We start from the raw sequence: 121,896 nt of genomic DNA, 5'->3' as shown, positions 1-121,896 counted from the left end.
CCACTCAAGTCCCGCCTGGCTATTTGCTGTCTCTCTCGCACTTATAGGCTTCCTACCTGTGCGATTTTCTGTCTCTCTCGCACACTTTAGCGAGTCGCCTGGCTATTTTCCGTCGCTCTCGCACTAATAGGCTTCCTACCTGGGCGATTTTCTATCTCTCTTGCACTTATACGCTTGCTACCTCGGCGATTTTCTGACTCTGTCGCACCGGAAACGGGGCAACCGAGGGTGCAACCACTCTCGGAGGGTCGCGGGGGAACGCGATGCTGCTTTGGCGGAAGAACCACCCAAGTCCCGCCTGGCTATTTGCTGTCTCTCTCGCACTTATAGGCTTCCTACCTGGGCGATTTTCTGTCTCTCTCGCACACTTTAGCGAGCCGCCTGGCTATTTTCTGTCTCTCTCGCACTTAGGCTCTACTAGGTATTTCTGTCTCTCGCACACTTAGCGAGCCGCCTGCATTTGCTTTCCTAGTCTCTCTCGCCACTTAGCTACGCTTCGCCTTACCTCTGGCGATTTTCTATCTCTCTCGCACTTCTACGCTTGCTACCTCGGCGATTTTCTGTCTCTCTCGCACTGGAAACGGGGCAACCGAGGGTGCAACCACTCTCGGAGGGCCGCGGGGGAACGCGATGCTGCTTTGGCGGAAAAACCACCCAAGTCCCGCCTGGCTATTTGCTGTCTCTCTCGCACTTATAGGCTTCCTACCTGGGCGATTTTCTGTCTCTCTCGCACACTTTAGCGTGCCGCCTGGCTATTTTCTGTCTCTCTCGCACTTATAGGCTTCCTACCTGGGCGATTTTCTATCTCTCTCGCACTTATACGCTCGCTACCTCGGCGATTTTCTGTCTCTCTCGCACTGGAAACGGGGCAACCGAGGGTGCAACCACTCTCGAAGGGTCGCGGGGGAACGCGATGCTGCTTTGGCGGAAAAACCACTCAAATCCCGCCGGGCTCTTTTCTGTCTCTCTCGCACTTATAGGCTTCCTACCTGGGCGATTTTCTGTCTCTCTCGCACACTTTAGCGAGCCGCCTGGCTATTTTCTGTCTCTCTCGCACTTATAGGCTTCCTACCTGGGCGATTTTCTATCTCTCTCGCACTTATACGCTTGCTACCTCGGCGATTTTCTGTCTCTCTCGCACTGGAAACGGGGCAACCGAGGGTGCAACCACTCTCGGAGGGCCGCGGGGGAACGCGATGCTGCTTTGGCGGAAAAACCACCCAAGTCCCGCCTGGCTATTTGCTGTCTCTCTCGCACTTATAGGCTTCCTACCTGGGCGTTTTTCTGTCTCTCTCGCACACTTTAGCGAGCCGCCTGGCCCTTTTCTGTCTCTCTCGCACTTATAGGCTTCCTACCTGGGCGATTTTCTATCTCTCTCGCACTTATACGCTTGCTACCTCGGAGATTTTCTGTCTCTCTCGCACTGGAAACGGGGCAACCGAGGGTGCAACCACTCTCGGAGGGTCGCGGGGGAACGCGATGCTGCTTTGGCGGAAAAACCACCCAGGTCCCGCCTGGCTATTTGCTGTCTCTCTCGCACTTATAGGCTTCCTACCTGGGCGATTTTCTGTCTCTCTCGCACACTTAAGCGAGCCGCCTGGCTATTTTCTGTCTCTCTCTCACTTATAGGCTTCCTATCTAGGCGATTTTCTATCTCTCTCGCACTTATACGCTTCCTACCTTGGCGATTTTTTGTCTCTCTCTAACTGGAAACGGGGCAACCGACGGTGCAACCACTCTCGGAGGGTCGCGGGGGAACGCGATGCTGCTTTTGCGGAAAAACCACTCAAGTCCCGCCTGGCTATTTGCTGTCTCTCTCGCACTTATAGGCTTCCTACCTGGGCGATTTTCTATCTCTCTCGCACTTATACGCTTGCTACCTCGGCGATTTTCTGTCTCTCTCGCACTGGAAACGGGGCAACCGAGGGTGCAACCACTCTCGAAGGGTCGCGGGGGAACGCGATGCTGCTTTGGCGGAAAAACCACTCAAGTACCGCCTGGCTATTTGCTGTCTCTCTCGCACTTATAGGCTTCCTACCTGGGCGATTTCCTGTCTCTCTCGCACACTTTAGCGAGCCGCCTGGCTATTTTCTGTCTCTCTCACACTTATAGGCTTCCTACCTAGGATATTTTCTGTCTCTCTGGCACTTATACGCTTGCTTTCTCGGCGATTTTCTGTCTCTCTCGCACTGGAAACGGGGCAACCGAGGGTGCAACCACTCTCGGAGGGTCGCGGGGGACCGCGATGCTGCTTTGGCGGAAAAACCACCCAAGTCCCGCCTGGCTATTTGCTGTCTCTCTCGCACTTATAGGCTTCCTAACTGGGCGATTTTCTGTCTCTCTCGCACACTTTAGCGAGCCGCCTGGCTATTTTCTGTCCCTCTCGCACTTAAAGGCTTCCTAACTGGGCGATTTTCTATCTCTCTCGCACTTATACGCTTACTACCTCGGCTATTTTCTGTCTCTCTCGCACCGGAAAGGGGGCAACCTAGGGTGCAACCACTCTCGGAGGGTCGCGGGGGAACGCGATGCTGCTTTGGCGGAAAAACCACCCAAGTCCCGCCTGGCTATTTGCTGTCTCTCTCGCACTTATAGGCTTCCTACCTGGGCGATTTTCTGTCTCTCTCGCACACTTTAGCGAGCCTCCTAGCTATTTTCTGTCTCTCTCGCACATATAGGCTTCCTACCTGGGCGATTTTTTGTCTCTCTCGCACACTTTAGCGAGCCGCCTGGCTACTTTCTGTCTCTGTCGCACTTATAGGCTTCCTACCTGGGCGATTTTCTATCTCTCTCGCACTTATATGCTTGCTACCTCGGCGATTTTCTGTCTCTCTCGCACTGGAAACAGGGCAACCGAGGGTGTAACCACTCTCGGAGGGTCGCGGGGGAACGCGATGCTGCTTTGGCGGAAAAACCACCCAAGTCCCGCCTGGCTATTTGCTGTCTCTCCCTTCCGATTTTCCTTCTCCCTCGCACTCATGCGAGTGACGCTTGGCTATTTTCTATCTCTCTCGCACACTTGAGCGAGCCGCCTGGCTGTTTTCTGTCTCTATCACACACACCTAGGCGTCCTACCAGGCGATTTTCTATCTCTCTCGCACACTTAGGCGTCCCGCCAAGGGCAACCGAGGGTGCAACCACTCTCAGAGGGTCGCGGGGGAACGTGATGCGCCTTTGTTGTAAAAACAACGCAAGTGCAGCCGGGCGATTTTCCTTCTCCCCGCATGGCTGTTTTCTGTCTCTCTCGCACACTCAAGCGCCCTACCAGGCGATATTCTATCACTCTCGCACACATGAGCGAGCCGCCTGGCTGTTTTCTGTCCTTCTCGCACACCCAAGCGTCCTACCTGGCTATTTTCTATCTCTCTCGCACACTTAGGCGTCCTGCCAAGGGCAACCGAGGGTGCAACCACTCTCAGAGGGTCGCGGGGGAAGGTGATGCGCCTTTGTTGTAAAAACAACGCAAGTGGGGCCGGGCGATTTTCTTTCTCCCTCGCACTTATGCGTAGACGCTTGGCTATTGTCTATCTCTCTCGCAGACGACGTTTGCCTGTGCGAGAGGGACAGAAAACAGCCAGGCGGGACGCTTAGGTGTATGAGAGAGACAGAAAACAGCCAGGCGGCTCGCTCAAGTGCGCGAGAGAGATAGAAAATCGCCTGGTAGGACGCTTAGGTGTGTGTGAGAGGGATAGAAAACAGCCAGGCGGCTCGCTCAAGTGTGCGAGAGAGACAGAAAATAGCCAAGCGTCACTCGCATAAGTTGGAGAGAGAAAGAAAATCTCCCCGATAGACTTGCGTTGTTTTTACGACAAAGGCGCATCGTGTTCCCCCGCGACCCTCTGAGAGTGGTTGCGCCCTCGGTTGCCCTTGCCGGGACTCCTAAGATTGCGAGAGAGATAGAAAATCGGTTGGTAGGACGCTCGGGTGTGCGAGAGAGACAGAGAACAGGCAGCGGCTCGCTCATGTGTGAGAGAGATACAAAATAGCCAAGCGTCATTCGCATAAGTGCGAGAGAGAAAGAAAATCGCCCGGCTGGACTTGCGTTGTTTTTACGACAAAGGCGCATCGCGTTCCCCCGCGACCCTCTAAGAGTGGTTGCGCCCTCGGTTGCCCTTGCCGGGATTCCTAAGTGTGCGAGAGAGATAGAAAATCGGTTGGTAGGACGCTCGGGTGTGCGAGAGAGACAGAGAACAGCCAAGCGGCTCGCTCAAGTTTGCGAGAGAGATAGAAAATCGCCTGGTCGGACGCTTAGGTGTGTGTGAGAGAGACAGAAAACAGCCAGGCGGCTCGCTCAAGTGTGCGAGAGAGATAGAAAATAGCAAAGCGTCACTCGCATAAGTGCGAGTGAGAAAGAAAATCTCCCGGCTGGACTTGCGTTGTTTTTACGACAAAGGCGCATCGCGTTCCCCCGCGACCCTTTGAGAGTGGTTGCGCCCTCGGGTGCGCTTGGCGGGATTCCTAAGTGTGCGAGAGAGATAGAAAATCGCCTGTTAGGACGCTTGGGTGTGCGAGAGAGACAGAGAACAGGCAGGCGGCTCGCCCATGTGTGCGAGAGAGATAGAAAATCGCCTGGTGGGACGCTTGGGTGTGCGAGAGAGACAGAAAACAGCCAGGCGGGACGCTTAGGTGTGTAAGAGAGACAGAAAACAGCCAGGCGGCTGGCTCAAGTGCGAGAGAGATAGAAAATAGCCAAGCTTCACTCGTATAAGTGCGCGAGAGAGAGAAAATCTCCTGCCTGGACTTGCGTTGTTTTTACGACAAAGGCGCATCGCGTTCCCCCGCGACCCTCTGAAAGTGGTTGCGCCCTTGGTTGCCCTCGGCGCGACGCGTAAGTTTGCGTGAGAGATATAAAATCGCCTGGCAGGACGCTTGGGTGTGCGAGAGAGACAGAAAATAGTCAGGCTGCTTGCTTAAACGCGCGTCCTACCAGGCGATTTTCTATCTCTCTCGCACACTTAAGCGTCTTGCCAAGGGGCATCCGAGGGTGCAACCGCTCTCAGAGGGTCGCCGGGAACGCGATGCGGCTTTTCCGTAAAAACAACGCGAGTCCAGCTGGGCGATTTTTTTTCACGTGTGCGCTATACGCTTGGCTATTTTCTATCTCTCTCGCACACTTAAGAGAGTCGCCAGGCTGTTTTCTGTTTCTCTCGCGGTCTCGCCTCTTGCAAGGTGATTTTCAGTCGCTCTTGCACACTTTAGCGGGCTCCCTGATGGCCGTTTTTTGTCCCTCTTGCACACACCGACGGGCCGCGTGGCTGTTTTCTGTCTCTCTCGCACACTTAGGCGTCCCGCTTGGCTGTTTTCTGTCTCTCTGGCACACTTTAGCGGCTGCCTGGCCATTTTCTTTCTCTCTCGCACGCACCGGCCGGTTTGCTGGCTGTTTTCTGTCTCTCTCGCACACTCACGCGTCTTGCCAGACGATCATCTATCTTTCTTGCACACTTTAGCGGGCTGCCTGGTTTTTTGTGAGTTTGTAGAATCAGTTTCATAAAAATCGATGGAACAGCATCCTACTCAGTGTTTTATGTCACGGCCGCCATTTTGAACTTTGGAATTTTGAATGTATCAAAAAATTCGAGTTTCCGGTCGTATATAATACTTCCTGATACCTTCAACTTCAAATTCAATTTCGATCATAGGTAGATTAAATCACGGAAATAGCTGAAATAGGCAACAATTCATCTTTATCATCAATTGATAAAACAAGACTTTATACTGTGAGACAGCCGCAAGTGCGCCGTAAATGACGAAGTTTCAGGCAAGACAGCAGTAAGTGACATACTTCCCAGAGAGCCAATGAGAACAGTGGTTTCAAGTAAAGTGTTTCTCTATCCATTTTCTATGTTTTCTATTCTAACTATTACCATGGACTATTTCTAACCAGAAAATGTTATGACAAAAGCGCAACCACGAAGCGTGCAGAGGATTGAGGATAGTATTGTAGCACTTACGGCTGCCTTGCTTCAAAGTAGCCTGGCATGTAAGTAAATGAAAAATGCCCTTTTCGTGTAATTGAAATAAAATCAGTCGACTTTTATCCACCGAGTGGTTTCTCGGAATCTTTCGGCTGACAAGGGGAAAGACAAAGAACGGAGGCTTCATTTTAGCACACTGCACAGTTGCACGTACTGCTCTCTTCGGTCTTCGCTACCAACAGCACCAACAGCCGGCTCCTGTTTTCCTGGAGAACCTGACTCCTGAGAGTGAGAACCAGTCGAGAACGCTTCCATCCAAGTTCTAAGCAAGCAACCCACTTCAACATCCACATTTTCATTGTTCTCTGATTCTGATTCCTCCAGTCGATTGTAAATAGCTCGCTGCCTGAGTGGAAATTGCTACCTTTACGTTTTAGTCTGATTTTATATCTTTGACGATCAAATTCATCTCTATGTATCATGTGTCCACTTTAGCTGACTGGAACTAAAATTGCTACACCACTGGTGAGTGCCATCCAAATCATGACTTATTGAATTCTCATCTCTTCATTTCACATAGTTTAGAGTATTCTAAACGAAATTCGGAAAGCCTTTCGCACGTTTTATGATTAATTAAGTTTCAGCATTTAGTAGTGTCTACATCTGTCCTATCATTAGAGTTCGGCTTTACACCCTGTTAGTGCCACAGATGGGCGATCAAGCAAGAAATATTTCAATTTTCAAGCTTTAAAAAGGACAATTTGGGCTGACAGTCGTATCTCAAACTTTTCCCAAACATCTGAAGGACTGACTAGCTACACACAAGATGAACGATGATGCATGTTACTGAAATAAGGACAAAGCGTTGATGTAAGTCGGCAATCACATAACTCGGAAAATGCGATTTTTCAGGAGAGGGAAAAAACTATCCACATTCCTCATCTTTGAAGGTATAGGGGAAATAATTCTTAGGGACAGCAAGGATAAGATGCTTTATAAGACTCTATCATCATTTTGAATAATAGGTATTCTTGTCTGTCAGGAGAAATGACGGAAAAACCGAGTTATGTGTCTGTGGAACTAAGGTCCAACACTGAATTCTGAGATTCGTGGTCGGCAAATTACTGATTCAAACCGCTATTCTTTGCCAATGTTGACTGAATAAAGACTGAATAAGACTCTTCTCACTTTAAAAGTAGCCTAAAGTTCCTGTTAACAAACTTTAATTGGTAGCGAATCTTTAGAATGACACCGGAAAACAATTCGACGGCGTAAGTCGGCAATCACATAACTCGGTTTACTACGTTGCAGACTTCCTGTCATATTTCAATTTTTATGCGGAAAACTACTCAACGGCAATTCTTTAACACTGCCGAGAGTTTTCTTCTCCATGCGAAGAAAATTCTGTATAAACTGCAAGGAATGATGTCAAATGAGTCGAGGCTCTCCTTTTAAAAAAATAACGTAGAGGCGGAGATTTTCAGACACTGAACGAGACAATTATGTGATTGCGGACTTATGCCGTCGAATTACGAATTAAAATGAAATGAAGACAAAAACAAGCAAACAATTACCTAGTTATCTGTTGGATTAGATGTTCGATGTTAAAACAATAACAATGTTTTTGTTGTTTGAAGATTCTGTGACGCCTAACTTTTAATTTTCCCTCCTAATCTGCGCACAATTCTTCCTGGGAGAGCGTGCGCTGTGTAAAAATGCGGCGCGACGGCATGAGTTATGTGTTAATGGAATTAACGCCGAGATGTGTGTTTTGGGTTCTACATTTTTAGGTGACTTCCAGATTTTTTCTGACTGAAATATTTTGATAGCAGGAAAAGGGCATCTACTACACTTCATTCCTGCAGCTAACTCAAAACCACCGAAAATCAAGTTTTGTGATTGCTGACTTACACCATCGAAAGGTCGGTCTTTAGGGTAATTAGTCAAGCTCAAGTGATGGTCAAACTGGCATGCAATACATTGCATCAATAGGTGAAAAGCCTGGCTGATTTTAAATTTTTAGCCAAAAAAAGGGCGATAGTCCCTGGGCTTGTGCTTAAAGAATCATTCTCAACCCAAAAATTGGCCAAATTCAGAGAATTGCAAGCAGAATAGTGATAGGAAAGGAACCTTGCACTGGATATAGAAATCGATAGCTGTGTCAAACGCAAGGATTTTTCCGAACACTATTCTGCTTTCATTTCTCTGAATTTTGCTGATTTTTGGGCTTAGAATGATTCGTTAGGCTCAAGCGCATGGGTTATTGTCCTTTTTTTTGCTATAAATTCAAAATCTGTTGAGATTTTTGACCTATTCAGTGCGATATATTGCATATCAGTTTGACCACGTCACTTGAGCTTGACAAATCACTTCCATGATATGTGTATTCCTGATACTGTCAATTATGGACAGTACTGCCCATTGTAATCAGGCTGTACAGTAAAATTTCATAAACTCCATTTCATCTGTAAGCATCAAAATGAGGTTTAGCAGATGATGATTTGTCTCGGGTTCTTGGTGTTGTTAAACTGGTGTGTGACATATCTACTGCATTGATTAAATAGTAATCTTAGCAGAATTGAACTTTTTCGGCAGGGAAAGACGATAGCCCCTGCGCATGAGTCTTAAGAATCATTTGTGACCAAAAATTTGCAAAATTCTGAAGTATGAAAGCAGGACTCCTCTTTGAAAAAAGTTTTGCATTCGATACAGTGCATAATTGATCCCTGTATTGAATGCAACTTTTTTTTCAAAAAGAATCCTTTCGTCATTTCCCTGAATTTTGCAATCTTTTGGTTGAGAAATGATTTTCAAGGCTCATGCCCAGGGGCTGTTTTTTTTTTTTTGCCCTGAAGTCCAAATCTACTGAGTTTTTTTTTTTTTTATTGATGTGATGTACTGCAAGCCAGTTGAACCATTTCAAGAATCTGGGACGAATCACCATGAGCTTACTTTTTTGAAATGGAAGGAAAATAAACCATACGGAATAGACACATTATTCTTTCACAAAAAAACCAAAATTTGAGAACGAGGGAAGAATCACACGAACACTATGATACCTATAACCTCCTATGTTCTGTTAGGTATCTTATTTAATGCTCAGAATCCTTTGGTTTTAATTTTTTTTTTTTTTTTTTTTACTTGCCAGTTTTTATCAATGCATTGGATTTGCTTGTAACTATTTAATCAAAATGGAACATGGGGACGAGATTAGTGAGTATGAGCGGTTGAGGCTCAAGAAGATAGAGGAGAATCGTAAGTGCCTCCTGGAGCTTGGATTGATCTCGAACAAACCTCCTACCCAAACTGTGAGTATCTATTTCTTAGTATTAACACTATTTATAATACAATTATCAGATCATGAATGAATTCAAAATTTTGAAATGAATTGAAAAGTATAAGTACTTAAAATCAGATCAGGTTAAATTTGACTTGACATCCTTGAGACTAAGCTCTAAACAGGAACTTCAGGAGATTAAACCCAGGTGTTTGACATTTTTGAACTGGCATGCGATGTATTGCATTGAGTTAGTTGAAAATCTTGGCAGACTTTGACTTCCTAGCCAAAAAAGAGTTGAAAATCTTGGCAGACTTTGACTTAATATCCAAAAAAGGACACAGTGGCCCCTCAGCACAAGTTCACAAAATCATTCTACAAGAAAAAAAATTGCAAATTTTTAGAAAATGAAATCAGGATTTGGCCCAAAATAAAAATATTGCATTTCATCTCCATATTGAATGCATCAATTTTTTTGTTGCCAAATGCAAAATGATGATGCCTCCGCACGAGTTGATTCAATTCCACTTCACTCAAATTTTCCTATTTTGCCTCTTATCTAAGCCTACTTTTTGTCACTTTTCAAGATTCAAGATCCCTCATCTTCAGATGTGATCTTTTCAATATTTTTCAGCACACCAAGGATCAAAACGTAAATTCAACCCCAAAATCTGCCAAGAAAAGACGTCAGCCTACGGCAAGTCCAGCACCAGTTCGGAGGATGGTAACACGCAGATCAGCTCAGTTGGGAGATCAGTATCAGCATGAATGCATTGAGGTAAGTTCTATCAGTTTGTTACTCATATTCATCATTTTATCAAAGCAGCGTCCTGAATTTCATCAATACTCTAACTAGGATGAAGAATAATGTGGAGTATCAAGGCCTTTAAGATTTTTTGCTCATTGGATAGAGGTTACTCAATTCTTCAACTGTTGAAAATTATAGAATCCTAAAGCTGCAATTCAAACAAACTAAATCGAGCTACTCATCATGTTGACATCTGTTCTTTTCAATTAGTCATACTGGTTAAGTTGTCTGCTGGTGCCTAATTCAAACTGAATTTTAAGGGTGGTTTAGAAGTACCAAAAAAGTATGGAAACTCCGTTAGAAAGTCCGTAATTTTTTGCCTCATGCCATGCGTGTTTTTCAATCCAGCCTGGAAAGTACACAACGCTTTATGCATTGATTTTTAGTGAAGTATTGGTCCACTGTATTGCACTGGGCAGCTAGTTGATCTTTAGGCCACCAATGAGCTTTGAACTTTGTGGCTACATCATTTTTGTGGCGATTTGCTTGTGAATTTCGAATTTACGAATTTTGTCATGTGGAACAGAATTTTTCTGTTGAGGAGGGAACAAATTTTGTGAGAAAGTTAAAAAAATACTGTCAAAGAACTGATTTTTTACCAGTCAATTTTAGTAGATAGACACCCTGTAGTGATACATAATTTTAAATCAATTTATGTGACTTGCATTTTTTAACATTTCAACTTCGTTTTTCCCCCAGGATGATGAAGATCCTGATTTTGAAGCACCTCGTTCAAAAAAGAAAGAATACCGAGATAATTTCTATGGTCCTGTTGCAGGTACTGCACTCACTACTTTATTTTTGTTACTTTCAGAAATGTCTAACTATTGGAATTTCAATGTTGTAAGACAAATTTGCATAAATTTATTAGATTTGATATTGAGAAAAAATGGACAAAGGTCACATCAACCTGCATGTAGGGGTGTTCAAACAAATTCTTGCTGGTACGCTATCAGTATCGTCTTAAACCGTAACTGGTGGCAGTACCGACAGTGGCGATGATATCGTTAACAGCCCACCTTATCGGAGTTTTGAGAGCTCGCACTCAATTCATTATTGCCCTGTGTTTTGGTTTGTCAGATTGCCTGGCACAGTGGCTTGTAAAATAGATGCACACATGGCAACAGCTTATTTTCATCAGCTCCAAAAACTCAGACCCCTATCGGTAAGAGCGCTCTCATTGTAACTTTCTCTTAACGGAACTGTTTCGGTAGCTTACCGACAACCGATAGAACAGTCCTACCTGCATGCATCAAACATCATTTGGCACATCAGTTAATATATAAATTTATGTTGAGTGGTGCTATTTTCCTATGTGACTTCTGTCTGTTCTTTTCTTTCCCCAGTTCTAGTAACCATGGTCTAACTTGCTTGTTCCATCTAACTTGCTTGACGACTCTTCAATAAAATACTGCATGTAAGTACGAGGAGGAACCCAAAAAAAACCCTGGAATTTTGTTGTAACTTGGCAACGGTGGAAAATATCCGGGTTCTACTGCTAGCGGGTGTAACTAAAGCTATGAAAAGTAACTAGGCCAAACGTCGTTGCGTAATTTCCTTTATTTTGGTGAGACTTGGTCCAAAGGGTTGTTTGGCAAGTTCGTCGTTTTTGAAGACGGGTGATTTTCATGGGCAATGCGCGGCTAACTCTGTCAATTTTTGGAGCGAATCTTTTAGGAAACATGTTTCACTCATGACATAAGTGAATAAATGTTTTTCTTTGTCTTAGAGTAAGATTAATTGTTCGAATTTCGGCTGGATGCCCAGCAGCAGTCACCGGCTAGTACGCTAAATGGGGAATCAATTCAACAACAACGCGTTTCAGGCCCAAATTTTTCGCAGCAACGTTTTGAATATTTCTGTATTACATTCGAGTGATATTTGCTAGTTAATTAAATGATCTATAACCACCCTCATTCACAAAAATGCATTTTTTTTTCATTATTTGCATGGGTTCTATCTTATGGCAATGGCGGTTTGGAGCCATACAGGGGTTTTGGGCGACACTGCACCATTTAAAAGCAAAAAACCGTACTATTACTGAAGTTTTTAATGAGGCTTGTCCTCCGAAAGCATCACTTTAAAAGGTCAACAGTGAAATGCGTGTTTTTATCAAGTAAAAGAGAAAAATTTGAGTGCTAAGTTACTGAAATTGACCCATCTTCAAGAACGACGAACTCGCCAGACAATCCCTTAAACCAAGTCTTGCCAAATTAAAAGAAATTGTGTGACGATGTTGAAATTTGACCTAGTGACTCTTCATAGCTGCTAGTTACTCTTCCCAGTGGTGGAACCGGAATATTCTCAATCGTTGCCAAGTTATAGCAAAATTCTGGTTTTTTTGGGTCCCTTCTCGTATGCAATCTTCGAAGGAGTTGTAGTTCCAGTGAAACCTATTTATCATGGAATTTGGCAGTGTATTTCTCTTCATGAGTCAGCTTCAAAATTATTTTTAATCTCAGGGATTAGTTTGAATACATTTTTAGTTTATATTTGTAATATTTTTTAATTTAAGGGATCAAAGTTGGTGACTGTTGGGAGTATCGTTTAGAATGCTCCACAGCGGGTATTCATCGACCAACTGTTGCTGGAATCCATGGAGGTCCTGATGGTGCCTATAGTATTGCTCTTTCTGGTGGCTATGAAGATGATGTTGACTATGGCGATCATTTCACCTATACAGGTATGTTTTCTATACCTCAGAAGCCCTAGGAAATCTCTTCATTATTATCATACCATCATGTAATCCATTTAGTACCATTCAATCAGTCGTGTCGTACAAGAATCTTATTTTGAAAAAAAAATTTAAGTTAAATTTAATAAGAGTAGTGGAAGATCCAGAAATCTCTTCGAAAATAAGTGTTTCTACAGAAAATTTTAGAGCGAAACACGTTCCCAAGCTTTAACTGAAAATAAAGAGGCTGAAAGTTCAGGTTAATAAGAAAATGGTTCTTGTTAGCCTGGGCAACAACCCACAATTCAACCACCTCAAATCAAATGCAACATGGTGGCCGCATAATTCAAATCAGGAATAAACAATTTTACAAAAAAAAAAAAAAAAAAAATATATTCACTTCAAACAATGATTTTATTGTGAGCACATTCCATATACATTACCTCTTTTTATGGTTGTGATCTGAAAGTAAGTGAACAAATGCTGGTGAAAGGATACACAGTGGTCAATTCTTCTTGTGTTGTCGGGAAATTTTTCCTCCCTGTGTTTTTCTGGAAACTGAGATGGATTTTTGGCTTCGCTGAAAGCCTTTTCTCAGCTGAAATTTCATCGAATGAAAAATGGCAAAATGCAAGCATTCTCACTTTTTTAGTACTTGCCGAAAATTAAATCTTACAAAATTGTGCAACATCACCATTCAAGAGTTGTAGTCATGATATCGTTGACGTGTCTTTTGCAGGTGCTGGCGGACGTGATCTAAAAGGGACAAAAACTAATCCAAAGAATCTTCGAACAGCTCCTCAAAGCAAAAATCAAACCCCCGATGGACCCAATGCTGCCTTAATTGCCAGTGTTAGGACAAGGAATCCGGTTCGGGTCATCCGAGGTTACAAACTCAACAGCTTGTATGCCCCTGAAAGTGGTTACAGGTATGATGGTAAGTTCAACTTTGTACTTTGACTCCGGGACTGCAGACACATTAAAACTCATTATCAATAATGTCAATCATCTCAAATTTGGTTATTGATTAATTGATTGGGCTTCATTGGAAAAAATCAGGATGAATGAAGATAAATCAGGATAAATTGGGATTTTCGGATGCAAAAACCTCTTAACCATACGACTAGGTATAGTTGCAATCTGTCGTGTGTAATAATGAGGAGGCCCCAAAAATGGGCTCGAAAAATGGGAAGGCTGGAAAAACTGCAGTTATATTATTGCAAAACTGCACTGAAAATCATGTGTTTTTTTTTTTTTCGCAAAATTACAGCAGTTTATACATATGAAGCCATGAAAAGGCTATCACATTGAAATTTCTGAGGGGAAGGGTTTGTAAAACGAGAGAGCAAAGAACTCTCTACATTCGTAATCAAGAGGAATAGATGAGTTAGGTTAATAGAATATATAAGAATAAATTGTGCCAAATCAGGATACATAGAGCTGAATTGGGATTAATAGAATTATTTGGAAGTAAATATATAAATTGAGAATATCAAGAACTTGTTTAAACTTTTCACCTAAGCGCTCGACACCAAACTAATATTAATTTTTCTTTTTACTTGCTTGCCGGGAAATTTTCTTTTAAAGACATGTTTTGGTCCTTGGACCATCACCAGGTACAGACTGGGACATTCATAGCAAGAACTGGCAAACCAATTGCCAATCAGCGGTCAGATTGGCGGTAATGACTCTGTCAACAATTGTTTTCTCAGTGTAATGCACCTTTCCTTCCTAAAATTTAATACTAAGTCAGGTACATGTTCTCAAAAGTAACATAACAATAATGTGGTATAATATGGTGTGTAGTTTTAAAAGGAAACTGAAAATAAAGAAAATTAAGGAAATAATTTGTAAAGCCAGCTAAAAAACAACAAATATCAAAGAAGATTCTCTCAAAATATACTCGAGCTTCGAAATTTTATTGAAATATGTAGTACCCTTTTTTACTTCAAAAGCATTACATAGATCTGTCAATTATTTTCAGGTTTGTATACGGTTGATGAGTACTGGACTGAGACTGGTTTATCTGGATTTCTGGTGTACAAATTCAAGTTATCTAGAATGAAAGGCCAAGATCTCCCCATCTGGGATCAAGAGACTAACCAAGAAAATAATAAACAAAATGTCAATCGCCAAGAGGCTCAAAAGAAATTGAACGTCTCCCCTGAAGGTAAAAATCATCATTTCTCCGCTAAAACTCCTCAAAATGTTTCAACAGCCAATGCTCAAATGGTAGACAAAGATCAAAATGATCTTGGTTTAAATGGTCCCCTTTCCAATAGCTTGCAGAAAATACCATCAGCTCATTTAACTGAAGACAAAAATTTCCCTACAGGAGTGTCAATTCAATCACAAAATGGCAAACTTTCTAAAGCTCCAATATCACCATTAAAGGAGCATCTGAATGTAAAAGCGCCGCCTAAGATTGGTAAAGACAGCCTACGTAGGTATTTCAGCCCTGTGAGTTGCAAAAAATCTACAGAAGACAGTACAATGCATGATAATATTGCTTCTAGCTCTATTAAGCATCCCGAAGATACTTTAATTCTTTCTGATATGCCATGTAAAGCTCTAAAAAAGGAGGCTCCATCTCTTGACTTGAATGGTTCAGAAGTTATGAAGTGTGAAATGGTAGAAGAGGTAAGTCCCCAAAGAAGAACACCGCCGGCAGCTGGCAATATTGCAAGCCCTGAAAGAAATGCATCAGCTGCCAATAGCCGTAGCTTGTCGTCAAATTTATATTCAGATGAATCTGAATCAAATTCAAGTAGAAATGAAAAAAAAGATGCTCAAAAAATTAACAGAGAGAGCAGAGCTTCCAGTCACATTAAAAGTTTGCACAAGAATGTCATAAGACCTGTTGCTGATAGAGCTGAATCAAGTCCTACTGAGAGTGCCGAAAAAATTTCGTTTGAAGTAGTATCATCAAGGAATGTGTCTTCTAACCCTTCAATTGAATCCTCCAGTCCTCCAAAAACCTCTCATCATAAAGTCAATGGACGCATTGTAAATGAAACAAAATTTAGTCCAACTAAAAATGGGAAAGAAGGTGCTTCTAAAGACAAATTACCCACCTCAATTTCCCTTAATTCCCCTTCTAAGGTCACCAGTCCCACGAAAAGGTCTACTCAAAAAGTGTCCTCACCATCCTTAAAAGCAACAAAACCTGGTTCCAACAACGGCTGTAGGAAGGCTTCTGATAACGCAATCAAGGAAGAAATTTCCAGTGGTAGCTCCGCAGTCTCAGAGATGAGTTCATTCAATGATAAATTTACATTCAAAAGAGATTTATTCAATAGTGGCTCCAACTCTGTTCCAAGCCCATCAAAAAATGCTAAGTCCACCCCCAAAAAAGAGAGTAAGAACGATTCTCCATCAAAAGTAGATGATGCCAAACGTAGACCAAGGATTACGAGGAAATCGAGGTCGATTGCCACAAGTCCTTCAAAATCAGCCTCAAAAGATCTTGATGATTCCTTCAGCATGTTAAAGTCACCGCCTAGCAGTGAAAGGAAAAAAAGCAAGACATCCAATACTCTTGACCGGTACTTGGTGAAAAAGTTTGCGTCCAATGATATTTCTCGTTCGATTCGGACAAGTTTTCCCAAAGTATCTCCCATGAAAAGTAATTGTGATAGCGATGATGAAAGTTCTCCTGCTTTCATTGGATTTAATGAAATTACTATAAATAATGCAAGAAATCGTTTGAAATTGTTAACTGATTTTTTACCTTCCATAGTCAAAAAGCAAGCCTGTAGGAATAAGCTAACTAAATTTAAGAAGAAAAAAAGAACGGAAGTGATATTAAAATGTAGTTCCTCTAAACGTGAATTCATAACTAGTATTGATAAAATCCGTGATTTATCTGTTAAAATTTCCAATATGTCGAATTTTGATCCAAACGCTGGCTTCATACCTGAGTGTTTTGTCAGACTTGATTCCAGCGAAGTCCTTACTCCAGAGAAGGATGAAGAACTCAGAGAAAGAGATGTAACTACCGACACTAGCTCATCAGATCATGAAATTTCTTATGACCACTCTACTTCAGATTCAAATATTTTCAAGAAAAAGTTATCACCTCAAAAACTGTTGGATCTAATCTGCTCTGATGATGAAAGTGAAGATGAGCCGTTTTTAGGCTTTAGCAGTGTGTCAAAGCGTTCTATAGTCAGAAATGCATTTCTAATCCAAAAATATGCCAAAAGTATGGACGAGAATTAATAAATTTCATTGGTAGTTGAATTAACTTGATAATTATCAATCTCTGGACTGATGTATCTGAGAATGTCTCTTTTTGTTATGATTTTTCCACTTTCGCAAACGATGCCTAATAAGAACGTAAAAAATAGCATCGCTCAAACTGCAATTCAAGACTGAAATCAAGTTTTTCACCTACTGTTATCTGTAGCTTTAGTATTTTCCTCTTCGCATTATTGTGAATCGAGTTTTTCTCCTAGTCAAATGCCCGTGAATCAGGAAGTCTCTCCTTGCTTTTAGTGGCAGAAAATTCGTGTAGAAGAGAAACCATATTATGGATTTCCATTCTCCTATTCATCAGTGATATTCTATTTTAGGTTATTCATATGTAAGTACTCAGCATTGTATTTCTATCACTGCCAGTTTTAATGTAAGTTAGCAACTTTATGTAGATACGCTCGAGCCCCTCGCCGCTCACCAGTTTTTTATACTTGGATATTCAGTTCTCATCAAATTTTTTGAAAGGCTTCATGTTGGTGGCATCAATGCTAAAATTCTACTCAGAAACCTTGTCCTTTTCAAATTAACTGTAAAATATGTAACTCACTGCCTCCTAAACTGCCCTTTCTCCTATGTATAGTCATATTATTATTTATGAACATGGATTTACCATGCAAACTACTCATGAAAGGCTGATAAAATTCGTTGTAAGATAATTTGTATGTGTAAAATTCCTAAACATAGATCAAAAGTTGACTACTAAAAAATTAAAATAAACAATCAAACATAATAAGAAGTAAAAATTAATCATAAGATTAAAAAAAAAAATTAGTTGAAAATATGGAACTTATTTCTATTTTTCACCGAAAGTTTGTAGGTATCACTTTTTACAGTGTTTTTATATTTAATTTTAATCAAATCTATTGGAAAGGAAAGTCTGATGTATTCATATCTGTACATTTTAAAAAAAAGTTTAGGGTTTTAAAGTAAGGAGGCTATGACATTGTCTTAAATTGGTTTGCAAGTCTAGAAGAATATTTTTAATCATCTGTTTTTAACATCAAGTAATTTACTTTTTTCGTTGGGACCATAACTTCCATTGCATCCAGGAAACATGAAAATACCCTTGTGTTTTATCCCCTCGGATTCTTTCCTCAGTTACATTAGCATAAACATCAAGAAACAGTTTCTTGGTCATTGGATCAACAGAAATAGTAGTGACTAAATTTTTTCCTGAAGCATCAGCTCTTGAAAAAAAATATCTGTTCGGTTATACTGTAAGTTTTGGGCTTTTAGAATACAGTTAAAATTAAATCCGTCCTGTTAAAAGGTGCGACTCTTTAGGTGATCGAATAAAAAAATCAAATCAGTAAATGAAATAATTTTTAAAGTAATACATTTGTCTAGTGTGTTTAATTTTATTTGTTTATTTGTGGTACCGTTAGCATTTAGGTGGTTTTTTTACACATCGCTAAAATTTTTCAGTCATTTAGAAATGAAAGAAAACTGTTCAAACTGAAAATAAGTGTATTTCTCTTGGATATGTAAGGAATCTCTAAGAATATTTCTCTTGTAATTGATTCTACTGTACTCATATCAAAAGTATGTATGCCTTCTTACTTTTTTTGATTTGTCTAATGTCACATCTTTCATACATGAGCCCTTTGTCAAGTAAGATTCTCCGTGTCATATCTTCTGGACAGATAGAGGTGAATCAAGTCGGTGGAATCGAATTGATACGAGCTACGTATATTTTCCTCTTAAGAGCAAGCTCAAGTTTTAGAAAGTCGGTCAGGGGTTTTGCGAGAAAACTCAATTTTAATGACATAACCCTCTGGTGCACTAGTGATTTGCACTGAAGTTACCTAATTGTTACCGCCAAAGGGAAGATTACTGAAAGCTGAACTGTTGGATTCATGTTGATCCCTTTATTCTTAGCCTCAATTTAGTGCATTGGTTTGATGTATTTGATTAGTGGTCAGCGAGATAATCAGATATTGTCAGTACATCTGCATCTGTAGCAAGTATTCACCATTGTAAGCAATGTCAGATCGCATTCTGTAACGGTAATACGGTTCTTCTCTCTTCAAGGAATATTATGTTCGAAGCTTTTCAAAAACATTATAAAAATACACGATCGGGTAAATTTTAATTCTCCTCCATGAAGTCAATGTAAGGGCAAATTCTTGCATCAGAATTGCTCGATTCCTAGCGCGCCGAGAGGTGAACATAAGCTGAAGGAAGGAATCAGGAAACTTCGGTGCAATTCGCTACCGCGCCAGTAAGTTGCCTCTGTGAAAATGTCTTTACTCTTAAATCCTACTACAGATTTTCCTTTAAGCTAGAAGTCTCGCTAACTTATATCTTTTCACTGATTTTATCCATCTCTTTCCGATCAGGAGATAAAAAATACAGACCCTTGCTTTACAGATGACCATGGTAGTTAGACCACCATGTAATCTTGTTCTTGATGACCATGTTTGCTTTTTCCTAGTATTGATTTCAAATGAAGTTTATTTGAAGAGTGAAGTACAAATATCAGGTCTTATTTTATCTGTGATGTTCATTTGGAGACTGTGATCACATTCATCGAGAGCAAATCACTCTCTGACTGAAAATAGCTCTTATAAGTTTTAAGCTAATGAACGTAATGAAAAATTCACTTTGATAGAATCTTGGGATATGATTTGGTGTTTATTTTTAATAAATTTTCTACATAACTCAAGAAAAGCTAAAAATAATGAAAACCAGGATTTATTTATTTATTTTTACAATCTAAGTTTTGAACGTATCATCTCATGTGTTTGAGGTACCAAGTAGCTATTTTTGTTTGCTAATTTTTCTGTATGAGTAGTAACATTTTAAAATCCAATTTTAAATCAGTGACGCATACTGTCAAACTTTAATGGTTTTATACCAATACTTTACTAGGAATTGACCTATTCTTGATGTCAGTAACTTATTTTTTATCATACCGGCTGTAATTGTTTTAATAGCTGAATTTTGAGTTCCTTAAAGTAAAGAAAACCAGAACTGTTTAGGGGCGCCCCAGCCCTTTTTTCCAGAAGAGCCCCGAAAAGCATCAGCAGTTTTAATTTAATTTTTGTGAGTTCAAGTTTTCTAATTTTCCGGCTTTTAATTTCATTTATTAGCTCACAATTTGTCACCTCTGCTTCCTGTTCGTTTCGTTTTTCGTTACTTCCGGTTTCGTATGTATTTGAGTTCCTTTCTTTTGTAGCCTTAAATCACAGTATACTGGTGAGGACAGATGTTGTATTCTGAATGTATGTGACTCAATTTTTGATGGAATTGGACTCATGAAAGGGTTCATTTCTCTGAAATCTCAATAAAATTAGTTGCGAGCCCCAAATTTTTCTTTCACCGTTGTTCCCTGTCTTTCTTAACCAACCATTTGCACAGAACTTGCACTTAGCCTCAAATTGTTAAAAATATTGTTTTATTTTGTAGAACTAGATAAGGAGCATGTTATTTGCAGATCGAATTTTGTATCCTCTCAAGACTGATGAAAACCAGCACAAAGAAATATAACCTTCGCTTTGATTTCCATGTATTCTTTTGTTCCGTATTCGCAAGTTTTTATCTTAGCCAATTTATCAATATACTCAAATCTACACATGGTATTTTTTAAAATTATTGGGCTAATTTTACTATGGTTTTACAACATTCGTCTATGTGTGTGTGTGAAAAATGGCTATCCCTCACTTTGAGATTGTTCGAAAACGTTTTCAAAATTCTTTCATTTAAATAACAGAAGAAAAAGGTGTTCATTCATTTTAACAATTTATTTTTGAAATAAATAATCACTTATGGCGCGGCATTATTTTCAAAAACACTGGAATCGAAAACATCTGATAGTTTACACATTACCGTATGATTTTGGTAGAAAAGCTAATTCTAAATTTCTATTTACAGGAAACATAATCTGCATATCTTCAGTCAGTCGAATTGTTGGATTTTCTACCGAAATTTGAGCTCGGTGAAATAATTAGCTTGCATCATCACATGAGGATCCTAGGAACTGATTTCCATCCTAGAAAGGGTAATGGGTCTTTTGCAATCAGCTGGGCAAGTCAAAGAATCGAGTTTTGAAGGTTTAAGCTTGAAAATCAGCAAAAAAATTCAGATCAAATGTGATAGAAAAATGATCATCGAAAAACATATACCGTCATTAACTGGTGGAAATGTATGTATCACATCACTGATTGCTATAACCAAGCGAGAGGAAACCATGCTATGCATTACCGCGGTGGATGACGTAGTCAAGTTTTGCTGTCATCAAGAGGCCCCTTAATATTTGAAGGAATAACTTGGCATTCCAAAAGATCTTACTATTTTTTCCAACATTTAGAGGCGACCTATAATCAGGGTGGGTTAAATTAATACGTGTTTAATTTTATGATTAGATGATGTTACATTTCTTTGTGCTGGTTTCCACCTATCTTGAGAGGATACAAAATTCGATCTACGACTAACATACCTCTTTCCTAGTTCTAAAAAACTAAACAATACTTTTAAACCAAAAAACCTCGATTCTGTCACTAGAGCAGCTGACCCATTCAAACCTCTTGACTCCTGCCTCGCAAAGTGCAATTTGTTCAATATCCACTTTTTGTTCTACGTTTCACACGCTCAGCGGAGATCATGAAGAAAGAGCGGAGTTGTGAACAATTGTCTTAAGGGAGGAAATTTATCTCAACTTTCTGCAAAAACGTAAACTCTGTTCTTGTGCAACCTAGGAATTTTTTGATTGGAACTTTAGACGTTATAATATTTCCTTCAATTTTAAGATTTTAGAGCCCGACTTGCCAAAATTTCCAGGTTTGCTTCTTTAATACATTTGCTAGTTAAGGAAATTTTCTCCTACATATTTTGCGGTGAGTTCCTACTTCTGGCTCATTTCAGAACAACACATGTGCCATTAGTGCTTTACATAGATTTAGGCATGAGCTAGGATTGCACATTATTGTTTTTTAAGGTAACTGAAGAACTCATAAAATCTATGTGGACGTATTTCTATCAAACAGACCTAAGCGCCATAGGGTGAGGAAGGTAGAGGGGGGCTTAGATGGAGGCGGAATCAGGCGTCCGGCTTATTCCGTCCTATACTCGCAATGCTTTTCCATGGCACTTAGGTCCGTTTGACAGAACGCGCTATCCGGGATTCTAAATTCCTCAAAAGGAACTCAAATTGGCGCTTAGTTCCAGTTGATAGAAATACGTCCATATCATCATTAGGTGTTGAAGAGAATGCCATGTGATAAGGGATCCTAAAGAACAATCAGGAACCAGGTTATATGACTAGTTTCTTTGCCTTACAGAAAATTAAGTACCTGATCAGCAGATGAAATAAATGGAACAATTTCAATGATGAAAATCTTGAATTTCTACTGAGCGACTGCTGCTGACAACGCTAAAAGGAAGGAGGAGGGAAAAAAATACTAGTTTAAAGTACACAAAATAACATTGAATTTATTTATGTTTCGAAAATGTTAAGACCACTGGAAGAAGACAGATGTTAACATAATACATGTATTCACTTATAATAAGGCTATTAAAAATAGTAAGTACATTTCTCACTTTTTTAATTTTTTCCTCGATTATTTTTTTTTTTTGTTTCCATAATATAATTCCTTACACATAATATTATATATGGTTTTTCCTTATACTTCTTTCTTCTACCGTTTTCCTAATGTACATTCAATAAAATTTAAATCACAATTGCGCAAGATTATGAACAGCAGGGATCAATTAGACAAAAAGAGGGGTGGAGGTTTAAAGTAAAATAAAAATTAAAAGAGTTACTTCTTTTTTAGAATTTTGTTCCATACCATTACTTAATGAATAGTCTTGTTTGATTGCATAGAAACTTTCAAAAAGGGGATATGGTTTTATAATTCAGAGGATTGTCAAGATTTAGTTCACTTTTGAGGGATAAGGGAGGCGGGGAGGAGGAGACCGAGTGCGAGAACATCACCAGTGACAACTCAAATATGATTTCAAAATGGGATCCTGCTCTACTCCCGTCAGAGTTATTTCTACTGGACGCACTATAAGCTGTGATGCATTGATATCACAAAAAATTTGTTGAAAAAATTAGACAGGCAACATTGCTTCTTAAGGGCAGTTTTGGAGAGTCAGATCAGATGAAGACCAGTTCTAAATGTTGTTCCAACTTTTGGTCACACAAAACCTCAGAGAGAGTATTATATACTGCGTTTCTGTAGTGGACAAATTTTGTTTCCCTTTAAACCATGGATTTTAAAGCTGCTGCAGTCTTATTGATAACAAGAACGGGAGATCAATCAAACGATAGAAAGAGTTCTTATGGCGGAATAATAAAAGCACTTGATAATTTTCTGGAGATACTTGAAAAAGAAACAACAAGAATCAGCGAAGAGCTGTCAGTTGACAGAGAGAAAAGGAGTGTGAAAAGACATCAGGGAGAAATGTAACTGTTTCAAGCAAGAGAGATAGGTAGTGGGGTGAGCTCAGAGCTAGCCTTGAGTGGAAGTGTTGAGACACCAACTGGGTGCATGTCAAATTTTGTTTATGGGTCTCTGGCGGACCAGGCACAAGGGCCGACAGGCATGGGACGAAAGTGGACGACTCATGATAGTGAGTACTCAACAATGTGAAGAGAAAGGGATGCAAATCTAAGTATCTTGGCAGTGCTTCAAATGAAATAATAAAAAAAACATCACTATTCAAAACACATGGCTGGTAATATCAAGCGCAAATTTTCATGTAGTGAGCTAATGACAGCTGACAAGAATATCTTTTCTCCAGAAAATCGTCTTACACACTTTACAAGAAAATTTCACAAAATTCAAGAACTACAAAAACAAATTCTGGCAGAGGGGCTAAAAAAGTAGCTTTTAACACAGCAAGAATCCAACTCCTCCGAATTACAAAACCAATAAATGGTAAATTATCCATGGTACTGCAGGAAGTAATATGTGAAAAAATTAAACTAAAAATGTAATAATAATAAATAATATTGAATATATTAAATAATAAAAAAACAAACATTCAAGGGCAATATAAAAGCACAATATACCAAAAAAGTTACTATGAGAAAGCCATTATTTAGTTAATTAACAATTACATAGCTTAAAATACCTAATTATTATCCTAAGCCTAAATCTACACACAACTACCTACAAGTTAAGAGTTTTTATGAGCTATATGATGGAGAGAGAGAGAGATGAAGGAAGGGGACAATATAGATTGAAGCGAACATAAACTTTCACCTAGACATGAATAAATTGATAACAATTATTATTGTTTATGATATGGCTGTTTCATCAGTGAATCCCGACACCTTTAAAAATTTATTCAACATTAAATAAATAGAGATTGAAAAAAAGCAAAAATAGAGAAACCAATTTACTTGCACAACTGGCTAGGACTTGATCATTTCCGCATAGCTCTAATACAGCAAGGTCTGGCAAGCCTTTGATCAAAACCTTAATTCGCCCTACTTGAAAGGGACCTTTGATGCCGATATGGAACCAAAAACTACAAAAATACAATCTTCGTTGGTCAGCATTTATTGTAATAGTGACTACGGACATTGTGAAAAAGATGGTGCACTCTTAGAGAAAAGCTTCACCTGAATGTATAAAAACATGCTTAGTTCCTCAATGGGATGTTAAAAAAAAAAAAAGAAAAAAAGATTTGTAGCAATTTTTAAATAGCTGTCAGTCTTTTTTACCATTAGTCTTATAGACCAGAAAAGTGTATTTCCTCAGAACTTAATGGTCAACAATTCAAGGAAACAAAGATGGTGCACTAAAGGATGCAGAGGAGAAAATTTATAACCAAAAATAAATATCACTAGGATTGTAAGGACACATTTGCCTGAAGAAAAATTTAATATTTAACTCAAAAACTTGAGTATAATCTTAAAATTGAAAATAAACTGAGGATCTAAAAAAGGTTTTTGTCAATTGTATGATTTGAAGGAAGGACTCAAAAGTCAAAATCATTTTACATCTACAGAAAATAGGTGATTGCAAAAAAAGGTAATTGACAAGTCTGAAAAGTTATGCACATAAAATTGAGCTAATACTTGACACAGGATCAAAAGTTCTCCAAATACCTAATTTTAACAAGAAATTACCCTTCATCCTAAATTAATTCACGGCTCTGATACTGCACATAGCAAATATTAACCATTACTTGAGAGCAAAGCAGCGGTTGATCATTGAAAATCTGCCAACAAACTAAATTTACATCCAGTTTACACCGGAAAATCTGACTGAGCTGATAGAAACAAACTTGACAACAATGGGCTCTGTTAGACAGCAACTTTGATAGTAGAGAAGTAGATAGAAAGTATCAAATGAACAAAATCTGTGGGTTGACCCGTTTGAAAAAAAAAAAAGAAGAAAGCAATTAATGACAAGATATTCAATAGAAGCATGACCAATTAGAGACAATACCACATAAACGGTTAAAGAAATGGGGTTAAATTTAATATTTTGGCACGACAAACTAAGGCAATGAGGAAAACCTCGTGACTAAATAGCTCAATACAAAGCTCTCAAAATCGGTAACAAATGGCAATACCATTTTCACAGAAAATTTGGGTAGATTTGTTGCTCCAGCTCCAAAACTGCTATAAGTGCCAAGTCTTGCTTCTAATTCCAAGTCTTGCTTCTGACACACCATTTCCTAGCAAAGAAGAAATTGAAGGGATAATGACTGAGATTTCATTCTTATCCACTCAAGGTTTCCTCTCGATTTCCAGATTTTCTAGGTCACAAGATACCTTTCTAATCTGAATTGATTTCTGACTCCTTGAACAGTTTAGTGCATTACCGTCATGTAGAAGTTGATCGGGTTTAAGTAGCAGAGACCAAATCGGAAAATAAGTCATTATGTTGTGATGCATTAAGCTGGACTGTAGTGTTCTGGTCAAGTATTGAAGAAGACCTACCTCTCACAAATTCAAATGAAAAATCTCAAACTAATGAACTAGAAAGTCTAATGTTTGACACAAAAGTAATTCCAACATCAAATCAGAGCAAACTCAAAGAGCTGCTCAGACTGGTTCTCCTGGTACCTTACTAGACTATAGGGTTAAAAGTCTTTAGATGAAGAGTGGACAACTTCATGGTATTCAAAATAAGCTTCTGGCAATAATCATCTACTGATCCAACTGTAGAAATACATAATTTCAGAAAAAAGACAAACCTATGTCAAATAGAAAACTTGGAGTGAAATTGAATAAAGTAAGAGCAGTGTTGGGCAACAATGTGTCTTCAGTACTCAAAACAAAGATGTCTTTCGATTGAGGATAACTCATTCCTCCGATACTATGTTTGGATGTCCTTGAACAGTATCACTTAGTACTGTTCGACCAATCAGAGTGAAGCAACACAATTTCAGGATTAGGGTTACTAATTCCTTTTACTTCTTCTGAAAGAGATGGGGGTGAAACGATTTAGGAAAAATTATCCCATTGTCCGAGTGATAATTGTTGGAACTTGGTCTTAATTAGTCCTTCGGACGTAGGCCACAGCAGGTATATGGAAAGTAAATCATAATTTTCGTAGATGAGGATAAAGATAACGACAACCAGCATGGGAATGTACAGGAACAGCAGAATGATGTAAGTTTTAGGAGAGTCTCTAGACTTATAGTGCCATCTCTGCACCTTTGGTACTTTACAACTTGATTTCGAGAGAAAAAAGGATGTAGTTTGAAATCTTCCATTCATTGACATACATAAATTAGACTAAGTTACACTTAATTTGATCAACTGGAGAATCGAACTACTCTAACATTTACCTTGGTAAGTTAAAATAAACATTTCTTAATACACAGCCAATTATCAAACTACATAATACCTATGGGTATATGGTGTTGATGGTCGCTTTGAAAGCGATTTGTACGAAAGGAACTGGTTTTAAGTTCACTTGCTTTAGATACTTTTCAGTGAGGGGAAAACTGTCAAGTCAAAATATCGAAAAAAAAAAAAAAAAAAAAGATACAAGCTCCCCTTTCACATTGCAAGACAGAACTACATGACTTAGAGAACGATGACACAAAAATTAAATTCCAAGATGTTTAGCTCAAGAATAAATTCTCTTGCGGAAAAGAAAAAGAAGAGGAAAAGAACTTTAGTTGGAGGGCGAAATTTGATGATAGATCAATATAATAACTTCATGATGAAGTTCTCTCTGCGGTGGAGACATGTTGAAGAATGTGATGAATCTCTGAGGGCTGACGAGCGACCTTTAAGCATGGAAAGCTCGCTTTGTTAGAGGGACAAATTTTGCCAGATTTGGAAGTAGAACCTTTGGAAAAGTGATGAAGAGTAATTTAAGATTGTCAACCGAATTAAAAGGTAATTAGGGGTTACAGAATATAGAAGAGAAACTGAAGCAAAAGCTTCTTACGGTTCTGAAGGAAAAGATGACTAAAAAACCGTTCAGATAATATAAACTTGAGAGTGTACACACTCTAATTTGAGGGAAATAGAGCATACGGCAAACATTGGTATGATTTTGAACACAAATAAGCCACAGCGCTGAATGAATCTAACGTTGAGTGAGAAGAGAGAATGTAGTGAACGAGAAGAAGATAAATTAATGACTAATTTAAACTTAAAATAAATAAAATTAACAAATGCAAAATGATCTACATGAGTAATTGTACTAAGACAAAGTTTTCCTAATGCGAAGAAAAAACGCAATGCAAAGCTGCCAGAGCAATGGCTGTAAAGCGACGGATGCTCATCACTGATAGAGACCGAGCGGTAAGCACGATGTGTCATCTAATTGATTGAGGGTCTTTAGCATGGGTTCTTTCAAAATTGAAGAAGGATCAGCAAGGAGCATATCAAAACCCTTATCTGGCAACAGAGCATGATTACTAACTAGTCAAAGAAAGGACACTCAAGTCTTGTTATCACCAAAAAAGAAGACAAATTTCTATCGAAGCAAAAATAAAACCTTTCCCTTACTTTCATCATGAGAATGAAAAACAATTATTTTTGAGCAACGAAAACGTCATTTGAGTTCTTCTATCTTTGTCTCACAGGATACATTATAAGATTCAACAGAATTAACACGAACTATAGAACGCACCAAACTAACAGAAATTTGTACTTGAAATTTTATCATCTCTTAACAAATATGCGAATACTTCAACTACTGTAAGCTTTCCTATACTGGGGATTGCAGAAGGGAAGGGAGGGATGATGATGGGGTCGGAGGGAGAGAAAGGACATTCAAACTGCACGTTTACTTCCTTCCCTTCAGCTGTATTTCATTCTATGTTATTAATCTCAAAAGTAGTTTAGAAGTATTGGCGCTTGTACCTGTTCATAACATTTCAACAGAAAAACAATTTAGATACTTAAAAGGGAGTAAGATGAAAACAAATGTTGGAATGTTTATTATTAAGACTAGAATTGATAAGGACTAATTACTAGCAATTCAAGAGGTTATGAATGAACCATTAAAAGCAAATTAAATTAAAATTAGAATAAAGTTCATTAAAAAGAGGGAAGAAATAAATTAAGGTAACCGTGTTCCAGAAAGAGAGGCAAGCAAATTGGTTTCTCTGATGTAAGTAACGCCTTACATGACAGCAAGCTTAAAAAAGCAACACTTTACTTTCTTCGCCAACTGCCACGGCAAGGGATTAGTTCAAAAATATTGATACAAAAATTACAGGCAAAGGTGATTTAAAATAAAATTTGCATTCAAAAAGAGAGAAGAAATTATTAATACACACAGACATACATAAAGTTCCTACAGTTAATCCTAGATATAAACCATCATAAACCTAATAAGACAGGGCTAAAAACCCCTCACAAATAAGAAAGTCCTTTAAACACAAAAATTAGCTAATTTTTTTTGTTTTTTGTTTTTTTTTTAATTTTTTTTTTTTTTTTAGATTATTTAATGATTTTTTTGTTAAATTTTATGCTTTTATATCAATTATGAGCTAAGAACTAAATAAAAAATGTTAATACATATTAATACATAATTTTTTCCTTTAAATCATAGAATGAAAAAAGTGGCACTTATAAATCACAAAAATACTGAGGATGGGCTAATTATAATACACATGAAATTTAAAATACAAATGCGCACATAGACACATCACACATTTGTGTGCCAATCCACACAAATGTTCATTCCTGTTTCCTTTGCATGGATATATAAAAAATATTAAGATACGAGGGAAAAAGATTGGAACTCATCTGAAAGATACTTACGTTCTTTTGGTATAAGGGTGATCTGATATGACGAGACATAAAGAAAATGGTAATGTTTACTACACTAAAGCAATGCATTGAGCTTTGATTTGATAAGTACAAGAGCAGTTCTTTGCTTGTGCCAGTTACAAAAACGCACAATTTTCGACAAACTGAAAGAAAGAATTTTTCGAGATCAGTTGAATAACTGCAAGAACTAGTGTGTATTCAGCTAGGTTACAGAATTGGAGAAGTATAGAGTGCGCACGGACAATTTTTTTTTTTTCTTTAAAGCTATAGAAATTGTTCCTTCCTTTGTATAAAAACTGATTATCAGGTATTTTAAAGCTCATTCGTTGATGTGCAACTAAATTGAAGCCCTCTTGAGCCCAGAGAAATGTGTCGGCTGATTAGGAATAAAGTGAGAGAGTTTCAAGTCTGGATACACTAGATTCTTTGACAGAACACTTGAATCAAATGTGAACACAGAGAAAGCTCAAGCGAGAGCTGAGACGCTACCGTGTAAGAAATAATCAGGGCAGAGACTGAGGCAACTATAGAAAGAAAAGAAACACTGTTACTACTCCTGTTGGAAAAAAGGAAACAGTTGGATTTGAGGAAAGGTTTTCTAACTGCACGTGATTGACCATGCGCTCTACAAAAAAATTTACCCCAAATATTTTTGCATACATTGTTTGAGTATCATGATTGGAAATTATCAAGTACATTTTTAAAATTTTAGGCACCAAAATTATAAAAACGATAACACGGGACATCGGAGTGGTAACATGCTTATTTTTCCCCCTTGTAAAAACAAATATATTAGAAAATAGGAAATCTAGAGAACTGCACTTGATTTAAAAAAGGAGAGAGGAAAACTGAACAGTTGATTTTAGCTTTTGTAAATTTACAACAATTAACCACTAAACTTAAGAGTAAATTCACTTTAGTGATTATTAGTAATATTCGTCACTTACAACATAGCTACTTCAGTTTGATTTTGAGAAGCAGATTTGAAAGTAAGCATCGGGTTCAGCATAAAAATAAAAATTTTAAGGAAAAAAATAAATATATATATGCATATATTTAACGAAATAAATAACCAATAATTTAATACAATTATTCATCAGTATCAACTAACACACACTGGTAGATAAAACATAGGAATAACACCCATTTATTAAATCTTTGGGAATTTCTTACATTTAAGTATGTATTATCATAAACAGGACAAATTACACTAGAAGAAGAAATTCAAAGACGAAAAATGAGAGAAGGAAAAAAAAAATTCTAAACCTAGATCTTTTTCCTTATAAAAGTAATTTTATCAGACTTCGTTTATGAGTTGTCAATCTACATCACAAGACCTTCAATTAATTCATGAGAATTAATTTATAAATTCAAGTAATCATTTCAGATAATAAGAAACGTGGAAACAATTTGTTAGAAACTTTCAGGTCAATGAGGTATGGGAGGAAGAGGGGAACGAAAAAAATAAAAGCAAAAATAAATAAGAACAGGGGCTACTAAAAGGAACTTTGATGAGACTTGACAGCTAGATTTACATACAATTAACAAAGTAACAATTCAAAGTGTGGAATGCACAAAGTGCTCTAACTGAAACTTCCGCTGAAAACATCTACAAAGAAACGCTGCTGAGTCATTTGATCACTGAATTTGACAGTTCGTAAACAACTTTCACAAAATTGTGGAGAGAACTGACAGAAAGAATGCCGAATGTTAGGGCATCCTCATATCAGACTTCCATCGGGTACCTTCATTAATTCTGAATACTAACTAGTCTTTCGAGGGAAACACAAAATTTAACCGGTTGTAACAGCAGCGAATAAGCTGCTACTGGAGACCTGAAATGCGTATAAAGTTAGTTACACCTTAAAAGTCAATGCTTATCAATTTACGAAGAAGAAAAGAGTATATTTAAAATTTCCTTACGACAAACAAAACTTTCAGGAAACTGAAATGTTCTAACCTCTATGATGTTTGCTAAATTCGGATCTCAAGCAATAATCAGAATTTGCTACCACTATGCTTCAGCCATCATTTCGCTCGACTACAATACTTAAGCATGCATGTACGTTTAGATACAGCACAATAACCCCAAGGGATGAAAGTTCGTCTCTCCTGAGGCATGGTGTGGTGCGACTAGTTTGTCAAAATTCCGTGTGATAGCAAAAAGATGAAACGAAATAGCGAGGAGAGCCAATTAACAAGGACAAATTAGTCAGGCAAGCACTGGTTGTTATTTGACTTCCTCGAAACATGTCACTGTAAAACAAAGAGACCAGCATGGCAGCACAAACTTCAAATTTTGTTTCAAGATGGCCACTTACCAACAATTGTAAAAAGTCGTTTATGTATTTATTGCATAAGTAACTACCTAAGAAACAATAAAACTAAAAAATTAAAATTAGAGGGCTCTTGCTTTTCAGAGATTTTTTTAGTTTATAGTCCGCTATTTTTCTCCACAGCATATCTTAGCACTTAAACTGAAAGTATTAGCAAAGGGAGGATTACACAGGGAAATCCATTGACTGCTGTTTTGTGAGCCTACTAATTGTATTAAAATGAAAAAAAAGAGAAAAAAAATCTCAGTTTATTGTTCAGAAAAAATGGTCATAAACTGTTTCAATTAGGTGGCCAATATGACGATTTTTTTGATTATCAAAATTTTTGATTTGTAGTGAGGTTTGAAAAGAGAGAGGAAAATAAAATAAGTGCGAGAGCAGAGCCAGGACCAGATAGAGCATTGGCTTGAAAGGTTGTCACTAGTTTAAAGTAACCAGAGTCAAGTGAATAATAAATTAAGGAAAGAAATATGGGTGATGTCGTCACAAAATAGATTCTACTGAATTCTGTGAGGATTAAAAAAGGAAACAACATTGGAAAATTTCCATCGATCAAATCAGAATCTGAAGCACTAGAATTTGATACATTATATTTAGGGGCATATGACTACGACTAGATCTCAACACTTGACGAAATAAGCTAATTTCACCTTGCGCGGTCTTGCAGAGGTGGATCATGATTGCAAACTCACGAGATATTCAATATAAATTAGGAGGGAGAATGAAAAGTTGGGTAAGAGGGCAAGAAATGAGAATAAGAAAGCATAAACCTGAATTACCTACCAGCCTAAAAACTTAACCTAAACTAGCATTAAGAATAAACTAAACTAACATATATTATGCAACTTAAGCTTTCACTGTCAATGTCAAATAAAACTAAATTGAAGAAGGGGAGGGACAAAACTGCGAACCAATTTTCTTGGTGAAGTCAACGACCAGAAATAATAATAATTAATAAAATGCACTACAATCCCGGCTTTCTACCGAAATACTTATGCAATAAATAGAAACGATAAATGACAGTTTACACTTGTTGGGTATCTGGTAAAAAAACGAGCTGTAAATCAGACAGCAGTTTAAATCGAATCAAACCAATGCTGGTACTCTTATCCCACAAGATGGGGTCAACAGCAGACCGAGCAGTCGCATGCAAGAAATATCAATTGTCTGCTTTCGAGGGCTACTCTTATGGCAGAAAAATTACCCAGATTTGATTTTGCGTTCACGGAGAGAAAAGGTAAAAAAAGGCCAATGCGATCTCGCAAGTCCAGAGAAGGTGCTTCCAAAATGAGTTGCTAGACTAACATCTGAGATGCCTTGTCACTCAACCAATAATATTTGAACAAGGTACAAACCACAAATAACTCGAAGCAGGAGAAAAAGGTGCACAGTTGTTCCTTTAACATAATACATTCATTCCTACGGTTCCTATTTAACTAGTCATCAATCACTCTCCCTCCCAACATCATTAATGCCTTCACCTGTTAATAGAGAAGATTCACAGTAGTTAAACATCAGTCAATATCTTGTCGAAAAGCTCTAACCAAGAGGTATGCGATCACGAAAGATCATTCTAACTTGTATGCGATAGTTAATATGTGACAGTGAGAAAATATCACTGTCCAGCACTGCTAAGTTACTTCAAGAGATACTGTTGGGTTTTGGCTACATCATCAAGCTAATGTGTTCGACAAACATTTTGATCTTGAGCACAAATGTATTGAGATGGAAGATCACCGACGAATGATGATTCCTTCACTCAAATAATAAGAGGCAATAGAACAGAAAGCAAAATTTTGATTAATACACTGAAATTTCTGCTACTATTCCTAATACATACAGAAATTAATATTACGTGAGGATTTTAAACACTAAAGGGGGAGAAACATTTATACAATTACAATTAATATTTGGTATTAGAATTGGCAAATTTCAAGTATCCATCTTATCATTCTCAAAAAGGGACAAGTGAAAGAGAGAGAAGGAATCATGCACGGCCTGGTAGTGTTAAATTTTATCAACTTTTCAAATTAGTACGGAAACTGAGCTACCACTTAGTGTTTAAATTTCTCAACACATCTCAAGTTATAAGAATCAGATTTCAATTTTCCAGCATGGTCAAGTGCTCGAAAAGAAACTCTGTGAATCTCTGTATGAGGATCATGAAAATTTTCTTCAGGTTACCTATTTATTCCAAAGTTAAGTAATTCCAGAAATGCACAAGTTAATAGTCTGAATCTATGAAAATTCAATGATGGGATTCCTAGCCTTTGACTAAGGTTAACATTCTGATTTCTCATGATGGAAAATGATAGGCTGATAACTCCTCCCTAAACTCATCAGCTGTTGTACAGTACTACATATTCTATCTACTCCCAAAAATGTTACTCTTGAACTCTACGTAACAAACAGCAGCATCTTTTCAACTCACAGTATGCTCTCACCCTCACGGAGTGCCACCAGGACTGAACATAACCTAGGGAGATCCATTAAAATTCAAGAGGAGCTATTTACACGATTGTAGAATTTTAGGAGGTTAAAAAAAAACCGCGAGAATAAGAGAAATCTTAAATTAAATCAAAGGAATACGGTTTAGAGAGAAAAGATTGCAAGATGTTCAAGACGAGTTAGACTGCTCCTAGCGATTCATTCTGGACGTTCGCCACATACATGTGTCACATTAAATCAGTACTCATGAGCTTGAAGTTGTGCTGGTTCTAATAAAGAATGCGAAGGAGGATTCTTCCTTAAATAAACTTGAGAAATTTATTCAACTGGGCAGTAATGTTTGTCAGAGAGAGAAAGTTAGAGGGTTATAAAAATAAAAAGAGTTAATGGACTAACAATAAAAATGCACAAGGCAACATTAAAATGCTATTGCAGAACAATAATTGATTTCAATTCTAAAATTCAGTTTAGCCGCAAAGATCATTTAAAGCTGCTTTTTGAATTGTGTCTTCTAGACTTTACAACGGGTTATATTTTCAACTACATTTAAAAAACACCCAAATAAAACTGTACACAAGATCATTGCAACAAACTCATCACAATCATTTGAAAAATGCACTGATGCTAATACAGACAAACATTGGTTCTATTGAGTACTAGGATAAATGTTCCCAGTATGTTCAAGTCACATAGAAAACAAAACATCCACAGCAAAAAATTAGCTGGTAAAAACAAACCACAATCCAGAGAAAAATGAGGACAAAGGACGGAATCCACCACAAAATACTTGACAAGATTGAAAAAAGGTAAGCCATTTAAAGTCTGAGCAGAGATTCAAAAGAATATTGACTAAATGCAAAAAATAAGACATACATTCAGCAGATAGACAAATTGACAGATGAGCTAATCGAGGAATCATCATGAAACTTGTGTATTCCGCTAAGTTCTGTGAGAAAGAAAAAAAGGGATGTCTGTTGCCAAGTCACTGTCAAAACTGCAATACGGAGATTCAGCAAGAGAACAGCGGCTGCAAAGATTCTGAGTATAAATTCTCCATCCCTTTACCACAGTGTGAACCAAAGAAGAGCCGAATTTCAGCAACAAAAAAAATGTAATGAAATAAGAATACACAGTTGATCCACTGATAATAGTTTTGCTTCATCTGTTCCTTAACTGCTTGACGACAAACATTTTACACCTAAACGCATCCTTTCACAGGGCACAGACTTCTACTCGAAAGTGAAAGATGTTATGATTGCTTTAAATTCATGGAGGAACTCAAGACAGTAACTATAGCCCGGGAGTGAGTTTTGATTCTTTGTAAAATTTCAATACGAAGAACCAGAAAATGAGAAATAAGAGAAGATACATGAGACAAGGACACTGGACTGGAGTTTCAGATCAAGAAAGAATCTTGATTGGCTAAACTTGATTGTTGTTAAGTCTAAATAAGGGTTAGTTCAATGATACTCGTAGGTAATTTGAGCATTTGTTTCACAGATAACATAAACGTTCTATTCTAGTTAATCAGTGTCACATTCGCCTTGGCGATGACTACTGTGCATAGCGGCACTAGAGTACGAAACAGGTTTAGCTTAGAAACAGACAACAAATCATGAAAACGTTAAATGGATTGTAAACAAAACTATCACCTAAATAACAAAATTAAAAAAGAAATATAATTCATAACGTAACATTTTTACAATTATCATTAGCTACTGCACGTTCAGATACTCCTACTTTTTTCTTGTTTGCGAACATAAGTTAAAACTTTTAAAACCTAATTATTCATATGAGATAAGAGTTAAACAGTTCTTTATTATGATCCAGAGTTTTAGCACTTTTAAAAAAATACCCACTAAATCAAAATTAAAAATTTTAGTTCATCCACTAATGTACATAGTATAATTATTTGGACCAGAATTAAAAAAACACAGCAAAGATACTTACTTCATCTTAAAAATTACCCCTAAATTAATCAGTTATTGAACTCACTATCTGTGTAGTTTTTCATTTGTTTTTTGCGCAGAAAAGAAAATACTACCATTAAAAAAAAGTTAAAACCTATTAAGGGAACAAAACATAAGCAAACAAAGTGTCATGATAATAAATTTTTAATTCAATCGAATTTAACAAATGCAAGTATTAAGGGAGGGTCTGAAACGAGAAAAGAAAAATAGTCAAGAGAGGAAACCCACAATTTATGTAAATGCAATATTTTTTTCTTTTTTTTCTGCTGAAATCTGTGGTAAGGGAGGGAGTCAAGGTCATTCAAATGATTCAACGTTCAAGATGTACTTAGGTTCAAATGGCTGGAGCTAACTGATTTTCAACGGCCACTTGTTATTTTACTCCAAAAATAAGAAATAAATGAAGAAAAGCATGAAAATTGAAAATTGAGTCTATAAATTTGTTAAAAATATACCTGAGAGATGAGTGTTTTAATTTAATTCTTTATGTAAATAACTGCCGTGTGACTTGGAAAAAATTAAAAATTTCGACTTTGCTCGCCAATGAACATTTAAAAAAATTGGAGGAAAAATTAAAAAATTCTGCGTCCGTTTGAGGAGGAAACTACATTAAGAACAACCATGTTGGGCACGAATGAAATCAACAGTAGAGTAGGCTAAGATAGAAAAGTAACATAAAAAAATAAATTAAGACATGCTAAAAATAACTTTTCTGAATTTCATTAAGAGACAGTACAGGTAAGTTAGTAAAATACATTCATAAAATTTTTTAAAAACAACTTAAGTCAGCAACATACTGTTTCAATCAAAACGCTTCTGCGACTAACTTTGATGCCGTTGCACTTGTTTAACATAAATTTACTCTGCTAGGATTAAAATTCGATTAAATTAATTATTTATTAAAAAAAAAAAAAAAAATTAAAAAAGAAAACTAACCAAGGCGTCTCTTTCATATTGTGCTTAAAATGAATTATATACTAACAGTTAAAACGTAACAGAAACTTTTAGGAAAACTCTCATAACAAAAGAAATATTGAAAATCAAAATTGTTAGCCGAAGCAGATGCTCACGGTCTGTCTTATATGAGGAAAACTCACAGTTATTTTTCTTTCACTGGAGCACAAATTAAAAGAAATTTTGTCTTGAATAATTCACTTCCAACCAAGAATTCTTTGTTGTTTTCCCAAAGTCATTCTTTAATTTTAAATTAAAATAATTGTGCCGATAAATTTAGTAGCGACGACTAGCAGAACACAATACATTTGTACCCTATAATACTAAATAAAAATTCTTGGCTGGTAAAGCAAAATTGATTGAGAAATCACTATCATGGAGACATAATGCACATTGCATTTCAGGATCCCTTTATCCTAATTAAAAATAATGCTCAAGAATAATAATATGTAGTCAAACTAATAGTAAATGAAGTAATGAGAGATACAGTAAATATAATGGTTATACAGCATTCAATATTAAAGTAAGCTCTTACCTATCGCATGGAAAAATATGAAAAGGGATACTTGAAATAACAACAATCGAAAGTTTTAAAACATGATTAACACTCTTATTGAAATAACTCTATACAAAAATGACTAAATTTAATTAGGGATATGGACATCATCAACAAAAGAAAAATTGAAAATAAAAGTGGGGGGATAAGGGATAAAAATGGATTAAAATCAAATAAATAAAAAAAAGAGAAAAAAAAGAGGAAATGAACAACATGAGAAATCTTCTTTGGGAAGTAGTTAAAGTGTCGTGGATGATTATGGATACACCCTTAAAATCTAGTCTCAATAATGACTACGAAAAGATTACGATATGGAAAAATTTGTTGTAGTGAATTGAACTTATGAACACAGCAGATACTTGGCTGCTTACATTGATTCACCACCCAAAAGATCACCAGGTAAGAAAGAATTCAAAGATGGGGTTGAGCGATGCTCGTCCAAAGGAGGAGCACCCCACAAGCTACTTGAAGGTGAGTTTGACGGCCAACCCGAGCTCCAAGTATCAGTTGTACCTGCAGGTTTCGGGGCTCCCCCCGTAGGACGGTTCCAGCCACTGTTGGACCCTCCTTGCTGGCCGAGGTGTTGAAGTAATGAATGCACTTCTGACTCGGCCGGAGATTCTGCGAATATTGTCGTGTTCCCTAACACGCAATTGTTCAAAGCACCTTGAGCCTGTTGTACCAAAATCAAAGCATTAATCCTATCTCTTCACTATTGTGCCCAAAAGACAGGGATAGCTGAGGGCGATGACGGGAGTTATTAAAAATGCTCCCATTACTCTTGTAAAACTTGCCATAGAATTTCTTTCGAGAGTTTGAAGCCGAGAAAGTTAGGGACAAGGGGGAGGGGGTGTGTGCTCCAAATCAATTGCAGAAATCATGTGTCCAATAAGCTTGTATTCTCGCGGTTCTTAGTTGCATCTTGAGATACTGTTAGGTTTCATTCTGCCATCTTCAGGGACTACATTTACTGCAGTTCCGTGCCAGTTTTCCCATCACAGAAGCACATTATACAACCAGAATTCTTTGTCAAATTTTTCAGCTCCAAAATTAAGATAGACCAATTAAAAAAGAAAAAAAAAAGGTCTGCAAACTAATATCTTAAAAAAAAAACAAAATCGCAAGGGTAAATTGAAAGCTATGTTCGTTGTTCAAGATGAATTTCTAACTTCCAACTGAAAAAGCTGACACCGAATATTTTCAAAATAATTTAAATTTAATGATGCTGTTCAAATGACAAAAAAGCTGAGCTAAAATTTACGATTTGAAAATGTTATTTACCTTTTGTAATTGAAATTGGGCATATACTACGTCTCAAAAGTTTCATGAAGAATTAGGATATTTATCCTGCCTGATTTTTTGAGAGTTACTAAGACCTGTTTCAACATGAACCACTGATAGGCTCATTATGTTAGGAAATTAATTGATAGAATAAATTTGTATTTATAAGATGGCAAGCATCATGCACTATTCTTTCAGAGCTAATTAAAAAGAAAAGCACAGACATGAATGTCGGTAAAACATTAAACTTTGATAGACCTACCTTCACAGCCTCTTCTTTTGTTGAGTATTTAGCAAGGGCAATCCCATGTTTCAGGTACAAATGGAAGTTTTGCAGAGGACCGTGTTGACAACAAAGCGTTTTTAATGTTGAACCATCGATCTGTAATTCAAATCTTTCGTTAGAACCGTTTTCCCCGTTTCCTGGAATCTGTCTCAACATAAACCAACCCAAAAACCCTTGAGAACCCGCCCAAGAAGAAAACCAAACACAAATACATTATTAAAACTAACTAGAAATCAGCAAAATGTGCACCCGCATCTTTATTGGCACCAAAATAACCAAATTGATCACTGCCAAACAAAACAATAAATAAGATGGATGGCAAACTGTAAGAGCTTTGAAATGTAATAGGGGGCAGTATTCCCTCAGTATTCTACTGGTGAAAGATCCGGAAAGTAAAACTCAGATAACTCTGATATTTTCTTCATTTTGATCCATCTTGTTAAACACATGTGAATCGATCTGTGAAAAGGGACCTTACCTCCCAGAAGAAAATTTCCTACAACCTAGGAATTCTTATCTTGGACCTTCAGGACTACTACATCTGTCAATTTTTCATCTTTCAGGGTCAAACTTGCGCCAAAATACCCATATCGACGGTGTAAGTCGGCAATCACATAACTCGTTTGCAGTGTCTGAAAATCTTCGCCTATATGTTAATTTTTGAAAGGAGAACAAATTGACATCATTCCTTGAAGTTTTTGCAGAATTTTCTTCACAGAGAAGAAAAATCATGGCAGTTTTAAAGAATTGTCATTGAGTAGTTTTCCGTTTGAAAAGTAAAGTATGACAGGAAGTCTGCGACGTCGCAAACCGAGTTATGTGATTGCCGACTTACACTGTCGATAAGTAGAAAATTTGTAAGGTGCCTTTCAAATACTATGTACGCGACTTAAGAGGGGAAACGGGTCTAAGCTTGCCTTAGAGGGCGAGGAGGGGGGCAGAGCAGACGTCAAGCCCAGTCTGGCACAAGCTTCACTTTTCAAGATCCACAAAGTCGATTAATTTTTCCAGACCCCTCCTTTTTTTTTTGCAAATCGAACCCACCTACTTACTTACAGTTAAACCGCTACATAGACCTGTAACACAGCAAACCACCCCCCCCCCCCCCCCCGTCCAGATTATCTTTTCCCCGGAATTCATCACATAGGTGATAGACAAGCCCCACATTCCCGAGTTGATCATCGACGATGTTGACGTCGCAAACCGAGTTATCTGATTGCCGACTTGCACCGTCGATGTTTTCCTTCTTCATACAATGGAGGAAAGTAACAGAAAATTTTCTACTAGAGGATAAGATCCTGTTTCACAGATATGTCACTTACATATTATGTACTAGATTTTCAAGTCAGAATCTCGTTTTCTAACCAGCTCAGATCTCTCAATGTTTCTCAATGGCTTAGCGATTCTAAGTTTCAGTAAAATATGAGAAGACCCTTTGAATTTCAGTTGAAAGAACCGACTGACATTGATGTTATAAGAGATAGCATACCTCCAGGGCTTCGAATAATTAATAATGGGACAAAGTTGCTGATGCTATTTTGTCTTCAGTTTGCTTGAAGAATAATAGAGCTACACAAACAGAGGAATTTTTCTCCTAAGTGCTTGCTTCAGTGCTCTCTGATAGGGGTCTGGGTCTAAAGAAGGTACTTGCATGGGAACCCATCGACCAGTAACATACAGCAGAGATTTAAAACTTTGTTGTATTCTTATAGATAAATCATTTTCTCTGGCATGCCAGTACATTACAAAATTGACGAGTGTGTTGAGCTATTTACTAAGTGATGGATCGGTGGCATCCATTCTTTCTCATTCATTTTCTGAAAGTATGGAGAGAACTAAGTTTCTAGGAATTTGTTCAGATTTTCACTTTCTCGCTCCCTTTGCAGTTGGTAAAAGTATCTTTGACTCTAGATGGCAGAGAAAATCTGTTTTAGAAATACCAAAAATGAGACCCAATTGAAACAATACGCTTTAATGTCGTAGCTAGGCATAGAAAACAGCGTTAGCTGATTGGCTGAACTTGGCTGTCAACTCAAAAAACTGTCTGCTTTGGTTTAGCTCTTTCTCACCTAAAAATAGAACTTTTCGTTTTGTTTCATTCAATATTACTTCCATAACAACCTTCTACTATACTACTTACTACGTACTTTCTATAACTTTACTACAACCCTGCAAAAATTTCTTGCCACTGCTCCATTATTCCTGACTGATCATTTTAAAAAGCTAAGGAAACATATTCTTCACTGATTCTATGAGAAGTTATAAGATGACTGATGGATCAGAGCTCTGTTGTCAGGCAAACCAAAGGGAAATAAAGATGGGAAGAATTTACTAATTTTGACAATACTCGCTGGATTTTTCAAGCTGAACACCTCCTATGAAGGATGCCAAAATACTTGCCACATTGTTGTAAAACATTTATACATTACATTTTTACATTTATTACACCAGAGAATAGTTTACTGAAATTTTACACATGTGAAAGAGAGAGTCTTGAGGAGCAATTCATTGCTTCGGCTAGCATTACCAAGACATGCTGAAAATGCAGTTGTTAGGAGGTGCACTGGGGATTGTAAGGATTTTAATTCTCGGTCATGCTAGTAAAAGGCACTTGACAAGTATTTCGGTGTAAAATGTACCAGAGGAGGGAGGAAACACTCTGACTTGTCAAATTAATTCAATTTGTTTGGAAAAACTTACCCACTTTTGTGCGTTAAAAATAAGCGTCTTGGTTGTTTACTGCCCAACCATCATTAGCGAGTCAACTGAGGTTGCTAATGTTGGCTGGGCGGTGAACGACTGACACTCTAGTTTAAATTTTGTATATAAAAAAATTTGTATTAATTTGCAATATTTTTAAAATAATTCTGCATAGCATTCTCATCACCTAGGAACATGAGAGGAATTGTTTGGTGAAACCAGGTACATGAGGCCAGCCATGGGCACTTACAAAATGGTTTGTCAAGAAACATATTAATACTTTATTCTCTCTACCAGTCACGAAAGTCTACCGATGTTTCATTTATCAATCTTTCACCGACAATAAATTTGAAATTTACAAATGTTTGTCCAAGAAAAAAAATTCTATAAAAAAAATTGACACTTAAGCGTCCAGCCCACGTACCAACAGGGCACTAATTATTTTATTTCTCAGCCATTTCTGCACGAAATTTCTTGAAAATCTTATGATCTGATCTTTGATAGGTCCCGAACCTATCGGTTACCTTCAAAGATCATCGGGCCGATGATCTTTGAAAGCCAACGGGCCGATGATCTTTGAAAGCCAACGGTCGACAATTCCCTTGATGAGCCTCTTTGAAGCCTCTAATTTGTACATGGGCTGGACGCTTTAGTTAAGCTTTGACTTTGTAAGTTTGTACAACATTGCAGATTTGAAAGGAACATTATAGTGCATTAGAGCATTTGGCAATAGCGGGTCTTAGCCTGTGTTGTTACTATTTCCTCAGTGATGATTATTACCTCAGAGCACAGTTACTTGACAGAGATAAAAATTGGGTACTTTTCAATGAATTCAAGATTATAAGATAGTTGACAACTCAGGCGACTGGAGTTTTAGATGTACCAAAATAATTTATGGTGATATTCAGTAAGCTAAAATACTCCAAGTAAAATCTGGAAAAAAAACCCACATTCGGAGACTAGAAATTGAATTCCCCCCTTGATAGAAGAAAATTGAAGCTAAATATCAAATACCTGAGCAGTCAAATTTCGGAGTAAAAGCCATGATGAAGATGAGGGCCACTGAGAGGATGAGCCGGAATGAGCGCCACTACTCCAATTGGAGCCAGCAGTCCAGCCATTGCTACTTGAACCTGAGTTTTGAGCAGAGCCAGTCTTGGAGGAGAGACCTGGGGGAGGACCGCGTGATTTCGGTGCGCCCCACAGTTCGCTTGTAACTACAGTTGGTGGCTGAGCATCTCCCCAACTGGTTGTTTTACCAGTAGTGCCCAATTTGGCAAGAGGTCTGAAACAGATGTGCGGAATTCGTCAGAGGATATCCGATTCAGTATGAAAACTTGGAAGAAAATTGCTCCACACAAGCCAAATGATGCTTCCATTAGTATAAGCTAATTTAAGTGAGCATGAATTATTGGCCTTCTTTCAGGGCCAGAACACAGTGTTGACTTTCCAGTACAAATATTACGTGTCTCAACATATGTTTTTATGTAAGTACCCTGCACTTTCCTTGTGGGAATGTGTGTCCTGTTCGATTTTCGATTTTTTATAGCATTAAACTTGTCTATGGATGCTGATCAAAAGTTATCTTTGGGCAAACCGTTTTTGTATAACCCACCATTTAAGTTTTGATAATATCCAGGAAAGGCTAGCTGTGATCGTGTGCGTTAAGACGCAGCACGTGTCTGTCTGGTAAGAATGAGAGTGAGAGAGATGAAGGAACTGATTTGGACAAAGAAAAGAAAAGGTGTGCGGAATTCAAGATAAGACTGCCACTCGGCAGGATTGGCTGCTGATCACGATGTGCTTAAACGCACTGGGGTTTTCTGGATTTCCTTCATTACACGACTGACCTGTACTCGCATGCTGAAATGAGGGATCTCTTCGACTCTTCATCACCGCACTACTTTCATTTATTCAAGGAATTAATGCAAGTTCAGCCGCGGATTGTGTGAAAACAAGGCCTTGAAGAGAGTTGGTGCAATGAAGACTTTTGATCAGCATTCATAGATAAGTTTAATGCAATAAAATAATTGGAAATCAAACAGGGCACTTCCGTGAGGAGTGTGCGGGGCCCTTTACTGAGATCTAAAACTATTCGCAACCCTGTAGGTGGCTTCAAGCAACCACTGTCAGCAATGCAGTTGATGATCATACATGTAAATGGGTTAAAAAACTTTTCAAATTTTAAAATGTTACTCAGCAAACCCGATTTTCGTCATTAAGATTGTTTTATACACTGCTTGGGGGTTCTCAGTACAAACATGATTCCTTTGTGCCGGTGAGTAGAAAATAGGAGAAACTTACCCAGTAAAAGAAGAAGGTGCAGTTGAAGAGGGATTGAAGCTCCAAGTTGATGACGACAGAGACAGCGGAGGTAGAGGTAAGTTGTCAGAGGCGGAGTTGTTGGTGCTGTTTGGCGAAGTCTTACTAGAGCTAAATATTTCTGAGTCTTTGATTGAGGCCAGGCTGAGGGGAGATCGTACGACTGATCCAGGGGTGATGCTAGGGTCATCTTCAATGCTTTTCAATACACTGCCTTTCCACGGTTTTCCAGGCTCAAACTCAGGCACAAGGTCAGTAAACGCAGATGAGGAGTTGGCCTGTGATGAAGGCCAGTCTTTCTCAGAATCGGGCCAACCAGTGCTGTTTGCATTCGAAACACTTGATGACCAAGGCCTAAAATTGTGAAAAATTAATATTACAAAGAGCTAAAACTGCAGAACTTAAGGGCATGTTCATGTAATTGAAACAGGGTTACCACAAAATTTAGAAAACGGAATTCACTGAGATTTCCCTGACACACTTGGGTAAAATTCCCAGAAAATTAAAGATATGCCATACGGCAAAAAAGAAAAAAATTAGAAATAGTTCCCAGGCAATATTTGTTGTTTTAAATGTCAAATCCATTTCAGAAAGCTAATAAAAGATGTTTAACAATTTTTCTCCGAAACTTTTTGGTCATTTCCCCTGACTTTTAAAAATTTCCTGACTGTGGCAACCCTGTGAACTGAGGTCAACAACATTAGTACACACATAGACGCTTTTAAGGTTACTTTACAGAAGAGACACTAAACAATTTTTTCTCGAACAGAGCATTGAAAGAGAATAAGTCCTTGCAATTGTTTGAGCTGGTAATCCTTAATTTAAGACTATCATTTAGATCTGATTGTTTTTTGCTGATCTATAATTTGAAACAGTCATAACATGATTCCGTACTGACCCATTTCAAAATGTAACATTCTCAGCTGAGTCACTCGGCATCTGTTAGACTGATGGGAGAACCACAATTAGCTTAACGAGTCATCAAGTTAGGAAAAATTTTTTGAGTTGGATTTAGATTAGATTATGAGATACTAAAACTATGAGAATGAGCAACTCACCCGTCTGGGCCCAGCAGAGGATTTAATGTGGGAGACGTAGAGCCTCCAGATTTAGAGGTGGTTCCTGGGGCACGGCTGAAGTCTTCACCGACTTCACCCTCCTTGTCCAGAGATGGTAACTTCCATTGATTCAAACGTGATTGCTGGTGTTGGAAACCTGCTCCACTTGACTGAGGACCAAAGAAAATAAAAAATTAACCTTTGTTGATCACTCTCCAAATATCAGATACTACCACTAAAATATTTCATATGCAGTAAGTTAGAGGCATAATGTCTGGAATTCTAGACTGCTTATTCCTTGATAAGAAACTGAAGTTATCTCCTACTTCCGCAGACTTGTTTCCAAAAACCTATGTACTTCTTTGGAGTTCGAAATATGAATATTAATTTTCTTCCATCTTTCGTTTGATTCTTTGGCTCACATTTAAATTTTTAATTCCAAAAATGTTTCTGATGTTAACACTATCTAGTCAATGAAAGCTTCACTACTATTCTAACGATTTAAAGATTCAAATATGTCATTCAAGATGTCAATAATAGTGGCTCAGGAGCAATAACATAAATTTCAGAGTGGCAGAAGGAGAGATTCCTGATTTGTAACCAATGCAAATCCACCAGGTTTCTGATAGTTTCATCACATTCTTTAGGTACCAATGTTAAACGTCAGGAAATAGAGTAAAAAAAGGGGTTGGATCTTACCAATGGTTCTTTATTAATGTTCAAGTCTGTGAAATTGGTTTGAAGAGCTGCCAAGAGATCCTGTGCTTGATTCTTGTTGAAGAAATCATTGCTACCTCCACCACCTGCATTACCTTGTGACTGATTATTGCCTGATGCAAGGTGGTGTTGCTGCTGATGCTGCTGTGATGGTATCTGGTTTTTGATATACTGCGCTTGCTGAATTACTATGTCGTTCTGCAAAAAATAATTACAAAATAATGAGTAAATTGTAAGGAGGAAATAATCACAATATCTTCAAGGCACACTTTTCACTGCAACATAAGTAGTTGACATTTAGATGGTTACGGAATAGAGCAACATATCTGCAAACTGAAATTTTATTGGTAGAAGAAAAATGACAAGGTAACACATGTTTTAGGGGGCAATTGTTCATCCATAAGAGAAAAGAAAACATTGAATACTTAAAACTGGCATAAAGAGCCTGAGAAACTAAACAATTTTTTTTGTTGGAAAAATCAAGTTATTTGCACCCTATTTGCACCCATGGTATACGTATTGATGGCTCTGCATGTATAAAAAATTGGTGGTGATACCGAACACCAGGCCCTCGATACAATGTTATCAAGTTTACAAATTATGCTGCAGGCTATGAAGCTGTCGCTTGGTTTTCTACTAATATCTCAAATCAGTAGATCATGGTGTTACTGACGATAAACAAAAGAAAAATTAGAAACTGGGCAATTCAGCAGAAAAGCATAGAAGATTGTAGGCACCTATTAAGCATGCTTTCTACAGGAAAATTTTTTTCTCAGTTTCCTCCAAAAAATTAATATCACATATTCTGTGCTAACCTCCACCATTACTCTTTAACAACTGAACATTTCCATGGGAAGGGTCTCTTTGCTGAATGTATCAAATAATTAAATGTAGCAAGGAAGAAACACGCTCCTCTGGCACTGGAAAGTTTAAGGCGGACTACAAGATGTCGCAAAGACAAATATCCAAAGGATGTTTCCAAAGATAAAAAATCAGGCAAGATGAAGCTACTATTGTGAGCAATAAAAGCTTTCAAGTCTGACAGTGTTGGATCCAAGTTCCTTACATATAAAATAATGAGAAGCATTCCTGTTCTCACTCTTAGTTTACAAAAAAATTCCTGCACTGAGCTTTAATGATCTGAATCATCAATTTTCCTAAATATTCAAGTGTTCATTGGATTTCCCTAATTTACAACAGCAATTTTATGTCAAAGATTTTGGTGACTTGCTAGGAGCTAATACATGTTCATTTCATATGTAACGCCACAAAATTTTTACCTGAAGCCCGGCGATATGTTTCTTGGTTTTGGTGATTTGAGCTGTAAGGTGCATGAATGCTGAGTTGTTGCTCTTCCCAAGAGGGTTGCTGCTGGCATGTAGATTTCTCTGCTGGATAAGTTGTTGAAGCGACTTGATATGTTGAAGTAACTGATTTAAAAGGAGAAGAGTCTGAGGAGCCAAGGGCTGATTCAATATCTGTAAAGTAAAAAATGAAGAGACGGTTAAAGTATCACTGACTTTAAGATTACTGTTGAAATGTTTTCATACCAGGTGCGCTTTTGTCTGATTTAGGCAAACTGTAAGGGTGAGAACAACATTAGCATCAAATCCTGTAAATCTGAGATTTATGGTGAGGGCCACGCTCCATGATCTGGAAAATGCTTCTTTAGGCTCTATTTCAACCAAGGAGCACAAGCTTGGCTAATTTTCTATTTTGCTTATAATACAAAATCTTTTGATTGTAAAAAACTCACAAAAAACTGGATCTCCATTCGTTTCTTGCCAACTGGTTTTCGTCGTCCCATTGTTTTTGACCAAGAATTCAATTTAAACTGAGTCTGATAATCAGGACATGAATAGATTATCATTACCTCTTCATTAGACCTTGGAAAGACAGCGTGTTTTGACATTCACATGATTTGACGAGTATACTCAACAGCGCGTGCCTGGGACACATCTAACTTGGCATATTACTTGCCATCCCACAAGTTGCTTTGTGATTATTTTGGTCCTATTTTGTTACGAGTTCCCTGCATACAGCACCTCAAGTACTAATAAGTGGCATATTAACACCATGTGTGGCCAGTGTTCTGTTGCCAACCTAAATAAACCCTGGTTAATTTATTAGATCTGTGCAATAAAGTAGTTCATTGAAAACCTGTCTAGTTATCATTGTATCTGTTCATTGTAGTGTTTGTTCTGTTGTGTGGATGCAGCAGGGAAATTAATCGAAACACACAAATGGGTTAAAAGGACAGTCCACATCTTGTTATCAACCTTACTTTTAAGAATCAATAAAAAGAAGGCTGTTCATCATTATTCTGAAACTCTTTTAATTAGCTGTGATATCAGAAATAATCCATTATTTGAGCTGGAGAAAGAAAGGAAAAAAAAAAAAAAAACTTCCTGGACAATTTCCTTAGGATTTTGCCCAAATTTAGGGTGAAAAAATATTGATGAAAAGATCCACATCTTTGCTGAGTGAACTACAGTTCAATAAAGGAGAGAAAAATGGCATACCTGCTGATTAAGATACCCAGCTTGAACTGCCATTGTGATTTGCTGAACCAAAACACGAAGCTGCTGAGGAGTCGGTTGATAGCTCGAGTTCCCTCCTCTTGAAGACTAAAACAGAAAACGGAAAGTTCCATGAGACTTTAAAGCTGGCAGAAAAAAAAAACGCCATGAATTTCTTGGAGTGAATTCAGTGACTGTTACCTTGCCTTTCAACATCAATTTCAAGCCCAAATATTTTTAAGGTATTTAATTTCATTGCTAAGAGAGTATCATATTGGTTCATTTAAAAATACTGAGTTGAGTGGTCTTTCATAGAAGGAACTTCTTCATTGCTTGAAACTTTTGCGAGGGGATGAGGAGGATAAAATATGAGAAGTTCGTGAAATTAAGGGTATTATTAATTTTATAATTACATAGTTTACTAGAGTAATTCAATAGTATTGAGCTGAGGTGAGCCAGCTTACTTGATTGTCATCTGACAAATACTACAAATGCTCATTCATGTGGAAGGGGTAGAGAAAAAGCTATGAAGGAATGCGACATTTATGGACTTGGATTGAAACTGAGGAAAAGGGGCTTAATATTTGTAAAATATATCAAGGTTCCTTTGAATTTAAAAAGACTCTCTAGTAACCAGTCCCAGGAAATGACAAACATGTTCGTCTCTCTAAAAGACTGCAGTCATAATCTATGGATTGTTTGTTCTGTTAACATAAAAAGGTTAACTAGAAGAAATACCATCAAATATTCCTAACTTCTATACAGAGATAGTTTCCCTACCCTTGAAGCCAATTAAATTTGTTTAGATAGAGCCAGGGCAGCATATTTTCCAGGAATGACATGCAAAATGGTAATATCTACAAGACAGGTGAAATTCATTGCAGAGTGTGTGAAGAGAAAAGTCGGAAAAAATGATCAGTGTTGCCGGATGCATCTACCGAGGGGTCAAAAGTGCGCTATTCTTTGATAAATGGAGGAAAAGCTGCACTTAAGTGACTGGAGATTTGTTTGATGGCTGAAGTTTAGATATAAGATGGTGTGTTTCTAAAATAAGTTCATAATTCTGTGAAATCAGATTAAGTAGGAAGGAGATATCTGATACACAGCTTGAATGTTAGATAGAAGCTAGCAAACTTATGCATACAACAGTTCTGTACAAAAAAAAAAAAAAAAAAAAAAAGAAATTTGGTGACTTAAGACACCTACTACTGGCAACACTGAGAGAAGAAATTTGTCAACTGCAAGCATGAGTCTGACATGGGAACAAATATTTTAGAGTTTACTTGAGAGAGAGATTGGGGTTCAATCTGATTATGCAAACGAGAAAAAAAGCCTAAAAAAATGGCCTCAGAGTGAGAAAATAAAATGCAATCAAGAATAAGACTATTTCTTTTCCCTAACAAAGTTGCACTTCAGTGAAATTGATCTTAGATAAAACTGGTATTATTGAGAATAATGAAGAGTTGAGGGACAGATGGGGCCACAAAATAATTGTAAAATGACCTCCATGCACACTTCCCCGAGAAAAATAGCAGTTGAATTTCAGTCCTTTTCATGGCTGCAATAGCCTAAAGATTGTGTAAACGTGACCATGACCTTCAGTTAACCAATGGAATCAACCAATCAAGAAGCCTATGCATCCACAAATCACACAAGGAAGCCGACAATATTTGAGCTCGGAACCACTTTTAAAATTTGACTTAATAATCAATTCTTAAGCAACGGTTGAAACTTACTTGCTAACGCAAGAAGTGGAGTTTTACGTACAAGGCTCAACAAATTTTGACCTATCACTAAAGTAATTTAGGAATCATTTAGTACTTATAAAACCTACTTCTTCGAGTGTAAAAAATCACCTTTGGAGAGCGTGTGTGTGTGTGTTGAAAAATGGAGGTGTTGGTGCGATAAATGTCAATGCCAATAAAAGGTTAGCTAAGACTAAAATAAGTATGATAGTAATATCTTAGGGACTAATGATTATCATTACAAATTATATTGACAACGAGGAACTTATCTCACAAAACAGTGCAGATTGACTACGACACAAATAACAGCAAGTCAATAAAGTTGAGTCAGACCAAACCCAATAACTTCGTTTGGATGTTGTGCCATGAAAGTTTTTTAATAATTGAAGCATCCTATACTGCAGTTTGGTTGGCATATGTATTAGGAGATATAATGTGATTAAGTGTTTGATACACCTTATCATGTTAATGAAGACTATTTTTGGTTAGATGGATTTTACCAGGATAAGCTTAAGTGCATTTCACGCCTAACTTCCTCTTTATTTCACCATTTTTTTTAGCAAAGAACTAACCAACGGAACGAAACTGACCTATGACAGTGCCTGCTTTGTGTAAGTCTGAAGTAAAAATAAAGATAGAAATATCTTTTAATGATCATACAACCAAAATTTAGAATGTTAGGAACTGCTCTTGGTTAAACCCTTTCGGTAGATCAGTGGCATCCATTTTATTTGTAATTCATTTCTGAAAGTGAAGCGTTAACCAAGTTTCTAGGAATTTTTTAAAATTTTCTTTAACCCTGGGTAAAGAAACCCTGTTATGAAAATTCACAAAAAGGGGCCCATTTTAAACGATAAAATTGGCAGACTTGCAAGACGTAGCAAGGAAGGGGAAACGGCATATGCTGATTGGCTCAACTTAGCTTATCCCCTTGATACGTCAACTCGACTGTCTGCTTTGGACGGATCAGATTTTGATGGGCTTTTTGCTCTCCTTGGATATGGTTCTTTGAAATTTTTAATAAACCTGCTGGATCAATCACAAAATTTTACTTCAGAAAAATTTCATATAACCCTGCAAAAATTCCTTACCACTGCCCTATTGACCCTCATATTCTAGGGCATTTAATGTTGAGCTTAGCAATGCACAGGATTTAATACAGGTTGGTAATTTTTTTCCACATGCAGAATAAAGCTGTTAGAGAGAGTTGAAGGCATTTGATGAACAATGAGCATTGCGCCTTAATTTTTTTTGTAAATCATCATGATGTCCTTACAGTATACACCTTAGTAAAGAATATGTTGCACATTGGCAAAAGTTTTCTGATGAAGATCAAACTCTTTCCTCCGGGGGGAAAAAAAAAAAAATTACTTAAGTCGGCAAAATTTATGAGCCCCTTGAATTAATTTATGCTACAAACAGCCTCTGTGCGCAAATCAAAGCACAAAGAATGATTAATAGAACAACTTGCAATAGAACATTTGAAGGAGGCTTTTTCGGAAGATGCAAGTTAACAGAGATAGCACATACAGTTCATGGACGATACATAATCCTTTTGTGCTTTTGTTAAAGCTCATGCAAATACTTGGAATGTGACTATCTCATGCACAATACTGCACTGACAGCTACAAGGTAACCATTCTTTGATTTTCTAGAAAACGATATGATTCAAATTTCAAGATAGTATGGAAGAAAAACTTGAGGTCTCAAAGAGACCTTAACTTGGGACCAATCGTCTTGATAAGATTGTGAAATGCCACAAATTAACTTCAGGTGAATTACAATTGAAGTGAGAATACACAAATGAGCTCCCAACTCCATTCCTTGGAGGAAAGTGTGATAAATTACAACATCAGATGGACCAACTGTCGAATAAACATGGATCTAGTCCAAATATTTTAGTAGTAATTTACGCAATTCTATTGGTGAGCAGCTCATCTTTGATAAAAAATACTGAAATGAACTAAATAGAATTGTTGAAAAAATAATGATAAAAAAAAAATTAAATACATGGTTGGAGAGAGGAAGAGACTGAACCCAAAAGAGTTACGAATGCAATAAGAATGGATGATTATAAAGTGAAAAATAAGGGTTTAAGTGATGAATGATAAATAAATTAATAATAATAATATAATAATAATAATAAAAAGGAAGCAAGTCACGATGCGAGGAGAATCAAGAGAGCAAACGGACATGTTAATGGAGGAAATATTTACAATATGAGATTCAGAGAGAAAGAGTGAGAAATAAATATTACTGGAGCACAACGCACTTGATTGAAATGTGGTGGTTGCTGACCGGCTGTGGATGGCGGTGGCTGAGAGAGCAACTTCTGATGGGGAGGTGGGGGAACCGACGGAGCGACACCAGTCTGTACCGGATAAAACAAATTCTTAGTTTTATCACTTTTAGGTCATTTACTTCTGTCCTAATTAAAATAGTGTACCTTCCAGTTGAATGTTATCAAAACAGCTGAAATATCTTAAATTGCCGTTCAGAGCTTATCCCGTGTGCCAGTCTAGTTGGAGAGAGAATAAGGATGGCTTTGGCCATTCATTATTCAAAACTAAGGAGAGCATACTAAGTTCTCTGAAAAAGGAATGAGTTGAAGTTTCTGTCCTTCAATTCTTTCACAATTTGTTGAGTGAAAATTAAGGCATGCAGAGTGCATTATTTGGTGTCTCCAAACGTAAGCCAGAAAGGAATCGAGAATGACACCATGGCCCTAAGATATTGACGCCTTTCTTTTGTGATACGCTTACAAAGGCCAACATGAGTCTTCCTCTCTTTCATAATAAGTTTCTGCGACATTGAGAATTACTGTTTTCTTTTCTCCCGCCTTTAAGATTTACTAATTGCACAGTGGTAGAAACTTGGTAGAAGCTTGCTGCCATCCTTTCCTCCACCGCGCAAAACTAAATTGAAAGGACAATAGAGGTTTAAATCTGGGATCCTCCCTCAATCTTCTCTATCTTGCTACAGGTGGTGAATAATCAATATAAATTGAATATATCAGGCAAGATAACTTTACTTTGTTACCATCCTTCTTTGCTAAAATTAATGAACTCATTGGTTTTACTGACACTGAAATTGCTCCAAATTTTCTTTCTAAAGTATCTCTCACTTAAGGATGAAATTTTGAAACAGCAATGACTACTTGAAAGAGGAAGGAAATGTCTTCGGATATTACTTAAAAAAAATTAGAGGAAAAAAATGGACATAAATTTCGGTAAAACTCAGAGGTAATCAAAAGAAATCAGATGTTCTAATGAGGCAAATATATACTGGAAGATCCAGTCCTTCATCAAGTCAATGTAGCTTTCAATCTACTTGAAGTGAATTGCTTTCCCAATTCTGATTCAATGGATCCCTGGCGAGTGTGTTATGGAGGCCTTGCACAAGTACTTTACATTCAGTACAATTTCATAGGAAACACGATGGTGTAACTAGTTTTCTCCGAAATAAATTCTTGAGCTCAAAAAAAATCTGAAAGTCAGGACTGTTACGATGGGGATAGCTTATGCTACAGTGTAAGTCTACTGTAGATCTGCTTAACCTCTCCATGCACAAATGGGGAGCAAATGCATTAGCAGGGTTGATGTGGCTGCAACCTTGGAGGCCCCATAAAAAATGAGCAACTCAGCTATAGTTTTTGCTGCCCATCTTTGCACGGAGAGTTTTAATGGGGTTAGAGATGAACTCTTACCATGAGGTAAACGGCCTCAACTTTGAGATCTTATGAGTTGGTTTTGGAGGAAACCAGTGACACCATCGTTCCTTGCAAAATTTTACAGATGAAAAAGTACTTACAGTTTTCACCACGAAAAGTGGCAGGTGAGGGGCAGAACCAGTCGGCCGGTCCAGTTTATCGTTGAAGGGCTGAAGCGAAGGTATTGGCCCAGTCGTTACCCCGTCTCAACTACGGGCCAATACCTGCGCTTCAACCCTTCAACGAAAGACTGGACCGGCTGACTGGCTCCGCCCCTCACCCGCCACTTTTTGTGGCGCGGACTATAAACCAAAAATTCATGCGTGTAACAAGAGCTTCACTGTTTCTAAATCATGGTTATATCCTATTTGGATGTATTTGAATCAAGGAGAATAACTTTTCATTGCTCCTCTCAACTTTTAATTTAGGGAAATTCTGCGGCATAAATTCACCTCAGGTAAATGTTGCTTTGAAAATAGTGCCAGAATGACAAATGTGTTACGTAAAGATGGCACTGAGTAAAAATTAAATTGCAGATCAAAACATATTGCTCCTCCTTCAATTAAGGCAATATTAAATGCTTGTTACACCTTCAGGTATTATGCACATCAGTTATCAGGAGAAATCACCTGGTAGTAGCTCTTGAGCACTGGCGGCTCAAACCATCCCCCCTGACTCAAAACCTGATAAGATACGACCAATCTCCTCTGTAAACTGTATTAAAATTAAAATACAAGGAAATATATACGATCTTTCTTTGATTTCCTCATGCAGGTAGATTCTGTTGGCATAAATGCTTATGATCTAAGTATGTGATAAAATGAATGAATAGAAAGAGATGGTTCAAGTCTTCTTATTCTAAAGTTTGTGAGATCTTCTCAATTTTGCAAATTACTTTTTTTTTTCCTTTGGAGTTCCATTTGGATTTTTGGAATTCAACTCAGTGTTTCACCTTCACTGGGTGCAAAGCGCTGATAGCGCTGCGCCTAGGAAATCAGGCTTTGGCGCTTGAAAATACGACGTACTGAACCTAATGCCTAATAATGTTTGCAGACATAATTTTTGTGGCGCTCTACAGCTTCTAGATTCAGGAACAACCAACACAAGATATTTTTTAAAGGGGAAAGGGGGGGGGGGGCAAAAACAGAAATTAACTTTACAGGGAGGCCGATTTGGGGAAGGGGGGGAGGCGGCGCCGCCTTCGGTAGGATAATTCTCAACTTCAAAGAATTTTTGAGGATCTCTCCGATCGATTATGAAACGATTAGGAATAGAGATGAAGAAATGGTAATATAATCTTTTCCAGAAGTGAATCTCCATATAAAAAAAAAAAAAAAAAAAAAAAAAAAATCGGAAATAACACTGAGAGTTACAAAAAATTACTGCATCTTATCCCAAGTATTTCCTCAATGTTGTCAAAATGAAAGGAAAACAATCCCTTCATCAGTTAAAAAAGATGTAATGCTATCAGGGCTTCAGCTGCTTCAAATGAACTGAATTTCTAATAGAAATAGAACGGTTTAAAAGATCTTACTGGAAGGGAGAATACTCATTCAGTGAGCCAGGTATAGTAGAAAGAAATGAGAATTTGGATACAGCAATACAGCTGGGAGGGAAGGAGGAGAGATAAACGAGACAAAAATTCAAGAACACAGAACATAAACCAAGAGAAAACCTTTCACACATTAAACTATAAAGGATAAATAAAAACAACATGAAAACAAAACCAAAAGGAGAGAGGGATAAAGAGGGGAAGAGGGGAGAAAGAGGAAGAGGAGTTGGACAAAAAAAATTATGAATTCCTTCATCACAGAGATTCACTGTTACTTTGATTCAAAACAAAATAATTTGTAGCATTGGTCTATTAAAAACTTCCAACAGAGCAGAAAAGGGAGCTTGCCTACAAGGAAATGAATGAAAATTAAGATGAGAGCATTGGAAGGATCTGATGTTCACACCCCTTACAGCCTGTGAAAGAGCTTTGCGCAGTTTTGAACATCCCATTTCAAACAGTACTGCAGCAAAAGCATAATACAATTAAGATGTGACACTCTGGTTCCACAATAGGGTACAAATAAAAAAACAACTACTCCAGTACCTACTTTCACTTTTTTCACCTGTCTTGGAAAGCAGGAAAGAAAAGATTTCTAAAAAACGAGTTTTTAATTGAACAACTGCAACACAGGACTGTCTTTTGAATACAGAAATTACAGCAATGCGCATTTTGGCAATTCAAAGATCCTAAAATTCCCAATTTGTAAGGTTCTTGGTGACCCTACCAGGGTTACTTGCAAATTCTAACTTGAGGAGGAGGCAATTAAAACGAAGGCAAAGAATTCTGTATAAAATGAAGAATTGGAAATAATTAGTGAGATAACTAAGTGGGGGAGTGGTGAAGAGGAAGAAGAGGGTGTTAAAGAAAACGGTAAAGACTGAATCTTTGTATCACAACAAGACGTTTCTGCTATGACTTGAGTGAGAATAGCGAGAAAAAATGATAGAAAAAGAAAAAATCACACCACACAAATGAGATATTAACTCAAAATTTAAATTAGTTGATCAGTGAAGAGAGTAAAGAGGATATAAGATGAGAAGTAGGAAACCTAAGCACTTATTCCGATTTACAGCCCACCTCCCGATCACTAATACACTTAAATGGCCCCCAAACATGAATGACGAGGAGAAAGATAAGCTGTGCTACTTCAGCAAAAAAAAAAAAAAAATGTGAAAAGCTTCCCTAAGTCGTCTTTTTTTATGCCATCGGTCGCCATCAGTCGCCGTCACTGCGCAATCATTCGTGTTTTGTTTCGTTGATGCCATCAGAAATGGGCGGAGCTTAGTTTGTCAAACTGAGCTAGACCATCAGTCACGTGACGCTTTGACGCCATCAGCCGCAATCACTCGTCACCCGAGTCCGGAGTGTCTCCATGGAGCACCATCAGTGAAACCTAACCTCTAACAATTTTTTAGTAGCGTAATCCCGTGATCGTGACGGACGTTGTCGGATCGTTTGTCTGTGATTGGATAGAGAAAAATGGGCGTAACCATCAGTCGCAATCACAGCGATGCCATCGGTAAGCGACCGACGACATAAAAAAAGACGACTCTAGATTGTGACGTCCTTCTTGAGGGCAACAAAGATGCTATTTTGCCTCCAAACAAAGAAACAAAGAGAGAAAAAAATAAATAAAATAAAATGAAAGAGATGTTGTATGTCTAATATCTCTGCCTCTCTTCCTAAATAAAATTTTTCACCAGGAAAAGAAAAAAAAGATAAGATGAACTAAAAGGGAGGGGAGGGGGATTGAGTTTAAAGAATCCTACTTGGAAAAAAATATTATGCAGAGGTTGGAGGGTTCATGAGGGATCTTCACTTCTAGTACATATCCTGTTGGTGCCTAAAATAAGTTTTTTATAGTTCTCAAGTGACAAAAGCGTAGAGTAAAAAGTACAAACTTTCATGATCAAGTTGACAAGGCTTTCTGATGTTCCCTCCATGAATCGGACACCCGTTAGATAGTTCACCACAATTGAGTAAAACTAAATATGATTCTCCCGAATATCCTGACAAGGTAAGGGCAGAACTATATGGTGCTGATCTCGATTAGTACTTCTTTTTATTTGCAACTAAGAGCAATCAGCATAAATAGGAATTTCGGTTATCGAGGGCGACAAAATTTTCTTATGAAAAAAATCCTCTTTTTGCTCCCTACAGAGAACTTGAAGCCTATCCTTTTTAGGGATCCAACGTGAAAAATGGCATGAAAAACAGGGAAAAGGGCTATGAAAACGATACAATTAGAGAACAACCCTATGATTTCGTACTCTAGATTATGGACAACCATTTAGTCACTTAATACACCTGATCTAACGAAGAGCATTGACACTCCTCCTTCGTAGGTTGAATTATGATTCTCGGGAATTCTTTCTATTACAGCAAGAGCTAGCTGACCTGCTTCGGCAGGCCAGTTCAAAGTTTGAGTGCAGTGGCTTATGCTTCCTTGGACCGATTTTCAGTCTCAGTCTTTGGTGTTCGAAAACTTGAAATTTGAATTTCATTACTGAATAACAAATGAACTTAACTTGCTAGCAATTCTGTGATAATTTAAATATTTCAGATCTTACTTTATAGGCTTGAAATTAGGGAGGCTCTCAAAATCTGACTGATAAGACAATGTTAGCTCACAAACTTTTAAAGGATACTACAATAAAAAAAAAAAAAAAAAAAAAAAAAAAAAATAAAAAAAAAAAACATGAGGACTTAAAGTCAGACTTGAATTAGTTTCAACTCTGCTAGGCAACTCAAAAATTAGCCATTTAGAATTCTTCATCTTGCGCTCATGAGCACACAGAGTTTGATGGAGAGGCAACTACTCGGACAATTTGCGCAAAATACTATCTTTTAAAGTGCAAAACTGAAATGCTTCATCTAACAGCAAGAAATCGGTTTCATTCCAAGATTAAAATCTCAGGGCAATAATTCACCGCGGAGCAGAGATAGAGACCGTAAAAAGGCTTCAAATGTAACTGCTACTCGGTTTCAAATACACACACTCAGCGAGTTAGTGCTGAAAAGTATTGTTATATTATGACTATCTTGAGGGAAGTAAATAGCAAAGAGGCAAAAAAGGGCAGCTTAATTGTTGGAAATTTTGCGGAACATTCTTAGTTCACACATTAGACAATTCTTGAAGTATCATTTCCACATACCAGAAATCAGAAATGAGATACCATTTTCGGCCTTAAGGTAGGTCAATTCCACCAAAGGGAACTCTATCTCAACTTGCTGGTACTGGCAGGACAAAGTTCAACATCTCACAACAACTAACAACACATATCTAAACTAAAACCAAAACACAGCTGACTGCCTTCTACTGGTCTAGTACCTGGGGGAAAACATAGATTGATAACTGACAAGACATGAGAGATAAATGGACTTACCGGAGGAGCGAAAGGCATCTGCTGCGGAAAGCGAGGCTGAGAGGGAGGGAATTGCGTTGGGTCAAATGGAGCGGCAGCGTCGGGACGCCAGAGATCAGGAGCATTAGCACCTCCCACATTTCGCGCTGGGTTCAGCATTTCTAGAGCATCTTCCAGAACCATGTTGCTGACACGCAATGCGTTTTCAATATCATCTTTCTGTGAATTAAGAATGAGATTTTACCAATAAGCACTGTTCTCATATAATTTAGCATGCTGTTTTAATTCTTATAGTGATATGATTTGTCTCCTCAACGTAATGAACTATTCCACTGAGAAAGCCTAGTCCACAGGTTGCGAGCTTTAACCCAACTCCAGGGCCTGAATTTTGAAGAAAAAAGAAAAATGGTCCTGCCCGTCAAGCCACCACTGTGCCTCCTTTTTTCTAGAGGCGGTAGACAAGACTGAAATAAAAAATAAAACTAATATCAGGGTGCCCATTTAAATTCTCTTTCCCTTTCCCTTGATGTTCTAGGTTTCTGCTAAACCTTGACGTTTTTGTCTCCTTGACTTCTGCTGGTTTTCTTTGACCTTTATCTTCAGAAAATAAGAAATACAAAACTAAACATAGATCAGTACCAAATACCAGTACAAATTTATATTGGCTCAAAATTCAAAGGGAAGAGTTTACATCAAATCTGGAGAGAGCTTTGCAAGATTCAGTAGCTGAGTGCCAAGAAGATATGCAGAAAGTTTGCCATGCCGCAAACCGAGAGGCGCATTATTACTGTGGTTACACTGTTGGCATGCCCTCAATCAACAAAACATGTTAAAACAGGAGGCAAGATGAGTGATCTACCAGTCTTACCTTGAAACCCATATCAGCAAGAATTCTGAACTGCTTGCTAGACCAAATGATATCTTTAGTCAACGGCTTTGGACCCTGCTTGGGAGGATGGCCCCAATTTGATGGGTCAACATCACCATCAATCCACGGTCCGGGTGCATTCTTCGGCGGAGCCGTACCAGCCCAACCAGATGGTATCGGTGGCTCGTTCCAGTTACCCGCAATTTTGTCATCACCCCAAGGCACGCTTGAGTCTGGGCCACTTCCAGGGTTAGCAGATCCATCGCCCCATCCTCCGTTTCTGCAAGACAAGATGTTGAGTGATTTAAACTTTAAATCAAATTCATTATAAAAGAAAGAAAAAAAATTAGAAGTTGGTACCCATAAATTTTCTTTCTAGGATGTTTAATATATAACTGAAAAAAAAAAAAAAGACCAAAACTTCAAATGAGATATTCAGTTATTCAGCACAAATTCAAAAGATCAAGTGAGGCCCATAACTATCTGAGCAACAGAGAGAGGGGCTACACAATTAATGATAACCTTGCTTCTTTTCCAGGAATTTGATCTTAGGTTGAATTGTCAATTGCTGTTTGGAACTTGGAGAATAAAAAAGAAATCAAACATCAGTGGCTAGGGAACAGTACAGTCTATCTGCAACCTGAGGATTTTGCAGAGCAAGAAAGAAGAAGAAAATTGAACCTAGATTTGCATTATTTTTTGAGGTACATTGCAGCGCTCCTATGCGGAATTTGAAAAACTAAAAACACCTCCTTGCGTACTTCAATTTTCAACATAAAAGGCGTAACATAGTGAGTCCCTTCATCCGAGTGAAGGAGTTTTTCTTTAGTTCACTGAAGAACGATAAGTTTATTACACGTAATAAGGGCTTACCTAGTCGGGTGACCCCAAGAAGACGGATCAGGTTTCATGTTGGTAACATTTCCAGGCATTCTATTTTGAGGGATGGCAGGGCCGGGCATTCCATGAGCCATATTAGGATTTGGCATTTCTTTCCAATGAGTGACTTTATTGTTACCTGGGAGAATAAAAGTTTCATTTAGGAATAATGGTAGGAAATTTTCCGTTAGAGCACGGAAATAATAAACAGACAAAGCGAGTAAGATCAACAATACATTAGACGAAGCATCTGATGTAACAACCTCACTCAGGTGAGTTTTTCCACTGTTAATGCTGAGAAAAGATTTTTTTCCTTGCAGGTAAAGTTTTTCAATTGGTACTACTAGCTGCTCGAAAAGTTGATCAAACTTCATCATCCAAGAAAAGCTAACCCAGGGATCTATTACTATGGAGGGAGACTTATGAAATAAAATGAGATATACAAGAACCCTGACTCAAAAAGGAGAGGTTTATGATTGCCATCGCCAGAATTTCTCTACTACAGAAAGACCTTGGTTTATCGGAACATCATTTAGCGGATCAATCTTCCGGTCTTTTCAAGGGCTTTAAACTAATTCAAACTGGCGGATTCTGTGATTTATTCATCAGTCCCTTGAGATTCGACGAATCAAGGTCTTACTTTAATCCCTTCGAAAGAAGTCAAACATGTTTACTTAAGAGTAAAGCCTGCCAAATTTAGAGTTACTTCTAGTTATCTTTGTAAAGGTACCCTGATTGAGGGGTTACGAGAAATTTTTGGAAATTTTGAATAACTACTCAGTATTAAAGGTCATTCAGTAAGATTGGCACTGAGATCTGCAGCAGGACTAGATTATTTCCTTTGGCTGAGAAACGAACCTTGATTTCCCCATAGAGCTGTACCGTCGTCATAACCAGGCATGTTTGGCATGTTCCGTCTTTGAGCAGGTGGAGAGGGTTCGTCCCAGCCATTGGGTTTTCCTCCACCAGCGGCCATGTTCATATCATTAGAGTTGGGACCAGTCCAATGGTTTACGCCAGCTGATAAAAGGTAAGAAAGGAAAATTAGCATTGAAAAGAATCATAATACAATTAACTTCAGCAGAAACAAACTCGAACTGTGGAGCAGAGATTGCGACCATATCAACATGTTTTTCACTCCAAGACTTGGCTTGGAAATCAATAAATTTTCTAGTACTTGTTTGAAGTATGTGAAATATCCACTTAGATCATCGGCACTTGCGTAGTATCATACAGGCAGACAATTAAAGAGTTGGGTTTGCATCACATGCCATATTTTTCATTTCATTGTTTCTGCTTCTTCAGTGGTTGCTCCAGACTGAAACAGTCAAGATGACTGGCGCGTTTTCATCGTTTTGTTGTGTAATAGAGGCCAGTCTACCCATCCTCCAAAAACTTAATTGCAGAGTGCTAGTTACAGACATAACTGTGTAGGGTGTCCAGTATTTTTTAATTTTGAAAAATCCTGATATTTTCCTAATTTTTCCAGATATTTTAAAAAAAATTCCTAATTTTTTTCATTTTGAAAATTTCTGATATTTTCCTAATTTTTGATGAGAACTTCACTATACGACACAAGTGCTACAGGTGAGAAATTATCGGAAGCAAAGACGGCGCGACGCCTCCTAGCATGGTGGGCAAAAAGCAGTAAGACTTCCCCGCTGAGGAGATTCGCCTAAGAAAAATTCCTGATGAAACGTCCGATTTTTCCGATTTTCCTGATTTTTTCCTGATCAGCCAAAATTCCTGATATTTTCCGGTTTAACCTGATGCTAGACACCCTGCTGTAGGTAGCTGTAGTGTACTACAACACACGACTGTATACCAATCTTTCTGATTTTTTGCATGCTTTTTGGCCTAAAAGGAACAATTTAGCAAAGGAAAAAAAAACAGCTAGCAGTAGAGTAACACATTTGCGGAGAACATTCGAAATAATGTGCTGGTATTGGCTGCGTGAAGTTCTGCTAAAATTTGATAAAATAATCAGAATATGTTGTACCTAGAGCTGGTGGTAAAATTTTGTTGGGTGGTTGACCAGGTCCAGGAGGTGGTCCAGGCGGGGGATGATGGGGAGCTGGTGGTTGTTGTGGCGGAGGAGCAGGACCCCACATAGCAGGATCAGCACCACCAGCTCCATTCAGGCGCCCACTTATTCCACGAGGATCTCCTCTCATCAAACCAATTCTATCATCAGCACCAATGCCTCTGAAGGAACAAACAAACAAAGGATTTCAATCAGTGATGTCCATCAATTAAATTTACAATGAAAACTGACGCTGAATTACTAGTACAGATGGCAAATAATTAATTGTGGTATTTTTTTTTCTTTTTCCAGTTTAGAGGACCAGCCAAAATTATTCATATAAGATGAAGACTTTGGGCAAAAAAGAATCATTTCACTTGAGGATAAAAGAGACCTCATGCTAATGGCCCACATTTAGTATCGATCGGAGCTGAGCCAAGAATTTTACTTTCTACCTACTCGTACCTCCTAGTTAAGTACTACCAGTAAATACTATCTAAATAGAAATTTTACGTTTTGACAGATCATTATTCATCTTTTACATAAAGGAGATATTTGCATCTGACAACAGTTTTAGAATAGCATTAAAAAGATTGAACAAAATACCGCTCCTTTACAGTGAGGGCATACCTCCATTTCCATAAGTCTCTTGAAGGGTGTGGAGTTAGATGGACAATGGAGCTTATCTCAAAAACAGTCAGCACTTGCATCATGAGGAGCAGCAAAATATTACTTCAACCTAGAGTGCATCGATCGACAGCTGGCCCATTGCTTAGCACAAGACTTCCAGTTGAATCATGTTGTTTTACATGTGACTTTTGTCAAATATTCCCCCACCCCTAAACATTCACAGGATGCCACTTTCTACTTACAACACTCTCATCATTCAACACCCAGTAGAGTTGAGAAAAGGTAAGTTTTAAAGGAGAAAAAAAGGAATAGTTCCTTACCTGTGATCAGCTACAGCCATACGATGTTGATCTCTTGGATCAACTTTTGGAGCAAGACCGCGGGAGGGGTCATACGGCCAACCGGCATTGTTTCCACCCCACTCACTACCTTTTTTGTCTCCACCTGCACATGAAGAAATTTAATTAACATCATTGAGGTCAAAATTTAAGCAGAGATATTTAGACTTTGAGAGATACAGAGTTGCTGGCATTCGGGTAAAAACAATGGAAGACGGTAGGTGTTAACTGACTCTGAGCATTATAAGAAAACAACTGATATGAGGTTAGCCTCCACATGAACAGGCATTTTTTTTCATTTTCACAGATGAAAAATTAGCTAAATGGTTGCTGTGCTTGTGGTATGCATAATCTGTGTGGCATCAATCAAAGGAGAGATAAACATGTTTTATTCTTCATGGGAAACTCAGTTTCATGAAAGAACAAGTGATACACAAGTTTCATGAGAATGAAAGATAAGAGCAACCATCAAGGAGGGCAAATCTTTGAGATTCGAAGAGCAAAGATTCTCAGTGGCGAAGGTCATTTCAGATCATGAATTACACAGCACATTCAAAAAAAGATTTAGTACCTGGCCACATGGATTGTTGGGGCCGCCTGTCCATTGCGGTTGATTGTTTGGAGGAACTCCAGTCCAGACATTGGTCGCTTCGCTACTGACATCATCATCTTCGCCCCACGTGCCACCAATATTAGTCGTGGGAGTATGGCCCCATGGTGTTTTGGGTTGCGGTGGAGCTGCAGGCTGACCGCCACTGCGCAAGTTGGCTTCCCAAAGCTCAGTTCCATTATTTATATTTGGCTTCCATGCAGGTACTGTTGCACCGGTTTGATCTTTAGCAACTGGTTCTGGTGAAGGGGAGACATCCCAACCACTGTCTTGGTTCACATGTTGCTATACGACGAAAGAAAATTTTAAAAAATGTATCAGTGTGCAATTCAAATAAGGATCTAGAGGGATCTGACGGGAAAAAGGGTCTGGAAGTCAGTACGTACAAAACGAAGAAACTGACTTAAGGCAGTGTTGGCCCTTTATAGCCAGCCCAAAGAATTCTAACAAAAAAAAACCTTCACATGAACGCAGTAATGCTGTTTTGGAACAATGATTCCCCTCTATCAGCATGAAATGACTTACTGTCTCTTGCTATTCATAAATTATGTTACACTGAAATCCAGAATTATAGACCCCTTCTGTTTCTGCACACACCCATCGAACAGATCTGAAAACACCCCCCTCCCCCTGAATAAAATTATGTCACTCTTTGCTTAATAAGTCAAATCTCCCTCTTTGGCACAAAAAAACAACAACAAAAAATTGACTCCTTCATTGGATGATATAACTGAACCAAACAAAGGAAACATTTATTCAGAGCCAGCACATTACGCGGACGGTTGCTGGACCTGACGCAGTGCTTGTGTCCTCTCCTCCCAACCTGTGCATCAGTATCATTTCAGTCTTTTTTTGTCAACTATTTTGATCCCAAGTTTAAGAAGAATTATTCAGAACTCAATTTGCTTGGTACTTTAAGAATATGAATTGAATAAAATAGGCGTCAATAACCCATTAAATGGATAACGCACAGAATAAAACAAGTTAGGTAACATTTTCCTGAGTTGGAGAAGACAGGCACAAAACTGATTAATGATATCAAAATAAAATTTAGTATTCCTCCTCAAACCTTATCAGAATCTAAATGTAGAATATGATTGCATGTGTGTTTTAAGACAGTTCTCCTTTTCTGCTCAAGAGGATTTACTGTCCATGGAAAAGTATTGCTGTTAGGGGCCCTTCCACTATTTTTCATAAATAATTGCACAGAGAAACTTACTCCTCCCCAACCATCCTGACTGAAGAGGGCTTCACGCATAGAGTTGAGCTGCTCCAACTGTTGCTTCGTCGAGTTGTTGTTGGTGGTCGATGCTGTTGAAGTCATGGGTGGTGCAGGAGTTGTGGTAGGTGGTGCGTTGGGAAGGTTCTTGCCAGCAGCCTGTGCCCAAGATGTGGTACTATTGGCTTGAGAAGTGGCCGGAGGTGGCTGGCTAGTTGACTGGCGCTGATTGTTGCTACTGGTACTCATCGCTGGGTTTGCTTTAGAAGCTGTTCATGAAAAAAAAGAAACGTCAGTTAGATGGGCATAGTAGATCACAGTAACTTTGGCTCAGTCATAAAATAATACACGACAATGCTAAAACTGGATCACTTGTGTGTTGAGCATTTCTTTTTTAAAAATATTGAAGTAAAGGTTTGAATGAAATGATCAATAATTATCCGGCTTACATCCAGTCTGATAAATTTCAAACGTTTGCAGAAGGCAATTCATTTGAAAATGCTTCAAATCGATTAGAGAACTGGCAGTTAAAATTATTACGGCTTACTCAACATCAATTAATAAAGTGCTTCCTCAAATCTGAGTAGGTACAGATATTTCATTTTAATCCATCAGAGAAAATATATATGAAGAAGTTGAATATTCTTAGTGATTGTTTGGTATTTGTTTCATTACTACAGTGGAATTCTAGGAATAATGCAAAAATAATGATCTTACCATTGTTTTGCAGATTATTGGTTCCTTGACTAGCATTATTTGCCGGTGGCTGACGGTTTTGTGACTGAGATTGCGAGGATGAGTTGGGGGAATTGCTGTTGCTGCTATTCCAGTTGGCAGGAGGTCCTGAAGCAGTCGATGTTGGTGGTGGCTGAGCAGCATTGGTCGGTGCACTCCATCCACTTGGTGGGGCGCTCGATCCTGAGTTGTTGTTGTTCGTTCCCCAGCCCGAGTTGGTGGAGGTTGCTGAAGCAAGCGAACTCTCCCCACCACCCACCAATCGACAAGTTGGCAGGATGTTCCACCTCAAGTGGTAGTCTCGAATAACATCACAGTCTTGAAAGGAGTTTAACGGGGAATTCGTTAAGCGGTGATTTAGCTTAGAGTTACCCTGAAGTAAATCACCTGAGGAATAAGGCTTTGTCGTGGTATTTAAAATTGCTATCCACTCATTTGAAGGAATGTTTTCCGCATTGTTCGTCGTCACATTATTAGCATTACAACTAGTAGTATCAACGGACTTAATCCTATGCTTATCATTAATAGTAGAACAATTATTAGTAGTAGAAGACTTATCCTGAGCACCAATGTCAACCGATCCTAGGGTCAAGGCTTCTTGCCTCATCATTCTTTTTTCATCGCAACAATCGCTATCAGTTGAACCGACAGCTTTTGCTTTCAAGCCCTGTTAAAAAAATAAAAACATAATTCAGTATTTCAGACTTCATTAGAGGTAACTACTAGTTGCACTAAGCACTTCAAATTTAGAGCCAAGCTCATGCCTTTGAAACTTGACTTGCCCCAAAGATTACATTCATATTGCAACTGCCAAAAAGATTGAAATAAGTTCGGAAACTTAAACTTCTTTCAAGTCGCAAATACAGATGGAAAATCAATTCCTGAGTTAACGATACAATTTTTCTAGTTGCTTCGAACACCTAATTCTGATTGACCTTGGAAGTTATTCCTTTCAGATGAATGTTTTTTTCTGAAAAGTAAAACCTCCAGGGTGACACATAGGGTTATGACACCAAATTGAACCTGCAAAGATTCCCTGTAAAGCTGCATACTTTCTAAAATTTTTAATAGAAAAACTGGTTTGAGGTTGAACTATTATGAGGAGAATGAAGTTAAAACCAATTGAGATCAATCACTCAGTTTTATTACCTGTAGCGTGTAGGACGGATCTCCACTACAAGTTAATGAGCTGGTTATCACAGTCGAAGGGAGGAAGTGAAAGAGGCCAGCTCTGCCTCCATCACTCTCCGCTCTGTGCGGTGATTTGATTTTATTCCTCACAGCAACGGCAGATGTTTCTACCGCATTCATTGTGTCCTGGAAAAGGAAGAAAATTACAATTAAAGACTGAAATTCTCTTTCAACTGAACAAAGATTTTAATCAAGTACCAAAGTAATGTAGAAAATCAAAACTTTATTAGTATTCCTCGGAGTACATAGTAGTAGAAGTAGTAGAGTACATAGTAGTAGAGTACATAGAATAAACTTTAAAATTGAGGCACTGGATGCGAAAAGGTGTGAGGAGACGCCCAATTTTCCCAGACAATTTATCATTACAGGGGGAAATTGGCAACGTCAGGAGGAGCACTGACTTCAAGGAAAACGCTGATGTTCGCTGGGAAATGCGCATGCGCGCCGCCGGCCGACCCGAGCTTAAGGAGCTGGGCCACTTGCTCCGACGCTCGAGGAAAGCCAGTCTTCGCTACACGGACATCTGGTGCTTGTGCTGAGGGCTCAAGCCTGCACTTGCGCGTCATCGACGAGCCGATAAGTCAGACGAACGACTCTGGTTCGTTCTCAACACCGTCCATATTTTTTGAATCTTTTTTCCACTTTTGCTATTCTTTCTGTGTCTTGTCGAGCCCTTTCATCTGATAGAATAGCCAACTCAGACAATATATCGAAATTCAGTCAAAGACAGACCCTTTCTCTCTTTATTGACTACGTCTTTCATTTTTTGGGAGGGGTCAACTACTGCCCCCCAAAGAGCACCCACTGTTGTGTTGTGTAGGTGGTCTGCACGAGATCTCTCTCCATAGAGAGACCACGGGCGACCACTGTCCGACGCAACAGTCCCCCTGGAGCCTTGGGACGTCAGCTCGAGATATCTCTATTTTGAGACGTCTCGTCGGCTGATATCACGACGCTCCAGCTACGTCCCCTTATCGACCCGTAATCAGGGTCATCACAAAGGGCACTTCTCAAAACATGTATCAGATTGGTTAAATTCGTACCTTGTCTAGTGGTCCATTGCGGTGTTTCAGAATCTCTGTTGCCAATTAATCCCTTGGAGAAGACTTTAATGGGTGATTTTTCCAGTATTCTTTCCATAGAAAATTGTAGAATCATAAGGAATATTCAGTAGAATTTTGAGTGAAATGGATGCTTTCACTTTCCTTACAATGAATGAAATATTAGAGGAGACTCTGAAACACTACAACCGAGAAGTGCCCTTTTCGCATTCAGTGCCTCAATTACTTTCAAGAGCCTCAGAAAAGGGCCAACTGAGACCTGCAAGAGAAGCACCCTGCATATCCTCTCCTAACCTAATTCCCTCAGTAGGAGATCCTTGATCCTTGACTGTTAGCAAGTCCCTTTCGAGCATTAATGACATCTATCTGATGGCTTGGCATCTCTGAACTGTCATCGAGTGCTGAACTTTCCTGTTATTTATTTGGTGTGTAATTGATTAATTTTCATCAGACAATGAATTATTTGCCTTAGCGGGAAGTTATAGCTAGTTTCTTCCTCTCATTAGCCAAAACGTTACATGCAAAATACCTTAAAAAAATTACTCACCCTACTATTAGGCACTTGGTAGGTAGGAAGATTCCGATTTTGATCGGCAGATGCGTTCACTGTCGTGGACATCTCTCCTTCCTGCATCAGAGAAGAAAGGTTATTAGATACTTTTCTAACTAATTACTTACTATAACTATACTTTTCTAACAACTAAGAAATTGGAACAACTGTTTTCAGAGAAGTTTATCTTTCATGTAAGGGAAAATACAAGAACAGGAAGAAGAGAAAAGTAAAATTTTTGGTTGTTGTTGGTTCGGCGATCTACTCTGGGTATTCAGCCTGAATTTTGATGGGACGATTGTCATAGGTTGGCATATTGTGGGCGCGGCCCAGTGACAGCTACCCTGGGTATTGCATTGCAATACCGGCGCAAAGTTTTAAATTCTTGAGTGGTTGATGTAGAGTAGAATTAAATAGTCAAAATAGGGGGACACTCATAGTAGAGTACCTGTATAGCGAGAGTATGGACAGATGTGAAACTCTGAAAATACATCAGGCCTTCACCAATGCTTCTGCGAATAAAGTTAAGGCCCAGAAATGCAGCCAACCTATGAATTTTAAGTATCCAGAGCGATTTACTAATACTATTGTTACGAACCGTCGTTTATTAAGCACATGTTTGACTCAGTTTTTGCATGAATTTACTCAATTTCGCGGAAGAACGCTCCTTTCTGTACATTCTTGGCTATCTTGGTTAGAATTGGAATCTGCAGACTGGCAGTGAAATTTTGTGCGTTAGAAGTTGGTTAGAAGGGTAGCTGCACTTTTGGGCCCTAAGCCCTCCATGAAGCAATCTGTCCATACTCTAACTCATAGGTTCCGGAGCATGAAGCCAATAAACCATCATAGAAGAAGAAGAAGAACTCATAGGTTAACATTTCCTTCCTTCCCCTCTAGCTGCTTACTGCAAGAGCTTCGTAATTTCTTTGGGTTATTAGCAATTTCACAACGTTCGGTAGATTCAGCCATCCTCTCACTTGAAATTGATGTAAAGGACACTGATGAATGAATGAGTTGAAATTTTGTAGAGGGAGGAGAGAGAAGAGTTCATACCCGTTTTATTAAAAAATGCAGACTGCAACATTTGTGCGAGGATACTGCAGAATTTAATGAAGGGAAAAATGGCTTCACACCTCGGAAAAAGCCAATCAGTGCAGCAATTATTGCCCATATGAGACAAAAATCGGATTCTGAAATTTTGGTGGAAGACTCTCTCTACTGACCTTCGAAATTTATGATGATCAGTAAAGATCATTTCCTAACCAATCTAAGAAACAAAAGTAAATTATATTCTGGCAATTTTAGGTCCTGAACATGGCATTTGAGAACTTTCACAAGCTATACAAAGTACGTTTTTCAAACAACTAATTCCAAACTAGGTTCTGTAACTGTGGTTGAGTTCGTAAGGCCGTGGCAAGTTTAGACTCCCTCCTTTCCTGAAGCAAGACCTCTATCTCTCTTGCATAGTTCCCAATTGACAACCTCAAAGTCACCAAGCAAAACTCTCACAGAGAATAAAAACAAAATTTCCAGTAGGCTCCGTCTAAAAACCCCTAATTACAAAGTTGACTGTTAGCTGAGTGTGTAGACTTCAAAATGCATACCCCTCAAGGATCTTAAACTGAAATAAGAACTAAATTTATGATCGAGAGGATTTCAAGGACAAATGTACAACTCATGAAAGATATAAACAAGTTTTGGCGAAGCAATGAAACAAGAGACAAGCATTAGACAACTATTGTAACCGTTACATTTACTTCGGCGATTTTCGACTGTGTTTTAGACAACAAAGGCGTTAGAGTATGAGCTGAAAAATGATTTTCGGCATATGAACTGAAGGGAAGAACTAGCGAATCCTGAACCTTGAATGTCTACACGATACTTATTGGTCTATCTGCATGTCATGGGTGGCGATTTAACTGCAGAAGTAAAACAACCAGTAATTTTGTTGCGGACAGCATTCACCAAATAGAATTAGCGAATTTTTGGCTGTGAGTTTTTTTTCTCTAAAAATTCCAAAATATTGCTAGTGTGTGGACAAATTTTTCGTCCAGATGAAGGAGCAACAATTTATTGCACAGCAATTTCTTTAAATTCTGACTGTCACACTCGTGCATTCTACGTTTTACATGTAGAGGACCACACTTTTAGAGTTGTGCAACATGGATCACTATTTGACTCAACTGAAGTGCGGAGAGGTTTCTTGGCATCTCATTCAGAAGATGATATTTTTTTAAAGTGTTCCATCAATTGCTTCCATTCCAAAAAGGAGAGCGCTTAAATTACAGAAGGTTAAATACCGACTGATTTGTTGCTTCCTTCGAGATTGGCCGAGAGTGAAACATGATGCAAGGGTGCAGTAACTTCTAAACAGGGCAACCAGCAGATGGGATGCAAAAACAGGGTCTGGGAATCGCACTTTTTAAAAGCTAAGGTTGCAAAAAGGAGCCTTAAAAATGGAAAACGCTGGCTCCATCAACGGAAAATTCACATGTTTTTCCCAACGATAGTTGAATGAATCATATTTGACTATTACAGACTGCCCCTATGATTTATTAATGGACTGGTTAACTAAGGAGCATAATTTTGATCAGAAATTTCTGTGATTTTTCCTCCGTTTGAAGGATATTGTATGAAAGTCTTAATCAATTCATTTGGCTTTCTTCTCTTTGAGAAAGTGAAATAGTGATACTGCCATCCAAATACATTAATTCCTTCTCTGCTACAATTTAACAGTTATGATCACTTATGACGTGCACCAAAACCATCATTGTAGTGCCTATTGTACGATTCTTAAAAATTCTAACTTTGACCCGCGGAAATTCTCTTAAAGAACTCTTCCTCTGGAATTCGTCAGTGTATACTCTTTGTAAGATGGAATTTTTTGTAGATGATCTATAACATAACAAATTACTTGCGCACCTTAGTGAAAAAAATGAAATAATCTTCACTCTCACACCTCTGAACCAGGAGACATCATCAGTTTCCTCTCGAAGAAAAGAACTTGGAGGAGCTGAGTGAGAATGGGCCTGTTGCAAACTTTTGCTAGAGCAAAAATAAGAGTTGTTCCGTATAGAATATGTCTCAATAATCACGATGAGCTTATCCGCAAACTTTGAAATGCACTCCTAACTTCACAATCTGCCTAAGAAATTTGAGTTTTTTTAAGCTTCCCCTTTCAAAAAGGATACTACAGCACAGGTGAACATTTCGATAGAGGAGTCGTTCTATTCAATCCCTGCTCGACATGGCCGACGCTTCCGCTCGCATGTTGAGGAGAGCACGAGGTCAATCAAGCCAGATATCTATCAGCGCGAGAAAAATGTGAATGTAAACAAGCAGATTGTTATCAGGTGGTTAGAATTTTCGTCCCGTTGGCGGATTGGCGTCGGCTATGTGGAATAATGCATAGTATCCTTGTGAGCAGGGGTTTTTTTTTTTTTTTTTTGGTGAGTTTTGTGGCTTTTATTCCTTTATTCAAATAGGGCAGGGGTTGGATGGAGTGACTCCTCGCACAAAACGTTCACCTGTGTCGTGGTATCGTTTTTGAAGCGGGAAGCTCAAAAAACCGCAAATTGTGAAGTAAGGAGTGCATTTCAGGCTTTGCCGATGCCCTCATCAAGATTTTTGACTCATTCGTTATGAGTAACAACTCTTATTTTTGCTCTGGCAAAAGTTTGCAACAGGTCCACCAAGTCAAGACTAAAACTCTGCCGTGTTACCAAGAGAACAGCGAGTACATTTCTGTATAAGCCATGGTTAGCACATAGTTTTTGTAGTGGCTTCAACTCAATTACTGTCTTGTGTATTTTCTTTAGTAATAAATGAAATCTAAAAAAAATCTAAAAAAAGCACATACATCACATCTGTCTCAATGCTCATTCTAGAATGCACATAATGCCTTTTCCGTGATATGGCAGAACTCCTCATTTGGCTGGGTGAATTCATAAAATGAAAAGAGGAAGTGAACTTGTCAAAGGAAGGATATAAAGCTATAAGCGTGAGATTTAAAAACCAAAAATAAGATGAAGAGTGAAACAGAAGGGGAAAGGAGAGCGAGGGAGAGAGGAAAAATGCAAAAACCAAATAGAATCCTGGAATTCTTAAAATAAGGGCAGGTCAGACCAATCTTTATAAACTGACTACCCTAAATTAAAGTAGAAATTTCTATTTCAAATGCTAGTGGCACACCAGTGAAAGAAAATAATTCAAATGAAGAGCGAACAAAAATGCAAGTATATTTTTCACTGAATTGACCCTCTACTGCAAAGGTGTCAGACATTTTAGTCAAGCGATGTCAAGTGATGTTCATATTTTTGAGCCCAGTTCACAAGCTGCAAAGAGGGTCATCAATGAACCTCACATTGCACAGAAGGCCACAGAGAGGGCCAGAAAAGCATTGAAGCCTCCATTTTCAGCAGGTAAAATAGGCATCGTAGAATTTTTTGAAAATTCAAATCCATCACCTCATGCTGTCCAAGATGGGGGTCAAGACAACTTAACCACCTCTAAAGAAGAGTTTTAAAACGTTGGGTATTCATTCTCTTACATGTAACATAAGTGGGTTAATTGTAGTTGGGATGTCTAGGCTTTATAAAAACCTACAAGCTCTCGGAATATTGCCCCTGAAGTTAGAATTCTCATCTTAGGCAGGTAGTACGAATGTGCACTTTACCATGCTGATTTGGGAAAAACATCAATTTGACCCCTTGAATTTGACTAATTTGAGAAGAAACTTCATTAAATTAGAGATCCGAAAGAAAGCAGGGCCTTCCCTTAGGTGAAGATGCCTGCATATCCTTGAAAACAGGTAAAGAGCCTTTTCATTTACAGTGATTCACTCCCGCAAACACTTCATTCAAGTTTTACGACTATACTGCTTAACATAAAATGAAAGGTGGAAAAAATCCTGGTCACAGAGACAAAATCACTCAATCTTTGTGAGAATACCTCCAGTAAATTTTCACCATGACATCACAGAGCTCTCTTGTTGTATGTTGACTAAAGTCAATATTTGCTTAGTTGAGCATTGGCAGCACTCATGAGGATAAAAAATGCAATCAGATGGCATTATTGATGGATATTGATGCAAACAAGATTTGACTTATGTCTGGACATAATATGAGCACACTTGAAGATACTTGTAGTTTGAACAGGGGCACCTGAGTAACATTCATATCATGTTCAAGCTAGTATGAAATTTCATGTTTCCACAACCTAAAAACATAGAAGATTGGGGATCCATGGCAACAACTATTGAAGTTAGAGCATGATGCAGATTGTCGATAAGAAACTAGTGATTGGGGAGTTCACTAGCATTTATTCTGGGAACTGATGTTCTTTTAAGTAAGAAAAATCAACTATGTAAATTTGGCATTTTCCAGCCTTGAAGCTGTGGACATACTCGATTTAAAGATAGGTTCCCAGCGACTACAAAATTATGCGGAGTATTGCCAACTTAATCTCATGGAGAGAAGCAACCACAAACAATTCTGCCCATGGAAAAATTAGTCAAACACGAAAGTGTGAGACAGAAGAAACAAGGATGTGTCAGGATAGTTAACACTTTGAGAATCCTTACCTTTATTGACTAAAGAGCATTGCATTGCATTCCATACTGGCAGAGATCTAAAACAAAAAAAGAGAAGAGGAATTACTCATTGAGAAAAAATGAAGGGCATTCATCAACTAAAGGTTTCTTCTTTTGATACACACAAGACTTACAACATTTCTTTGCCGTCACTCCCTGGAGAAAATAATTTCTTACACTAACGCTTGGTTACAGAAATACAAGATTTTGCCTTCGATTTCTATACTACTAAAATTTTACCTGTCATAAACATTAGCTCAATACCTCTTTAACCACACTCCTCCATCATCTTGAGGATAAAATGCAAAAGTACTCAATTTTAAATGCAAAAAGATACATTAAAACCTGTCCAATCCAATTAGCATAGCTCTCGTGGTTTCATCCCTCCTCAATATTTATATATTTCTTGCATTCAGTTGCCTACCTTCTCTATAATTAGCTCTTAAAGCTGGAGTTCCTTTAACCGAATAAGTGACCCCCTAAGAGAATTCCGAAATCCTACCAAAATTAAATTCATCCATCCATCAGAAACATCATCAAAGAAGATCAATACAATGCCATAGACTTGGATTGATTAAATGGAACACAAATAATTTCGACTTGACTCATGAAGATGAGAATCACTTCATAGGCATGCCGCCTGCATCAATCACCGACTAAAATCTCCTATCAGACGCTGAGAGTCCTCACCAAATAGGCTAACGCAGTTCTTAACTACAACAGAAGATTGTCTGATGTCACTCAAATATGTTACTAAAATGCAAGAAGCAAGATGACGGATTTTCTGTCGGAGCCTGAAATAACGTAAACCTACTTGGCTGTAACTCAGTATCAATTACTAAAAAATGTTATTGGGTATTGATACACATGATAACAAAATGACTTTGAGAGGTGGTCAGAACATTCAAATAGGTGAAACTACCAAAACAGAGATATTTACAGGATAAAAACTTAGTGATAAGCACTAAGCATAGCTAGGATTGAAAATAAAGAGGTCATTGATGGCCGCCATGATTCTTGTACACATATCTGAGAATGCTTCATGAATCAAAGAGGTGCTAGAATGAAAGTGCATAAATCCTGCTTAGGGTTCAGAAATAGAAGGCAAGTGAGAAAGTTAAAACTAGGTTCTCAAAACATCCTCTTCCATTCTCAGCTTTGTCACAGCATCTGAAGGGAGCTATTTAAATTACTGCTGCTCAAGGAGGACATCACCTAACATGGTTTTCAACCCAACCTGAGTTAAAAGAAGTGAAATAAGTTGAAATACTGACTGATACACACGGTACACTAGGGTCGATTAACTCAAAAGAGGAAAAAGCTACGTAAACTTATAATAGCGGCGCATTAGAAGGAATTAACTCGGAGACATAACTGTTGAATTTGCCCGAACGGGATGGCCAGGCCGAAAAATTCAGAGTGATAAGCAGACAGATAACCTTCAATCCAAACCTTTAGAGTGAGAGAGCGAATTAGAACTTGAATGAGGGGGAAATTACCTGTGGTTAAAATTTTGTATTTCACAGTAATTATCACAATATTTGTAAACACTGCACAAATTAAAAGCACAATTCTATGGCTTGCGCTTGACATTCGCTTCCGAACACAACACACAATTTAACAGTTAAAACAGTAACGAAATTAAACACAGTTTTACATATTTGCTAAAAACACTAAAAACTAAGCGTAATCGTTATATTAAGAGGTCACATCAACAGTTGAAATGTAATTAATCACTTGCTTTTAAAGTAATGAAAAATTCATGTTTTCATGGCCGAAAGAGGAAGCCAAAACGGAGTTGTTCAGTTCTCGTAGGACGATGTCCTATTCACGGACCCCGACTAGACTCGCCGCTGTCACATTCACGGGCTTGCCTCCCTGACGCTTGTTACGGCGCAATTAAAAAACGTGGAGGCTCCTTGGAGAAAGGATATTAAAAGAAAATGAAAGGAAGCAACCTGGGACATACCAATGTCTGTTCAAATTTCAAACAAAAGTGGTTAACAGCGACACTCGGAAGGAACCATCACGAAAAATCAATCCTGTATTGATCCAGTACGTGGCATGTTAACAACATTGGCTTTCACAGTGGGCGCACCGCCTCCCTGCAGCCGGGGGAGCTTGGACGGAAGGGATAAGGGAGGAGAGGTTTATTTTCGCTCGAGCTCCCTAGATGTCATAATAATCAACGAATCTATCTACCTTTTCTTATTACTATCTGCCTATCTGTTATTTATCGCTATCTACATCTTGTAATCGGGCCAATAGCATACCTTCTTATTGTTTCCGTTCAGAGAACCCGAGTGTAAGTACCCACAACCACACGCTAACGGTGTTTTTTTTTCTTTTTTTTTCTTCTTTTTATTAGTTTTATTATTTAAGGGTTGATCCTAAAAATCTCTAAACTAATAGAGGTTATAATACAATTTTTTTTTTTACCTATTGTTTTTTTTTTTTTTTTTTTTTTACTTATTTCTTCCTAAGGTTGTTTTCATGGAAAGATAGGCTAAGATCTGCGTACATAATTCCGACATAACATAACAATGAAAGCTTTCCGCTCATGAAAGCAATCGATATGCACGGAAAGGGAGCGAAGGAGGAGGTTGTGAGGTTCGGGTGTTGTGGGACTGGGTGACATCACGTTACATGGCAAACTTTACGGGGTCCGCGAGTTGCGCTCGCAGGCGCGGGAGCGTCTAGGGGCCCGGGGGTCGACCCCCCCACCCCCCCGCCAACCCCGAGGCCCGAGGCGTGCAAAGCTGCAACCGAGTTTGTCAAATGAAAAGTTCCGCGCCTCAGTCCGCGCCAAATAAGTTCGCGCACTTCAGGGCTCCGCCATAAGTTCAGCATTGAAAGTACACGATGCAAGATGGCAGACCTGTCTCACTCTTCAGGGTGTATGTACCCGGGATCTCCCAACCCTCTTACCTTATGGACAAGATAAAGAAATGGAATTTTGGCGATGTTCCTCTCTCAAAGAACTTCGGTGGATGTAAAAAATGGAAGGGGAGTGGGTTCCAAAGTTTCGTTTATTTTTATTAAATGTATTCACCCCCAGGTAGATAGTTTCTTGGGAAGAAATGCGGACGGAATGTCTGCCTTACGTGGCGACTTTGACGTGCATCAGGGGAGCAAATTGTTCAAAATCATGAGTTGAAAAACGCTGACTCCGCAAGATTAAATATTACAGCCTAACACAAAGCGGAGCAGCAACGCACTGGCGCCTACAAACCTAACAAGGATACTTCACGCATTGCGCAATGCGAGAAGTATCCCTGTTAGGTTTGTAGGCGCCAATGCGCGTTCCGCGCTCTCTGCCCGCCCGCCGCGCCGCGCCGCAGCGTGCCACGGCGTCTGAAGTATAACTATTTCACACCAGAGGTATTGCACAGTATCATAAGAAATTGAAGGCGCTCCAGCATATTAAGAATGACAGGCATCTTTCAAAAGTACGGAACATTCCTCGCAAAATAAATCAAGATACTACGGCACAAAAAGAGAGCGGTGGTCCAAAAACTAACTAAGTACTAGTATCCGTATCTAGTAACATTTAGCATAAACTTTATCGTCTGGCTGTTGCTTAGTCACCATCGGCTATCAAAGGCTTAAAGAAATTGTACAGCCGGCTACAGAGGCTATTGGAAATCTTACAGCCGGCTTTAGGTCTATGTTATTTTGGAACACAGATTCTACTGCCAATTTTTACCAGGGTGGCACACATTCTAAAATTAACGAAAAATTTAGCAAAATTATGATCAGCGCGTTGTGTTGACCTTTCTGCGAAAACCCAGCACGTTCGTTTCAGAAAATTGCGGAAGCCTAGAACAGTTTGTACCCCTGAAGTTCGTAGTCCTTAATTGAGCTATCTTGAATACAATCAGGAAATAAATTAAACCAATCGAAAATGTTGCATGATGCACACTGATACGTTAGTTCGGCGTCTGAGAGAACGGGACAAGTATTATTTCACCCAGATGTCTGAGGTGGCTACTCCCACCTAATTTCCAATGCTGAAGTCTAAAATGGCCCTAGTTCTTTTGCCATTACCTGCTAACTTTCAAAAGAAAAGAAAAGACATGTCAATATATAAAGCCTTAAATCTGCCTACTTTAAGCCAAAAGATTAAGTGGATAAGTCTCCAATTTTCATTAATTACCCTGGTGGACCTAAGAAGCACATAGAAAATTGTGCACGAATGAACTTGAATTTTTTGGAAAGCGTAGAAATCGAATTGACTAATAAAGGAAATGGCGATACCGCACTTGATAGTTCTGAGAAATAATTTAATGTTTCCACCTGGTTCCATATGAAATATCGACGAAATGCTCTGGAATTTAAATTTTTACCAGCTCCATTGGTGTGTCTATTGCCACTTGAGGGTGTTTGCAAATAAGGCGTTTTTTAAGGTTTCGACGTCTTTAGACCATCTATTTCCTGGCAAATCAATTTTTTAAATCAAAATTTCTGGTTCAATCAGAGATGCAAATGCTTTCAGTAACCACCGTAACTACTGCTTCAGGACTACCAGAGGTTTAATTTTCAGGGGGAAGGGGCAAAAGTAGTTTCGGAGGTGAAAATGCTTGGGGGCAACACAAACAAATTTCGAAAAATTCCGTTAGCTCAATGAAAATTGACCACTATCATACTCAAAAGATACGAAATCATTAGGGTAACACGAAACGCATTCCGCTGAGGCGCGAAGCGCTTCGAGGGGTATAACCGCGAGGCGGTTGCGGGGCGTAGTAGCCGTAAATAAGGGTCAATTCTAGAATGCAGGGAAAGATCTGGGTTCCTGGTGGGGTTGAGGACAGTTACACTTTTCGTGATGACATTTAATTTCCATTTTTGAGGGGAAAAAATTCAGAGAGAGGGGGGCCATGTCCCAAATGACGCCCTGACGCCCTGACGCCATGAGAACAACATTCCAATCTAGGATGGTAAAAACCACGGTGTTCACTACCACGTGGAAACTTCGATCGCCGCTTTTTTGAAAGGGAGATATCTACGTTGAAACTAGAGGCAGAGACTAGATGGTCGGGCGCATCAGATCATATTAGTTTTTACTGCTCTATGATCAGCGACCATCAAAACATGATCCTATGTTTTGATGGCCGCATGGATTATGACATGCGCAAATGGCCCATTCACCCGTGATAAATTTCTCGTGGGTTCGAGAACGCTCAGCACACTCGGATCGAACTTATTCGGACAGTGGGCTGCTTATTGGAATTGATAGACAAGGCAATAGACAAAGAGGATTATAGGGAGTATGGAGCGATCCTATTGTTAAAACGTGTGGTTCCTGTAGATTAAGGGAGAAAATTATGAACTTACTATGGGGTCTCTCAGGGGTTGCCGTTAGTTAGTCTATTATCTATCTCCTTTCTCCATTGCAACCACCCGGCGCTTCCAACAATAGAATCCCTTTACATTTCTTCTGTCTTCTTGGTCTAGAACTTCGTCGATCAATTTCGACAATCGGCCCGCAGGATAGTCCAGTCAATTTAGCTCTAAATAAGGGTCATCTGGGAAAATCCATATATAGAAGGTTTTTTTGCGGAAACATGTTGCATTAGGCTACCAGAACAACATATCAAAAGTTTACCAAAATCGGCCGTCCGCTAAGGCCGCCATCTTGAAAAAAGGGGGGGCGGGGGGCCAAAATACGCCGCCGGCGACCGGTTTTTAGCTTATATCTTGAAAAATATCGATCCTACGGAAAAATGTCACTGAACCTTTTAAAAAGATCATAAAATTTCCTATTAGAAACACTATACATTTATTAAGTTGCGACTTCTGGTTCGTGAGATATGGCGGTAGTTTCCTGCGGCTAGGAAAGTCAAATCTTGCGAGAAATCACGTTTTTTCAACAAAATCTGTAATTATCTTAAAAACGGCGAGTCTGAGGCAAAAAAATGTTCTTACCGGAATGAAAGAACATGAAATTTCCATGCTACGAATGCTTATAAATTCACCAGGGGGTCCGCCCCCGGAGCGCTATGCGGTCCGAACCAACGGCGGCTACTACGCGGTGAGGCTCGGCTTGGCCGCGCCATGAATTGTTGCGGTCCAAGATGAAACGGCTTCACTTTTTTGGTAGATTTACCGCGAGGGTATGTCATATTATCCATTTAAATATGTGCTAATTTCCTTTCATCATGAACCCCCCCCCCCTCCCCCTTTAGGTCATGCATAAAGTATAGTTAATAAATGTCAACGGTCGCGCTTGAAGATAATGTTATTATTTTAGGCTTTCTTATTCAAATTAAATTTGTCAACAAATCCTCTTTTTTCAAAGTAACTAAAAGGAAATGAATTAATACAAAATATAGAAAGAGGGAGTCTAAATTCATCTTCTGCTTCCTCTTCGATCAGTGTTTCTGCTTGATTGCTGCATCCCAAGCCGGAACAATGTAGACAAAAGTCACTGCATGGTACACCAGCTCTCTTACAATAGCAGCGGGCACTACAGCTTTTCGAACATGTACATGAGATGATTTGTAAAAGTTCTTGGGGGGGAGGGGGGGGGGGGGTCAGGCGGGTTGAGCATAGGCACAAGGAGAAGCCTGAGTTCCGAAGATTTCCACCCCCATTCCTTGGGATTCCGTTTTCTTCCTCTCCAGAGTTGAACTTGATAATATACACGTAAGAAGTGTTGTTTGCACGCATCTGAAGTTGGAGGCAACGTTTGCAGTTTCACCTCAGTTTTTGCCTTGCCAAAGCACGATTAAAACATTGAAATCTGCTGAAATCTGCATTTGTTCAAAGCAGTAGGTAACTGATTTTTCAGCACCATACAGCAAAAGAACGAGTTGCTCACCCGCTTGACAAAGCTCATCTTGAGTGCAGTCGGTTTCATCAAATTTCTCAGCAATACAAGAGACTTCGCCACATTTTTCTAACAGTTTAATAAATTTGCCTTTGCCCTTGCCACGAAATGCTGAAGTAGTATCACATCCACTGACGACATAGATAAACAGAATGCTCTTCTTCTAATTTACGTTCGATGTTCGCAATCGATTTGAGCTAAAAATTTGGGCTGCATATTTGCCCTTATACCTGGTTTGAGTGATAGGATGTCGCTTGATGCAGGCGTCAAAGCTATCATTAGAACAAGGAGGTCAATGTCTTCACCAACGATTAGAGTACCTATATTGAGAGAGTATGGCCACCGGTGTTACCACCTCTGATTGGCTCTGGCTCAGCCATCATAGGCTGAATGGAGCCCTTAGGACCCAAAAATGGCGGACGCCATAAATTAATGTGATGCAAAATGACTCAAATTGTAGTTTTCTTTGCTTATCGTAACGAGAAATTTACCCAAATGCACTATTGCGATTCTTTGCATATTTTTAAGGCTAATCGTGTGCAATTTTTGAGAAAAATTATCTTGGATGTAGTAAGGTTGGCAGCAAGTGCGGTTGGTGAAAACAGTCAAAAGTTGGCAATGACCCCCCTCCTATCCACAAAAACCAAAACAAAGCGCCGCCATTTTTGGGTCCTAAAAGTCTCTCCATGGGGCCCAGTGGCCATACTCTCTCAATATAGGTAGGTACTCTACCAACGATAACAACTTGTTTCTTCGTTCCTCTCGGCAGACTGATAGCCTCATTTACGATGAGAGTATCCGCATCGTCCTCTGCTTGAGATACTTTAACTTGACTCCCTGTGGTAAAGTGTTTCGATAACAAGCGAATTAAACGCGCATCATTCTTTTCATTATAGATAGAAGCAAGTCCTGGGCCACGGATATGGGAGTGTCCTCAAAAAGAATTAAGGCAGGACATTTCTTAAAGCTATAACGTCGTCACCTTTCGACGCTTTTTGTAGAATCTGTTGCGCTTTTTGTTCGTATCCATCAAAAACAATTGAACCTTCAAGACCATCATGCTTTTCAACATATAGGTATTAATAAACGATTCCACCGCTTAAGGTAATAAACGAAGAAATTCTTGTCTTATTCCTATTTCTATATTTTGTATTAATTCATTTCCTTTTAGTTACTTTGAAAAAAGAGGATTTGTTGACAAATTTAATTTGAATAAGAAAGCCTAAAATAATAACATTATCTTCAAGCGCGACCGTTGACATTTATTAACTATACTTTATGCATGACCTAAAGGGGGAGGGGGGGGGGGGTTCATGATGAAAGGAAATTAGCACATATTTAAATGGATAATATGACATACCCTCGCGGTAAATCTACCAAAAAAGTGAAGCCGTTTCATCTTGGACCGCAACAATTCATGGCGCGGCCAAGCCGAGCCTCACCGCGTAGTAGCCGCCGTTGGTTCGGACCGCATAGCGCTCCGGGGGCGGACCCCCTGGTGAATTTATAAGCATTCGTAGCATGGAAATTTTATGCTCTTTCATTCCGGTAAGAACACTTTTTTGCCTCAGACTCGCCGTTTTTAAGATAATTACAGATTTTGTTGAAAAAACGTGATTTCTCGCAAGATTTGACTTTCCTAGCCGCAGGAAACTACCGCCATATCTCACGAACCAGAAGTCGCAACTTAATAAATGTATAGTGTTTCTAATAGGAAATTTTATGATCTTTTTAAAAGGTTCAGTGACATTTTTCCGTAGGATCGATATTTTTCAAGATATAAGCTAAAAACCGGTCGCCGGCGGCGTATTTTGGCCCCCCGCCCCCCCTTTTTTCAAGATGGCGGCCTTAGCGGACGGCCGATTTTGGTAAACTTTTGATATGTTGTTCTGGTAGCCTAATGCAACATGTTTCCGCAAAAAAACCTTCTATATATAGATTTTCCCAGAAAAATGCTAGATTGACTGGACTAGGAAGCGAATCTCATGTGGGAGCGCTGCGTGTTTCCGAAAAGTGAAAACAGTGCTAACTTGAAAGTTAGAAAATAACAGGACCTAGTGGCGTTCGGACAAAAAATTGTTATGGAATCCTCCGATCTTCGTAAAATTGTCAATAATCACTCAAATGGCACCCAGACAGTGTTTGGATGATAAATATTGGCGAATTTTATTTTAAAATTTTAAGAACCCTTTTTCATTTTATTTTAGGCGATAGCAGTACATGCTATGTTCTCCATGCTTGCGTAGTGGCGGTTTAGAAGTGCGACTAACACATTTTAGGGATACTATCTCAACATATACACTCAATCCTTGACAGCATCTAAACCCCATCCAAATCGTGACTTATACCTTAAGGATTTTATTGATTTTTCCATAGAGGACTGTAGAGTAGGCTCCTCAACTGAAATAAAAGCCAATAAATCATCAGAAGAACAATCATTTTGAGGTCAGAAGCAGGTAGATTTGAAGTACTCAAGTCAGCAATATACGTGCAGCTCTCTGGCGAAATAATGTGGACTTACTGCTATTTTTCTCTGAATTTTGAAAGTCAATTTTTGTTCACTTACAGCTGCTCATAATTCTCGTTTTTTTTTTTTTTTTTTTTTTTTTTTTTTTTTTCATTTTTTGTATTCTTTTTTTACAAATAAGAATAATTTAGCTGGTTTACCGAGCTGAATCAGAATCAGTAAGTTTATTTGAACTACACTGAGTGGCTTTCAGAGCGAATTCGACAATGAGAATTTGAGCGTTACTGTTCTTCTCGGTAAAACGGCAGAGCTGTCAACTGCTCGCATGACTCTTTAGATATTTTTGTCAATCGTCAACGATCAAACATCTGATTATCGCACCATGTCACGAGGCCGAGGCGCACAGTAGACCGAGACAATAGGAGAGGCCGGATGTGAATTTTTTGACAAAACCTGCACATTTTTTAGTTTATTTCGACAAATTTTAAATTTTGAGGGAAGCTTCTTACAGAGAAATTTACGAGACAACCAATAAAATCATGAACGAATCTCAGCATTTTGTATTGACGGAGTTATGAGCTTTTGCCTTTTTTTCCAATTTTGTCTGACTTCTCCAATCGACTTGCGCCATTGTGAGACCAAGATGGAGGCGTATGCTGTAATAAGGTGCATCTGTAGAACTGATAGAGACGATTCAATGGTCGATTCATCGACTGATGGCTTTTATTTTAAAGTCTGCTGCCCTCCTAAAGCTTGTCACTACCGATTTCATGAAACGACAAGTGTCAGTGCTGTTTACGCTCTTTATAAGTTTTTTTCCCCCTTTGTAGGTTTTTCGCTTTCTGTGGGGAGGGTTAGGTGCTTTAAGAAAAGAAAAATAAACTGAATAAAACGGGGAAAAGGAGAAAAAAGAGGAGAAAGAAAAAGTGTCCAGATGGCGTATAAAACTGTAGCACATTCTTTTCTCATTACTTGTTGTAGTAGGAAGGGCAAAAGCACTGTTAAAACTAAAGATTCAGATACCACTAATCCAACTCTTGAGAGCGCATATTGCCTACCCTCTCAAAATAAGGACAATTAAATGCAAGGAACTGCGCACCGCAAACAAAATTTCTCAAGGCAATATTCACGGCATTTCATTCGCCGTAAATGAGAACTGTAAAGAATTGGAATCATCGCCATTAGATTGCAAAATTTCACTTCAAATACGTTTCCCTTTTCTATCTCAGTAATTAAAACTCCCTTCCTTCACATAGAATGGGCTTGATTAATAATACAGCAAAAGTGAAGTACCGTGCGTAAATGAATTTCAATCCACCATCTCATCGACAGATTTTGTTTGAATTCCACACTCGAATTGCGAGTTTGCATTTGCGTTATGTCGCATGTACTTCTATCAGTTTGTGGTTTAGGTGAAAACTAGGAATGATTAAGGTTAGCATTTCGATTAAATCTGAGCCTTTTTTAAAACGTCATGACATCAAAACACCCTTGCATCTAAAAGCAACGCGAAGAACAACGGGAGAGTACACGAAGTTGGGTTCGAACCCAACATACAACTATTTTAACTCCGCGGTGGGTCGGGTTGCATACGCTCGATTTTGAAGGCGAAATCTGTTCACAGCCTCGCGATATACTTTCGGCTCTCGCAATAGGGTACAGGCGCGCTCAGTATTTTCATCGATCGTATGAGACCCGCCCACCGAGAAGTTAACTTATGTCCAAACCCAACTTCGTACATATTTTCATTCTTTCACGCTCGGTGAATTATTCGAATGCAGAGTTCGTCTTTTGGCAGTCATTTCAGTTCGTCAGGAGCGTTCAAATAGTTGACCGAAGTGGACGTCACGCTCGAGGAAAACGCTAACTGCACCCGTATCTTATCGCGAAAGCCGTGGACAAATCTCAGATTTCGCCTGCAAAATCGAGCGTATGCAACCCACCCAACCGCGGAGTTTAAATAGTTGTATGTTGGGTTCGAACCCAACTTCGTATACTCTCCCGTTGTTCTTAGCGTTGTTTTGAGATGAAAGAGCGTTCCGTTACATCATGCAGGGTCATGCGAGGAGTTAAATGGAGGAATTACATGTTGGGTTTGAACCCAACTACAAATATTCTTCCATTGTTTTGGGCAAGAAAAAGGCTATTTCAATCAGCTGCTCATTTGCTCAACATATCCGAATCGGTTGTGCGAAAAAAAGTTGGATCGCCTGAGCCAAACTATCGGTGTTTCACAACTATCAAACTATTCGGTGATCTCGGCGAAAGTGTTTGGTTTTTAGGATGGAACATTCAGTTCGTGAGATCTAAACTAGAAGGATAGAAGTAGTTCGATCGATCACACGAATGAAACTTTTGATCCTACTAACCAAAATTTCGCGTAAACCGAATAGTCCAATCGATAGGAAACAACTGAACGGCCGAATTTTTCTTCCTCTCAGGGTGTCTTCAGATTTTTTTAGAAAATCATATCGGGACTTTTTCAGGACCTTCTCAGAGCTTTTTCAGGACCCTCGGAGTATTTATGGCAAATCACGGTCTAAACTCACTGCTAATTTTAATGGGAATCGAGTCTATCTTTTTATGAACATTTCTGATGACCAAAGGAATTCATGATATCCAAGTCAATTCTGGGAAACGTTTCCTGAAAATCCGTAAATTTTTCAATTTTTCGGTACATATTGAGTTGAATTTACGGACTTTTTCGTGACTTCAGGACCGGCCACGCAAATAACGGACTTTTTCAGGACTTTCGGGACCGGTAGACACCCTGTTCCTGTGCAAACCCGGTTTTGGAGAGCGTTACCAATTTCTTTCGTTCATGAAACCACTACTGGAGAACTCTGAAACACCAATAATTACCAGATTTCTCCAGAAATATTAGTTAGGCGACTTATTCTGCCACCATACTGAGGAAAACGCCGTATGAACCTTAGTCAGTTGCCAAATTTACATTGATTAAATACGAATTTTCAGGAAAACTTGAGAACATTCTCCATTCAATTTTTCAGAGAATTTTTTTTTCACTAGACCTAAATTATTCGAAAATTCCGGGAGAAAATAATAAAAACTCTCCTAAAAAATACATATTTTATACGCGGAAATCCGGCGACTCTTGAACGTTCATACGGCGTTCTTCCTTAGCACGGCAGCATTATTTTGCGATACTGGCGTTAACGTCCTCAACGGTAAAGAGGATCGGAGCGAACGGTGACTTTGCAACCTGGAGGAGGCTTGCCAAATCCCGGGATGGTTTTCGGATTCCGCCGCGATATCCAGGGACGCGATGCACAATTTGGCGGTCCGGCCGCGACTTGGCGAGGAGTGCGAGGAGCCGAGATAAGGTCAGGCTCAGTTGCCCGGTCGCACAGGACAAGGCTTTCCAACTTTGGGAAAATCCTTCATTTAACCGTTCAACTTGGCGACTGTGGTCTTCCGGACCGGTCCACCGTCCGGAGCACAGAAACGAGATGGATACACACGAAGCGACCGGAGCGTTGTCTCCTCATTGGTCGTGAGAAGTCCGTTTAGTGACCGGTGGCGTGGCGTGCTTCGCGATGTATCGATTGTTATGCCAATTAAATCTATGGAAAAGGATCGATAAACAGGGTGTCCGCAGCGAACACCTTAATAATCGATTTTATACCATAGGTTTAAATGGCATAACAATCGATACATCGCAATTCAAGCCATGCCACTGCTAGAGACGGTCCAGTCGATGCCGTGGTGACCGGGAGAGAAGAAAAACTACTGTAGAAAACTTTTGACCAGCGAAAATTTCTTGTTATGCAGGGAGAATACACACCGATGGAATGGATTGCTGATTTAACAATTAAATTGTTGAAAAATGTGTCCGTCATGTTTCAAACGTACATTTTACCATAGTAGAAAGCTAATTTATCCACTAGCGCAATAAAATTAGCATGTTTTGATTGTAAAATCTACACTGAAACATATTTGACACCTTTTAAAATACAAAAAAGTTAGACCAGCAATTTAATTTTTTTTCGTGTGCAGGAAAAATGCACAAGACTGTACAAATACTGCACTGCTGTGCACAGTTTATGCATTTTTCTTCCGTACATGCTGCTCCGTTGCAGGAAAACCCGAAATTGCCACAAGGCTTCATTAATTCATTTTGAGTTCCTGACTGTATGCCAGACTCGTCGAGAGATGAGGGATAGATCTTTGTTTGTTTCCTCGTAAAACAGCTTATTGTCGGGAAAAACAGTTTCATGGAGAAACGGCGTTTGTACTTTGGACGGCATGCAGTGGAGCACTTGACACCTGTGAATTATTATGAATCTCCGTTTCATATCCACCGCGGCGCTGAGCTATGCTCAAAAACACTCCGAACGAGGCATCGGATCATTGTAGACGTATTCCCAGGACGACAAGCTCGCTATGGAACTCTTCAATGCTGCCCAAAGTTAGCGATGACCCCCTCTTGAATCCAGAGGCGACGTCATTTATGGGCTCTGAGCACTTGGGCAGCCCCTAAGGGACTGAGTGTCAGGGATGCAGATTTGAAGAAAAAAACATCAATTTCCTCGAAAATTTTACGGACGATGGCCTTCTTATTTTCAGATTGGTGTTGGAAATTGCCGCGAAGGTACAAAAAAACCGATTTTCACAGCATTTTTGAAAAAAAAAAACAAAAAAAAAAAAACGCTCGTTTCACTTTGGCTGAGCACAGAGTGCGCAATTTTCGCACCAGTCGTCTCATCTTTTAGGAACTACGTGGAGGAACGCTACAAGTCATTCATAATAAAAAATTTAAATTTTTTTTTTTTTTATCACTTCTCATCTTTACCTACGACCCGTTTGCGGGGCCTTCCTGCTTTCGCACGCGACCGATGTCGACTCTCCGATGGCGTGGTCGAAAAGTTTCCGCACCCCTACCCAGTGTCCTCTCTCATCTCATGAAGGCTCTCCGGGCAGCCTCCGAGGGGCCCGGCCTCTACGATCAGGTCGTGCGTACTCCCGTGTAGCGGGAAATTCGGATAATTTCGGGTCCGGCGGACAACGCCGCCCGCGACCCGACGCACAGTGGATCGAGACAATCAGAGAGGTCGGACATGGAATTTTTGACTAAAACTGCTAATTTTGATGATTATATCGTCACATTTTAACGTTCAAGGACTGCTTTGGGAGGGAAATTTTACGAGGAAACCAATGGAACCACTCTCAGAACCTCATAGTTTTGTATAAACGGAGTTACAAGCGTTTAGGGTTTCCAAAATTTGTCCAGGCTCTCCTACTGACTCGATCCACTGTGCGACGCCACCGACCGGGGCGGCGCGGGCGAGACGTTGCCGCGCTTCCGGAAAAACGACTCCGACACCCAGCGACACGACAGCCGACTCCGGGCGACTTGGCAACACAGCAAGCGGTCGCGTTAAAGCAGTCACCGGTCGGCGGTCCGATCCAATGGCGTCCCGTGATTTGCGATCGATCGATTGGTCTGCCGTTCGAACCCGTGGAAAAGGTCGATTATCGAGATGGCGCACAGAATCGATCCTTCACCATAGCTTCAAACGGGAATAGAATGATAGTCGACAGTTCACGCCTCACCGCTGGTACACTCCCGATGGTCATACCTGCTGAACAACATTTCAAACGTCTCCTCCTCCACGGCGCACAGTGGAGCGCGTCGTTACGAGAGGTTAGAGTCCCTTTATACTGAGAGTCAAGACAATGCGAATCCATTTCTGATTGGTTAACCGGATTTTAGGCCTCCACAGTGTCACAAACGGGAATGAAGATTACATTTTCACCAATTGCAAAGATTATAATCTGGAGTGGACCGAGGAATTTCGGGTTCGACAAGGAACAAACGGAATGAGAGAAGGAACGGAGAAAGGAATTTAAGATTGAGCCGGTCAAAGATTACGAAAAACGTTCAATTTGTGTAATCTTTATTCCCGTTTGTGACTCCATGAGGGGTGTTGTCTTGACTCTCAGTATAAAGGGACTCTACGAGAGGTCAGATATTCGATTTTTGTTTAAAGCCGCGAATTTTGATGTTCATTCCGTCAGATGATACATTTCCAGGGGTGCTTAATGCAGGGAATTTCACGAGAAAACCAGTTGAACTAATTTCAAACCTCTACGATTCGTAATGGCGAAGATACGAGTTTTCAAAGTTTCCAAATTTCGTCCGACCTCTGCCATCGATTCTTTCCACTGTGCGGGGGGATCGGGCATCGGCAGACAGCGGGCCACTCACACCCTTCGCGCCCATCTCCTCGGGCCCGAGTAGCTAAGGAAAAACGCCGTATACACATTCAAACGTTGCCGAATTTACTCTCAGAAAATACTAATTTTAGAGGAAAAGTTGAGCATATTTTCCACTGAAATTTGCAGGCACTCGAGATCGAAATACGAACGAAATTCAATAAAAATTTGGAGGAAAAATACTGCCAAATTTCTCCGAAAATTCATGATTTGCCGAAGGAAGTTTGGCAACGTCTGACGGCTCATACGGCGTTCTTCCTCGGCACGGCAGAGTAGCCAACAACACAACACTATGACCTCAACGGACCCTGGATGGACACTCGCCGACCGGTCTCCGGTCTCCCTCTTCCTCCCATCACGACAGCTCATACCATTGAGCATCCATACGAATTACGTAACGCTCCCGGGCGGGAGTTCCGCTGTCTGTACGCAGGATGGACCAAAATCTTGAAAAGATGAGGAGAAATTAGAAAATAGAATATTTCCTCCGGGAAATACTTTAAAACATGGTGTCTAGTTTTCTTGGCAAAGCTCATTCCCTGATTTTTCCCTGATTTTCCCTGACTTTCAGGAGCTCGTTCCCTGATGAGAAACCGAAGTTTTCTCCCACTTCTTGGGATTTTCTTGGGGAAAATAATTTTCCAAAGTTTCAGATATGAATATCGATTTTAATTAATCTTACAGCCATTTCTTTGGCGCACGTCAGATTAGACCGCCTTTGAAGACGAAATGATCCCTGAGTGGTTGGAAAAGAGATTCCCGGTTTCTGGAACGGATTCCCTGAATTTCCCCTGATTTTCCCGGGTTTTAAAAAACTAGACACCATGCTTTAAAACGTCGTAACTACATTCTTTTGTTAAAAGTCTTTAATTTTTACAGACAAAGTTTATTACCAAAAAAATGAGGAGCGTTAATCCAGGGTTGCCACAAAATTTAGAAAACGAAATTTCCTGACATTTCCTTAATAGTCCTGACACGTTTTGGTGGAATTCTCTGGCAACAGACAACAGGTGGTTAAGAAGACATACAGTGGAAGAAAAAACGCATTGGATCTAGAGTCCAGACTCTTGAAAACATTGACAAGAAAAAGGACTCTTGATTCAATCAGATTTAAGCTTAAATCAAAAGGAAATCCGGTCGAATTAATAAGAGGCTGGGTTCTTGATTTAAGCTTAAATCTGATTGAATCAAGAGCAGTTTTTCTTGTCGGTGTTTTTGAGAGTCTGGACTCTAGATCCAATGTGTTTTTTTTCCAGTGTAATTGAAAATTGTCTTCAGGCACAATTTGTTGTTCGAAACTTCAAATCCATTCTAGAAAGCGAATAAAGGTGATTTAACACATTTCCCCTGATGTTTTCGTCATTTTTCTTGACATTTCCCGGTTTCCTCTGACTTTTAAGAATGAGAGAAACAGTCGCATAATCGGAGCATCACCCGACGGCGCTTAATACATTTTGAATTTCCACTCTTTAATTACGAGTTCATTCCACCGCTACTCCGTTCATGTAAGTCCCATTCAGTGTGAGTTAACCCTTAGATGCCAATACTGGGTCGAATTGACCCGACTATCTCTTCTGGGGGAGTTATAGGGCCGGTTCATGCGAGCTTCAAGGTCTACAATTAAATCCTAGAAGAAGGAACCGCATATCTAATTATTAAAAAAAAAGGGGGAAAAAGCGGGTGTTAACACAGCCGAATATAAATATGACGTTATTGGGCCACGTTTTTTAACTTATCTCCCAAAACTGAGCGCTACCTTATTGGAAGCAAAGGGAGCGGAGCGGAGTATAACGCGTTCACACCTAGCGCCTTCAATTTTGCGGATGCAACACGAACATCCATCAAGCACGAATAATTGTATCACTGCGCCGTCATCGGCGGGCGTCTAATCCCTTGCTCAACTACTAAATTATTTTGTTTCCATTTTCGTCTTATTCTTAGTTGAATTGGTGCTTCAAGGGCTACAAGAATAACACAGCCAAAGATAGTAGTAACGTAAGTTAGCCTCGTTTTTTAACTTTTCTCCCGAACTGTAGCGTGAACATTGGCAATTTTCTGGATTGACGCTTTTAGGACAAGCACAGCTGAGGTATAAACTTTTTTTAAATTTTGCCTCTGCACATGCCAAAATTTTACACTGTTATAAAGAAGAAGAGGAAGAAGAAGAAGAAGAAGAAGAAGAAAAAGAAGAAGGAAAAAAATTATATTTCATCGATGAAAAAATTGACACTTATACGATGATACGCAATGGCAACGGTGCGCGAAAAAAAACCTCTTCTTATCACGTTTAATTACAACAATGAAGAGAGGTGGCCCTCTCCTTCTCCCTTGCTTCGCAATAAACAAATCGAGAGAGAGCCGGGAAAGAGAAGAAATTTTCTCTCCGGTCGGTAACATTCGAGGCGCAATGCTCACAATGTATTTCCGAGATAACGATAATTTGTTTATCCGAATTACGTAATTAAAATAGTCTCCAAGTGTATTCGAAGTAAAAAGCTTCTTCATTGCTGGCGTTAATCAATGATAAGACTAAACGTGCTTCGTAGTGTTGATATACTTCATTTGAGGCTCAACTCAACCGGGACGGGTTCATGGCGACAAGTGTCTGTTGCGAAGGGAGACACACTTCAGTCGGAACAGAAACGAAATATATTTTTTAGTTAAGAGCCAAAAGATCGTAACTACTTTTCCACCGATTCCAGATATCAGGGGGAAACCTTGCGGAGGCCTCTTTGCCTGCGATGTTGATTCGCAATTTTTCAAGCTCTTTCCTCGTACTTGGCGTTAGATATGGTACGATTTTTTTACCTTCTCGCTCCCCTTGCGGTTAAAATTTGCACATGAACCCATGAATTACATCACGCTGAGCTTCTCCTCGAAAAGCAAACCTTATATAGGTCACCGGGGGGGGGGGGGGGGGGGCCGACGACCCCACCATGTAAAATTATATCACATTTTACCACCCCCCACCTTAAAAATCATTCATGAAATGTAGAATTTGCATGCACATTTTTAATTGCTTCATCTGAAAGTGCTTAAAGAGCTGATCTCACAGTAATTTTTATAATTTTTTTTTGATATGAAAAATAGTATAAAAATAGATGTAAAATGGAGAAAATGCACCACCTAGTGACGTTATCTGGCGGCATTTCCCATTTAAACACGCGTATTTTAGCAGAATAGATCATTCTGCCATAGCTTCTCTAATAATTGTTCAATTCAAGAATCATGAACCAAGGGCATCCTCGTGTTCAGTTCACTCACAAGGGGAGCTTCCCAAGTGTAACCGGAATTTCGAGTTGAAATTTCGCATGAAGATACTAGAGATGATTTTAGGGATGCCGTATTTTTTCGTTTTTTTCGAATGGGGTCGGGAAAGCCCTCAAAAAAAGGGCTAAAGATGCGGAAAAAACGCGTGCGCTAGCGGCACAAGGTAAACGTAGGTGATAGAGGCACTGAATCTTTATCAGTACCGCATGGCCGAACGGTAGCGCGCTCGCCTCGCAGGCGGGAGGTCCTAGGATCGGATCCTGATTACAGCTTGTTATTTTATTTTACTTTATGCTTGTTTATTTTTCACTTACTTTATTTTGCACCATTCGCTCCGCAAACCGACTTACGAGGTAGAACACGTAGTGACTGGAGATTTTTTACATATCGACGGTGAAACTACCAAACCACGTATCTCGTTTGCGGTGTTTAAAAATCTACGCACACATTTTATTTTTTTGAAGTAGACCAAATCAATATCATTCCTTGAAATTTTCACGGAATTTTCTCCGCACAAAGAGGAAAAATCACAGAAATTTTCAAGACTAGATTTTAAGTAGTTTTTCATTTAAAAAATAAAGTACGACAGGAAGTCTGCGACGTCGCAAACCGAGATACGTGGTTTGGTAGTTTCACCGTCGATATGCTGATAAAAACTCGAAGTTTCTCTTGGATTGAAACGTTATATATAATTGAATAAACAAAACACTCTAAAACTCACCAAATTTCGTTGCCAAGCTGAAGTTCCGGAGTATCAGTCAGATACAGATACAGATTCGACTGATACTCCGGAAATTCAGCTTGGCAACGAAATTTGGTGAGTTTTAGAGTGTTTTGTTTATTCAATTATATATAACGTTTCAATCCAAGAGAAACTTCGAGTTTTTATCAGCATATGTAAAAAATCTCCAGTCACTACGTGTTCTACCTCGTAAGTCGGTTTGCGGAGCGAATGGTGCAAAATAAAGTAAGTGAAAAATAAACAAGCATGAAGTAAAATAAAATAACAAGCTGTAAGCAGGATCCGATCCTAGGACCTCCCGCCTGCGAGGCGAGCGCGCTACCGTTCGGCCATGCGGTACTGATAAAGACTCAGTGCCTCTATCACCTACGTTTACCTTGTGCCGCTAGCGCACGCGTTTTTTCCGCATCTTTAGCCCTTTTTTTGAGGGCTTTCCCGACCCCATTCGAAAAAACGAAAAAATACGGCATCCCTAAAATCATCTCTAGTATCTTCATGCGAAATTTCAACTCGAAATTCCGGTTACACTTGGGAAGCTCCCCTTGTCAGCAGTTTCCACTTAAACACGAAAGTTATCAAATTTCAGGCACCTGCAAATTCTCTATTTGCTTGATTTGAATTAATTTTCTCCTCCCCTTTCAAAGGAACTTGCTCAACATAGACAGCCCGTGAAATCTCACGTGTAATCAACACCACCCCTTCCTCATTATCAGCAGTTTCTTGAAGATGTTTGTTTCACAATTATTTGATCCCTTCGGAAAAAAGACGTTATAATCGAACTTATTTATTTATTTTCCTTTTTAAATTCAGACAGCTTTACAACGCTTGCCTTGCAACAGTTGCTTGTTTCCGAAAATGTTGCGTTCCATATCCACGCGGTCTCTGAACCGAATCAATATTACCGTATACTATACCTAATTTGCCCGAAGCGCCTTCAAACATCAAGGTAGATTTCAATTGATGCACCTTCTGGAAATGCATTTTTCCACACCGTATTTTCTTCACACACTGACTGTATTTAAGAGTAACATTTTTTGGCCTTTATTACACTGCAATACACATACCAGGTGAACCTTTTTTCTTCGGGTATTTAACATTCAATTGACTAAAACTAAAATTCCTCGTTAAAAGGTAATCCTCTTGTATTCAGAGTTAACCTCTCAGGATTGAACCTTGAATCGGACTGAGGCTCGATTCGATCGTGTGGCCAGCGCTGATGTTTTCCCATATTTCCAGTCTCAAGATTTTCCGAATTTTCAGTCTATTTCATTAAATTCTTTAAAAACTCCCGGTTGCCCGGGTTTTCCTGACCTGTGGACACCCCATGAACGAAAACAGCGAAGTAAATCTGAGAAGAGCACCACTCTGAAGCGACCACTTGTCATCGGTTATTTTAATTCAAGGCGTTGATTGGTCGGACGTTATCAGCCTAGGTAGTAGAGAGGATAGAAAGCAATGGCCGGCAATGAGTTCGAGTCTAGGAGCGCGGTTGCCGGAGCGCGAAGGTTAACGACCATTTCCCCCGTCCTCGGACGAGGGATCGCGGCATTCCTTCGCACCACGTGGCAACCTGGCGAGCGTCAACGTCCGCCGCCGTCGATTCAACGGTAAAATCGATGCGGGATACGTCGCGGGACGTCGGGTCGCCCCGAGATCGGGCAACGTCGTCAACGATTCAACTTGGCGAGTTCTACTTTCACTCGCGAATGCATTCCTCGAGTGTCAGCTCCGAGTCTGTCGGGCGGACGACGACGCCGCACGAGCACCGTCCGACAATTCATATTTCCGCCACTTCCAAAGCGATTATAGAATCTGATAGACAAAGCTATAGACAAAGACGACGAAAGGGATTTCGGAGGGATCCTATTGGTGGAAGCAGGTGGTGGCAATGGACATAGGAGGTACGATCACAGTCCGACAATTCATATTTCCGCCACCTCCAAAGCGATCAGCGGGCCGATTATTGAATCCGATAGACAAGGCTATAGACAAAGACGACGAAAGGGATTTCGGAGGGATCCTATTGGTGGAAGCAGGTGGTGGCAATGGACGTAGGAGGTACGAGCACAGTCCGACAATTCATATTTCCGCCACCTCCAAAGCGATCAGCGGGCCGATTATTGAATCCGATAGACAAGGCTATAGACAAAGACGACGAAAGGGATTTCGGAGGGATCCTATTGGTGGAAGCAGGTGGTGGCAATGGACATAGGAGGTACGAGCACAGTCCGACAATTCATATTTCCGCACTTCCAAAGCGATCAGCGGGCCGATTATTGAGTCTGATAGACAAGGCTATAGACAAAGACGACAAAAGGGATTTGGAGGGCTCCCATTGGTGAAAGTGGGTGATTGGAATGGACAAAGGAGGTAGGTAATGGACTAACTAACAGCAACACACTAAAGACCCGACAGTTGGTCCATCATTTTTTTTCTTAGTCTATAAGAACCAACCATGTCAACCAATAGGATCGCTCCATACTCCCTAGGTCTTCTTTGTCGATAGCTTTGTCCATCAGTTTCAATAATCGCCCCGCAGGATCAGATTAAAAAAAAGGGCATTTCCCTACCCCACCGGACACGATTGACTTGAATCTCTAGCATCGGCGGAAGTATAATATAGGGGAAGCTGTCGAGAGGAGGTGGGGCGCAAGACAGGGGTGCAGAATTTGCCGGTTCACGTGCCCTAAGCGCGTGGAAATACGAGGATAATTTTGAGGTTCGAGGGTGGCAAGTCAGAGGACAAAATGGTCATCTCTTTAGAAAGTTGGGAGCTTTGTGCAGAGGCGGATCCAGCAATTTGGCAACACCGGATTTCCTCCATTTAAACCAATGTTTAAAAGTCGATTCTTGTCGGTGCTTTCGGCCCCTCCAAGAATCGATTCATTTCCATAGGTTTAAATGGAGGAAAGACAATGTTCCCAATTTGCTGGACCCGCCAATGACTTAGATGAGAGCCGATGAGAAAAATGCGAAAGACCAGCGGAAGGGCGCACAATGGACCGAATCAATGGGAGAGGTCGGACATGCATTTTTTCGCTTAAACTGCAAATTTAGAGGTTAATTTCGTCAAGTTTTAAATTTGGAGGGGTGTTCCATGCAGAACTTTTCACGCGAAAACCAATAGAACCAATTTGAAAACCTCAACATTTTTGTAAAAACGGAGTTATGAGCTTTCAAAGTTTTCAAGTTTCGTCCGACCTCTCATTGACTCGATCCACTGTGTGCCGCCGCCGCATAAATAAGGGAGAATGATGTAGCGAGGAATTTCTCATGGTGGAAGAAGGACGAAGAAAGGGTTGAGCGTGGTCAAAATTTTTAAGAAGGCGAAATCTAGGGTGAAAAATCCCTGATCGTAAAAAATGACAAGTCTTGCGAGGACGAATTTCAAATTTTGAGAAGGGGGTGGGAAGTGCCCGATACTTTGCAACCCCTCCACCAAGCGAAGGCAACGCTTGAAATTTTTTTAGCAGTAGTCTAATCGACTGGTGTCGGCATGTTGCATCGAAGATGCCGATTGAGGAGTCACGTGAGCGTGAGAGAGCAAACATTGCTCATTTTTGTAAACATTTTGCAAACACCCGCAAGAACGTAACAGCCGCGGCACGGCGAGAGGTATGAAACCTGTTATTTCTTCCGCACTCCCATTTAGAGGAAAAACGTAGTATCCAGCGTTGCCACAGAATTTAGAAAATGAAATTCCCTGACATTTTCCTGCTTTCCCTGACGCATTTTGGTGAAATTCCCTGACAATTGAAGATGGTGACGGATGGTCAAGAAGGCATAATTGGACAGCTTTATGCAATAAGGAACTAGGGTCAAATTTTCGATTTTTTTTTTATGATGAATTTCGTATCAGGAGGGTATTTACTTACTATTGAGAAAAAGAAAATCCTCAAAAACAATTTTTATCCCGCTTCAGCGACCCCGCAAAAATTTGCCGTCGCAGGATCACGCGAAGTTCATTTTGCAATTGGGACCTATACTATGGTTCCCTATTGCGTAATGCGAAACTCGGATTTCCCATTTTGCAATTCGGAACTATAGACAGGACGGCATAATGCTTTCTCGGCATTCTCGGCTCCTGTTCGACCGATCTTGCTGATTTTTGGTATCCGGGGGTATTTTTCGACGGGAAACTCGAATTTCTGGTCAAATTTTGAAAATTCAAAAATCCAAGATGGCGGATGTGGCCTAAAATGCTATCTCGGCTCCTGTTCGATGGATCTTGCTGATTTTTGGTATCCGGGGGTATTTTTCGACGGGAAACTCGAATTTCTGGTCAAATTTTGAAAATTCAAAAATCCAAGATGGCGGATGTGGCCTAAAATGCTATCTCGGCTCCTGTTCGATGGATCTTGCTGATTTTCGGCATCCGGGGTATTTTTCGACGGGAAACTCGAATTTCTGGTCAAATTTTGAAAATTCAAAAATCCAAGATGGCGGATGTGGCCTAAAATGCTATCTCGGCTCCTGTTCGATGGATTTTGCTGATTTTTGGCATCCGGGGGTATTTTTCGACGGGAAACTCGAATTTCTGGTCAAATTTTGAAAATTCAAAAATCCAAGATGGCGGATGTGGCCTAAAATGCTATCTCGGCTCCTGTTCGATGGATCTTGCTGATTTTTGGTATCCGGGGGTATTTTTCGACGGGAAACTCGAATTTCTGGTCAAATTTTGAAAATTCAAAAATCCAAGATGGCGGATGTGGCCTAAAATGCTATCCCGGCTCTTGTTTGATCGATCTTGCTGATTTTTGGTACCAGGAGGTACCGTAATAGCACACCTAGTCTTAGCGATGTTTTTAAAACGTGTCAATGACACCAAGCCTCATTTCTGAAATGTTTCACGTGATACTTTAAAAACCCGAATGAAGTGTCAAACACGAAGCCACTCTGTGTTCAACACATTCCCATGTCACCACATTTTATGTGTCTGTGAAACATTTGCAGATTGTGTCACCGAAATGTTTCGAATTCATTTTTTACATATTTCAATGACACAATGGGCAAAGGTCTCCGTTGGCAGTGCATTTTTGACACATTTCTGACACATTTGTAAAACAATGAGCCTTTAAGTCAGATTTTCCTCTAATTTTCTAAATGTTTATGACACATTTTCGGTATAATCACTACAGTCCATGTAGTGTTAAACACGAGCCCACTCTGTGTTGAATACATCCGCATGTCACTACTTCTTAACCGTAAAAAAATTTTCAGACATCTGTTCTAGCAAATGTCGTGGAGGCATTATAGCTATCAAATCAAGTGCCTGGGCGGCCTGATTACAGACTATGCCTAAAAAGAGTATGGAACTATGGGTTCACTCCATCAGTATTAAACTATCAGAGAGATTAGGACGTCCTCACTTTAGCAAAGTATACGCAAAGCATGATGTACAGTTTCAATATTTTAGATAATCCATAACTTATAAGCGCTTATGGAGATAAATGCGATGTATACCAAGAATTTAAAACTAGTTTTAACTCTGCATAATTAAATAGCCAAAAAGTAAACCTTGAGACAAAAAATAAACCAAAATTTGGTAAAATTGGAAAATGAAACGTTAACGCTCTTTGGTGGGTTCAGTTTGATCTAGGAAAATTATTAGAAAGGTCTGAGAAATGTTTTCAACTTGTGTTCACCAGGTTTTAATGACAATCAAGGCACTGTTTTGTTTAACTGATATATTCCTGACACATTTCTGAAATAATTTCCTTACCCTTATGCGTTTAAATTAATTTTATAAATGGTTATGACGTACGATCGCCGCGGATCAATTAAATGAGAGTGATACGAGTATTTCAACTGGAGAGCAATGAGGGAAATTCGTACACGAAAATCTGAAGGCGTTTCAAATACCATTCCGTCACGTTTCATACATAGATTCAACATATAGCTGTACCTTATCAGATTAAAAATACGAAATATCTGCCAGTTGTTTCTGAAACATGTTTTTGAAGGATCTTGGGAACGTTGCTAAATTGTGTCAGAAATATGTCAGGTTTATTTCTCAGAAACTTCGAACTTCCAAGAATTTCTGCAGCAACGTTTGAAATATGTGTTAGAAATTTTTCCAAAATATTTAGTTGATCTCCTTTCACAACATATCGTACACAAATCTAATATGAATCTGTGCCTGGGTCGTTAAAAAAAATTGACACAATTACAAATTTTTTCCGATAGATGTCGATAAAGGTTCATTGATTTTCATATAAATTGTGGCAGAAATGTTCCGTAAATATGTTTCAATCATAGGCTTAGCTGTGGCAATGGTTTTGAAATGTTTTTGAAACCTTTCTGTTATAGTTTATTGAACGGACTGCAATATATTGACAACACATAGCTGACACAATTCTTACACATTTTTTGGGTGGGTTATTTATGCCTTTTTGAAATAAGTTTGAAACGTTTCCAACTTATTTTTAAAAAAGTTTGAATGACCGCAATTAGAAACATTTTCGATTTGTTTTCAATACAGTTCAAAGACACGGCCAACTTGCCCATTTCATGTATTCGTTTTGAAAATTTGGAAACATATGTCAATGACTGATCCGAGATTGACATAATTTGAAACATTTTAAAAACATTCCATTGGGTAACTGTGCTATTAGGGATTTTGGACGGGAAACTTGAATTTCTGGTCAAATTTTGAAAATTTGAAAATCCGAGATGGCGGATGTGGCCTAAAATGCTATCTCGAGCTGCTCGACCTATCGTGGTGAATCTTGGTTGTATAGGGGGTATTTTTGGCCGGGAAACTCAAATTCCTAGCCGAGTTTCGAAAAATTGAAATTTTTCAAATTTTGACATTGAGCTTGTTCAGTGATTTTTGATTTTTGCGTTTTTTGAAGTATTTACTACGCATAAGCCACAAATAATTTCTCCGATATTTTTCGCATTTCAATCCACGAAAAACAAGTTTGAGGTTGCGTCTTCTGAGCTCCCCTTTAAACGTGTGTCCGAGGAATGAAAGATCCCCCAGGGGATACTTACTCAAGTAAGGTCATTTTCGGCCACATCCACCATCTTGGATTTCCGAATTTTCAAAATTCGATCAGAAATTCGAGTTTCCCATCCAAAAATACTACCTGGTACCAAGATTCACCGCGATAGATGGAGCACAAGCCGGGATAGCATTTTAGGCCACATCCGCCATCTTGGATTTTTGAATTTTCAAAATTTGACCAGAAATTCGAGTTTCCCGTCCAAAAATACCCCCGGATAATAAAAATCAGCAAGATCCATCGAACAGGAGCCGAGATAGCATTTTAGGCCACATCCGCCATCTTGGATTTTTGAATTTTCAAAATTTGACCAAAAATTCGAGTTTCCCGTCCAAAAATACCCCCTATCCCCGAAAATCAGCATGATCGATCGAACAGGAGCCGAGATAGCATTATAGGCCACATCCTTAATCTTGGATTTTCGAATTTTCAAAATTTCACGATTCACGGGTTTGTTGACCTATTCAAGGGTTTATCGATCAATTCACGGATTTTTCGAACGAATCACGGGGTTGTCAATCGATTCACGGATTTGCGGATCGATTCGCTGGTTTTTGATCGATTCACGGTCGTCAATCGAATCAGTGCCGATTAAATCACGTCAATCGGTTCATGTTCTAACTTTTCGATCGATTCATGTCGGTCATGTCGGAATCATGACACCGGTTTTTCAATAATTTGTCGATCGAGTCGGTGTTGATCGATTCATGCTTTCATTTTTTGATCGATTCATGTCAATCAAATCTATAAACCCTCCCGTCCAAATTGCATGTTAATATTTGCCACCATTCTCGAAATATTAGCAAGTCGGTAGGTATCCATATTTTTGGCACACCCTGTTTTTTGTAGAATATCTTTCCGCAGGGACAATGCACCTCCCCCCTTCCTCGTATGATGGAAGGAAGGGGTGTTTTCTCTGTTGGGGTTAACCCTCCAGTTTGTAATAGTGGCACCAGGGTCGTCTCCCCTATGCAGTCAGTGCTAAAACAATCTATAGTTCCTAATTGCAAAATGAGCTTCCGCGGATTCTTCATTTTGCAATAAGGAACTATAGCCTTTTTTTGTAATTATTGGCAACAGTGTGATGTTTTTGACGAATCTGTCAACACAGGGTGTTAAAGGAACTCCATAGCTATAAAATGAACCATCAAACCGCAACATTGATCGTTTTGATGAAAAACGCCAATGGTTTTTGCAAAAGTTGCTCTCCTGAAAACCTACCGTTCTGCCTATAGTTCCGAATTGCAAAATGCTATCCAATTGAAAATAGTTTTCAGGCAAAATTTCTTGTTCAAAATCTCAAACCCATTCGAGAAAGCAAATAAAGGTGATTTAACAAATTTTCCCTGACATTTACGTCATTTTCCCTGACTTATTAAAATCCCCTGACATTTTCCCGGTTTTCCCTGACGTTTTAAAATTCCCTGCCATTTCCCGTTTTCCACGACTGTGGCAACCCTGAGTATCAACATTCGAGCGTCGCCAGATTCCTTCGGATAAAACATTAATTTCCTGGAAACTTCGTAAATTTTGGGTTTTTAAGCTCTCCTACACGATTTTTTTCTCAATTTAATAAATATTTTATAAATATTTTTCTAAATATTAAAGAAAAAATATTCACAGAATTCCTCTAAGAACGGTTTTTCCGGGGAGGGGGTCCGGTGGCCCATTTTGCGACTTGCTCTCCAGGGCACCATGACTTTAATTTTCAGCTTCCGTTTTCAGCAATGTCATCGTTTTCAGCGCGTGAACTTGGCATTCGCCAATTTTGCGTCGAGTTGTGGAGAGGGGGGATTTCTTTCACGGAAGTGCAGCACTGGACGCTCTTCAGAACAGTTCCGCCGATTCTGAGCCCCCGTCGTTGCCGTGTAAAGTGGGCGATACCTCTTTATGAATGGAAAATGTATAAATTAGATACTTTCCGGGTATAATTACAAACAACATCGCGAACGTACACGGGAGTCGGCGCTTCAGTAACGCGACGCGACAGCAAGCAGCGCTGAAGCGCTAAGAAAAAACGTCGTATGAGCCTTCAGACGTTGCCAAATTTCTTTCGATAAAAACCGAACTAACTGGGGAAAATTATGAACGTTGTTTCCCAAAATTTTCATACGATTTTGCACGCAATTCAATCTAAAATATCTGAAAGTTTCAAGGGAAAATATGTGTACGTTTAGTCAAAAGTACATGTTTTATCAAAGGAAATTTGGCAACTCTCGAATGTTCATACGGCGTTTTACCTCAGCACGGCAGTGAAGTTGTAAGACAGCGATTCGTTATTTGAGCCACGGCCAGGCTTATGTTTCACGTCCGTCATCGATTTTCACGGCACGTTCCCCGATTCGGAAAATGAAAACCCTCGAATCTTTTTAAGTTTAAATTAAATATCCGTTCGTGAAAGTTCTGGAATTGCTTACCAGATTGCTTAAAAAGACACAAGATTTAAGATGGCAGATATTATAAAAAAGAAGTTTACGTTACATTGCTACCCGGATCGTTGACACTGTGCTCATTATTCCATGGGAGACAGATTTGTATTATTTTTGAATGATCTCGGTGCCGAACGAAAAGTGTTCCACGGAAAAAATAAGAGGTAGGGGTTACGTCCCAACTTGAACATTTCGAATAAATTGCGGCAGTACCCCAATAAATTAGGTTAATACTAGCGTAAACACTGGAAAAAACACATTGAATCTAGAGTCCAGACTCTTGAAAACATTGACAAGAAAAATACTCATGATTCAATCAGAGTTTTGCTTAGATCAAAAGGAAATCCGCTCAAATTAAGAGGCTTGGTTCTTGACTTAAGCAAAAATCCGATTGAATCAAGAGGTTTTTTTCTAGTCGATGTTTTTAGGAGTCTGGACTCGAGATCCCATGTGTTTTTTTTCCAGAGAATGTTTCGATACTATCAAGAGCGATCGAAAATGTCCATATCACCCGACGATTTAGTACTGCGATTCTAGGGGAAAGACCCTTCTTCTTTTTTCCCGCGTTGTTAACACCAAACTACGGAATCGAATAAATCGATAAATATCGATTTTCTGCGACGTAACACTAAGAGCGTATAGACGCAGAGGGGGAGGGGGAGGGATGAAGACCTAAAGCGGAGCTGATACATGTAAGAAAAAGTTTTCGAGACAGAGTAATGATTTTACATAACGTGGCAGGCGCGCGCTGGATTTGCTTTCTCGCGTCTAGACCGCGGGACCTACCTGATGCGCTCCTCGGGTCAATGAACCTCGACTCGGAGCGTTTGTTCATTTCTTCAACGAATTTTGAGGAGAGGTCATGCAAAAAATGAACCCAAAACACGCATTTTAAAATCTAGAGCGCTACAAGATCCCTAGAGAATGATGAAATGATGTTTTTGTACCCCCAACTGAACCAATGTTTAAAATCGTATTTTCGTTTATACGCGGTTTTATCTCAACTATACGTTGCCTCCGATCCAAAAATGTCAAAAACTTTGCACTTCATGATTGAAATACGTACGCCGCTTTCAGAGCTCATGGGTGGTGTATTCAGGAGAAATTCTGGAGAGGGCGACACACTGAGACAGGGTTGCAATTTTGCATGGGAAGTACAATCTTGAAATTTCATGCAAATAAGCATGTGACAAAATTTTAGAAAAATATGAAGGCTGAAAGCTACTGAAAAATATTTTTAGAAATTAAATGAAAGACAAACGATTTATGATTTCTGAGCATTTTAGTGTGTTTTGCATACCCAGCCCTCGAGTATGTTGAAATATGTTTCATATTTTTCAGTTTAGTGAAACTTTTACGAAATATTTCGAGAAAATTTCAAATCTTTCATTATATCATTTCACTTTTGTGACCCGGTTGATCCACGACTGAAGCAAGATGGTGGTCCATAGAGTCCGCCATTTTGGTTTTTCCCAAGCGCTATCTAGTATAGTTGCTATTGATCCAGTTCCGTTTCAACTTTTTTATCGAATGAAAGGTATGTTTCAAGAAAGTTTTCTGCTAGACTTACATTTTCCTTTCCAAAAAATGAAATAAATACATACATGAAAACAAAAAAGCCAAAAAAAACTGAAAGTTTTCAAACATTCGGTAGGTAACATTGAGGTTAAACAATTTCTTGTCAAATAACTCCTAATTACACCGTCAATGAGCCCTGCAAACCGCGTATCCCAATTAAAAGGCGCAGGGTTTTTCGTGTGGGCAACGGACTAAAAGGTTGACGGTGCGACAGTGCTTTGGCCATCTCGTTAATTTTATCACCTCATTCCGGAGGCGCGGATTTTACGAACCATTAATGCTTTATGAGGCAGGTGCGCTCTTGCTGTTAGCAATGCGTTTTCTCCGACAAGTTCCAGAAATGACGTTATTCTGCTAGTGGCTGATTGTATGTACTAGATCAGCGCCGAGATCCAAGCGGGAACGGGAACATCAACCTTGATCATTTGTTTTTCTTTCGTAGGAAATTTGGGCTCGGGAAATGAATTATGACTCGTGAACTGAACTGGTTAATGCTACAATCCGGTGACGAACGGGAAAAATCTTGGCAAAACATTCAAGAAATACGGAACGCGCTAAATTCGAGCTTTTTTGGTACCGATTTAAATTTTCTGAAGCTTGATTCATCATAAATTAAAAAAAAAAAAAAAAATCCGTATTATTCGATTTCCTTGACGTTTTTCTGACACTGAAATCGCTAACACAATAAGATTCCCTGACACTCCGAATTTTTGCGAGTGTCCTGACATTTTCCCTGATCTTCCGGGGGGGGGGGGGGGAAGCCCATGACATTTCCCGGTTTTCTAGGTCGCTAGACACCCTGTATCAAACCAATAATCTTCAGGTCAACAATATAATGAGAAACCAGGATTACCTGAAATATAGTTTGAAATATCCGCTTAAGTTGGGCTTGACAGATACATTGAGTCAGACTTACCTGGAACAGAAAAATATTGAGTATAAATTAAAAATGGATATTAATAACGCTAAAATAGAATGCACACTGTGCGTGAATTTATCGCACTCGCCAGAGGGGAGCCACGGCGTTACAGAAATCCTACAAGTTAATCCTTGAAAAATGCGTAGAATGGATAGTAAATAGTTTTTCTTTTCCAACAAAAATAATCAGTTTTAAGGGAAAACGATCGTGTAAATTTCATTGCTGTGTTAAATATTTAGTGCTAGCTAAAACAAAGAAAAGGTCGGACGATTCTGAAAATGCTCCAATTGCAATGGATCCTTTCTGCTAAATGCGATCCAAATAATGTTCAAATATCAGTTAGCAAAACGAAGAAAAAAAAATTCTCAAATCCATCGATACCGTAGGAATACTTCACGCATAGCGCCTACAAGACCGTAGGAATACTTCACGCATAGCGCCAAACACAGTACGTTCATTGCGTTCAGCACCGACCGGTCGGCGTGAAACGCATAGCGCCTGCAAGACCATAGGAATACTTCACGCATTGCGCCAAACAGAGTGCAGTGGCGGCGGCGCTGCGGCGGAAGTTAAAATTATTAAACCACATTTATGTTTGTTCTTTCATAATTTGTTCGTTCATTTCTTATAGATAATAGAAGGCCGTTTCAACACAGAAACAAGTTTATGGAACTTAACTTTTGCGCAAAGTTCCGTGAACTTTTGCTAGGAGGGTTGACAGGACTTTCGCAAAAAAATGTGTCGAACACGAGTAAACGCGTCTTGTACGCCTCTTTCCCTCCGGCACGTTCACTTGATGGTTTTATTGATGTTTCAAAACGAATGATAAGAAGGCAGCAAAATACAGGCGGCCCATGGGCGGCAAGTAGGTAAACCCGGCCCTGACTGTTGGTACATATGTTGTTTCTGAAATAAGGCAGATTTCTGCTTTCAAATTGTAGTTCGATCGAGATTGGTGGTTGGTTTGGTTGTTTTACAGAGCAGTCCTAGCGCGTTTTTTGGCAAACGGAGATGGAGCGAAAGTTTGGAGGGCGTCCAATTAGACAACGTTGCAGGTGCATTCGTAAAGACAAAGAGCCCTGAAAGTTTTTCTCGTCCAATCGAACAAGTTTAAATTTTGGTCGAGACAGTGGTGACGCCGATACAAAAACTAAACATTGACGTTGCGCTTACTGATGAATGTTTTGCGATTGGCGACAATGTTTTGCCTCCATTTAAATGCCTGTAAAACAATCGATTCTTGGCGAGGCAGCTTGCCTTCCCTGAAATCGATATTTTAAATGGATTTAAATAAAGGAAAAACAGTGTTGCCAACTTGCAAGATTGCCACTGAATAACATTCGGACGTTAACGAACGTTTTTCGACAAAACATTGAGTTTTGAGAAAAGTTGAGCGAATTCAACAACAGTCACCTTAAATGAGTCGGATGTTGCCCAATATCTCTTGTTTCATTTTTTACATGAGAATGTATCAATTTACTTTTGATAACCTTGCGCAAATTGACAAGAGAGTTTTACGGCGTTGATGTTAGGTTTTATGTTAAAACAATAAGACTCAATATGAAATTAGGCAGCGTGATGCAGTCACATAAGTTGATTCTGGTTACATTCGTCCTTCAATAATGAGGAAGGCAACATGAGCGGCTGGGGAGCAGTAAAAGTTGCGTGCAGTGCCTTCAATCGTGTGGTAGGCAATGTGAGCGGCTGGGGAGCAGTAATAGTTGCGTGCAGAAGTTTGGGCAATAATATCTCCGTTTATCATAGTTGTCTCCCTAAATTAAACGGTTCGTATTTCCCTGGTCTCACACGGAGCAATAAACAGGGTATCTACTTGTCTATTATTTAGGGAAATCCTGATTTTTCCTGATTTTTGACTACTAAATCCTGATTTCATAATTTTTCCAATTCCTGATCTAATTCCTGTTTTTTGCGGAAAAAAATTAAAATTTCTGCAGGAGCAAATGCGATCGGACGGCCGACTTTTCTCAAATCTTGATTTTACCACCGATTATTCTTCAAATCCTGATGGACCTCAAATCCTGATAGAATCGGTAAAAACCTGATGCTAGATACCCCGAGGAAAAAAGTTGTTCTTAATATGAGCATCGCTCATTGTGAATTCCGGGTCTAACCTCCTTTTCAAGCCGTATTGTCATTATGACATTTTTATTGCGACAAATGGCTCTCATGATGCATTAATGTTATACCATTTAAATTGTATGTACAACATACAGAAGCATTGTGACTACGAACAGAAAAGAAGGTATAAAAGACTTGGAATTCACTCGGATCATTGTTAGAGCAATAACGATTTTTTACTCTGCGTGCTAAAAATGTCAACTATCTGTCGTGTTTGATGTCTTCAAAGATGGAAAACAAAGTTCCCATACGAAAGAATGTAATATAAATTTCCACGTAGCATAATTTCCCCTCAGAATTTATAAATTTTCGCCGAGAAACCATTGAGTATTTTTCACTGATATTCCTTCTCAGCATATGGAAGAATGAGCAAAATTTTGGACGAAAGTTGGGTTGCAGTCATATACTTGTAATAAAATGATTTGTTCAAGTAAATATGCAATCTAAGAATTGAGATACGTTCCTTAGGCTGGAATCAGACGAATTCACTGCCAGACGGAATAAAAGGACGATTTTTTTCTTAACCTCCCATTATTGGCATTAAAATTTTACGCATTAGAATGAGGAGATAAAGGAAAAATATACTCATGGCGACCGAATAATTTTTTATGCGTTTCAGCGGCTGTCATTCAAGAGCGAAGAGGCCCAATCGTGGTGCCCAACAGACCAATTTGCCTCGACTGTGTGCAGTATTTTTGACGGCATTAGAATCGGGTGCCGACAATACCCGATTGCCGAATGGTGATCAATCAAAATGATTATATTACAGTTTTTCCTTTAAGGGGTTTTCACCATTTAAGTTGAATAGTTGACTTGGCAACTGCCATTCACAGCGTCTGGTCTCATTGATTCTCTCTTCTCTACGTTGTCGCATTTATCATGTACGTATACTAATATACTGATTTGAACGGCCGTTAATGGAATCCGTTTATAACGCCTTCTTTTCCTCATTTCGCCCAAGATATTTTCAGTTTTGCCTGGCCTCAGCTTTTGAATCGTCTTACTTTGTACATTACACACGTGTATTTGGTAGGCACTTAAATAGGAAAATGATGTCATGTAGATTGCTATGATAATGATAATGTCCACACGACCCTAACGGGAAAAATCAGACATATTTCAAAACTTATAATTTGGTCAAATAACACTCAAACTTGTACGAGTACGAAACTGAAAGGATCCAGCGTTGAGCCCGAGTGCCTCCATTAGAATTACGTACAGGGAACCACAGGGTCTGCTAAGGCACTTTATTTTTGTGGTACGATGAAAAAATTTCCAAGGAAATTTTTTAGGTAGTTTTCCGTGCAAAAATGGTCTGTCCGTGGTAATTTCAACGCGTTTAAATAGACTTGGGCCTTGATGCGAAAAAAATTAAATCGATTCAATTCCTGCGACGTAGAACATTAAAGAAAATCTGTTTTGGATACAAGTGGTCCGACGATAGCGGCAGGTACGATGATCGAACGCTTTGCTGCCACATGGATTTAAAACTTTCACATTTTTGACTGATGGAAAATTCGATTCAAAAAGTGTCCGAAAAAAAAACGAACGAAGCACGGATTTTTGGTTAGTTTTTATCTCAGTTTATTAACCGCCCGACAGCAACTAAATAATTTGTAAACATGACTGAAAATTTCGACATTTTCGATTTTTCCAAAAGTACACCGTGAGAGCTGCGATAGGTATGGGAGAAAATGATGGTTCTTTATTATATAGGGTTTCATGAAGGTGAAAGTGAAGTTAAGTGGTTCAAAATTGCAAAAAACCAGCATTTATTCGCGCAGTATTGGCAATAGCAAAAACCTCATCAGACGAATACTGAACATATTTTATGCCAAGCCATGCAACGATATAACTATTGCCATGAAACTTTTACCGTGCTTAGATTTCAGAGAATTTTCTCTGTGAGAAGGAAGCAAAAAATTGTTATTACTTTGGTCCACGCGATAATTATAGGAGAAGGGGAAAGAGAAAAATTGCGAATGCGAAGTTTCAGTTCGAGCATGAAGCTCGTTTCTAATTGTATAGATTCTGTGTGTACCTGTGCCGAGTGAGCTGCAAATGATTCTCAAGCCTCAAAAATTGAATGCATGTTCTCAAAATACAAGGACAACACCATCATAATTGCTTTTAATTTCCGAGGACACATATTGCCCACACACTCATTACTTCATTGTGTATTTTCATGTACACATGTTCGTCCGATTTATTCTGCATGTTTTGCGGAGCCAATTTCAGTGATTTTTTCGGTTGTTAAGAGCAGGGCCGGATTTACCTTCTTGCCGCCCATGGGCCGCCTGTATTTTGCCGCCCCATCTCATTCGTTTTGAAACATCCATAGAAACCATCAGGTGAACAGGCCGGAGAAGGAGGGGTACATAAGACGCGTTTACTCGCGTTTGGCACATTTTTTGTGAAAGCCATGTCAACACTAGCAAAAGTTCACGGAACTTTGCTCGAAAATTAAGTTCGGTAGACCTTTCTCTGTGTGGACAGTGCCTTTCATTTATAAGAAAAGAACGAAAACATTATAAATAAGAATAAACATGAATGTGGTCTAATGATCTTAATTTCCGCCGCCGTGTCAACCGCACTGAGTTTGGCGCAATGCGTGAAGTATCCCTACAGTCTTGTAGGCGCTATGCGTTCCACGATTTTTTTGCTCAAATCAACTCATGATATAATTTCAGGCACTTTTGTAGAATGACTTTTTTCCATAAATTATACCATTTCCAAGGAAATCGACGATAAACTCGTTGTACCGACCTACGTCATCCAAGATGCCCGAAATGCAAACACCTCTTTTTTCTCTCTCTACGGTGATATCTCGATGCCCGCATAAAAACGCGAGGTTTTCGATGAAAGTTGGCAACGAGGGTTCGGGTGCGGCGTTGCGTCGTCGCCGTCGGTCAAGTCGGCCATCATCGGGATTCGGATTCGGCGCTGTTTAATAATTCAGGCGTCGTGTTTGTGTGTGCTTCCTCATTTGCATTTCTCACGTTGACAATGAGTCCCTCTCACACTGATTGCGGCGCGAACCGCTCCCGGCGGCATCCAAACCCCCCCCCCTGATTCGCCAGAGTCCCATAAGTTCCTCCAGCCGTGACGAGACTATCGGAAATCGGTCAGGTCACCGAGAGATACCGGGGGTAATTGATCCGAGAGTCACCGCCAGAGAATTAAGTTAGTTTTTCGACAACACTGCCGTGCTAAGGAAAAACGCCGTATGAACCCCCAGGCGTTGACAAATTTCCTTTGATGAAACACGAATTTCCTGGTAAACTAATGAATGTTTACCTTCCAATTTTTCAGCTAATTTTGTTCGCAATGTCACCTACACGGAGAAAAAAACTTCGTACATGGGACCCGAAGTTGAGGTCATATGGATCTCTGAAGTTTTCTGATCACGCATCCGAAAACTTGAGGTCGAGCTGCCGAAGTTCGGGTCAGACATCGAGGCACTTCGGTATGTAACGGAGTACCTCAGATGTGTGACCCGAACCTTTCGGTATATATCGAAGTACTTCGGATGTCTGACCCGAACTTCGGCAGCTGGACCTCAAGTTTTTTAGATACGTGATCCGAAAACTTCAGAGATCCATATGACCTCAACTTCGGGTCTATTGTAAAATTACAGTGTAGAGATTGCAAGGTTGCGACAAAATTTAGAAGATGATATTCCCTGATTTTCCTGACACATTTGAGTAAAATTCCCTGACAATTGGGGATATGCCATACGGGCAAAAAGACATAAGTTGAAATAGTTTCCAGGCAAAATTTGTTGTTTTAGACGTCAAATCCGCTCTAGAAAGCGAATAAAGGCAAATTAACAACTTTTCCCTGACACATCCGACATTTTCCTTGACATTTCCTGAGTTTCACTGACTTTTTAAAATTCCCTGACGTTTCCCGGTATTCCCTGAATGTGGCAACCCTGGATGAGGGAATGCCATACGACCAAAAACACATAATTTGCAATAGTTTCCAGGCAAAATTTGTTGTTTTAAACGTCAAATCCGCACTAGAAAGCGAATAAAGGCAAATTAACAACTTTTCCCTAACACTACCGACATTTTCCTTGACATTTCCTGGTTTTTCCAGACTTTTTAATATTCCCTGACATTTCCCGGTATTCCCTGACTGTGGCAACCCTGGACGAGGGAAGGACACAAGTCTCAGAGCATTGGAACCACGTGCCTCCGTCGAGAAGTTACAAGCACGATGAGACTCAGCGTCGGCGCTACGGTCGAAATGTGTGAGCCTTGAGATGGAGGGGTAAGCGGGACAAAGGCGCGGGACCGTTGAGGGGTGCGAACGGTGAACGGTCGTTGCACAATTACTGAATGGAACGCCACGCCGTGGCCGTACGCACGCACGCAAGCAAGGTCACAGAGCGCCTCGAGGGATGCCGCAACCGTCCGACCAAGACAAGGAGGGACCGAGAAGACAAGGAGGGACCCAGGAGCCAGGCAAGGAACAGGGAAAAAGCGCGGGAACCCCGAGAGGCCAAGAGGCCGCTCCCGGTTCCTTGGATTCGAGCCTCCTGGACCTCGAGCCGAGGGTAGGGAAAAGAACTCGGCTTCCACTCTGCCGCGCTAAGGAAGAACGCCGCATGGACCTTCAGGCCAAATTTCCTTTGATAAAACACGAATATCCCGGGAAAATTATGAATATTTTCCTTTCCATTTTTCAAATAATTTTGAACGCAATTTCACCTAAAGCTCCTGAAAATTTCAAGGGAAAATATTCATATATTTCCTCAAAAATAAACATTTTATCGAAGGAAATTTGGCAACTCTCGAATGTTCATACGGCGTTTTTTCTTAGCACGGTAGCACTCTCTCTTGCCCTTTTCTGCCGTGCTCAGGAAGAACGTCGTATCAACATTCGAGAGTTGCCGAATTTTCCTGGATAAAACCTGTATTTTTTAGGAAAACTACGCACATTTTCCCTTGAAATTTTAACATATTTCAGATGAAAAGGCGAACGGAATTGTCTGAATATTTTTAGGAAAAATATTCACGAATTTCCCACTAAATTTGATTTAAAACGAATACTTCTCCGACAGGAACTACAATTTTTGGCTTCGTTTAATAACAACGTAGGGACCATTCGTTTCCCCGTGCACACAAGTGTTTTTACTCATGAACCAGAAATTGTAGTTCTTAGTTGGAAAATGAAGTCCAATTGCGAATAAGGGTCGTACTCATAGTTGGGGCTGCATTTTGCAATAAGGAACTACAAAATCTAGCTCACCCGTAAAAACACTTATGTGCATAGGGAAACTAATGCGTGCTAAAACGTACGTAAGCTGTTTCTAAACAGAGCCAGACACTGTAGTTCCTGATTGAAAAATGTAGTCTAGTTGTTCCTTAGACAGCTCTTTCTCAGGAGGCCTCATATGGTTTACGTTCTTATCAAGGGAGGTTTAATGGTACCTTCGACAAAGCCTCTTTAAAAGACTTATTTTTCCGAACTTGGAGTGAACTTCAATAGTTCATTTTGTCATAGACTCTTACAAGGGATGGAAATGATTCGTCAGCGCAAAAATTACACAATACAAAGGAAATAATTGCATGATTTTCCCAAAATTAAAGGTATCCATTAATTTTTCCCTGACCGTAGTAATTTTCATAACAGTAAATCATTTTAATCCCTCGCAAGGATCCATAGCAAAGTTTAAGTATTGATATTGTTCGAACAAATCGTCCTTTTAACGATGCTAAAAGCCTCGAAGGCCTCGTGAAACCTCTCCCAAGGCCATTATTCATAATTGTTTCAAGAGACCTATAATAATGAATCATAAAAATGGTCATTTTTACATGCCCCCTTCCCCCAATTCGGGGCGATTTGAATCATAATAATAATAAAAAAAACTGTACATTTAAATATTATTTAGAACGAGTTCATCAGAAATGAACCAACCAACATTAAGTTGAAACTGAGCAAAGGAGGTTTAAGTAAAGTTGTATTCCTGCATAAGGTTTCATGTTTCCCCGAAAATAAACTTTAACCCCTCTCTTAACAAACTAATTTCCTTTTTTCGACTTATAGGTTTGGCAGGAGAGAATATACGGCTAGGGGAACTCAAAATCATTCTAAACTCAATTTTTTCGAAAATGTGGGTTGGTCTCTTTCTGATAAGCTCGGCCCATTTGAACAGGAATATCGGTCTACGGTCACGCTTAAAAGCTCTGGGCCAGCGGTGGTGCGTTTAAAACCGTGGAACGGCCCTAAATGGGTCAAGGTCTTTTCACTCTCGACAGGGTTGAGGTAGAGAGGAGTCACAATTTCGCGCGCCCCCTCCCCTCGGTCCCCCTCGGCGCCCGCCGCGGGTCAGGGATGGGGGGAGGAAAGCCCGGGAACCCTCCACAGGAGCAGCTGCATTGATTTTGATCCAATTTCTGATACACTCCCCTGCAACGCTCCACCCGCCGCCGCCCCTTCAGCTCCGAGGATGCAACCAGTGTTGCACGGCACGCACACGCAGACTCCCGCCCGCGACCCTCCCCTCTCACCGCGATGGCCCGGGGTCCCGCGGGTGCAGCAAGTGCGCGGCTGCCTCGCCTCGCGGGCTACTACTCAAGCCCCAAGTCCCGGGTCAAGGTCTGCCCTTCTCGACGAGCCATGCGCTTTCGACCACTTCAAACTGCCGGGAAAATAGCTTTCGTTTATTCGAATCGTACGGTTTTACCTTCTTCAAGGGGTGCAGAAAATTTTCGATTTCGCCACCTTATGATCCCTGGTAAAAATTGGCAGTGGAATCTGTGCTCCAAAATACCATGGACCTACAGCCGGCTGTAAGATTTCCAATAGCTTCTATAGCCGGCTACACAATTACTTATAGCCTTTTATATTCGATTGCGATTATGTAACAGCCAGGCGATAAAGTGTATGCTAAACGTTACTAATTACGGATGCTAGGACTTAGTGAGTTTTTGGACTACCGCTCTCTTTCTGGGCCGTAGTATCTTGATTTATTTTGCGACGAAAGCTCCGTACTTTTGAAAGATGCCTGCCATTCCTAATATGTCGGAGCGCCTTCAATTTGATACTGTGCAATACCTCTGGTGTGAAATAGTTGCTTCAAGCACTGTGGCACGCTGCGGCGCGGCGCGGCGGGCGGGCAACCAGCGCGAAACGCGCATTGGCGCCTACAAACCTAACAGGGATACTTCACGCATTGCGCAATGCGTGAAGTATCCCTGTTAGGTTTGTAGGCGCCAGTGCGTCGCCGCTCCGCTTTGTGTTAGGCTGTAATATTTAATCTGGCGGAGTCAGCGTTTTTCAACTCATGATTTTGAAATGTTTGCACATCCTGTATGGATTATTCTCATTTTAATTGATGAAAAAAATGGGTATTAAAGGAAAATATAATGTGTGTTTTATAAATATTAAGGTAGTTCCGTATCAAACTTAATGATTTCCAAAGCACACGAATTTCTATACATTTTCTTATAGCTTTTCATAGCCGATGGCGATAAACTGTATAGCCCGGCGATAGGAACTATGGTCCGACTGTATAATTTTTTATCGCTTCGTATGGCCGGCTGGGTGATTTTCTCAGTTTTCTACAGCCAGCTATACGCTTTTCTATCGCCTTCTCTAGCCGGCTATAAGAATTCCTATAGTATTCTGAAACGCAGCTTCTATCGCCAATTTTTACCAGGGATCACAGCAAACTTCGGGGCCAAATCTTGGGCCGATAAGCGATTTTCGAAGAGTATGACCTTCGAAGCCGTTGAATTATATCCTCCGGGATTTTGACCGACTCTCGGACATTTCTTCCCTCCATTGTAAGGCGCCCGTGAGGCCGCGATACTAGGCCCGCGTTTACCGGAAAGGAACCGAGCCACATATAAGCTATTCCCAAAAACTGGGCAATATAATTTTTTACAGGAAAACGTTTGTGCGGATTCTTTTGAAAATTTTAAGGAATTTGCTTCGCATTATGCAGAAAATTCACTGAAATTTGCACAAAAATCCGCACAACCGTTTTCATATAAAAATTAAATTGCCCGATTAAATTTGGCAATAGCTGATGTGGCTTAGTTCCTTTTTGCTAAACGTGGTCCACTTTATCCCCCTTTCGATTTTTCAGAAAATGACGGAGAGAGCCTAGTATAGCTGGAAAAATTACTTCCATTAGAGTTTTAATTTAATTTGAGCGAAAGGCTAACGTTCGACTGGGTTTGACCACCTTCGTCCTTAAAAGACACGGTAAGACAAGCTTAAACCACCTGCTCAACTGGTACTTTTATAAGCATATTGAGTAAAAGCAAGGTTTAGTGACCCATTTGCTAGGGAACATTTTGAATTTGTAGTTTACGCTCTTTTGTCTGGGACAGTGGGGCACGACGATATGAGGCGAAGATCTACGGTTTCGTTCGGTTGTGTCAAGTGCAGAGACAAATTAATTTATGGATCTCTCGATTGGGACTACCTACAGCACAGCGTGAAAGTTATAAACATGCATCATCACCACAATTTTCACCTGGCGATGGCAGTGGCAGACGAACGAATTGTCGAGCGAACTTTAAAGCAAACAAGACCCAGTTTGGGAAGATTTCTCGGCAAACACGGCGAGGCTTGAAGAGTCAATAGCTATGTTCAGTTGTAATACGTCATCATAATGACTCTCCAGGTTTACGTACGAACATCAACTAACTGTCGTTCAGACTATCGACACTGCATAAAAATGTCAATGCTGACAACGAAGAGAAAAAAGCCAGCGACCGCAGGTGATCGAGGATTAAATTTCAGATTTTTCGGGGTGTCAAGTTTTTGTTCATTTTGAAAAATCCTGATTTTTGACAGCTAAATCCGGATTTCATATTTTTTCCAAATCCTGATCAAATCTTGACTTTTTGCGGAGAAAAATTAACGGACGGATAGCGGCTAATTTACTGACAATAGGCGGACGGCCGACATTTCTCAAATCCTGATTTTACGACCGATTTTTCTTCAAATCCTGATAGAATCGGGAAAATCGGGAATATCCTGATGCTAGACACCCTGTTTTTGGATGTGCTCATCGTGGGATTTTACCGCTAGGAAGTCTTCGCATTTATCTGAATCTTCAGCTAGCAACAGACCCATTCCGAGCACTGCCGCTGAATGGAGATGTTGCATGTGTGAGGAATTTGCAATTCGACTACATATTGATTCTTAGGTAAAAGTTCACGAGAAACACGATGGTGCCACTGGTTTTCTCTGAAATCAACTCCCAAGCTCAAAAAAAGCTCTTAAGTTGAGGCCAAAATGGAGGGGATATCCCACGCTATCCTGAGAGTCCACCTCTGCATCAAGACAAGCTCTCCATGCAAAGATAGAGAGAAAATACATTTACAGGGCTGCCACTTTATTTGGGGACTCCAAAACTGAAAACACGGCAACCCTGCTAATGTATTTGCTCCCTATCTTTGCATGGAGAGTTCGTCTTCATGTAGAGGTGGACTCTCAGAATAGCGTGGGATATTCCCTCCATTTTGGCCTCAACTTGAGAGCTTTTTTTGAGCTTGGCAGTTGATTTCAGAGAAAACCAGTAGCACCGTCGTGTTTCTCGCAAACTTTTATATCAGAATCAACAGTCAAATCGCAAATTCCTCACACATGCAACATCTCCATTGGCGTGGACTCTGATCGGAACTATCGAACATGGAATATCGCAAGAATGACGTTGCCACTGAATCGGTCGATTTCCGGCTCGGACCGGAGACGAAGGAAATTGCACGGCACGCTCCATTTGCTTCCTGAAAACCTCTGTTGAGACGAAGACAACGACTTCGGGAGTAGATTCGACAACGAGGGCTCGTCGTTGCCAAGTGCATGGCATCGATTCGAGTGCCCTCCGCCGCACCGCGCGCGCCGCGACGACAACAAACAAAGAGTCGCGGGCGCGAACTCCAGAAGCAGAAGTAGAAGCGGCGCTCGGCTCGGCGTGGGCAGGGGAAAGGGATTTTCCGCGAAATGCAAGTCAATATGAGGCGCTCCCCGGGCCGGGGCCCAGACGTCGTGCTCGGAGCGATTAAAAGCTCTCTCTCGGGTCTCGACTCTCACGTCACTCAACCCTTTCAGCGACGATACGCAGCCACTACAGGGACCTCCAGGGATAAGCTCAAGCTCACGGACCCCGACGATAATTGAGCGACGCCCTGTACTGCGCCGCTTCGCTTCCTCGCCTTCGCCCGCAACGGTCGCAGAGGAGGTCGTCTCCCTGTCGGTATGTCTAACGCTTCCCGCCAATAGATCGTATTCGAGGGTGGTTTCATGTATCGTTTGCTTCAAAACAATAGAACATAACCTCAAACAAGACTGATAGGATTTCAGTAGGGAAAGCTGAAAATGAGAAAATTCCCAACAATTTCATTTTTCACGGAGAGAAAAACTTCGTGCGTGGGACCCGAAGTTTAGGTCATATGGATTTCTGAAGTTTTCGGATTGAGCATCTGAACACTTTAGGTCCAGCTGTCGAGGTTCGGATCACACATCTGAAGTACTTCAGATGTAAGAACTGAAGTTTTTCGGATGTAAGAACTGAAGTTTTTCGGATGTAAAAACCGAAGTACTTTAGATGTATGAACTGAAGTCTCAGATGTGTGATCCGAACCTCAGCAGCTGGACCTAAAGTGTTTCAGATGCTCAATCCGAAAACTTCAGAGATCCATACGACCTAAACTTCAGGTCCCACGCACGAAGTTTTTTTTTCTCCGTGTTTACTGCCATTGTATACTCATAAGAATAAAAAATCCCGTTCCCTAAAATTTCTAAATTGACTTTTGAGGCTATGTTTACCTGTTGAACCAATCGATATTGATATAATCTCACCTGTTTGATGCATCGGTTACTATCTATTCTAGTGGTTGGCTGAGGCCGATATTTTCAGTTACGAGGCGCGAAATAATTGGGGATTTTAACAGAAAGACAGCTTGAAAACGGAGCGAAATCGTTGGATAATGAGAAATTCGGAATCACTTTAGGAGGGAATTTTGAACTAGGGGACCGTTCATTGTACCTAGCTCAGCAATTTTCGTCATTATAGAGAATTTTTAATGCTGTTACCTCCCAATGCTCATGAAATATTACTAACAACGCCACCGCATTAATTATGCGTGTTAATTTACCCTGTATCAACGTTTCGCCCGATCGAATGAGGTTCGCCGAATAAAGTACCTAGATGGATTCAGAATTGATGCGTTCGAGCTCAGGACATTCGACACTCGACAGGTGCGTTCGACATTCTGTAGTCGCAAGCATAACGAATGTACTTACTTCAGTGAATCAAAAATACTGAATTTGCGATCGCTCAAGAGGGGCAAGGAGCTGACGTACGCTAATTCGAACGTTTCTGCAATTCTACACTGTCAGTCAGCAAGAAATGCGTGTCAACAATTTTCATTCATTTTTGCATTCACACAGTTCTTTGCTTCCGCGTATTTAGTGTTTTCTAGCAACCTTCTGGTTTCCTCCTCACCCACGTGCATACAGAAGCACACTACTGCCATGCTAAGGGTAACGCCGTGTATGAACCTTCAGGCATTGCCAAATTTCCTTTGGTAAATCACGAATTGTCGAGAAAATTTGTGAATATTTTTCCTCCAATTTCTCAGATAATTTTGTTCGCAATTTCACCTAAGGTTCTAGAAAATTTCAAGGAAAAATATTCACGACTTTCTTCAAAAATAACTGTTTTTTGAAAGGAAATTTGGCAACTCTTGGATGTTCATACGACGTTTTTCCATAGCACGGCAGACTACGCGTTCGAGTTACCTTCGGTAGAGGAGAAGGGGCACTCGGCTCAATGAGGACTGCTTAAGTGGTCCAAGAATAGAGGCGATTTGAGGGGTTAGATGAGGTTAACAGTCCCCAAGAAAGCGAGGTGAAAGTTGATGCCTAAAAAAAGGTTGTAACTTGGAACTCGAAAGTTTTCACCATTGAAGGAGTGGTATACTAAGTACAGTTTATATTCCTTTCTGATAGTGCCGCTGTGCTAGGATGCAGGAGCTTCCCGAGGCCTGAACTGTGGGGTTCTCAGACTCCCAACAATTGAGCACATAAAAAGCTGGCCCCCCAATCCCCCCTATGCACCAACATCCCGGGCCCTTTATTTAAACTTCATCCGGCTGTGGCAGGTACACTCACGCCCGACTGATTCCGCTCATGCGCTTCCTTACTTACTAAATTGGTCGTGATTAGAACATGATTTCGAATAGAATATATCCGCTTTCTTTAATTACTTACGATGTCTACATCTATCTGGGTTCCCATTCTTTCTTCATTTTCTAATTCCCTGACTTCAGAACAAAACTTCTATCTAGAGTTCAGCATTCCTATTGTTTCATCGTCTTCAAAGTTCGTGGCTTTTTTGTAGCCTTTCCCTGACTCCAACATTTTCTAATTCCCAGACTTTCCCTAACTTTTTCTGATCCTCGAACAAAATGTACACTTTTTCTTTAATACGCTGACTTTCGCTGAACTTGGGACAAAATTTCCTTGTTTGTTGATCAAATTATGAGAAGAGACGTTCAGTAGCTAGCTGGTTGAAAGATGACAAGATGACGGGAGATAAGTGACATGTTTTCATGATTAGTAGATGCGTTAGAAATTCCTTTACTTTTCCCGGTTTTCCAGATCGCCAGCAGCCCTGGAGTTTCTCCCTTTTATTCACGCTGACTTCTGCCAAACGCTGCTTGCAAAATTCCCTGTCTTTTCCAGGTGTTCCACGGCAACGGAAACCCTAGCTCCCAGATAAGATACCCTGCGCTCTCCCGAAGAAGCTAGGTGCCACCTTCGTCTGGTGCACATTTGGATGCATTCCTGCCAAACGGAACTGCGTGCATTACGACGTGAGCCCTGTTATGCATGTATTCTTATGGATCTCAGGGCTTACGTCTTAATGCACGTGGTTCCGTTTGGCAGAAATACATTCATTTGGTCCCTAGGAAGCCGGATGACCAGCGACCATAGAGTACATAGAGTTGTAATGTAAGTGGGTGAGCTGGCGCCACTTGAAACATTTTGCAGGTCCCGAATTCCGAGACTCCTGTGTGACGCCGGGTCACTTTTTCGATACATAATCGATTGTTTGCGATACACGGGTACCCGATCATTCGATGTAAACAAAGAAGATAGGGATCACCACGTATTCCGCACCGCCATTTTGGATCGAAAATGTAACGAAAAAGCAACCCGAACTCGGCGCACACCGGGCTCGGAACTCGTCGAGCAGAACATGGCGCCAGCTCTCCCATCTACATTGCGACTCTATGTACTCTATGCTAGAGACTGGCGTTGATTTGGTCCCTCGGAAGCCGGATGACCGGAGACTGGCGGAAGGTAAGCGACACGGCTGCACTCTCCCTCTTGGAGCATCTAGATTGAACGGTTCTTTCGATAGCGACGTGCGGCGATGCGACGACGACGGTGCGGCGCGACGCTGCGGGGGCCGCGGGTCTGCCGCGAGGACTTTCCGCGCGATTTCCGGCGCAGTCCGTTTCCGTTCCGGGTCCTGGCGCTCGAGTTTTCCCGTTGGGCCGTCGGCGACGCGCTCGGGTCGCTGATCGCTCCTTCCATTTCCCTTTTCCCGGCTTCCTCTCCGGCGACTCCGGCTCCGTGTGAAGCCAAGTGAAGTGCCGCGCCACAACTCCCGCCGCATCACTCAGGATGGATCAGTGACCTCGAGGTTATATTTAGCCATTTGTCTCTCAATTCATCTCGGAATCGTGGATCCGAGGTAACCCCCCCCCCCTCCCCCTCCCTCGTCGGTGCCACGATCGACGGGGCTTCCTATCGTTCCTCATCGCCAATTGCCGCCGTTACGGCCAGAAAAGTAGACCCGGTGGTGGGGGGGGGGGGGGTGGATCTCCTGGATCCCGTCCCCCGTGACCCGAAAAATGCTATCCAAAAAGTTCATCGTTCGTGATTTGAGT

The 121,896-nt window shown here is 39.7% G+C and overlaps 2 protein-coding genes across 5 annotated transcripts; one reads left to right on the top strand and one right to left on the bottom strand.

Annotated features, from left to right (window-relative positions):
- Nucleotides 1–5,804: 5,804 nt before the first annotated feature.
- On the top strand, nt 5,805–22,461 carry LOC140223752 (uncharacterized). 4 transcript variants are annotated; one of them, XR_011899138.1, is made up of 9 exons: nt 5,863–6,440; nt 9,064–9,223; nt 9,827–9,970; nt 10,700–10,778; nt 12,516–12,683; nt 13,414–13,611; nt 14,659–14,844; nt 20,805–20,931; nt 22,211–22,461. XR_011899138.1 is itself a non-coding variant. In XM_072296075.1 (8 exons), the coding sequence occupies exons 2-8, from the start codon at nt 9,107–9,109 to the stop codon at nt 20,861–20,863; spliced, it is 951 nt and encodes a 316-aa protein (XP_072152176.1). In that variant the 5' UTR covers nt 5,863–6,440; nt 9,064–9,106; the 3' UTR covers nt 20,864–22,204. The 4 variants fall into 4 exon arrangements, 3 of the variants coding, with proteins under 3 accessions (XP_072152174.1, XP_072152176.1, XP_072152177.1); XM_072296075.1 differs by lacking the exon at nt 22,211–22,461 and having other exon boundaries at nt 20,805–22,204; XM_072296076.1 differs by lacking the exon at nt 20,805–20,931 and having other exon boundaries at nt 5,867–6,440.
- LOC140223751 (protein Gawky-like) lies at nt 22,342–76,408 on the bottom strand. Its single transcript, XM_072296077.1, is given in 23 exon segments — nt 22,342–38,073; nt 38,944–39,063; nt 42,682–42,952; nt 43,972–44,343; nt 45,048–45,217; nt 45,747–45,962; nt 47,045–47,242; nt 48,287–48,391; nt 52,301–52,399; nt 58,679–58,876; nt 59,526–59,805; nt 60,399–60,543; nt 61,263–61,424; nt 62,404–62,609; nt 63,378–63,501; nt 63,967–63,971; nt 63,974–64,290; nt 65,225–65,493; nt 65,942–66,626; nt 67,109–67,276; nt 68,759–68,839; nt 74,343–74,389; nt 75,851–76,408. Coding segments are annotated over 21 exon segments (4,488 nt in total). The 5' UTR covers nt 68,831–68,839; nt 74,343–74,389; nt 75,851–76,408; the 3' UTR covers nt 22,342–37,767.
- Between the last annotated feature and the right edge of the window lie 45,488 nt (nt 76,409–121,896).

Source organism: Bemisia tabaci, chromosome 2 (assembly GCF_918797505.1).
Source record: "Bemisia tabaci chromosome 2, PGI_BMITA_v3".
NCBI lineage: Eukaryota > Metazoa > Arthropoda > Insecta > Hemiptera > Aleyrodidae > Bemisia > Bemisia tabaci.
This window is presented reverse-complemented; position numbering and strand designations above follow the sequence as displayed.

Bases quoted from the DNA above. Each gene is read 5' to 3' on its own strand.
- LOC140223752 (XM_072296073.1), top strand. From the start codon at position 9,107: ATGGAACATGGGGACGAGATTAGTGAGTATGAGCGGTTGAGGCTCAAG. The intron at 9,971-10,699 runs GTAAGTTCTATC...TTTTTCCCCCAG, and splicing joins ATCAGCATGAATGCATTGAG to GATGATGAAGATCCTGATTT. The intron at 12,684-13,413 runs GTATGTTTTCTA...TGTCTTTTGCAG, and splicing joins CGATCATTTCACCTATACAG to GTGCTGGCGGACGTGATCTA.